Source organism: Ixodes scapularis, unplaced genomic scaffold (assembly GCF_016920785.2).
Source record: "Ixodes scapularis isolate PalLabHiFi unplaced genomic scaffold, ASM1692078v2 PGA_scaffold10__122_contigs__length_95168666, whole genome shotgun sequence".
Taxonomy (NCBI): Eukaryota; Metazoa; Arthropoda; class Arachnida; order Ixodida; family Ixodidae; genus Ixodes; species Ixodes scapularis.
In genome coordinates this window covers 33,922,434-34,066,612 of record NW_024609836.1, presented here as the reverse complement: position 1 = coordinate 34,066,612, position 144,179 = coordinate 33,922,434, and the positions used below count along the sequence as shown (strand labels likewise).

Here is a 144,179-nt window from a genome sequence, read left to right as displayed (position 1 = left end):
CAAAGGCGATGGATACTACCTGGTGAAAGTTCAAGGCGTAGGTTATCGCCAAAAATAGACAGACTTATCAGGGTAAGCGTGGGATGTGTTCGCAGATGATCGAGTCAGCGATCAATATAACGTACGTGACATCTCTCTATAGGCGCAGTGAGAAGACGCCAGAGTCCGTCATCTGCTCTCTGCGCTGTTGAAATAGCAGTAACTGCAATCAAAGTACAAATAATAAGGCGAACGAAGTAATGGTTCTTAAGCTATATCTGAAACTGTTGAAATATAATATTTAAGTTTGAGTTAAGTTGGTGCCCTCACTGAACTTACATCTTGACTACTAAGGAAGCATACACTGTCATCCGAAAACATGAAAAAAAGTTTATCTTTAGTCACTTTGTGCAGAAGCAGGTTGAAATATATTGATTAAAAATTTGGATGGACTATTAATTCAATTGGAATGTCAAATGGTCGTATAAGAAAGGAAACGGAGGCACTAATATTTTATACAAAAATTAGAAAAAATTAGAAAAATTAAACATAACATTTCATGAACTAACAAAACTTTGAAGTGTTCTAGAGCTATACGCTTTTTATCCCACCCGCTGTGGCATTACGTAATGCATACATGACGCTTTGCATTCCGTAATGCCACAGCGCATAGTTAAATTTTAGGTCTAAGCGGTTGTTCCGCCTCATCATTCGCTGAGCTGATTTAGTAGATCTCAGAGATTGGCTTTTTGAGTGTTTTGCGGGTAAGTAGACGCGCAGGCATTTCTTAGAGTGTGGTTACTAGCGAAACATACACTGTCAACCGAGAACATAAAAAATGAGTATCTTTAGTCACGTCGTGCACAAGCAGGTTCCAATATATGTAATAAAAATTCGGTTGGGCATTATTTATGACTACTAAATCGATTGAAATGTCAAATGGTTATGTAGGAATGTAAACGGAAGCATTATTAATTTATATGAAAAATTGCAATGTCTGTGACATCAACATAAAATTTCATGAACCAACAAAACTTTGAAGTGTTTCAGAGCGATAAGCTTTGCTAACCCACCCGTCCCCACCCTCACAAGCAGAACTATGCACGAATATAATTCTTTTTTGTGTGTGCTAAATTATGTCATTAAATAAAAATAAGGAGCTGGAATCTTGGAGCAGAATTCTTACCAATTGAGCGTATTGAAAAAGCCAGTGCTGATCAGGGTTTCTCTGCTTATTCCGGTAGAATTCTAAGAAATAGAAAGGCGGACGCCAAAATTGACGTGAAAGTCGTTATATTAAAGGTTGGTAATTGTGGGCGACTTCGAAGGGTAAAAATAACTTTGAGAAAAAGAATCACTTGACTGTAAGGTGAAACTACGTATTCTAAATGGAACCACAACTAAGTTACACTCCTAAGGAAAACCTCACATATCTAAAAGCTTAGTTCCTATGAATAACAAAAGCTCTGCTCAAATATTTGTTCACTTACTGCGCAAAAGGAAGGAAAACAGGTATAGCATAAATAAATAATAAGCGACGGGTACCACTTTAGGATAATATTGTCAATATAGTTAACGTGTGGGACGAGTTGCATGGGGCAATCTGGCAGATGCGTGAATAACCGCACGCGATAGCACGCTGTGCCAACAAGGACGACACCATCAGGGAATCTTGCGGTTCGCTGCAGCAGGTGCTCTTGCGCAGCGTCATTCCGCAACACTAAGATCCTAGCCAAATATAAAAGCAAAGTGTTGTTGAATAATTATTGCAAAAAAAAAAACTTGGAACATCCATCTTGAAACCCAACGATCACCCGAGTGGACTTACCTCAACGAAAATGGATCAACTAACGCCGCCATCGAACAACTTAAAAGAAGAAGTACCGTGATTCGATCGGCGACCACCAGGATCATTTCCGAAATCGTCACTCTTCCAGCTCCCCGATGGACGTTGGTTCCATGCCTAGAAGATCCCAGTTGCTGACGGAGTCACCATCGATTCCTCCGTTCTCGTCGTCGTCGCTTTTCAAGATGTTCAAAAACTGTTTTAGTTCGTTGCCTTCGTTTGTCGTTTCCGGTGTTGTTTTTCGATGGTATTCTAGTTCGAGGTCTGATGGCACAGCCTTTCGCAGGACTGTTAGTTGGAGTGTCCCGTAGGTGTTTGAAGAGACACCAAGTGCCTCAAGGCTTCGGACTCCTGTCTCAACTTCGTCATACAACAACCTGAGCTTCTCCACGTTGTGAGAGTTACTGACTGTTCTCACTGCCAGTAATCGTGACATGTGTTCTTCTACGATGAGCTCTTTTTTCCAGCATCTTGTTTTCAGGAGGTCCAGTGCAACGGTGTAGTTTTCACCTGTCAGCTGTAACCCCTCAATTGCTGCAGCAGCTTTAGCTGTAAGGTAACTTTTCAGGTATTTAAACTTGTCAATTTCAGACAGAGAGACGTTTTGGTTGATTGTAGCGTCAAACTGGTCCCAGAAACCTTGCCATGACCGTATGTCACCCGTAAAGTTTGCAATTTCCAGCTTTGGAAGTTTGACCGTTGCGTGCTCTTGACTGATGGGCCGTGGTGGTCTTGAACTTGCTCCTGGCATTGAGGTGTCCAACGTCATGTTAGTCATTCGTTCATGCTCTTTTAGTTTCCGTGGGACTTTTGTTTTCGTTGAGCTAATTCTTTCGGCGTAGCCTTCTGCGTTTAACATCTCCTGTTCCAGCGTGTCATCGATGATGGCTCTCTCCATCTGATCGTCGATTTCTTTTAACGCAGATTCTTTGAGTGTCAAGATGTTAAGCCTTTTCTGCGAAGCCATTTACAAAGTATTCCCTAATGGTGGTGTCGTAGTCCATCATAAACGCTCTGTTTTTCATGAGGCGTGCGGTTAACGACCCAAGTCTTCTTTTTGAATTCTCCTTGTTGTCGTTCAGCTCTTCAACTTGATCATTCCATGGCAGAGAAACTTCATAACGTCCTTATTTATATTTTACTTTGCTCTCAAATTCTTCGGACAGTAGATTTCCTTTGGTCGGCGACTCTTTTGCAGTTATCCCAATGTGTTCCAGTTCCCAGAATGACCGCAGCTGTGCAGATATGTCAGTTATGTCAGCTGTAGTCACTTTCAATACTCCTGTAATCGATGAGTATATAGCAGTAGACGAAGTTGAGGGCACGGGACCTTGTAGAGTCCAGCCAAAAATAGTGTCGACGGCCATCAGCCCTTTTTCCAAGCGCTTTACACTTCCACTTACTACTTCCCAGTAATAGTCAGCTCCGATTAGAAGGCTGATGCCTTTCTCACATTCGTTGTTGCTGAAAGCGCTATCCGCAATGAGCATGTCTTCAGGTATGCTCAGCGCTACCTCTGGTGGTGCGGCAATGATGTCGGCACAAATCTGTGGGACCTCTAAAGCTTCAATGCGTACGTCTTTTCTGCTGTATTGATTGCTCAGCCATAATTCAACTCTTCGACATGTTCTTGGAGCAGTTGCTGCGCCTTCTCCAAAGGTAAATATGTTCAAGTCTTCCTCTCCGAGAATCTTCAGGTGAAGTTTCTCCGCGATGTCCTTTCTAACAAAAGTGCGTTGACTTCCACCGTCAATCAGGAGCCGAACGAACGCACGGTCTCTTTCTCCTTCGGCCCACGCTTTTGCTGTTTGTAGAAGCACTTGGGAAGGCCCTCTGTTTTTCTCATCGGTGGTCTTTAGAGAGGACTGAAGCACATTTCCGGTAGGGACTGCTTTGTTACTTCTTCTTAAGGGCTTGCTCAGAGTTTGCTTTTCCAATGCATTGTAATTCGGGTCGCACATCGTTGTTGCATGTCTTCTGGAACAATTAGCACACTTTAGCCACCTTGCGCTTTTGCAATTCTTCGCACAATGGTTAGGTTTAGTGCATCGAAAGCAACGCTTGTTCCCTTTCAGGACTTCTTTTTTTCAGTCCAGGTGCATGCGCACCGAACAGTTGGCAGTTATATGGCCAGCTGATCCGCAGAACAGGCACCGGTTTTCGTTGGTGTTCGTTCCTGTCGCGAACATAACTGTCGAAGGTGGATATCGTCTAGGTCGTTCGTTCCTCCCAGTTGAAGAACTGGCCATACTGGCAGTTGGTTGGACTCTTTGGTTTCCATGCTGATTCCACTCTCGACTTTCGATTTCGTTCCTGCCCTCTTCATTATCTCCCTTGCTTCTCTGCAGAGGACTTCTGCTTCTTTCAAATTTTCCGCGCCCGTTATCAGGTCATCAACATACAGGTGGTCCTTTAAAATCTTCGTGGTTTGAGGAAATTCTTCTTCCAAGTCTTTTTTGCCTTTCCTTGACTCAGCTACTCCCGGGTTTCGGCACCAAATTTATGTTACGTTTCTTCGTTAAGAGGATTACATGTAGCGAGTTCGTCTAAGAAGGAAGGGTTTATGTAAATATTGTACATAAACCCTTCCTTCTTAGACGAACTCGCTACATTTAATCCTCTTAACGAAGAAACGTAACAAGTGTCGAGGGAATTACGTGAGGCTTTTGAGAGTTAAAGCAAGGCGAGTGACTGCAGTAGCGAAAGTTCCTTGGCCATTTCCACGGATGAATATGAGTTCTTGAAACGGGGGATGGGCAAAGATGAGTGACGATTAGCATACCTGTGGGGAATATGTGCGTGCACTTTTCAAATGAACGTTAGTTGAGAGTGCGCCCTGTCCTGTTTTCTTTCTGTTGTACCTGCGTTTTTTCGGCGCTTTTCCACCGTAGATATGTTCCAATTGGCCCATATAAGTACCTTGTTAATTCCTTTCTTTCAGAATATATTTAGTGATCAAACGGATGACTGTATCGATCAGTCTGTCGCATTTAAATGTACAAGTACTGATTAAGAATCACTCCGCTTCTAGCTACAAATTTAAATTAATATATTTCGATGCAAATAAATTAATACATCTTTTCCTGTTAAATCTGCGTTTATTTACACTATGTACAGTTTAAGCCGAAAAGAAGCTAGCCATTGCTCATGGCGTTTTGGAATCAGGCTGTCTCTGCTATCGCGGGTGCGCGCGTGCTTTTTCTTGAGCCTCGTCTTCGTCTTTCTTGACCGCGATATATATCATATACCCCTTCTTGATTAACACCCAGTACATAGTCTTTAAAGTGTGCTGGCTGCTTGATCTGGCGACCCCCTCGGGTAGTCCTTGAACCGGGGTCTGCTTGGACGTCCGCGTTATCGTCCACGGTGTCTCTGTCCTGGACTTCAGCATTATTGTCCGTGGTGCCTCTGTCCTGGACGTCAGCATTATTGTCCCCGGTGCATCTGTTCTCGGGCTGTGTCATTTGTGACTCGTCTATGTCCTCCGTGGCTGGGTAGATTAAGGATGGCGAAGCTTCTTCTTTGCCCTGTAGAGTTTCCAAGTGTGATCTTCTGGGGCGAATATGATCAACGTGTCGCCAGATTCCGGTAATGCTGTCACCACGCATGACCCGATGGTGCCTTCTACTTGGCTGTTACGACTACGAGTTGCGTTACCGACAAGGCAAGGCGCACCAGAACGCGGACGCACTCAGCCGTCTACCACTGCCAATTATGAAGGACGAAGCCGCACCACCAGGAGATGTACTTATTCTCGAAGCAATGGAGTGCCCACCCTTGACGGGTCAACGCATCGCGCGTCTGACCAAGGAAGACTCCGTTTTGTCAAAAGTCTACCAAGGACTACAAGACGGAACCACCACAAACTGGACAGGAGACGAGTTCGCACCGTACAAGCGCAGAGAACTCGAGTTGGCAACACACAACGGCAGTGTGACGTGGGGGGCACGTGTTGTTCTACCACAAGCAGCACGCGAGCAAGCTTTGAAAATGCTGCATGCCAACCACCCGGGTATTGTTGCCATGAAAAGTACTGCTCGGAGCCATTTCTGGTGGCCAAGGCTTGACGCAGACATCGAAGCAACCGCAGCTGCGTGTGAGACGTGCCAACAACATCATCGGGCCAATCTACGGTACCAACGCCTGACTGGTCACCTGCCACTCGACCCTGGGAGACAATTCACATCGACTTCGCCGGACCAATCGACGGGATATCGTACCTCATCGTCGTCGACGCTTACTCGAAGTGGTTGGAGGTGAAGCCGATGCACTCCACGACGTCTACACGCATCATCGACGCCCTTCGCTCCACCTTTGCAACCTTTGGAGTACCCAGAATCCTTTTCTCCGACAATGCGCCAAATTTCGTGTCGAACGAAATGGACGAGTTCGTAACGAGAAACGGCATCAAACACTACACCAGCGCCCCATATCATCCGGCCACAAACGGGCAAGCGGAGCGTATGGTGGGCGAAACAAAAAAGGCCCTCCTGAAACTCAAAGAAGGAACAATCCAGTGTAGAATCGCCAGGTTTTTGTTCAGGCAGCATACGACAGTTTCAACCTCCACGGGGAAAACACCCGCCGAAGCAATGTTCGGCCGACGGATCGCCACACCTCTCGATCTCATGAATCAAAGCTCGTCGACAAGCGAAGACCGAGAAGCTCCGACGGACGGAGTAACGGCAGATTACTCGGCAGGCCAAGCCGTCTACGTGAGAAATTTCGGTGGAAGACCAGCATGGGTTACCGCGGTAATCATGAAACCGCTAGGTATTCGATCCTTTCAAACAAGAACGGAGGACGGAAAACTTCAGCGGCGACACGTTGATCATATTCGCCCCAGAAGATCACACTTGGAAACTCTACAGGGCAAAGAAGAAGCTTCGCCATCCTTAATCTACCCAGCCACGGAGGACATAGACGAGTCACAAATGACACAGCCCAAGAACAGATGCACCGGGGACAATAATGCTGACGTCCAGGACAGAGGCACCACGGACAATAATGCTGAAGTCCAGGACAGAGACACCGTGGACGATAACGCGGACGTCCAAGCAGACCCCGGTTCAAGGACTACCCGAGGGGGTCGCCAGATCAAGCAGCCAGCACACTTTAAAGACTATGTACTGGGTGTTAATCAAGAAGGGGGATATGATATATATCGCGGTCAAGAAAGACGAAGACGAGGCTCAAAAAAAAGCACGCGCGCACCCGCGATAGCGGAGACAGCCTGATTCCAAAACGCCATGAGCAATGGCTAGCTTCTTTTCGGCTTAAACTGTACATAGTGTAAATAAACGCAGATTTAACAGGAAAAGATGTATTAATTGGATCCCATCCTCGTCGCCAATTAATACATCTTTTCCTGTTAAATCTGCGTTTATTTACACTATGTACAGTTTAAGCCGAAAAGAAGCTAGCCATTGCTCATGGCGTTTTGGAATCAGGCTGTCTCTGCTATCGCGGGTGCGCGCGTGCTTTTTCTTGAGCCTCGTCTTCGTCTTTCTTGACCGCGATATATATCATAAATAAATTTGATCTAGTTCATTTTTGAAAAAGTCATGACTTTATTTACCTCCGAGCTTCAACATGCAAAAATCAAAACAAAAGAAACAAAAAAAGCTCAAGGTCCTTAGTTATATTTAAAGGGGCCATGAAACGAATTTTGGGTTGGGATTAATGATTTTAAATCGGGACTTTACTTTTCGTATATCGTTTAGTTGGCCAAAGGAAAGAGGCTAGAAAGTCAAAAGCCAGCTTTTCGGTACGAACATTTAAAAATATAGCGGACTATTTTGTACCTTCTTGCCTTCGAAAGCTCTCCGCCTTTTCACTATGATACATCCGCGGTTCCAAAAGCGCGTCCCCGGCGCCAAACTGACGTCAGCAGAGCCCAGCTCACGCATTGGACACGAGAACTGCGTCGCTCGGACGTATGCGCTCGTCAACAATCAATCCGTCGACGAATATTTGGATTCGCGTTCGTGGCCAATGAGTGCCCTGACGGAACTTATTGTCACTGGGGAATGACAAGTTCTATGGTGTGCATAAAAAGCACGGTGGAACCTAGGAGTCATCGCGCCGGTGCCGAAGGAATGTCACGACCACGTTATTTCACAATTTGCATTTGAGTTGAGGATTAAAGCTAAGGAGGAAGAAGTAGGAAAATCGTTTCATGACCCCTTTAATGTATTAACCATTGTTGTGCCGAAAACAATTGTGCTTACCCGGAGTGGCTCTGAAAGCAAATATATTAACGATCTTTTTTGCCAAGCCATCCCATAGAGGAATTGTTTCGGCCTCTGCATTCATCGCTTGGCTGACAAAAGCTTAAATCCAAGTAGGATTGTGATGCTGCCAGAACACCGCCTATGAAACAAGTGGATGTTATGTGATAAAGGCAATAAGTTTACCAATTTGTATAATGTTTAAAATATAACTGTTTACATATTGAATTCTCAGCTCTCAAATAGTAGAACCTAACCTCATTCATTAGAAAACTACCACTCCGACTTACAAAATAGTACCATAGATTAGGTGTTTAATAATATTAAGACGTCTTGACTTAAAAACCTCGTATAAAAAATTCAATTTTAGAGTCAGCGTATTTTTTCAGAGATTTGTATTTAATTCACTATCTGAAACCAATAAATTCAATATTCATTATTTGACTGACGCCGGCCAGGTTGATGCTGGTACGAGTGGGAATATATTTAAAAGATGTTTAACTTACTGCTATAACAATAACGAATATACAGTTATTAATCTACGACAACAAATATAGTTACAACGATAACGAATAGACAGTTATTCATTCAGAGAAAAATTAAAATTGCCCATGTTGCTCCATGCCAATTGAGTACCGCTGTTCGGTATGCCATAATTTGATTAGATTGCTCAAAATGCTTCATTTCAAAATCGTCGATTAGAAACCGGGACGAAGTCTTGGAATAAATTTTTCGAGTTTCATTCCACTGAGGTCATTCGGTGGCTCTTTGTGGAACGCAGAAATACATAGGATATAATTAGCGACCACAGGTATAACGCATCAGGTACTGGAACGACATATTAGGTACTCAGATGGCGGGGCATAGCTGACCGACTGTGTTAACAGACCGCAGCTTGTAGCCAGTGGGGCATGAGTTCCAGCTGCAGATGACAGGGATCTGGGTTTAATCACCAAACCTGTTCACTTCGATCTGGATGAGCATTGAACCGGCGTGCGGTTCTATATCACTACTGCGTTGACTCATGTTAAAGGGATAGCGCAACAAAATTCTAGCGCCTTTTTAACTGTCAGAATGTCAACCACGTACTGGCAACACGAGGGAGACACCAATTCTTTTACTCGAAAAGACATGGACACGTTATTTAAAGGTGGTGTTGTTACGTCACTCTGAACTTAAAAACAGCGCTGCTGCGCGGACGGCAACGCGGCAAGCTGCGTGCGTGCGAGCCTTGTCGAACTTCGCCGAACCGGATTCAACTTGTGCGGGGAGCGGGTAGAGGCAACTGAAACGGCCAAGTTGTAATGCGTTGACGCGACCAAGTGGTGAAGCTCACAACCTCGCCAGCTTCCATGTAGCCTTAATCATGAAAAGAAAGCAAAAGCGTTTCAATTGCTCTCCCCACTCCCTTGAGGAGTTGAATGGGGGCGGAAAAGAAAGGAAAATTCCGTTTGGTCAAGTTCGACAGGGCTAACACGCACGCAGCTTGTCGCCGTACTTCAGCGGAGCGGAGCGGCGCTATAAATATTCTGTTTATTCCGTTTCAATAATAGTTTGGTGTCGTTCCGATCTAAAAATTGGTGTCTCCGTGGTTTGGTCATAACGTGATTGATAGGCGCTGGAGATTCGTTGCATTATTTCTTTAAATACCTCGGTATAGCATTGGCGCTTCGCGTGCTAAAGGTGTCTACAGCGGGGTACTAGGTGCCCTTTAGGACTGATTTACTTCCTGCTGTCTAAAGAAATGCGCAACACAAACAAAAGCATTATTCAGACCATAAAAATGTTCAGCATTTTGTTTTCTTTTTTTTTTTTGGGGGGGGGGGGGGGAGGGGGGAGGGGAGCTTGGTTATTTGAATGCCGATTACATTGCGTCTCCAGGCGTCTGTTTTGAGTAAACATTTCAATGACCTCCTTAAAGTTGCAACAGGAAACAGTTGTTTTGTTTTTCTATTTGTGAAACATAATAATACCGCCCTCTTCCAGTGTGAGAAACAATGCGGCTTTTTTATATTTTGCTCATTGTATTTTTTAAACCGCCTACCGTTTTTATGCATAGTCGACACTTTTAGGAGTACCACCACATAACCGCTTTCCCCAACTTTTCGCACGTCACCAGGTCGCTTTACCACGGGAATGTTCGCGTGTTTGAAGGCAGCAGACGTCAGTAGTAAACTTTCTATAATTTAAATTTTGGAATAATGTCCGCTTGGGACAAGAGGCAATCGAACTAATAAAACAATGTAAGAAACTTATTTTCGCATCAAACATTAGGGAGATTCGGTTGCACCGCATTATTCGTTGCAACTTCAGTAAATGAGCCTTTGGGTTGCAGTGTTAACCTTGTGCTCTACACCATTCCATTTAATACATCTCGCCATTGGTTACCCGGAAATGGTTTACGCCTATGTCACCCGTTCACAAGCACCGAAACATGCAATGCACCAGACATGTCAACAGAGCGGTTGTGATGGCAGTCGCCGCTTGCTTTACATATGTGTAATGCTCATCCAACTTATGCGGAACGCGCAAAGTATCTTATCTGGTGGGATGGCTATCCTGACAGCTCCTAGCCCGGCGGCGTTCTCAAGATTTAAGGCACCGTTCACTTCTTTGAGATACGTTTATTGATTAGTGTACATCATGGTGCCTTAGAGAAAGATATAACTACTTAAAAGGGAACGAGAGCGAGTAAAATATGCGACTTCTTTTTTTTCCTTGTTATATAAGTTATAAGTATGATATTATATCTTGGATGTTCAATTTGCTTATATGAAGCATTATGTATCCTCTTTCTATGTATTTTTTTTCTGCCGAGATGAAAAGCTTGTCTCAACTATATTCAATAGAGTCTGCGACTTGATCATACACTCCTTCATCACGCACATATTGTAACTTTTCAACACAACCGTGTCCAAATCCCCGCCACTTCCGTGAAATCTTGAGGTAATATTGTTAAGATACATTTATATTTTATGCTAAAGCGTTCGAACTGAATCACACCTATAACACGCACACGCTACAGATAGAAAGCTTGTAATTCTTAAAGCATAGTTAAAAAAGAAGAGCAACAACGTATTATCATTTCCATCCTGAATGGGAGGAGCCTTTTCGCACCGTAGTGTATGCGAAGTTCCGGAGGCAATGTAAAACTGCGGAAATAATTTCTCATTTATAACATATAATTAACATGCATAATACAAAACTGGATGCGTTTTCGGATCAAATAAATGGTTACAAATGACATGTTACAAATATGTACTAGGTAGCATCAGAGCCGTATATGTAGAGAGTTTGGACATTCGTTGGGAAGTATAGGAGACAAATGAGGAGGCGCCATTGGCTGAAAGCGGGCTGGGCATGTTCCAAGGCGTCTTCAGAAATTCAAATGTGACCAACCAGAAGCCGGAAATATTACCCTGGTGGTGGTCGCGAAAAACAAACCTGATAACCGCATTAGAGTAACTCTCGATGACTGAAAATATGGTACACGTGATGTTTCAATCACGCTCATCCAAAATGATGGTGGAGGAGTGCGACTAGCGGAACGATCGACATAATACGTACGCCAAGCGCCAAGGGCCGGGAATCTGCCGTCTGAGTGGTCAGACTCTGTCCGAGCAAAACAGAGTTGAGCGGCGCATTCGTTTCTTACATCTTTCTGCATGATCATGATCAAAACAACACCTGCACCCTATTTTCAATCACGAAGAGTTACTACACTTCACTCTTACGCGCTTATTAAAACCACATACGAACATAGACCTTGGACCAAAACAGTTTCTCGCTACCACCGCTAGGGGATTCTTTTCGGCTTCTGGTTGGTTAAGAGAGCATGCCGAGCCCTCTTTCCGAGTCTGATTCACGCCCTGGCTCTGCCCGCGCCTCCCATTGACCAAACTCTCTAGATATACGGCTCTGGGTAGCATCAAAGAACGAAAAAATAAGCCACAGGGCAACAGACAAAAACAGTCCGATGTTATTCTTTTGTTTTGTTTTTAAGCAAAACATTTATCTACGCACTTTCGAACGCTTATGGTAGTTTCGAGTTTAGCACCAACGGGCGAGATAAGATGCCAATGTGCCGGAACTTAATTCAGAAGATAAAATTTTCAACATTGTTTTCCGGAGAGAAAGGTATTGTTTGGGTAGAAGTCATCCAACTGCACATATTCTTATGCTTCGTTGACCACCCTTTTTAATTGCAGATTTATGGAATCAGAAAGCTCACCGGAACCGCACTGATTATGAGCCTGGCTCGTGCGCCGTCTTTTTTGTAGGACTCAGATACGACCCATTGTCGCGTTCTGCATAATAAACTCAGCGAGTAAGAAGGTCGAGAAAGCGATTCTCCCCGCATATGCGATCTACGTAGAGAGCATTTTCGCTTGAGGAAGTTAACTTTGTGCCGTGCGTGGCTGCTCTGCAGGAATAACATTCTGTCGTTCGGACTGATTTGCCAGACCCCTGCTGCGTGGAAAAGTGGACGTGCAGCCTTCGCGCATAAGCTACGTCTCAGTTAATCGAGTCGAGTAAGCATGCTATATTGTTACTTTTACGAAGTGGATAGCGTTCAGTCTTTAATCTGTGGTCTAACCGTTTGCATGAGCGACTTAGCATCGTGCCCGGCTCCCACGCGAAGGCATGGAGTTGGAACTCTACCAGCTTTAGTCTCATTTTGTCGTTTGTGCGTCTTCTGGAAAGTTCTAGTAGGATATTTAACTTATCGCTTCTTTATGTTATCTTCACTCATCAGAATGTTATAAAAACCATAATCTGTATTAGAAAAATGTTACTGCCAATATTTAGGCAGTCTCTCTTTTGTTGCCTTCGCATAATTTGCGGTGTTTTCTTCTGTATAGATTTGTAGGTACAAGGTTGTCTCCTCAAACATTTATTTTAGATTCATGTTCATCTGTCATCGTTAATCGTGGCAATGTCTTACTTCTACCATTCGTGCTACATCGGGGCGGCGTAAGCGCGTTCGGCTACGAACAATCTATTTGACAATTTACAGCTCATATAGTGATATGGTCGTTAAGAGAACGGATAACACTAACACAAAAACTCATAACGGTATGTAGGAACGAGGAAACCGCGCTATTTGCCTTTTTAAGCTTGCTGTAGAGTAAACAAAACAAAAAAAAACTATTGTACTTCCACGCCGCCGAAATAAACCTTTTTTATATCAGTGCTATTGTAGCCAGTTTTTGTTGTCTGTGTGTTTTGGTGTATACACAAGGAGGAAATTGGTCGAGAATAAAATTCCCATCAAAATATAAAAATACCCTAACTCATATATTATGTTTCTATATAAGTAATTATCTAGATTTTATACTGAAAGGCAATTGGAAGCAGTTTCTACTTTTTAAATCGAAGTCTTCCTCCAAGTGTGGCACTCGTCAATTGCGGTATAATATAATGACGGCTTAGTCGTAGGGAACGTGCTCTCACGAATTGTTCGCAGATTCATTTCGCACAGTGAAATACATGCTGTTCGTGGCCAGCAATAAGCGGAATTAGCCACATCTCGTACCGATGATGACACATCCCAGGGTATAATAGCCGAGTCTTTTGCCCTAGTGACACGAGCACACTAAACTAAAGTTGCGCTAAGCCACAGTTCGCACAGAATACTTGCAGACAACATTCTGCAGATATGCAGTCAAAGCTATGGGCGCACATACGCTTGGGCATCTTAAACACCCAATAAAGCAGTGCTCTAGCGCCTTTCACTTCTGAAATAGCTGTCCGAGGGTATACTGTGGAACTGAGGTGCCGCGTAAGGGTATTTAAAGCTGAGTTAACTGCGGTTAAGGATTCCACTGTAACAGGGGTATTGGACACCTTACCACGTAAAACTCTTCGACGCCGTTTTGCGGTTAGGCAGTTAGCGGCGTTAACAAACAAAAAATATTAAGTGGGAGCTTTCTCCCTGCACAAATGCGCTGTGAACAAAGAGCGCAACTGTGCTAAACCCACGGTGACCTACTTCAAGCACCAAAAGGGGAACACAATAAAAAAAATTAAGAAAACAAATAAAACAGGGGTTCGACTCTTGATTCAGTTCCTCGGAAAGTTTCGATTTCGCTCTCGCACCGTAAGCGAAATATTCTTACCCTAACCCAATACTTTTTAGCCAAGGTTTATGGAGCGTACTTTGGATATTTAAGTTTGAATTAACGCAGAGCGATTTAATATAATGCAAACTTACCGATTGAGAAGATCGCTGCCTTCAGTTTTTCGTAGTTAGCGCCTAAACTGTTTTGAACCAAAAGATGATCGCCTGGAGATACTCTAAGCGCAGCACATTGGCAGGCAACTGCAGGGGATACCGCTGTTCTACATCTGTGGGTCAGCAATTAGAATTCGTCGCAAGCAACACATTTGCGAACGCGACTACTCGTGTAAAGATCTTGCACGTGCGTTGTGCTGCATTAGTCTTCCTTTTCTTTATAATCAGGAACATTTTGGCACAATAACAAACCATAACATATTCTATGTAATGTATTATTTTTTTATTGTTATTCTATAATATTCGAAACTATTTTCAATGGTCAAACTATATTAGTCATTCGCGCCTTGTCTTTCACTAAGCGACTATGACCGCATGCTTTCTAGAGCTAAAAGGACATATACTTTTGACTCAGTCAGCAACTGACTGTAATATCAGAGTTATCCTCTACGCATTAATGGACTTGCAGAGTCTGAGTTCGTGTCGCTGGATACTGTGTCAGAGTGTCGCACTCCCTATCCTCATATTCGCGGACAACTTTCTGTGGCATTTCAGAAGTAGTGAAGAGTGCGCGTACACAGCTTAAAGTGGCGGTCAAAATGTGCAGGCGCACGAGCACCTATAGCTGTCACTGCGTAGCCAAGTGTCCGCGGGTATTCCCGAGACGCCGTTTCGTTGGACGTTGCGCACAGTGGATTCTTAGAACAATGCTTGAGGACAGCGTTTTCAGGTATTTCAGAAAAAGGTGAACGCCGCACGTGCACAGCGTTGACCAGTGCTCATGGTCCGCGAGCTCAGGGGTACCCATAGCTTTGGCCTCGCTGCCTGCGAGAAATGGAGAAACACGCACGGAATTCAACCCGCTCAATATCCATTACACGCAATCAGCATCGTCGTTCTTGAAGGACGATACTTGAGAAGCAGTTTTGAGCATGCGCCGTGAACAATGTGCAACAATATGGCTTCCCGTGAATACCTCCTATAGACAATTGCAAGTGGGGCGATTGGCCGCCGCTATGTCTCTGCTCGTGCGGGCAAGTCCGTGCAAATGCAAGCTTGCCAAAGTTACGCTCACACGTATGATGCACGTGCTCGCACAAATGGAGGGGGGGCAGTCGCGGCGTCACTGGACGCCATATTTGTAGGTGCTGTTCAGAGCGCATGCTCAGAACGAGCTCGCATCAGTAGGCTGCTAAGACCAGCACTCTTGATGGTGCGGAATGCACGTTGCAAAAAAACTGTGGAAGCTCACCAACAGCACGCGCTCACCATTCGCGCACACAGCTATGGCCGCCAGTGAATACTCTCTATGAGCGGCGAGATGTTACCGTAGCGCCCTCGCTTGGCTTCCTCTCGTGACGCCATGACGTTCCGAACAACAAGCTCGGTGGTGTTTATAATGAGCATGTTGGAAGCTTGAAATCATAGCGCTGTGAAACCAACTTTGCCAACACCGTAAAAATTGAAGTTCATACATTCCTCGTACTTCCGTCGATGAGATATCGTTTGCTGGCGTCATCGTCAGCGTTCGGCCAATCGTGGTAGGCCGACCACAGCGACGCTATCCATCGCGCACGTCGCCAATAGACCATTGGCTAAATAACCCGAACTCAAGGAGCGTGTGTGCGTGCAGCTACACGCGCTGCGGGTACTGCCATCTGCAGCAGAAACTGTTCTAAAGTAAAGCTTCAAAACAAGTTTCCCATATCACGCGCGTTCGTCACCGTCTTAATTTGTTTTTTCCTTCAAATACAGAGAAGGCGAACCCGTGCAGCGCCTGTACCTACGTTCTCAGCACTCTTCATGATGCATGCAAAATTTAGAAAAAAAGGTCTATTATCTGTAGTACTTTTTTGAAAACTATTGAAATATAAAGTCACTCCAACCTGGTAAAGTAGTGCTCGTGGTGAAGTAGTGCCCATGAAATGAGTAATTTCTTTTAGAGCCCAGCTCTTAGGGGCCCGTTTGCGGCTTGAGCGGCGTCGGCGTCGCCGTTGGCGTTGGCGTTCTGTCGGCGTTGGCATCGACGTCGTCGTCGGCGTAAACGCGAGGTTACGTGACCCCCCCCCCCCCCCCGAGGTCACGTGACTTGCCAGGTCACGCGACCCCCCCTCCCCCGAGGTGACGTGACCTCTCCCCCTAAGGTAACGTGACCGCCCTGAGGTCACGTGATCCCCCTCCCCCGAGGGTCGCGTGACACTCCCTGACGTCACACGACATCAAGGAGTCACGGGACGTCACACCACCTCGAGGAGTCACGTGACCCCAGGGTGTCACGTGACTCCTTGAGGTCACGTGACGCCCTGAGGTCACGTGACCTCAAGGAGTCACATATCCCGCAGTACGCTTCCATCCTCCTTCTCAAGAGCTGCGCTCTAACCCGCGTTACAGGGAATTGTAAACGGCTTTCATTTTTTGACCTCTTCATTCCTTGTGAGCCTGTACAAACTCGCGGTAACACTTGTATCGACCATTTTCGCATAACCTCATACCAGCGTTTAATTTACGTACCTTCGTCCCGGTGTACTTTTGGATTGCCCGCCGACCCATGGCGTGCAGCCGCCAAGGGTATGGATGGAAAGACTTAGATACGGACATCTAGACGGTGGTTTTGAAAGCGCAAAAGACTGAGAAGAGAAGGAGGGGACAGGACAGAGCGCTTACTTACAACTGTCAACTGTCCTGTCCCCTCCTTCTCTTCTCAGTCTTTTGCGCTTTCAAAACCACCGTCTAGATGTTCAACCAACTAGCCCCCCAATTAATTCTGATGTTAGATACGGACGTCGTGCTGAGTTAGTTCTGAGTGCTTCTTTTTCTGTGTTACAATTTCCAAAATCTGCGGCTGTCTGGCTATCACTGCGTTGTCGTCGTGTGCACAAATAATTTGAATAAGAATAAGAACAATCGCGGAATAGGTGCGATGAGCACAAAAAGGTGCAGCGCGTGTATGGCTGCAATTTTATTTAGCTTCAGACGTTCTACAAGGATTCTTATTAATAAGATCAGTCAATTGCGAGCGTGAATCATGAGGGCTTTCTATCAGACTCATTGTCACGTTTATTTTGACGGCTAATTCATCTTCGGCAAGAGGACCTATTCCTACCCGGTGCAGGTGCTCCAATCACGTTATCACTGCAAGGTGTGCTACTGCTTCATGGCATGTGGAGGGTAGGAAAATGCCTACGTGACATTACTTAAAACGCAACTATCCAATTCCGAGAGCTTACCTGCATAAACTACATAACACTGCTCATAATATACCTTGTGGGAGCAAGAGTCTCCCACCACGGCCAGAGGCCGCTGCCGAATGCCCAAACTGGACAACGGCCGAGGCGCGCAATAGCGCACGTATATGGCAGGCGCAGAAACCTATAAAAGGGGGCACACGCCCACGGAAGGGAGGAAGACGGACCGTGGTCACGGATGCGTGCAGTTCCAACGCTCCGGCAAGGTTTTACGTTTACACTAACAACCCATTCTTGTCACGTTAATAAATGTAGTTTCTCGTTTTGGAAAGCCCGGCTTCGTGTTGTTCCTCCCGGATGGGCATGCAGCAAGGCAACCCTACCACAACCTTCGTTGTCCAAACTTAATCAAAGCTCCCCTCCGTCTTCGTCCTCGTTCTTTCGAGGAGGCAAGGGGCTGACTTGGGATTAGCCAGCTCGATTCAACCGGCCAAGGTCCTGCCAAGTTATTGTAGCCAGCCATAGCCAAGTGCAGTCAAGTACCTTCCAACCCAGACCTTTGCCTACCCAGATAGCTGAGCTGCCAGAACTAATGCTGCTAAATAAGCTAGCTACGCTTCAGGGTAACGACACTGGCCCATCTTGTGGCTTAAAATCATGGCTGCCAGTTATCTGAAGCTTTAACTGAAATCACTAAAAACGCATTCCCGTTATCCAGAAATGTTTAAACAGCTCGCGATAGAGCGAAGCCTTGTTGCATGAGCTTCCTAATGCCGAAACTAAGGCTGAGCAAGTCGCACTTTTGAATAATAACGATCGGCAGTTGCGTCTGCTCTGCACAAGCACCAAGATGGCGTCGCCCACAACAATATCGGGAACAGAGTGCCGATACTCTAAGTGTAGCACAATTAGTGGCTCTAGCAAAAACATCAGATTTAAATCTGAAGTATTTTCGGAGAAATAAAACATTTTCGGTCAGCCAACGATGCAAAATCACATGTTTTTGAAATGTGAAACTTCTGTTTCCTACTTTCAAACTGCTGTAGCTTTGAACCGGTGTGCCCTATAATGATGATCATACTCTTATTGAAAATAGCATTTCTTCACAATTTCAGTACATTATTATCCTTGTTCGAGAGTAGACTCTATTTGGGCGAGAACACCATAAAAGTCCAGCTTTCACGTCGAAGAGGCTATGCATATGGCCAAGAATCGAAAAGCCCACCCTGATTGAACACAAAACTGACAAGAGCCAGCATTCATTTATAGAAAGTCACGTCGGTTTGTCTGCTTTGTATTTCAATGATGCTTGCCCGGCCCATACTTGCTGATGTCAATTCGGGTATTGCAAGCATACCAAATTCATCACTCCTTTCACAATCAATGTCCACATGACGACAACAAAATGTCACTTAAAAAGCGTTCTACGCTCGGACCCACTCAGCAAAGCCATGCTGGAGTTTGGGTATAAGCAGAAGGCACCATCTATGCTCTTGGTGCCTTTTAGTGTCCACCACCATCAGTAGAAGCAAATGTAGTGGTGTGGAAACTTCAAACAGGTTTTTCTCAGTTTCACTAGTTTGCAGCAACTTTTGTTCTAGGAAATCTATAATTTCAATGAATCGCGGAACGTATTGTTTGCTGTGGATGTGTCTGAATTGAAATTGAATGAGGAAGGGGGCTAGATATTTATTTTTTTCTTTAAATAAAGTTCTTATTGCGAAAAAGTGGAGTTTTGATGACGGGAAAATGCCCCATTATGTGGGATGCTTTTCAAACTGTCATTTTTCATAAAAAAACATGGATATTAAGGTAAAACTATAGATAGCCCCATCCACCATATGTTCTAGTTAAGGCTAAAGGTTATAAATTCTAAATATTCTTCAGCAATTTTATACGATAGATTTCCTTGCCAAGTGAGGCGACTTACATCAGTATCTGTTTATCTCCCCCTGTATCTTATCGGAAAATAGCCCCACAGAGATTAAATTTCATAGAGCGCATTTAGGCAACGAGACAAATACACCTTCTAATTTTCATCAATATTGAACAACTGGTTTAAAAGTTGACATTTGTAGGTTTCGTCACCCTTTAAGTAAATAAATAAATAAATAAATAAATAAATAAATAAATAAATGGTTTGACATACATTACAAGTTAAAAAATTGAAACTTAAAAAAAACTTTAATGATAAAATCATAATTACTGGAGAGTCGCACTACTCGACACTGTTCATGAACCAAATCCTCAGAACTAATTAAGTCCTACGCAGGTTATGAGTCTACTTGGTTTCAACTAAGAGCGACCTCAACTCATCAGGCACACTAAATCATCGAAGTGCGATTCCAGCATAATACTAAAAGAAAGACAGGTTCATCACTGAGACAACAATGTACTAAGAACAATTAGATAGGCTCATCAATACACTGAAAGTACTGGACATATCTTACTGAAAGTACGGGACATGTCTTATTAAAAGTACTGGAAATATCTTACTGAAAGTACTGGACATATCTTATTGAAATTACTAGACATATCAATACACTGAACATGCCTTTGGCACATGCCAACAATGCTTTTAGCAACGGGTTTCCAGATGAAGAGGGCCAATATCCTGCTTCCATGGACTTTTTGAAACACCAATCCTAGCATTCAGGCGCAGGCCGTGCCTGATTCGTCGAAAAGCTGAAATTGTAAGTAACATTTTCACGTGATATATCTCATGGATTGGAGCAATGGGGGCCTCTCTCGCAGCCATGGACAGGTCACGGTCACACCATCTGCTTGTGTGACCGTGACTTGGAATCTCTGGATACAGAAACCGCAAGAATATACTAGTCACACTAAGAAAAAACTGCAGTTACCACATGTATAAATAGTGTTATTGAAAAAAAACAGCCCTGACCGATGCCTTGGATTTAATAAAATGCTACAGGGATAAAGTGAACATTTACGTTTCAAAATGCTCGGCTATAATCACTGTTTTAGGTACATTATTCAATAATTCTCGGCCGCAGAAGTACTTACTGTCCTCTGGAAGTTGTGGCTAGTGGTCGTGACTGCATGTTGTTGTTAGTCACTTGATAGTTACAGTGATCTCTTGACACTAGCCAAACAGAACTGGTTTGTTTAAAAAGTGTTAGTCGCGTAAATGAGGGACTAGACAAGATTTGAGGGAGTCTAGAAAACTTTAGTGTACATTAGACTAAATGAACTCCACTAGACAGATTGCCGCCTGCTTCAAAGCCCTATCGGGCAAGTAACGTTGCACCGAGCACTGACACAGTGCGCGAGGAGTGAAAAGGACGCACTGTGACGTATTCCCGAATCGCTGCCAAAGTTCCGGTGATGAAACAAGATGGCCGCAGAAGCTGCTTCGGCCCATAGAGTTATTACAATAAACGCTAGAGTGCTGTTGCATTTTGAAGCAGACAGCAAGCAGTCAGAAATTCACTTCCGGTAATGCATTTCTATGGGAAAAAGCGAATGCATTTTCTCTTTTTGCTCGATTATAAGAGCAAATATCACGAATAATTTGTACGTACTACGCACATTGGAACATTTCTCAGTCACGCAGACGAAATAATTGGTCAGTTACAATATTTTTATTTGAAATTCGTGGCATCAAAAAATGTGCACTCTCGGACACTGTTAGCTCGAACACGGCGTCGACGCTTTCCAGCAGGAGGGATATAGGTGCCAAACGAACGAAGGACACGTGGAAAACCAAGAGAGACGTCAAGAACTACGCAGTAACACTGGATAAGTAACTCCTTGCGCATGCAGACGATCAAAAATAAATTGAATGCCACGTAATATAGTCTGACTTGCAAATAAGTAAGTACTGCTTTATTCCTGCTCATGAATATGTGCGAAGATGCTTGTTCTGGGAATTCAAATCATCACCCATCACCCGTACGCTCCAAATCTTTGCAGGAGCCAGAGAGCAGATGCCCGACATAGGAAATAATAAAAATACACACCTTTCGTAGTTCACGTGCTTTATTTTTTGCGTTCGAATGTTTTTTTAACCGATCGTAAAGATGCACGAAGGAGTCATTTTCATCCAATGACAGGACGGGCAATTAGCAACATATAAGCACTACCGAAATGCTAGCAAACCTTGAACACGCTCTAGATTCCTTTCGATCGTTGGTTTGCTTAGAATCGTCGCTCGTTTTCACATTCCTTCCTTAAAACAGAGATTTGGGCCTGAAATAGAGCGAAGTTTAACATCGTTCAGTGGTAAAGAAGAATGTTGTAACTAAAGCAATTGCACTCTCATATTACCAATAAAGGCACATACTATCCGGTACAACCGAAATAACAAATGGTTATTCATGTTATTTTCCGGTGAAGAGACAAACTTCACGCGCGTTTTCCCATAGGAATACACAGGGAGGCTGGAAATCTAAACTGCATGCTGTCTGCTTCAGTTTGCAACCCGAAGTCCCATAAACACTAGCGCCTGCTGAGCCTCTAGCGTTTATTGTACTAACTCTATGCTTCGGCCACGGCGTGGGTCTGCGGTTTGCTCGTTTTGTTAATGAAAAGTGCTCACGGTAAGACAAATAGTTACGCGTTCTAAATTTGTTTTCAGTTTAGGATATTTTCTGAAAATGCCTTGGTGCGCATTTCGTTTGTTTTGGACATACTTATAAATCATGTAAACGTTCATTTGGCGCAGTGTTTTGATTGCCGTTGCACATAAACTTGGTGATTATCGACAATAGTCCCGTCCGTGCTGAACAGAGCAAGGCAGGGTAGGAACGTGTATGTAGTGCGCGGTTGGACATTCACGCGGAAAATGATCCCGATTAATGTTTCGTTGGCGTAGTTAAATCGGGATGTATGCTAGGATATAGGCCCGTTCACCCACTTTCGGCTTCTTAAAACCGAGTACCTTGAAACCTCTCAGAATCTTTTGCGACGAGAGGACACACTGGCACCACCAATCAGGAGGCAAGTTGAACTTTTGTCATTGTTATAAACGGTAAGTTATTACTCATTCTCATAAGTAGTACGTACAATTGACCTCACAAATACTGCCGAACTTTCGCTGTAGTGGATTGCAGTTCGAGGGTTACCACATAGATAGCGCCAGCGTGTCAGTGTCTTGTCTCTGTGGGTGCTGTCTCTCTCGGGGCTACTCAGTGCTGTCTCTGTCGACCCTACTCGGTTGCAAGTGTGTGAACGGGCCTCAAAGGCCCGTTCACAGAATTGCAACCGAGTAGGGCCGACAGAAACAGCACCGGTTTTTAAGCCTTATGAGACAGTCTAGGACCTTTTCAGCAGCAGCGCATCCAGTCCTACGCCGTCGGAAAAGACTAACACTAAGAATTAAGACTAACCGCCTAATTTATTAATACGATTCGCTATGAAGCCTAACTTCAACTTGCTGAAGTCCGTCTTGATATGAGCAAGCGCGCTTCATAAAGCCACCTTAAAGGGGGAATGCAACGACGTACGGACTTCGGTCAGAAATTTGTGGAAGTTGCCCTCTTACACTTCTGAATTCTGAAGTAAAGCACAGAGAACCGATTCCGCCTGCGTGTCTTAGTTGTTGCCTAAAAAAAAAGATAAATATTGTCATTTCTGGCGCCCCTCAACTCACTGCCAGTCTTCAGGGTCACACCTGGTCTCTCTCTTAGTGACATAATTCGGGGTGCCGTGTAGGTTCCCGTGTGTCCTCTCAGAGGACGCTTCCCCTCTTTCTCTCTGCGTACATTAGCGGGCGTTATGCTGCAGCTTAGAACCGAGCGAGGTCACGTAAGTTTCTCGCCAATCGCGACGTTTTTTTAATAAAGGAGATGTTTTCTCTATCCTCCGGAGTAGGATAAACAATGTAAAAATGACGAGGTGCAAATTCTTTTAATCTTAAAATAGTTGCACCGCCCCTCTATCTTGAACCGATCTTGAACCACGTTTAAAACAAACTTGAAGAGCCCAACTTTCAAGAATGGCTTGTACCTACCTTGAACGCGTCTTTGTAGTCATTTCTATATGCAGGCTCACCGATATGATGTCGCATATGGGATCGCCGCGTTGAATATTTGTCTCCCACATTACGGCGTTGCCTTCGGGGACGGGTATATCTCGTCGAGAGAAGCGGCCATCCCTCCGTCATCGAATGCATCCCAACGGGATGTGCGACAACAAAAGGCAACGGCACGGGAGCTGCTCGACCGGGGATCGACCGCCTGATCCAAACGGTGGCCAGAGGTGGCTGCCGCTGATACCCAAGCTACAGTTGCTAGTCACGTTGAGACTTTTAATGACAAGATGTTTCTACCTGTCACCATTTTACAACTGAAAGCGTGCCATGCTATCGGGAGAGTAGCGCGCCTTACCCCAAGGAATCTGTCGCTCGCTCCCGAAATCATACGCCTCCTTCGAGTAACCGAGTTCACGCACCTGCGTGTCAGGAGCCCGGAGGCGGTTATGCAGGCATTTATAGGAACTTCAAAGGAGTTTCCTGCATAAACGACCAGGTGGGTTCCCGCCGTTTCCCTAAAATGAACAAGCCTCCAGAGCTTCTGGCATGAAAAATCAGAGCAAGCATGTGTGTTGAGAACGCAGATTTACGGATGCAAGCTCTTGACCTCTAATAAGTAAAGTAAGCTCCCTGTTGGCAAACTAGCAGTTATTCCCAGTATTGTGTTGTCTGTGCTGATTTACTCGTTTATGTTGAAAGTATGATATGTAGTACGTAGCTGTTCCTTGAGTCAGTAAAATAAATATGGAAAATCAGCGAGGCTTTTTACACTTTGGTACTGCCATGCATTTTAACTTCTCAAGTGATATCCAAATTTTCAGACGGCTGTTTAGAACAAAATTGTTCACAGAGCTTCTGAAAACTCACCGTAATCTATGAAGACAGTCTACATTTTACCGCTGCCATACAATTCGGAAGTTTTGACGTGTTGTTTTATTAACGTATTTGTTCGCTAGCTTTTCACCACAAAACATTGCACTTCTCGAATGACAACTCGCGGTTAAGTATGTCGAATGGCTTTGCTAAAAAAAATTAGATTTCTGCAACACTTCACAAATCAATGTCCAGAGAGCATTGTTCAGGCACTGGGCTAAGGAGAGTGTTTACTGACCTTTCCCGAAGCAATATCTGATGAAACAATAGCTAGAGGTTTAATTTTATTTTGCCTCAAGGTCTTATCACCATACACACATTTATAAAAGGTTTACTCCGGGCTCGATTCAAGGGAGAACTTTTTGTGTCCAGTTTACAATCAAAATATTATTGCGTCGCAAAGAAAAAAAATACAAACCAATTCTTCCACTGCGATAAAGATATCAACATCAAGAAACAAAATGAGCAGACCGTTTTGATAATTGTTTGCTCACACTAAACTAAACTTCACACCCAGGCGCACAAAATCCGCATGCGGCTTTACAGCACTAGAGCGCACGACGCTAGAGCGGCGCGACGGTAGAACGCGACTCGAGAGCGTTGAGACGCTAGCGCGCGCGGCTCGAGAGCGCAGCGACATTAGCGCGCGTGTCATTAGAGCGCCCGTCACGAGAGCGCACAACCAGTCCAGCGCGAGCCCGACCAGATCGACCACTTGTTCGGACATCGCGTGTTTTATGCGAAATTGGCGCGGACTTTCTGACGCCGCGGCATTCAGAAAAGAAACGTCGACACATTTCGCAATGTCTTTTCTTAACGCCGCGGCATTCAGAAAAGACATTGCAAAATGAGTCGACGAAATTTTTGCTTGCGGTAAACCAAGATGTGTCGCAAAAAGCTGACAGCAGAAAAAAAAAAAAAGAATATTTGTAGCTCCCATTTTCGCAGGAAAAAGCATTGCAGCTGACCTAGCTTCATTAGATCTTCGATTTTAATTGAAAACGTTCAGCACCCACCCGACTAATTTTATAAAATTCAAAAGGAAAGAAGACATGTAACATGCTCCCCCTTATTTTGGGGTTTTCAAAATCAATTTCGGGAAAGGAGCTCTCGTGTCAAGTGTCCTATGCCAACCATTCATATTGTAACAAATGACAGTATTAAAGTTTTTCTGTATCCGTCAAAAGCCTGGAGAGCTCTGCATCCGATAAAATTGGGCTCAACTTCGATAACTTTTTTTACTGATCCTTTATTAGCGGTGAGCTTTCTTCATTACCATCATGGACGTCACAATAGTATTTAAATTTATGTGAGGGACGTCTAAATAGCCACCAAATAGATCGGAGTCCAAACGCATTTCAAGAATAGACCAAATCTAGCAAAAAGTGAACTATTAATAGGATATCCGAGAGACGCACCGCAGCACCGTGACGAAATCATAGACTCGCTGCTCCATGTGCACCCAACTGCAGACATTCCCGGTACCTACATACGCCACCCCACTACCCTGCCCCCTTTCCTCTACAATGTCAGTAAACGATTGGCTAGAAAGAGTCGTACCCGCTTTATCCTTATTTTTATTAAGGGCATTGGGTAAATCCGAAAAACTCCGAAAAACACCTGCCGGTACAACTTTGGTAAGTTCGGATTTATCCGATAAACTTCAAATTTCGATGTGCCAATGCCCCCCTCCCCCCCCTCCCCCCCTCCCCCCAATAAACTAAGTAACGGCGGTATTTTACAATTAAGTTTGATCAACGCACAGAGTCAACGGTCGCGGAAAAATGCTACCAGAGTTATCTTTCAAATCTCGAATCATTGACAAAAAGGTTCTTACGGCTTATCTCGTCAAGGTTCAGGACGGCATGTCATTGTACATCCGGGTCACGACAAAAGCCTCTGTACTGGTTTCCAGTTCGGGCCATACTAATTGTGCGTTAAGAGGAAGGAGAGTTTGTGTTTTTAAAACAGGTAAAGATTGCATAGAGAGATATTGGATAAAATTGGAAGGGGGCATTTGAAACTTCCGTACTACAACCTTCACCACTCCACCTCGCACGGCCATGGGCTAGCATAAAATGGGATGGGATGAATACATGCTTTCCAGCGACTACCTCCAGGAGTTTATTTTCAAGGTATAGACGTTTATTGAAGCCACAGATGTGTGCAACTTGTGCCGCGGGACAAATTAGTATTGCAAATAAATGGCAATGCCTCCAACACCACATCGAGCTGAAGAAATATTAATTGGTGTAAGCACGTTTTCAGTGATGTGATTGGCCTAAGCCATTTTGGAGCACCTTTCGGAGCAGTCAAAACAGTGTTTTGGAGCAGCAAATGTGACTTTTGGAGCAGCCAAGACAGTGCTTCAAAGCAGCAAAGGTGGCTTTTGGAGCATATATTCTTACAGAATTAAAAATAATCGTTATAACTGCTGTACAAACGAAGGGCACTTTGTGCTGTGTTGCGTTCTGATGTGACGGAACCTGCTGCTAGTGTTTTTACTGCTGAGACATCCCGCAAGCGTACAGTGCTGTAGGCATTGCCGAGCAATTCCAAAAACCGCTTGATACCGTTTTACTGGTTACCGACATGCCAGATTTTCGTCAAAGGTAAGCAAACGTAAAACAATGGATTGCAAGCGTCCCGACTGGTGCCTCTTTCATTCAATCATGTTCGCATGCACGTGAGAGAAACTTCGGCAGGCTTGCGATTGCGCGTGCTTCGTCGCGCGAGCTGAGACAACGGCTGTTGGATCGAAACCGAAACCATGCCACTCCGCGCCTTCGCCAACTGATTCCCAAAATTGTATGCAAAATGTAACTGTCGAGCATACGACAAAAAACAGTTCAGCGGCCCCCGCAGGGGGCACCTGTGAAAGCAGGTGTTTGGAGAGTGGCGTCTCCACGGACCCCGAGCCCCGCAGGGGGCGCCTGCACCTTAGGTGATAGGTGCTTGGTGAGCAGCGTCACCACGGACCCCAGCCACGTGGGCCACCATACCCGCACGCAGGGGGCACCTACTTTGGTAGGTGCTTGGTGAGTGGCGTCACTATGAACCCCGAGCCATGTGGGTTCGGCCACCCACGTCTGGCTGTGCGTGGCGTACCCGTGTCCGGGGAAAAGGGGACCCTGGTGGTTGAGCTGAACCCGGGGTATATTTGGACCCTTCGGGGCCCCCCGGGCGAGGCAATACACCGCTTCGGCCCCTGCTTCTCGTAGACGGGTGTCCTGGCTTGGCCCGACCAGGATGATTCAGTCAGTCGCCTCTTCTACCATCTTCTTCCTTTTTTCACTTTTGCTCCCACCTCTTGCTCTTTTCTTCTACACTCTCTTCCTTCCTTTTTCACCTTCTTAGGCGGCAAGGGCCAACCTTGAGTGGAAACAGGTCCTGTCCCTGCAACCACACCAGGGTATAGTGCCCGGGCAGCACTGGCAGAGTAATTGTGCCAGCCGAGCCTTTCTTGCGATGGCACATTACCTACCCCCCTGTTGGGCTCCGTGGTGGGCGGTGCACCTGGGCACTGAACTTTCCTCCCATCTCATATGGGTCTGCGCAACAAAACCTTCGTGATCGGCCTCTCAAAAGAGGTCGCACCGAAGCTCCAGTCACTCCCGAAATATCCATTGTACCTGAAAAATTTCCAAAATTTCTTGTCTTGCATTCTGAAGAAGAAAAACCACTTTTTAAACTGTCCCCTTTCCTGGTCGCCAAGGTACTGGCAGGAATCGTTGGAAAGGATTACTCTGCAAAAAAGATGGCGTCCGGTGACCTTCTTTTTGAGATCAACACCAAAAGCAAAGTGATGCCCTTCTTTCTCTTAGTGCTGTGTCTGACTATAAAGTAAATGACACTCCACACCGCAAACTTAATACAGTTCAAGGAGTTATTTCAGAGGACGACCTAGTGGACTCATCTGTCGAGGAACTTGTCGAAGGCCTTTCAGACCAAGGAGTAGTAACTGCTCGACGCATCTCCCTTCGTCGTGAGGGTGTGGAGCGAAAAACAAGACATGTTATACTGACCTTTGATGCCACCACGCTTCCAGAGACCATAAAAGCAGGCTGCCTCCAGTGCCGTGTTCGCCCCTATGTGGCGAACCCTCAGCGGTGCTTTAAGTGCCAAAGGTTCGGCCATGGGTCACGGAGCTGCCGGGGAAGTGACACTTGCGCGAAATGCTCCAGTAAAGAACATGTTGCCAACACTTGCGAAAGTGAACCGAGATGTGTGAGCTGTGATGGTCGTCATCCAGCATACTCGCGCTCTTGTCCGAAGTGGAAAGAAGAAAAAGAGATATTGACTTTGAAGACAACAGAAAACATCTCGTACCATGAGGCAAAAAAACGTTTTTCCTTCCTATCAAAAGGAGGATATGCCGAGGTCGTGCGCAGGGACCCGCACGACCCGTGATGGCGTCGGCGGGAACACAGACTCCTCCAGAAGGAGTGTGTCTCCCGTCAGTGTCCCCTCTAAAACCCACGGGAGCGGTGCCAGCTGCACTGCGCCCGAACCACACGGTGGACGCTGTTCCTTCAACGTCCACCCTGAAGCGGGGGATGGCACCCCCCGCCGCCCCTGCCTCCCTACCTCCCAAAGGCCGGGGACAACCCCGTGTCTTGACCCAGCAGAGAGCCAGTGAGCCGTTAAGGCTGCCGACCCCAGCGGGTCTCCCCCCGGCTCCCCCTGAGGAGCCTATGGACGAGGGTGGACCCAAGCCCGGCGAGGAAAGTCTCCTCGCGAAATCAGACACCTCTTTTTCTGCCACCAGTGACTCCCCTGGCCAGCAGAAAGAGGCTGTAAAGAAGAAAAACGCACCGCGCAAGAAGATAGATTTTAACCTATAGTCATCTCATTTCACTTTTTTACCGGTTTTTATATTCACTTCGCACTGGCTAAGCATATAGGTATTATGCAGTGGAACTGTCGCGGCCTTCTACGTAACATAGATGACATCAATTCATTTCTTGATGAGCTCCGCCCTGTTCCTATTTGCCTACAGGAGACTTACCTGACTAACTCGCACACGCAGGTTTTGCGTCATCATCAAGTTTTTAGGAAGGACCGCCATTCCTCAAGCCCTTCAGGTGGTGTAGCAATAGTGGTTCAGAGTGGAGTGGAATGTGCCAAAGTTCCTTTACAAACTTCACTTGAGGCAGTTGCAGTTCGCATCCTTCTTGACCGCCTCATCGCTCTAGTGTCACTCTACTTACCACCAAATGTTCCGCTGCATCCTCATGAACTCCAAGCACTCATCAACCAACTCCCCAAACCTTTTTTTAACGCCCACCATCCTTTGTGGGGGAGCTCTCGTCAAGACTCTCGAGGTGGAGTTGTTGAACGACTTCTATTATCAACTGGAACCTGCTTGCTGAATAAGAAAGAACCTACAATTTTTAGCGCTGCCCACAATACTTTTACATCAATCGACCTATCACTATCATCACCATCTCTACTGCCATGCTTTTCATGGAACGTTTTAGACAACCCTTTTGGCGGCGACCATCTACCCATATTTTAGAGAGTGTTTTACCAGTTTCATCGATACCAACTCGACTTCCGCGATGGAAGTTGGAAAAGGCCGACTGGTCTATTTTTGTTTTAGAAGCAGCACTTGATCCCTTCTTGTTTCTTCATATGACTCCTGAGGATGCAACGCTTTATGTTACAGAATGCATTATAAATGCTGCTTCTGCTTCAATTCCACACACCTCAGGAAATCTTCCCCGGAGATGCAAGCCCTGGTGGAATGAGGAATGTACTTCCACTCGGAAAAGCCAGAGCAAGGCGTGGTGAACTTTTCGGCGGTATCCAACTTTCCGTAACTTGATCGAGTTTAGGAAAAAAAGAGCACAAGCTCGGTGGACGCGAAAACGGGCCAAGTGGGCTTCATGGACAAAGTATGTTTCATCCTTAAATCGTTTTCTCACGGCTAAAGAAGTATGGGATCGTCTCAAAAAAGTTCGCGGGCAGTACCATGCTTTCAGGATTCCACTTTTTCCTTCAATCTTAGCATCTCTAACAGGGCAAGCAGACTTCCTCGCAGAACATTTTCAGCGCGTTTGTAGTCCTTCCAGTTACAGTACGGAGTTTGTAAAGTTCCGGTCTACCGCTGAAAAACAGAAAATAACTATGTCAGGCTTTAACTCTTTTGCATACAGCAAACCATTCACATTGTGTGAACTCGAAGTTGCTCTCAGCTTAAAAAAACAGTCTGCACCTGGGCCAGACAGAGTTCACTACGAGATGCTCAAACACCTGTCTCATGAATCCTTGTACCACCTGTTGTCCTTTTCCAATTACCTTTGGGAAGCTGCTGCTTTTCCGCATTCTTGGAGATGTGCCCACGTTATACCTTGGCTGAAGCCTGAAAAAGATCCCTCTCTGGCTACAAGCTACCGCCCCATAGCACTTACAAGCTGCTTGGGGAAAACTTATGAAAGGCTTATAAATCGCCGCCTTATGTTTTTTTTTGGAAGAGAAAAACTTTTTCGATACTAACCAGTGTGGCTTTCGGGCTGGACGGTCGACCATGGACCATCTGGTCCGACTTGAGACCGTCATACGTGAGGCCTTTGTTCACCGGCAGCATTGTGTGTCCGTGTTTTTTTTATTTAGAAAAGGCATACGACACTACATGGAGGTATGGTATCCTTCGAGATCTGTACAACTGTGGGGTGCGTGGCCGGATGCTCCGGTGCTTACAGAACTTTTTAAGTGAATGTACATTTCAAGTTTGATTAGGCTCGACTTTATCCAGTGTCTACTTACAAGAAAATGGTGTCCCCCAAGGTGGAGTCTTAAGTGCCACCTTATTTGCAGTTAAGATAAGCAGTCCGGCTCAAGTTATACCGTCATCCGTTTCTTACTCTCTTTACGTGGACGACGTGCAAATACCTTATTCGTCTTGAAACCTCTCTAGTTGTGAACGGCAATTGCAGCTCACAATAAATAGGATGAGCAAGTGGGCAAATGAAAATGGTTTTAAATTTTCCCCAGAGAAAACTGTGTGTGTGCCCTTCTCTCTGCGACGAGGTCTATCTTTGGATCCAATCTTACAATTGAATAACACAGAAATATCGGTGAAGCACGAACATACATTTTTAGGCATGATCTTTGATAAAAAGCTTACATTTAAGTCTCATTTAAAGGAAATAAAGCAGAAGTGCTTGCTATCCTCTAACATCCTTAAGGTACCTTAAGGATACATGTGACAGCACGTGCTGTCACATGTATCTTGGGGGTCTGACAGGCGATGCCTCCTACGGTTGTACAATGCTTTAGTTCGGTCACGCTTGGATTATGGAGGGATCGTTTATGGTTCGGCACGACCTTCAACACTAAGGATGTTGGATCCGATTCATCACCTTGGGCTCCGACTAGCCACTGGGGCATTTCGTACATCACCCGTATTAAGCTTGTATGTGGACACACATCAAATGTCTCTTGAAAAACGGCTACAGTACTTGAGCCTGTGTTATTATCACAAAGTCCTCTCAGATCCCAAGAATCCTGCTTATAGTACTTTACACACCCCTCAGTTCTGTAAATTGTTTGAAAACAAGCCAACTATTGTGCGCCCCTTAGGTTTTCGAGTTCAAAGTTTCTGTAGTTCTCTCAACCTTCCTGTCCCTTTCACAAGTGGTATTAACTTGCTAAATACTATAGAGAGAATTGCCCCTTGGAACGAGCTACCGGTATGTTGTGACTGGTCTTTCACCAAATACAGTAAGAAGACCGTTGCTCCACAGTTTCTTCAGAAATAGTTTTTATCTTTGCAAGAAAGGATATCTAGAGGTTGCAACGAGTACTATACCGATGGGTCGAAATCTTCAAGTTCCGTTGGTTATGCAGTTTATTCCAGTAACTTTGGAAGAGCTGTGCAGCTTGACTCAATGACAAGCATCTTCACCTCAGAGCTCTATGGTATTTTATTAGCCATTGAGCATATTCTATACAACAATGTATTGAACGCAGTCATTTTCGTCGATTCGCAAAGTGTCTTATCTGCTATTTCTTCCAGAGTTTCTACAAAAAATATACTTACACAACATGCTCGTTTTAAAGTAAACAGAGCTCTTCGCCTTGGATGCAATATCAAATTTTGCTGGGTACCGAGTCACGTGGAAATCGCAGGAAATGAGAATGCAGATCGCCTAGCTGCATCTGCCACACACTCAATAGTATCTTTTGGCCTGCCCTACCAGGACTTTAAACCACTTCTAAAGAAATCTCTTTTAAAGACTTGGCAGTTAGTATGGCACACTGAAACCAATAACAAGCTCCACGTGATTAAACCCATGATAGGCACCTGGGAAAGTTCATTCCACAAAAACCGCCACCTTGAGGTTCTGCTTTGCCGCTTGACAATTTGCCATTCACGTTTGACACATACGTACCTTCTCAGTGGCGAAGATGTTGCAGTTTGTGCCCATTGTGGGGAATTACTTACAGTTTTACACATTCTGTGGGAATGTAGGTTTTAGCATCAACTGCGCGTATTATGTTTTCCTGAACTCTTTAGAAACCATCTTCCCTTTCATCCTATGATTTTACTTGGAGACAATGCCTTAGTACCACTCAGACGAGTTTTTGATTTTATTAACAAAACTGGATATCTAAACCAGTTATAAAAAGTGTTTCTGGTCTAGCATCTGTTTCATTCCATCTTTAATACACACTTTGTTTGGCGCATTATGGCCACCGTTGCAGCTGCGCCATTAAAATCTTAATCCTCCACAGTTCAGCGGCGCGGGCTTGCCAGGCCGGCGAAAAAGACACACACACACACACACACACACACACGCACACGCACACGCACACACACACACGCACACGCACGCACACACACACACACACAAAAAGGAAAAAGATAACCTCAGCGCATCGTCGCAAGACATTGCAAGCCGAGATTAAAAAGTTCTTGGAGCGCTTTGTGCAACGACTGAACTCTAGACAAACGAGCGCACTGTGCGGGCTCAGCGTGCAGACATTGCCTTCTTTGCTTTAGCTCACTTCTCTTCAGCAACTTTCTTTCGCGGTAGATGTTTCATGTACCGGCATCCCTCTCGAAAGAAAGCCTATCGAAAGAAACCTAGGTAATCAATACTTCGACACAGCAGTCTGAGTTAAGGGGGGATTTTTGTAGTAATGTATGATTTACACAAGAACAGGAACGTTGATGAACATGCGGCGGTACTTAGTTTAATTTTAGAAAGCGCCATATCTGCAGCGACGTTGGGACGGCTAAACTCGACGACGCGCGACCATGGTGACTGGAAGGCAGGGACCAAATATAGTTTCCCCACGCCGTTGCTTTCAGGAGTGAGTGCTTCAGCTCACAAAGTAACTCCCGCCGCGCAAGAACGTGGTCTCCTTTCACAGCATGACCGCGTGGCTGGTAACCGGCACGCTAGCGTCGGAGCCACCGCACACACCCGCGTCTGTCGTTAAAATATTTTTAAAAAAGACGCGAGACGAGACCCGCAAGACGACGAAAGCGCGCAACGCGGGACACCGGGAAAACCATGCAAGACGGGATGGACAATTGATGCAGGGCACTTTGTGTCGGGCGGCCACTTGCGCCACATAACACACGCATGCTCAATTACAGAACTCAGTTTAGTTTCGGTTTTAAAAGGCGACCGAAATTGTTTTTTCTTTTTTTGGCGCAGGCTTGGCGCAGATTACCCATATTTTGGCAAAATGTAGCAGGGTTAGCCCCTTGGCGCAGTTTGGCGCAATTGGCGCAGCAATCATATCACCGCGTTTTATTTGTTTTTATCTAAAACACGTTTACACCCTGATATTATTTATTTATTTTTCATAGGAAACACTAAGAAATTAAGCTCCAATTTTGGAGATTTAGGAATCAAACAAAGAATAGACTCCTAAAAACTAAGAATTTCCGGGAAATAAATAAACTGCGAAAATCACACTCCGAATATCACGAAAAATATACTCCGTAAACACGGAATTAAAATCACCAATGCTCCGATCCGAAGAGTCGCACAATTTTGTTCTCTCTGTGGAGCCGCGGTTACTCACACATTTTTGCGGTGTTCGCTCAACTACACTGTAGCTCAACTGAGTTGCGCTCTCGTGTCGCACGCCCAACTAGTCATGCGCTCTCGTGACATGCGCTCTAGTGTCAAGCGGGCTACTGTCGCAGCGCCCTCGTGTCGTGCGCTCTAACGTCGGCACTCTACCGGGTGATTCAAGGAGACGGCAGGCTCTTTAAATCGACCAAAAAATTCGGTTTCTTAACCTATCGCGCTACGACTTTGTGCAGCGTTGCCCACAGATGGTGCATTTTTTTTTTTTTTTACAAAATTTTCAAAGAGCGAACTTACCTGAGGAAAAAGTAAAGAAAGAAAAAGGCGTAGCTCCTATGGAAACGCAGCGACGCCACCGATCTTCAAAGGGCACGGCGCCGTTTCGCACGGGAGACAAGAGATGGCGCAAGCGGTCGCGACGCCAACTGCCGCCAATGAACGAGCAGACGACGCCGACAGCCGGCGTATTTAGCAGACAAGGAACTGCAGTTCCTTGTTGTTACCGCGCCTGTTTTTGTTTCTGCGAATGTCGCCGCCCGCGCAACACGCTCCGCTTTTGAGTCGAAAAGATTGTCTGCTAAAGACGCTGGCTCTCGGCACCGTATGCTCCTTCGTTGGCGGCGTTCATTGCGCCATCTCTTGTCTCCCGTGCGAAACGGCGCCGTGTTGTTTGAAGACCGGTGGCGTCACTGCATTCCATAGGAGCTAAGCCTTTTTCTTTCTTTACTTTTTCCTCAGGTAAGTTCGCTCTTTGCAAATTTTACAAAAAAATAGAAGCTAAGCCTTTTTCGTTCTTTACTTTTTCCTCAGGTAAGTTCGTTCTTTGCAAATTTTACAAAAAAAAAAAAAAAGCACCATTTGTGGGCATGCAACGCTGCACAAAGTCGTAGCGCGATAGGTTAGGAAACCGAATTTTCCGGTCGATTTAAAGAGCCTGCCGTCTCCTTGAATCACCCGGTAGTGTCGCACGCTCTAAAGGCGCACTTCCTCTGCATGCCCCTCCATAGTGAAGATGTTGGAATGATAATTTGCCAAATTCTTGGACATATCATTCATTGTCTCTCCGTGTTATAGCGTTTATAAACTCATTCAGGTGCAACACCGCCCAGACTTGCAACGCTGCTGAAAGAGATTCCCTTGCCTCGTTGGGCAGTTGAAATCACCACTACGTGCACAGCATTACGCAACCTAGGGAAAGCGAACCAAACATTGCTGCTCTGCCGGTCAGGCCAGCCAGGGGCCCAAAGACTCAGTGTAACCGCCACCTGAAAGGGGTAGAACAACAAAAGCAGACTGAAAGCAGAGTGGTACTGTACGCGGCGGGCAAGCTGCGGTGACGTCAGAACGACACCGAGTTCTGATTGGCTCTGATTGAAAGGATAGTGTGTAGACCTCAATGCTAGATCCCTTGAAGTCTAGCCACTGTTTATTTAAATCAGTCATTAAGAGCTCGGAGTTCTGACATCATCGCAAGCAGCCCCTGTACAAGATGCAGACGAACTTGCGCTCCACATAGTACCCTCCCTCTTCGTGGCTCCTTTCAAATGGGGATAATACGTATGTTGCACGGTGTGCACATTTTCCAGACGTCTGAACGCGTAGTGAGCCACAGTTATTAATCATAATCTTTTATATGATCCCTAACTGAAACGCTTTGTTTTATTGACGTTCGTGGCAAAATTGAAAATAAACATGATGTGATTTATGCTATGCTTGGGCTGCATAATGACCTAAATCTAAAATAGGGAAAATAAGACTGACGAAGGAAGTTACTCTCAGCGCCTGTCGATGTTATATGTGCACCTTCCTCATCCTTCTCTTGTTTGCACTTTTGTGATCGTTTAATTCATTATAAAATTTTTCATTTTTTTCTAACAATTTTACAAGCTATTTTCTTACATTCTTGCATTTCTAAGTAGCATGTCGTGTGAATGTTGTGCCCTGTGTGTTTTATCTCTATTAAAAGTACCTGTGTTTTTATAATATTTCCTACTAATGTAAACCGTGCACTAAACGTAGGGCGGAAAGTATTGCTAGCTTGGTTCACGTTACAGTACTCACTGTGCCCTCGGAAATGCATGAGCCTCAATATTGCTTTGTTGCACTTCCGAAATAAATGAATTTGAATGACTGCAACCTCTGCCTTCTTGTTTGTCCTGTCATCATGAAACACTGCCGACTTAAAGCCTACAAAAAGGGAACGGCTCAAGCTGTTCAGGAGCAAACATAGAGACCAGAGCTAGTAATTTGGATACATAGACCAACATGCGGCTCTGACGGACCAAAACAAAATATTTTTTTTGGAGGTGGCACTGCACGTTTAGAGGCTTTGAAAGACACTAAGTTTTGTTTGCGGATATTTGAAATGCCAAAAAGTAGAAAATAATTCTGACCAACCTCGTACAGCCTAGAGCAAATTCTGCACATACATTTGGTGGCTGAAGAAAATGGAAAGAGTGCAAGCTTTTGCTTATATCTAGGAAACAATGTCTAGTCGTACTGAGACATTGTGTTGCATGCAGAATTGGGCACTACAGCTTCTTGACATGGTTGCAGAGGCGGAAGAGCGTTGAGCGGCTTTAAATATCCAGACGCCGGTAGGCCATACAAGAACATTTCTGCACTCACGTCAGCGGAATGAGACGCTCTCTGCTGCTAGTCCACTCGTGTGAAGCATTGTTGACATTGATGTGGTTCACCCAGGTATCATATTTAATATCTATGAGAAGACGTGAGGAACGGACCTGTAGTGCTTGGGGGGTACAACAATCGCCAGCCTACCGTTCCGCCCCTATAGATATTTAACAGGAAGTCGTCTATGTCCTAAAGCGCCCTTATTATGGCCTCAAAGTACGCAGCTGCACTCAACAGCTTGAGTGCACAACTCATGTCCTCGTCGTACCGTCTTCCTTTTACTCAACAGAGGGTACTCCTTCCAATAAACCCACCATTGGCTGCAGCAGCAGACTATCTGCATCGCTGTGGACGGGGGCACATATGATTCCGTGCCGCAGCATAATTATGCTCATTTATTTGCCTGGAAATCAGGTCCAGCCCAGAACGCATTCACTGGTTGGGGAGGCAGTTCCCTTCCTAAAACGAACAAAACGTTCATGTAGGACGCTTATAACAAATACACTAGATGTAACCACAAAAATAATCTTTAAGGCGCTACCCCTGCTCCTGGACTGCAGCTTTAGGGAGGAGACTTCTGGAGAAATACGCTCGCATATAACATGTGCGTGCATGAATTTTGAATATAATCATTATGTGTACTCAATTCATGTACCCTCCAGCATAATTCCTAACGGCGTAGCAGGGATTTGTTTTCATTTCTATGAATAAATTTAAAAAAAATGTTTTGACTTTAATCTATGAATGCCACAAATGAGAGAGTGTCAGCGTCGAGATTACAACCAACAGCCGAAATGATCACAGGCAAATTAGAAAAATTAACATTTCAAGGAGAGCTGTCTTGATTACAGAAGGTTAACAACCCTGCATCTGCGCGTCGAACATCAGTAACATTTCTACTGCCTCATGCTCAACATATTGCCGCGCGAAGTAGGCAGCGCGGCCGTGGCCTAACGGTTATCGCGCTTGCCTCCCACGCGAAGGGCCAGGGTTCGATTCCTGGGAGCGGTGCGTCCTTTTGTTTATTCCTGCAGACTAGTATTCTGGTAAATTCGAGAACCGTCTTGGCTGATTCGAGATTAGAATGTTCTACGCGCCGAACCTTTTACGCCGAATGCTCCAGAAGCCCACGCGTGTACAAAAGCTGCTCCGCGTGGTAAGCCGGAGTCAGTTTCGCCCCAGCGTTCGACTCTGCTGCTATGCCGATTTCGACGCCTGCGACGCTCTGTTATTATCTTTTATACCCTTTAATTTTTGGCAAAAGTTCGCCACATTAAACGTTTATATATTCCTCTTTATTTCTTGTTTATTGGTCACCACCCGTGACATTTTGGTGGAGGTGCGGGGTATCGCATGCCCGTGCTCAGCCCCGCAAGACTACCCTTCGTCGAGGACGCCGAAGCCCGAAGAAGCCACCGTACCGAAGTCCAGCTCCCGGAATTCGGACCCCTACAGCACAAGGCGAAGGAGAAAATACCGACAATGACCACCCCGCCCGTCGTCGTCCTGCCCGTCGCTGCGCGAAGGCCTCCTCCTTTCCTGGGGGAGACCTACCAGGACGTCGAAGACTGGATCAACCAGTACGAGCGCGTGCCTCGCCACAACGGGTGGAGTGACGAACAGCGCCAGCAGAGCCTCTATTTCTCACTTGAAGGGACTGCAAGGCGCTGGTTTGAAAACCACGAAGCTTCCTTGACTTCATGGGAGCTTTGTAAGAACGAGCTGACGCGTACGTTCGCCAATCAACATCGGAGAGAGAGGGCCGAAGATCTAATGCAATCCAGGACCCAGCGCCCCAATGAGAGCGTCACAAGTTTCGTGGAAGACGTCCTGCGCCTGAGCTCCCGCGCCGACCCTCAGGCCACCGACGAAAAGAAGCTGCGTATTCTGATGCGCGGCGTGAAGGACGGCATCTTCGGTGGACTCGTACGCAACCCACCGACGTCCGTTCAAGGATTCGTCACGGAAGCCACAAATACCGAGCGTGCTCTGCAAGCCCGGGCCAGCCACTACCAGAGACTACCCGGCGTCAGCGCGATTTCGCAGTCGCCTTGCGACCTTGCCCACGACACCACGGGCGTTCCTGAACTTATTCGCGACATCGTCCGTGAGGAGCTTAAGAAGCTGCTGCCGACCGCTCAGCGCCGGGCCTCAATCTCCATTACCGAGGTTGTTCGGGACCAGGTTCAGCGAGCGCTCCTGCCGGATACCCCTGTCACCGTGGACGCAGCTCATGAGCCGACGCTGACCTACGCCGCAGTGGCCCGACGACCGCCGCCAACTGCTCAACATTACCCGGTGGCGCCACGACGAGACCCACCAACGCAGGTGTACCCCCGACGCAACGACGAAGTACGTCAGTACGACCGCAGAGAACAACCGGCGCCGAGGAAAACCGACGTGTGGAGGACAGCGGATCGACGACCCATGTGCAACCACTGCGGGGAGGTCGACCATATCTACCGCCGTTGTCCCTACCGGCAAATGGGCCTGCCTGGGTTCCACTCAAACGACCAACGCCCGAGGTACGGCGAGCGCCCTCGCGACATCGAGGACTACCTTCGACGCTCGCCCTCCCCATTGTCGTCTCGCCGCCGTGAAGCTCCCTCCCCTTCGCCACGACGTTCAGCGTCTCCAGCGCCACGACCCCGCCGAGAGAGCCTGTCTCCCCTGCGTCGTCGGGAAAACTGAGTGCGGCAACGCCTGGAGGTGACGTTGCCGAAACCGACGACAGCAACGAGACTCCAAGAACGCCGGAGCACTCCCACTCTCCCGACGGCCCCCAGCGCACCGACGCCCCTGCAACGGTGTCCAAGAACCTAAACGTTGTTATCGATGGCCTCGACGCATTGGCACTCGTGGACACCGGGGTAGACTACTCAGTCTTGAGTGGAGGCTCTCTCGCCGCCTGCGAAAAGTGACAACGCCTTGGGATGAATTTCAAATACGAACCGCCGGAGGGCATCTCATCACACCAGTCGGAAGATGCACCGCTCGCGTCGAGATCCACGGTGAGACGTGCCCTGTGAAATTCGTCATTCTACAAGACTGTGCCAGAGACGTCATTCTCGGCATGGACTTTCTGTGTGAATACGGTGCCGTCATCGACCTTGGTGAAAACAGATTGACCCTGCGGACGCCTGCCCCACCTTTAGAGAAACCCCAAACAGCGTCAACCGCCGTCCGAGTCGCTGCCGACAACGTGAACCTGCCATCGCAATCAAGTGTTGTCGTACCCGTCGTGACCGATGCAGCTACCTGCGGCGAAGTTGTTCAGGAAGGCAGCCTTCAATTGCTCCTAGGAAGAGGAATAGGCGTCGCAAGAGGAGTGTCTAAACTTCAGGATGGGCGCACCCTAGTCCTCGTGACAAACTTTCGAAAAGAAACGCAACACCTCACAAAAGGTACTGCTGTGGGCCACGTCGAGGAACTTCGGAACTCCGTCGAAATCGCCGCGATTGCTGAAGAATCATCGCCAGCTCAGCAAGACACTGCACCGCCAGCGCAGCTTGACATTGACCCTAAGCTTCCAGGGCCGAGACGACGGCAGCTGAGTGACCTCCTCGCCGAATACAGCGACTGCTTTGCGACGTCGTCGAAGGTGCGCCAAACCACCGTTGCGAAGCGCCGCATTGTCACCGAGGACGACGTGCTCCCTGTGCACCGATCGCCGTACCGAGTCTCCGTAAAAGAACGGGAGGTCATTCAACAGCAAGTGGAAGAAATTCTGAACGACGACATAATCCAGCCTTCAAGCAGTCCGTGGGCCTCTCCAGTCGCGCTGGTTAGGAAGAAGGACGGAACGCTTAGGTTCCGCGTTGACTACCGGCAACTGAACGTGGTGACGAAGAAAGACGTCTACCCACTTCCCCGCATCAACAACACTCCAGACCGGCTGCGCCACTCTCGATATTTCTCATCGATGGACCTAAAGAGCGGCTAGTGGCAGACCGAAGTCGACGAACGGGACCGAGAGAAGACAGCTTTCGTGACGCCGCATGGCCTGTACGAGTTCAAAATGATGCCTTTCGGCCTATGCACGGCGCCGGCAACATTCCAGCGTGTCATGGACGCACTACAGGCAGGACTGAAGTGGCAGAGCTGTCTCGTTGTCACGGGTGTGGAGCTGGGAAGAAAAGAAGAAAAAGAAGAGAAGAGAGGAAGAAGAGGATCGCGAGAAACGAAGGGCAGGTGAGGGAGTTCTGACCCGTCGCTTGTTGAAGCCGGCAACGCTCCGGCTACTGAAGCTTCACAGAAACCGGCTCCGCTCCGGTTCCTGAGGCCCCGGCCACGCTCCGGCTTCTGAAGCCTCACCGAAACCGGCCCCGCTCCGGTTCCCGAGAACCCGGCCACGCTCCGGCTCCTGAAGCCTCACCGTAACCGGCCACGCTCCGATTCCTGAGAGCCCAGCAACGCTCCGGCTCCTGAGAGCCCAGCAACGCTACGGTTCCTCAAGCCACGAAGAACCCGGCAACGCTCCGATTCCTGAGGCCACGACGAGCCCCGCCACGCTCCTGAAGCCCCGCCACGTCAGGCGTGAGTCGAGCTTTTGTGGGGACTTGACCAAGGGGACTCCGGTCTGCTTTGAACTTTTTCTTTTCTTTCTTTATTGTTGATAACTACCTCCTGATTTCCTTTCATTATATTATTACGTATGTACATGTCTTTGTCTCACCTGGTCTTGTCTCAATCATTTCGCGTGTCGGACCGGGCGAACGTGACAATTGTGGCGAGCTTGCCAGGATCCCATTTACCGTCAGTTTAATTGGATCACTTCGTCCGGGACACACACGAATTGCTAGAGTCAAAAAGACTAGCATGGAGAACGAGAAATTAATGGCGGTGGGAAAGGAGTTGGGTTATCAGGGAGATGAGTTGAAGAAATGGATGGAGGACGAAAAAGCTAGACTACGAGAAGAAAGAGCGTGGGCGCGACAGGAACGCGAGGAGGAATGTGTCCGGTTGGACAAAGAACGCGAAGTTCTGCAACTTCGGTTGGCAGTACAAAGCGCAGGGGCGCCACGTCAGGATGCAATCCAAGGCATAGGTGAAGGAGAGGCTACCAACTTGGCCGCGACAACCGGCGAGGCGCGACACTTTAGCCCTCATAAGTTGATTCCTCAGTTCGAAGAAGGAAGGGATGACTTAGATGCATATTTGCTACGCTTTGAACGTACTGCAACGGGAATGGGTTGGCCTCAGCAGAAATGGGCGACGACTCTGAGTTTGTGCCTCACTGGTGAAGCATTGACGGTAGTGGGTCGGTTGTCGCCAGAAGACGCACTGGATTATGCGAGAGTGAAGCTGGCACTGCTTCAAAGGTTTCGCTACACTAAAGAAGGGTATAGAGAACGGTTTAGGGATGCAAAGCCCGAGGAGGGAGAGACGAGGAGACAGTTTGCCGCCCGTCTCGCTGGGTATTTTGACAGGTGGGTTAAGATGGCCAATATTCAACACACGTTTGAAGCCCTCCGTGACAAGGTCTTGGTCGAGCAGTTTCTGCTCACTTGCTCCACCAAATTGACTATTTTTCTCCGAGAGAGAGAATGCCAAAGCTTGCAAGAAGTTGCGTCAAAGGCGGACCTTTTCCTAGAGGCTCAGGCCCAGCCTACTACGAGTAAGTCGAAAATCGACGAGACAAATAAGCAGTCTAGTGTGGCGTTAGCAGATAAGTCTAAAACAGGAGGGGGCAGGAAAGCTTTGCGTTGCTTTTTATGCAACAAAATTGGGCACAAAGCGGAAAACTGCCATGGACGTCCGCCGGCCTCCAAAGGAATTACTTGCTGGCAATGCGGGAAAACTGGACACCGTGCAGATAGCTGCAGGTCAAAGCCTAACGACAATCATCAGGCGTCATGTCTTTGGACGAAGTCAAGAAACGGAGAGGTGACCAAGCCCGAAGATGGCTTTGTTACCCTCAAGAATGGTGACAAGATTCCGGTTGTCAACTCGGCAGTAGGACATCCTCCCAAGTTTCTAGTGGAGAATCTGCCAGTTGTAGAGGGAGATATGAGTGGCCACAATATAACTGTCCTCAGGCACACGGGCTGAAACACCGTCGTTGTTCGCCAAAGCTTGGTTCCGAAGGAAGCGTACACGGGAATATTGAGCCCGGTGTTTCTACTGGACAAAACAGTAAGGCACCTTCCCGAGGCCGAGATTAGGGTTAGGACACCATACTACACGGGAAAGTTAACAGCGAAGTGTGTAAACGACCCTCTGTACGATCTGGTGTTGGGAAATGTGCTGCTTGTACGAGATACCAATGACCCCGATCCAAACTGGAGTTTGAATGTGAAAATGAGGGAAGCTCATATGTCGGCGACAGAGCCAGCCGATGAACAGAAGACCGGGACGGAAGGCGTCCTGGCGAAAGAGACACATGTGGAGTCTCTAGAACGCTCTGCTGACGAATCTTTACTCGAACGGGGCGATAAAGAGTTCATGGGCACCGCGGGGGCTGTGCAGACCAAGAAACCTACATGTCGACCTCCGCCATCGCCTCCCGAACTGCGAGTACCTGAGGTACCACTGCTTCAAACAACTAAAGAGGAGCTCATCCAGGAGCAAAAGAATGACGAAACCCTGGAGAAATGCTTCCACGAAGTTGGAAAAGTAACCAAGAAGCACAGGGGCAGAACTAAGTACGAGTTTTTCATTAGGAATGAGCTGTTGTACAGGAGCTGTACATACAGCTCCGGAAGAAAAACCGACCAGTTGGTTCCCCCGAAAAAGTTTCGGCGAACTGTCACCGGGATGGCACATGACGGAATAATGTCAGGCCACCAAGGTGTGAGCAACACAATAGCACTAGTGTCTGAAGAGTTCTTTTGGCCGGGTGTCCAAAGCGACATTAAGAGGTACGTGCGGTCGTGTGACATTTGCCAACGGACGGTCCCCAAAGGGAGAGTAGGCAAGGCCCCCTTAGGTACCATGCCGACGATTGTAACTCCCTTTCAGAGGGTGGCCATTGACATCATTGGTTCGATTGCTCCCAAATCAGACTCGGGGAACCGATACATCTTAACCATGGTGGATGTGGCTACTCGATACCCCGACGCGGTAGCCTTGAAAACCATCGGGACTCCGGTAGTAGCGGAAGCTTTAGTTGACATGTTTACGCGATACGGCGTACCGAGAGAGGTCCTTAGTGACCGTGGTAGCGCGTTTACTTCAGACCTGATGAAGGAGGTGGGTCGCCTGCTGTCAGTGAGACGCCTTTTGACTACTCCCTATCATCCCATGAGCAACGGGTTGGTAGAGAAATTCAATGGAACTTTAAAGTTGATGCTACGTAGAATGTGTCAGGAGAGGCCCAAGGATTGGGACCGGTACCTGCCAGCGCTGTTGTTCGCTTACCGGGAGGTACCCCAGTCCAGTTTGAGATTCTCTCCATTTGAGTTGTTATATGGGAGAACGGTACGGGGGCCATTAACTATACTGAGAGAAATGTGGTCCAACGAGGCGTTGAACGAGGAAACAGAAACGTCGTACAGCTACGTCATGGAGCTGAGAGACAAACTGGAGGAGACCTGCAAACTAGCACACCAATGCTTGGATGAAGTCAAGGTAAAATACAAGGCGTATTATGATCGGAAGAAAGTCAACCGAGAAATGAAGGTAGGGGATAAAGCACTAATCCTCCTTCCAAGCGACAATAACAAGTTGCTCATGCAATGGAAGGGTCCCTTCATCGTCACGGCACGAAGAAATGAAGTTGACTATGAGCTGGAGATTGCCGGAACGAGAAAAGCCTTCCATGTAAATATGCTCAAAAAATATGAAGAGAGGACCGAAATGGACCCGGCGGCACCGAGTTGCAGCGCGGCAACAGCAACGGACGATGACAACAAAAACGACGAGGAAGACGCCATAGACGATGTCCCGACTCTGTCCCTGACACGACAACAAAACGGGCAAGACGTACTGGTGAGTACGGCCCTGAGTACAGAGGAGAAGAAACAAGTTGCGACTCTGATTGGGGAATTCGGAGAAATCTTCTCTGATCTACCCGGAAAGACAAACTTGATTGAGTGCGATCTGAAGCTGACAACTCAGGCACCAGTGCATGTTAAACAGTACCCTCTGCCGATAAAGGTACACGAAACAGTGGAAAAGGAAATAACAGAGATGTTGCGGCTGGGAGTGATCGAGAGATCAACATCACCATTCAACGCGCCTATAGTATTAGTGAAGAAGTCGGATGGGTCCAGCAGATTCTGCATTGACTTTAGGCGGCTAAATGACGTGTTGGTAGCCGATGCCGAGCCCATTCCCAGGGTAGATGTCACGTTTGCTAAAGTGGGATGTAAACGTTTCTTCACAAAGTTAGACTTAGCCAAAGGATATTGGCAGATCCCCATGACAGAATCATCGAAGCATAAAACAGCGTTCTCAGCTTTGAGCGGTCTGTATCATTTCAGATTCATGCCATTCGGCTTAAAGACAGCTTCCGCGACTTTCACGAAGCTGATGCGGATCCTAGTAAGAGGCATACCGAATGCACACCACTATATCGATGATGTTCTGGTGGCAACGGACTCGTGGGAGGAGCACATAGATGCACTAAAGGCTATATTCGAAAGGCTGCGCGATGCGGGGATCACAGTCAAGCCAAAAAAGTGTGAAATTGGATTTCACGAAATCAGCTTTCTCGGCCACAGATTAGGATCAGGCCAAGTAGCCCCAAGACAGGAGATCCTGACGAAGATCCAAAAGGCGCAAAGGCCGACAACAAAACGACAGGTCAGGTCCTTCCTGGGTTTGACTGGATTCTATAGGGAATTCATTCCTAACTATGCAGAGGTGGCGGCTCCTCTGACAGTGTTGACCCAAAAGGGAACTCGCAACGAGGTGCAGTGGGACGACGAGAGGGAAAGGGCATTTAAGCGCCTGAAGGAGGAATTGTGTAAACCTCCCATCCTCATGGCTCTCGACCTAGACAAGGAATTTGTGCTACGTACAGACGCCTGAAGCGTCAGTTTGAGAGCAGTCCTTCTACAGGAAAAAGATAGCGTACTGCACCCTGTCGCGTACGGAAGCAGACGGTTAAGCAAGCCGGAAAAGAACTATGCCACGATTGAAAGGGAATGCCTGGCACTAGTTTGGGCCGTCGAAAAGTTTGCACTATATTTATATGGCAAGCATTTCCGAGTGCAAACTGACCACCAGCCGTTGGAATTCTTAAATAAGGCTAAACACACCAATAGTCGAGTCATGCGATGGAGCATGAAGATGCAAGACTATAGTTTTCACGTCGAATACATTAAGGGGAAGGATAATGTAGGTGCAGACTACTTAAGTCGGATGTAAATAAGGAATTTAGACTTAGAATGCCCTCGTGCCTATTTTTTTTTTTTTTGCTCGATAGCGCATGGGGTAATACGGGGATCGAGTTACTGGTTTCGAAGTGCAAACATGGTTCTTTTTTTTGAGGGAGGAAAAGGGACGCAATTTAATGTGAATTGAGTTTTATTTTGAAGTTCTTCACGCATGATTTTTTTTCGTACTTTGTGCGCGAGCGTGAAATGAAGGAACTATGTTACATCGGGGGCGGTCAAGAGTGTAGACTGGTGCTGCGCGTGCGAGTGCTACGAGAACTAATGCGGTCTTTGCCAAGGCTCGAGATCGCCCAGGCCAAGAGTGAGTGCTGCGCAAGTGCCGGCAGGAATTACCGTCAGTCCGAGACTTTACCAATGGACTTCAAGATTGACGGTGTAGAAGAAGTTCAACGATGAACTTCTCAAAGTTGGGGGGCATTGTCACGGGTGTGGAGCTGGGAAGAAAAGAAGAAAAAGAAGAGAAGAGAGGAAGAAGAGGATCGCGAGAAACGAAGGGCAGGTGAGGGAGTTCTGACCCGTCGCTTGTTGAAGCCGGCAACGCTCCGGCTACTGAAGCTTCACAGAAACCGGCTCCGCTCCGGTTCCTGAGACCCCGGCCACGCTCCGGCTTCTGAAGCCTCACCGAAACCGGCCCCGCTCCGGTTCCCGAGAACCCGGCCACGCTCCGGCTCCTGAAGCCTCACCGTAACCGCCCACGCTCCGATTCCTGAGAGCCCAGCAACGCTTCGGCTCCTGAGAGCCCAGCAACGCTACGGTTCCTCAAGCCACGAAGAACCCGGCAACGCTCCGATTCCTGAGGCCACGACGAGCCCCGCCACGCTCCTGATGCCCCGCCACGTCAGGCGTGAGTCGAGCTTTTGTGGGGACTTGACCACGGGGACTCCGGTCTGCTTAGAACTTTTCCTTTTCTTTCTTTATTGTTGATAACTACCTCCTGATTTCCTTTCATTATATTATTACGTATGTACATGTATTTGTCTCACCTGGTCTTGTCTCAATCATTTCGCGTGTCGGACCGGGCGAACGTGACACTCGTCTACCATGACGACGTCGTAGTGTTTTCAAGTGACTTTGACGAGCACTTGAGACAACTCCGAGCTGTTCTTCAGGCCATTCAGACCGCCGGACTCACGCTCAAGCCGTCAAAGTGCCGGTTCGCCTATGACGAACTGAAGTTCCTAGACTATGTGGTTAGTAACGAAGGCGTCCACCCAGACCCCGAGAAGACTCGGGCCGTCGCGGCATTTCCAGCGCCGACAAATAAGAAGGCCGTGCGAAGATTCCTTGGACTTTGTGCCTATTATTGACGCTTCGTTCGGGATTTCGCAAGGATTTCCGCACCACTTACAAATCTCACGAAGGACGCCGAGAAGTTCGAATGGGCCGAAGAGCAGCAGCAGGCATTTGACGAGCTGAAACGACGACTCCAGACTCCTCCTGTGCTTGGACATTTCGACCAGGATGCGGAAACAGAAATTCACACGGACGCAAGTAACGCGGGACTGGGTGCAGTACTGGTCCAAGTGCAAGAAGGTATCGAGCGAGTCATCGCCTACGCAAGTCGGACACTCTCCGAGACGGAGAAAAATTACTCCACGACTGAGAAAGAATGCCTTGCGGTCGCCTGGGCAATCACGAAGTTTCGTCCGTACTTGTACGGGAGCCCGTTCCGTGTAGTCACGGACCACCACTCGCTCGGCTGGATTGCAAACCTGAAGGACCCGCCAGGACGCCTCGCTCGATGGAGTCTCCGACTTCAAGAGTTCAACATGAGAGTGGTTTACAAGTCATGCCGCAAGCACAGCGACGCCGACTGCCTGTTCAGAGACCCCGTCGAAACCCCTTCCGGCTGCAGCGACGACAATGACGACGAGTGCTTCCTAGGAGCAGTGACCACCGACGATATGGCACGACGTCAACGGGACGATCCTGAGCTGCGAGCATTAATCGAGCACCTGGAAGGGGGCGGGAGTACCGTGCCAGGTGTCTTCTCACGAGTACTGCCGACCTTCACCATTCGACAAGGTGTACTCTACAAAGAGAACTTCGGCGACAACAACACACCGTGGTTGCTGGTAATCCCAAGTGACCTTCGAGAGGAGATCTTCCAAGCCTGCCACGACGAACCGACGTCCGGACACTTTGGTTACAGCCGGACACTGGCCCGTATTCGTGAAAAGTATTACTGGCCCAAGCTCCCCAAGACCGTCTAACTATACACACGATCATGCCACGAGTGCCGGCGACGCAAGAAACCTCCGACGAGGCCGGCCGGACTCCTGCAGCCCATTTCTCCTCCAACTGCACCCTTCCAGCAGATCGGAATGGATCTACTTGGTCCTTTTCCGCCCTCGACGTCGGGGAACCGCTTGATCATCGTCGCCACAGATTATCTCTCGCGGTACGCCGAAACAAAAGCTCTTCCTTCGGGGACTGCTGTGGAAGTTGCCAAGTTTTTCATTGAGTCCATCGTCCTCCGGTACGGCGCTCCAGAAGTTCTGATTACAGATCGCGGATCATCGCTCATGGCACAGCTGACCCAAGAAATCCTCCGACTCAGTCACACCCAGCCATCGTCGTACAACTGCGTACCACCCGCAGACCAACGGGCTGACGGAGCGACTCAAGACAATCGCCGATATGATCTCTATGTATGTACGTCGACGCAGAGCACAAGCACATATATACACCGTGACATCAAAAAGACAAGTGGCAATAATGCCGCTTCATCTATCTAAGGTTAATCTATGAATTGTTTACTCTTTCGAATGATTTCAAATATGCCACCTCAGAGCTATACAGGTTTACTGAGGGAGCGCTGACACACATGCCCTGATCGTACTTCAAAATAAAAAACGCCTCCGATATCTCTCTCGTTTTTTTGTCTCTATTCCGAGTTAAGATAACGGTGTTGTCAAGCCGTGGGACACACCCACATCTGTTACAGTGTACAGCCAGATTGCCCGAGGGTGATGATCTAACTGACAGGGCATGTTCCCTGAGTCTGTCGTTTATGCACCGACCCGATTGCCCGATGTACACCTTTCCGCAAGAGACAAAAAAACGAGAGAGATATCGGAGGCGTTTTTTATTTTGAAGTACGATCAGGGCATGTGTGTCAGCGCTCCCTCAGTAAACCTGTATAGCTCTGAGGTGGCATATTTGAAATCATTCGAAAGAGTAAACAATTCATAGATTAACCTTAGATAGATGAAGCGGCATTATTGCCACTTGTCTTTTTGATGTCACGGTGTATATATGTGTACGTGTTTTCAGTAATAAACTTCAGTTGCAAGTTAGCGCTCTGTGGTGTTCGTCATTCTTCAACTTGTCCGTCGTTTTTTAGCGCTTTTACCTCCTATTCATGAATAACCAACTAGCCCAAGTACACACCCTTCTAGAGCACAAGACGTAGGACGAGGTGCTGCCCTACGTCACATTCGCCTACAATACGGCGGTTCAAGAGACCACTGAATTCACACCCTTCCAGCTGGTGCATGGTCGGAAAGTAACGACCATGCTGGACGCGATGCTGCCCCATGAGCCAGCTGACAATGAGAGCGACGACGCCCAGGTGGTGGTTCAACGGGCCGAAGAAGTCCGCCAGCTTGCCCGACTCCTAATTCAAGACCAGCAACGCGTCGGCGCGGGCCGCTAAAACCTTCGTCGCAGGGACGTCCACTTCCAGCCTGGAGACAGGGTGTGGGTGTGGACGTCCATTCGCCGCCGCGGCCTCAGTGAGAAACTGCTGAAACGGTACTTTGGACCATACAAGGTACTTCGTCGCCTCGGCGAGCTGAACTACGAGGTGATGCCCGACGGAACACGAACATCGACACGCCGCCCACCACGACCTGAGGTCGTCCACGTCGTGCACCTGAAGCCGTGCTACGCTCGATAGGACTGTGGACCTTATGTGCTCCAAAGGTCTCTTTAGTTTATCGTTCGTTTTTTATTTTGTTTTGTTTTGCATTGCGTCGTGGTGAGGCACGTTTTAAAGGGGGAGTAATGCCGCGCGCCAAGTAGGCAGCGCGGCCGTGGCCTAACAGTTCTCGCGCTTGCCTCCCACGCGAAGGGCCAGGGTTCGATTCCTGGGAGCGGCGCGTCTTTTTGTTTATTCCTGCAGACTAGTATACTGGTAAATTCGAGAACCGTCTTGGTTGATTCGAGATTAGAACGTTCTACGCGCCGAACCTTCTACGCCGAATGCTCCAGAAGCCCACGCGTGTACAAAAGCAGCTCCGCGTGGCAAGCCGGAGTTCGTTTCGCCCCAGCGTGCGACTCTACTGCTACGCCGACTTCGACGCCCGCGACGCTCTGCTATTATCTTTTGTACCCTTTTATTTTTGGCACAAGTTCGCCACATTAAACGTTTATTTATTCCTGTTTATTTCTTGTTTATTGTTCACCACCCGTGTAAATATTCTGGGCAAATGTTTCTGTACGTGAAAGCTTGACGAGTTAAATATGGATCCGAAAATTATGATACCCGGTAGATACTTCCTGGTCGCTCAAGTCTTTATGAAGTTGCTCCGATTAAAACAAGCCTTTTTGGAAACGTGCAAGCAACACAGAATAACGTTTAAAACAGCCGAGAGAGTGTTTAGGCCAGGCCGCATGTAGTTAAGACTTTACATATGCGACTGAACACGTACCCAACGCTGCATAGTTTGCAGAAAGGGTATGTTGCAGAACACTTACCTGCTTTGAGCACCGCTTCAATTTGGATTCCTTTCCTTCTACATCGGGAGTTCCAAGCATGTTCTTTTTTTTTCATTATTAGAGTCCCGTGGGAAAATTTTATGAGGATTTTAAACTTTCATGTTGAGGCTTGTGGATGCAATGCAAGACTCGGGCATTTGCTTGTATACCTTTTGGTGCTTGTTGATTCCAGATATGCATTTCTTTCTTGTCTTCGATATATCGTAGTTCAAGCTCCTCCCGAGTTTTTAAAATGAAGGAGACGTTGAAGCTCGCATGACGCTAAATGTGGCCAGAAGCGAGGGACGCCGACGAGAAAAACAAAAAGAACAAGCGCCTTTAGCCATTGCCCAAATGAACCAACGTTGCTACACGGAAACGAACATTTGTCTAGGAAACGCCTACATTGTTAGTCTTTAAACCCGCGCATCAGCACCTTTCGCGATTTTCATTCCGTAAAGACATACTATGTAAACAAATTTAACGAGGAATGTTCTTTATCTTTTTTATTGTGGAACAGTTTTTAAAGGAAAAAGCGCAGCCTAATCTCGCTCCCATGCGGGGAGCACCGCGAGCGCTCGCGACTTGAGCGGGACCGTACGAAGGAAGTTCGCGGGCGCGTCTATGAAACGTAACGGCCGCCTTGGGAGCTTTCAAGCCGAACAGGGTGTTAAGGCAAACTAGAGGAAGTCGAAGTTCGGCTTTAGATCAAGTCACATCTCTGAATTCAGGGGTAAGCAACGAAGGAAATAAGCAACGAAGCAAATAAGCAACTAAGGAACTGAGCGAGGAAGCAAAGAAGTAACTAAGATACTAAGATCTTAAGATCTTAAGGTACTAAGATACTATGATACTAAGATACTAAGATACTAGGATGCTAGAATACAAGGATACTAGGATACTAGGATACTAGGAATATAATGAATATCCCTCGCCATTAGATCAGAACGATTTTCACGTTTTGTTCTGACCACACTTGCAGGACGTCTGAGCTCATAGCGTAGGCAGGTGTTTCTTTGCACGAGAACAGCTGCAGAAAAAAGGAAACGCAGCGCGCAAAAAACAGGGACAAAGTAGAAGTGAACGCAGAACAAGCGCTGCCTGTTCGCTGTTTACCCTTCCGCAAGTGTGAGTTACAATTTTTAATTTAAAAAAGGACGTCCATAACGAAATTAGGCCGGATTTGAAGTCTGTCACGTGCCCCCGCCCGCGCTCCGTCTTCGTCTTCCGTGGTTCCCGGCAAGCGCCTCTGCACGCCGCTACAGTATGAACCAAACACCCCGCACCTGTGTTGTTAGTTTCTTTTACTCGTCCGTTGTTTTTAGCGCTTTTACCCGTACAAACATGAATCATCAACTAGCCCAAGTGCATACCCTCCTACCCCACATCGCCACCCTAAAACTGGTGCAGGGGGACCTCGTTCCCCAGAAAACTCGCTCATTAAAAAAAAAAAATAAAGTAAACAGCCACGGATATTAATATCAGGAGAATGAAAAATGCCACACTGTATCGAAGTGCCACAGCACACGATTTATTGTGTTCGTGCAGGGGTGTGGAAGGCGACCTTATCACCATCTGTTGGTTCAGAATCGCACTAACCAAGGGTGGGCTTAGGGGCTGGGAGTTCGTGCACTTCTCCCAAAAATAGCATACGGCCGGTAGCTTTCTCGCGGATGTAGAAGAGGAAAGGTCTATTCACGACGAAGGGTTGTAGAGCACTTTTAAAGATTATTACTGTTGCGGCGGCGGCAACCGTGCCTTCTTCGTTGACCTGAATGGCAGCCTTGTGCAGGACATCGGTTACCACCAGCCCTCTATTGCCAGTGATTCCCGACAGATCGGCGTCAGAGAAGATTGATCGCACGCCCAACTTCTTCAGAGCAGGGACGAGGCCGTACTTCGTTTTCAAGTCGAACTTGGGAAGTTGAATCTTGACAGTCTTTTCTTTCAAACTTCCCTGGATTTTTTCTATGGTCTCGACAGTCATGGCGTCGCGAAGTTTGGAAAGTCCATTTCTTTGTCTTGGAAGTATGATTACCATGCAGTGTTCGTCCCCTTTGTAAGACAATTCTATGGCTTCAAAGTCAGGTTCAGAGGCGAACGGTACCTTGGAGACTCGCGTCATTGTTTTTACCAGAACCACCTTAGATCCTTTGTTGTGAAAAGGAAGCGGGGAGGTATTGTTGGGATCGAAAGATGTGTTCCATAGCCCCTTGAAGTAAATGGCATTGAGAATCGCCATTATGGTGTTTGGGGGAATTTTGAAGCCCGAGATCTTGCCTCTGGTCTTGTTCTTTACCCACTCGTTAACCTCTGATTCCATGTCAGAATTTTCTGCCCCAACGCCTATCGACCGGAACAATGCGGCAAAGATGTCAACGAGCTCCTTCCGGTAACTTTCGAGAACTTTCAGTGTTTTCATTACAAAGACTGCATTGGCTATCATCAAACTTACATTGTCATCAGTCTGTTGTTTTGCCAGGATCCTTTTGTAAGACTCCAGTATAGATTCTCTGCTGGGCAGTCCCGCTGCGGTGTGGCCGAGAACAGTGGAAAGTTCCGCTTCGGACTTGCCCCTGGCGCCGGCGTAGACCATGGCGAGTGCGACGGAGATGCTGGTTGGCGAGAAGAAAAGGTTCGATTCCGGTGCTTCGCTGGACAGTTCCTTGAGAAGCTTGAGGGAAAAATGGTTCTGGGCGCGGGCGAGCTTCATGTCGCTTTCTCGAGCATAGCATTCGCTATCCCACGCTAGCAGAACAAACAAGACGAGGAAAACCTTTTCGGCAAGCATCATCGAAACTGGACTTTCGTCTGTTTTTGCCACGTTCCTTATTGTGTGCATTTATTCATTCATGAACAATGGGCTTCTTCGATCGTCGAAACCTTCGGAATATTTAGCCAATAAAACAATACATATCTATGCATATTTTATTGCTCCTTGTAAGCTGTTCGTCAGTTAAGGATACGGGGAATTCGTAATAATAACTATGCGCAATATTCAAGCCCCAAGAATACAGATTTTATTTTCATACGATTGTGATCCGTGTTCGAATGCTGTCATTAATTTTTCCTGAGCTTTTGTTAGGTCCTCCACTTGCTTGCCTCGCTTGTTTTTTGTAACGTAGTTAAAGGGCTGGGAGGATCCCTTTTTAAAATATACTCTGGTGTTTATTACATTTACAAGCTGAGCGGTGAGAATTTTTGTGATTCGTAATTAAATTCCAAGAACAATATCACAACGAATGAATTGCTGTTTTAATTTTTTTTTTAAATCTAAGGATACGCGGAATTTGTAAAAATAAGTACGCGCTACCTTGAAGCCCAAGACTACTCATTCCATATTCATATTATTGTGATCTGTGTTCGAATGCTCTCATTTTGTTTGGTCCTTCATTTGCTTGCCTCGCTTGTTTATGGCGTCGTTAAGCGGGCTAGAAGGGAGCCTTTTTTAAGATATACTTTGGTGTTTACTACATTTATAACCTGAGCGGTCCGAATTTCTGCGATTTGAAATTGAACTAAAAGAGCAATAACCACGACAAATAAGTTGGTGAGTGTTTTTTTTAATTTTTTTTTTATATAGAAGTGTGTTTTATCGGCCTTTATAACTGGGGTGACAAAATCAAAACGCATCGCTCCTTATGCGGCTTAGGGTTCAGAGCAGTACAAGAGGTGATGGTCTAGGCAGAGAAATCAGCAGCTAAACGGGAAACAAAACAACACACACACCAAATAAAGAACTCGTCTAGAGCACGCAAAAAAAAAAAAAAAGATACATCTGAGTTACTAAACAAAATTCAACAAATACTTGCGGTCTTTAACTGCTTTGTCATTACACACGTAATGCAAAAACCAGATGGGCCTTCAATATCAAACTGAAAACAAACTAGGTCACTGCCACATCCCTGGCGGTGTTGGGAACATGCGCTGCTGCCACGCGGATCGAACAAGTTCGAGCCCACTTATACTGGAATTTTTTTCTTCTTAATCTCGGCTGTTCTGAAAAGTTCAGCCCATTCGCGGCAGTCATCGCGTATTCTGATTCGAGATGTTCTTGAATGTACCGCGTGCATAAAAACAAGCGACGCCCTGTTTTGGGGGCACCATTGCTGCTCTCAGACTTGCAGCAAAAGGGTGCTATTTCCACTCTTGGAAACAGCATCATCCATTTCCCATGGGGTTGGGATGCTCCGAGCTTGGAGATCTTAGCGCCCTTGTTAAATGTGCGATGAAGACTTTTCTGAGATCGTCTGCTCTTGGTGATTACTTATTCTACGGGATCTTAGCATTCCAAAATTCGAAAAATTATGCTCGTGCGACGTCTATTTCCCTACTACAAATGTGATAAAAATTTGTGCCAAGGCCCTTTCTGAGCGGGAAAATCGGGAATGCAGAATTCAGCGGGGGCGTTGGCGGCGTGACGACGGGCGCGCGTCCGCCAGTCGCACCGATAGAGGAGACGCCGCCGGCGCCTCCGCTGGATTTTGTGGTCCAGATCTTTCGGATCAGAAAGGGCCGTGGCACGAACTTCTACCACATTTGTAGTAGAGGAATAGACGTCGCACAAGCATAATTTTCGGATTTCCTGAATGCTTGGATCCCGTAAAGTACGTTATCACTAAGAACGGAGAATCTGAGAAACGTGTTTAGTGCACCTTTAAGGCCTCAATTTTCAAAGACGGCAGCTAACCTTGCACTCCCATTTACAGGCCTACATTCACAGCAGCAGGGGAGGCCAGCTGATCGTGATTGCCCTCAGTATCCTTTTTCCTGCATCTTGCAGTGTTTATTCGGGGGGCGACCCCAGGCTAGTGGTTGTACTGCACTGGCTAAATTGTTCATCTACAGCGAGTGACTCGTCGCAACTTTGAAATGGCTGACCAACTGCCCGGTGTATAAATCTACCCAAGTCAATCCTTATCGTGGCGCCAGGGGGAATCACCCGCGATTTATTTGTAGCCTTTTCCTCATAGATGGCGCAAATGTTTTCCAAAAAAAGAAAAAAAAAAAAAAAAAAAACGACTTGCATGCTGGTTGATGCGCATGCAAGTCGGGTCCTCGGGGTGGGCCCGGACCACGGGCTGTTCGCAGCAGATCTCGTGCTAGGTCTTCTTCGCCCTGCGTCCGCCGCTGGCTGAAGCGGCACACGGGCGGCGCAACATACAAGCCAGCCAAGACGTACATTGTGGGGGCTTACATGACGTTGAACAAGCTCTGATTTCCGACTGGATTGAAAGCTCTAACCACGTTTGAAATTATCGAAAGTACAGGGTGCGGCGGTGCGGCCGTAAGGATAGGCACATTTAGCCTGCCTTGCAAAATTCGAATTCCGAACGCACGTACCTTAAACTCGGCTAACGCCACTTGGAGTGCAGTTTCTCCAGGAACCGTAGTATATTTAAACAGCAAAATAAAGGGTAGGGGTAGCTTTTTTTTTCTCGATTTTACCTACTATTTTTTTTTAATGCCGAAATTCCATACTGTACATATACGTACTTTCCGTCACGATTTCGTACTGTTCACTCCTTGCCCCAGAGCCCAATCGCTCTCGGGGACGAGACAATTCTGACAGTCGCATTGGCCACTGTACGATAGCGATAGGAGCTTCTACTGTTCACACCAGCGTTCCAACATGACTATCCGCACGTTGATCGATTGCACGTAATCCCTCAAGTGGTATTGAACTTTTTAATGTAAAGCTTAAGGCCACGGTCCCACTGAATGTGGCAGTTTAGCTACTTTTTGGCAGGTCATTACTCATCTCCTTTTAAATACTGTTTTGTGGAATTGATGTCATTCAAAAGGCAATGCAATCCTCTTTTATTTGATATTATGTGTGTGTTGGTTTTTACTGTACACGCGCATTTGTAGCGTTGCGAAAATGATGTCGCGGACCCTCACTTGCTCCGCTAGTTCATGTTTTATGAACGATCCATTAAAGATAACACGGTTCCAATATAGCAGTTTTGTTAAGATGATGTCGGAGCAGAATGTAACGATACACTTTTTTGGTATTTGCACTACTTTGTTTTTTTCATCCCACCAAACATTGCCCTAAAATTTACATTTTTCAGCACAAATATGTTTTTAATGACAAGCGCTAGGACAATGAAATTAGCTACAGATGTAGTGCTTATTATTGGTAATATTCAAAAAAAAATTTAATGTTGTGTAAAATTTTTTTGTTTAGATATTTTATATCAGACGTAGCACTTTTTGGTGCTTCGAGTCGTGGTACTTCAAATGCCGCTGAGGAAATAACTAAACTATGATAAAATCTCTTATAACATTTAGAACTAAAATGGTTGCCCAAGAGGTGGACGATGGCTTTTTTTCATTTTCAAAGTCATAACGCTCCAGGAGCCCTTCAAACTTACCTGTTTTTGACGAATATATTTTTGGACATCAAACAGATTTATTGGCATCTAATAATATTTATTGTTTGGAATAGGTATACATTGCAATGTATTAAACTTTCACAGTGATATTGCTTTGGTTTTTTAATAGGTGTAGAGCTTAGATAATTTAAAAAAACAATTAAAAACTGTTTGGGTGTTTTGTTGCGCTACCTGGCGGATGGCAGACGAACTGCTGATTTCTAATGTTCAAAAAATTTCCGAGGGCGGCGTTGGCGTCTGTATCATCATCAATCTTCGTGTCTGTTTACCTTCACATTAAAAAAAAATATATTGTAAGATTAACTATCGATAAATGAATGGTTAAAGTAGTGAGTCAGGTTAATAAATCTAAGACAAATAATTACACAAGCGTAGCGTGATATAATGTGTTCATTATTCAATATGATTGAAATCAATAAACAATGAAGACGAAGAGGAAAAGAATACATCCGAGTTCACTTCATGCCTAGAGTCACTAAATGAGCTTTAAAGTATCGGCACTCCGTTCCCCGAGAATTGTTTTGGGCGCCGCCATTTTGGGTCCTGTTCAGAGCAAACGCAACGGCCGATCGTCATGAGCCAAAAGTACGGCTTCCTCAGCATTAGATGCGGTGCTAGGAAGCTAATGCAATATTGCAATGCTCTGTCGCGGGTTGTTTAAACATTTGTGAGGGAGGGAAAAGCGTTTCCTGTGATTTTAGATAAAGCTTCATATAACTGGCAACCATGATTTTAAGCCACAATATGGCCAAGTGTCGTTACTCTGAACCATATCTAATTTACTGGCACAAGCGGGAACAATGAAGAAGAGGCAGGTGTCAAAAGGTAGTGGCTTGTGGAATCCACGGGGCTTACTTCATGGCCCCTACAGGTTATACAAGCCTCTTGAACAAGAGCATGAATAGAGTCATTAAATAAGCTACGCATCAGAGTAGCGACACTTGGCCATATTGTGGCTTAAAATCATGGTTGGCAGTTATCTGAAGCTTTCTCTGAAATCACAAGAAACGCTTTTCCGTCCTCCACTTTAAACAGTTTGCGACAAAGCAAAGCAACATTACATGAGTTTCCTAACACCGAATCTAATGCTGAGGATGTCGCACTTTTGAATCATGGCAATCGGCAGTTGCGCCTGCTCTGCACAAGCACCAAAATGGCGGCGTTCACAACACTGTCGGGGAAGAGAGTGCCGATACTCTAAGCGCAGATCATTTATTGGCTCTAGTTCCCGCGAAACTCCTTTTCCCTGACTGAAACTGAAACTAAATACGAATAATACACCATAAATATAGCTTATTTAGTTATAACCAACTACACATAATGAAAGGAGGAAGCGGCCGGGTAGGAGAAACGCGGGTTTTATGTGCGACCGTTCTAATCGTCCCAAAAGAGAGAATGCGCGAGCTTTCGCGGGTTTAAAAAAGGCATCCAAAGAAAAGAGGCGGCACGCTGTGTTCTTTGTTATTATGCGTCTAATTGCAAATTGTTGTGTGTATGTTTATACAGTTGAAGTTAGTCTGCCTTAGTGGGCGTCTGGTGCCTCAGCTGTAGATGAGCAATTTAGCCGGTGCGGTACAACCGCAAACCTGGGGTCTTTAACGTGCACCACGCAGTAGGGATACACGACCGCACGCCAGTACGATGCTCATCCAGATCGAAACGGGCAGGGGCGGGGTGGGTTCTGCAGCGCGAGCTTTCGCTCCAAGTGCTCCGAGCTGGTGTGCGCTAGACCATGCATTCGGCCACAAACACCCCCCCCCCCCCTTGTGCGTCTAATTTATATACAGGTATAAGTATTTGAAGATCGACGATGGACGTCGTTTGTCTCGAGGTAATGTAACGTAATACATTATATAAATAATAAATTTGTTGAAGGACTGAACGACTCAATTTTTCAATTCTTGGATTGTAATATGGCGGTAGCCTATTGTACTTACTCTTGATGAAGAGGAATATGAGGTGACGAGGTAATGATTAAATGATGAGGCTCTATAAGGACGACGATTTTAGTGGGTGTCGAACCACAACGTACAGTGCCAGACTTGTTTCAAGTATCGTGTACCCAAAGACTTTCTTCACCCGCAACAGAATATGGTAGAATCAATGAGGATGCTGCTTTACAACTGTACGTGCAACAGGAAAACTGCACTCTGCAGAAATGCGGCTTCTTCGTTAATATGATGGACGGATTTCTAGCAGCGTTCCCTGATTGACTACTTGGAACAAATGGCCTTGTTGACGTAAAGTGTCCCCGTTCCAAAAGATTCTTAAAGCATACTTAAACCGCAAAGGAGTATGAGGCGAAAAATAAAAAATAGGAGCCTGGTGTGAAAGGTCCAAATCACCACCCTATAGCTTCTACTATCAAATACAAGGACAGTTACACAATACACAAAGAGAGTTTTGTGATTTAGTTACATTTACACTCAAGGGCATTGATATCCAACGTATTCAAAGGGATGACACCTTCTGGTCAACCATCATAGAGCCTTTTCTACTCAAGTTTTACATGGAAGGCCCGAGTTCCGCTGAAATTCCTCACGTAGACGAGTTGTCCGACCGAATAAACTGCCATTACTCCCGATCTGGGAATCTCTCGATCTTCGTTAGAAGGCCATAGTATCATGAGATCGAGGGGTGTGGCTCTTCGTCCGCCGAATATTGCTTCGGCGTTTTTTTTTTACCTTGTAATATGAGACCGTCGCGTGCTGCTGGAACAAGAACCTGGCGATTCTTCACTGAACTGCTTCTTCCGTAAGCTTCAAAATGGCATTGTTCCGTTTCGCGCACCATCCGTTCTGCTTGCCCGTTAGTTGCAGGATGGTATGATGCACTAATGTGATGCCTGATGGCGGTTTTTTTTTCTTCAAAAACTTGTTTATTTTATTTGAAGCAAGATTTGGCGCGTTATCAGAGAAAAGTATCTTTTTCGGTAGGGCAAAAGTAGGTAAAAGAGACCGTAGAACGTCAATGACGTGTTTGGACGTCGTGGCAGGCATCGTGTAAACTTCCAGCCACTTAGAGTACGCATCGACCATGACTCCGCAGATGCGGATACGTTTCGCCACCCCCCACTGAATAGTGGATCGTTTTCAGTTTCTGTTCATGATGGCGTTGGACTCAAGGAAGACTGCAAGTCTTTCCAGTAAGTTTCTGGGAACTATAATGTAACAACCTTCACAACATCTTCCGGACCCCGTGAAACACAGTATTTGGTGACGTTATTTTAGTCGTCATTAAAATGGTGAGGTAAGTACCGTGAATCGCGAAGCAGTTTACTTGACGTCCGCTTCAACTGGTGTCTTGGAAGATTGAGTCTACTGAGCGTGCATTCCTGCAGAAGAAATTTTCAGTGATAGAATATTGACACGTCAATCCACATTTGATTCCTTCTTGGTAAGATTTATTGCGAAAGCCCGTTACAACCGCCGAACCGCATCTCCCTATATCAGAGAACAATTTATACCAAGCCTGACATTCTCGCATACATCCGTTTGCTGGGCCACGCTACTTGAGCCAGCTGAGCACAGCTGGCAGCGGCGCGAGCAAGGCCACGAGTGGAACGTGACGGTGCTCGAGCCATCCCACTGTGAACCAATGTTTCGGCCACCCCACGGGTGCGTGTCGCCATCTATTGGTTGAACTAACGCCTTGTTCAAGATGGCTGCCGTGGGACCGCAGCCTTAATGTCAACCTGCGACACCCTGCCCCCTCCGATCACGGCCCGACCAACGGCACCAATGCCAAACAGTTTACGATCTCATCTTGTTATTACACCACTGATACGCGAACACACGGTCACATCGGCGATAATTCCAGTCTTCTGTTCACAACCCACAACACTGCCATCACGATGTTGCAGCTATGTTGCTGACACGCACAAATACAGAACCACGTTGAACGCCGGTCGCACTCGGCATCGGAAAACAGAACCGAACTCAGCACGCAAGGCACCGAGGCAGCCAGCAGCAAAACCTGCCTGTCTTGGACGCAGTTCCTGCGGTTTCCATAACGTCGAAAACGTCGACACAGTTCCGCGTGGTTTCGCTACTGTAGTGACGGTAGTTCCGTCGGTTCCGTGCCGCGCGAGTCCCGCAATCCGGAGACGGCCATCCCCCAATGTACGTGGCGCTGCTGGCACTGCTCCCGAACTTCGCTGTTTCTAGCGGCCTCGTTTGCTCGTTTGATAAAATTAGTGATAAAAACGTCAATGCAACCGAAATGTTCTGCACGTTTAGACTAGAAGACGGAATTACAGGCGGCCTTCGCTGCCGCTGAAGCTCAATCAACTCAACAGCTATTTATTAAGCAACGTGCGCGACCTTCTCGAAAAATGAAACCGAAAGATGATGAGTCGGGAGGGCGAAAGCTTTCTCCCGTCTGCCTGGAGAAGGAGAAAAACGTTTCGTTCCTCCACTTTTCTCGTGTCCGCTTGGGGGCGCGTCAGTAGAAGGGAAAAAGACGCGCCGTTGCTACTTTTTTCCTCCATTTTTTCTTAGAGTGTAGACATTAGCACCAGTGGAGCCTCCAGCGTTTATTGTAATAACTCAATGTATAGAAAAATACCAGAGTATCGAAGCGCCACCACACACTATTTATTTCGTCCATGTACGAGTCTGGAAGGCGATCTGCTCGCCATCTGTTGGTTCAAAATCACACTAACCAAGGGCAGGGTTTCACCTTATACGCTGCACTTTCGTTCGATTGTTTCAATGTTTAAACCAAATGACTAGGGATTTATTTCCAATAATCCCCTAGCGGCCTCACAGAACGATCTTTGATGCTCCTTCTCTTGCAAACTGTCTCCGGGCGTAACCATTTTATGGCGGCTTCGCCTTGATATGATAACCTGTGTGGTGAAAGCGACTGGGAATTTGAAATTTAGAGCACTCGATAACAACAGCAATGCTGCGGTTACTTTCCGAGTACCTACAGGACGGACGAGAGTTAGAGGAATAGAGCGGCAAACCGGAACCCACGGCCTGCAGCGAAAATGGCATCCCCCCCCCCCCCCCCCTTTTCCCTTATGTCGCCACCATCTTACCCGTTTGCCACATTAGTAGTCATGTGACGTGCCCGCACACGGTCCGAGCGCGACGGTGGGAGTCGCGTTGAACCGCGACATTTGTGCAGTAGGAGCTGATTAATGGCAAGTAACGGCACCTAACACATTTGCTTAGGCGGACATTGAACAAAAAGGACCTGGTGTGTACGTATCACACGAGATCTGACCAGGTATTGGGGACTTTTAGCAAACAGTTACCGTATTCCGCGTACCGCACTACCGGGGCCTTTGAAGCAGACTTGGGAAGTAATCCGCTACAAGTAACGGATTGTTTGTAATCCGTCACCTTTCGGAGCATTGTTGTAAATGCCGCGTAATTTTTGTTTGGCGGCAGTAATTCGTAATGTAATTTTGTCACAAATATTGGTATCGGATTGCCTTAATTGCTCACTATAACTTAAAAAATATTAACATAATACTGAAACTAGAGCAATCTAAGCCGGCAATTCAGCAGTATAAAAATAGCAAGTTCAGCAAAGTAGAAACCATTGATAAGAATAGAATGACCGAAAAGCCAACTATATTTTTAGTATAACCGGCGGTAACTAGAACCACAAGAAAAACGCGCAAGGCATATATACAAATATTCGAAAAACAAAGATCAAGAAGACAACGCCGAGAAGGTGTTGTCTTCTTGATCTCTATAGTGGAGGTATGGTTGGCCTGGCCAAGGTCCTCGCATCCTCAGATCAAACTCTAACCTAACGTCCGCAAAGAACAGAATTCTAGATGGTGTGAAATGCACGTTGCGGAAGCACTGTGGAACTTAACATATACAACGTAGTAGAATCTTTAGCGTTCTAAACCAAATGACATGCATGACTGGCGCTGCTCTGGAGGCCGATGATGTGGCGGCATTCCAATGGAGCTGGAGGAGGAGAAAAACTTTATTCAGAAGCTTAAGTCCGAACCGTATTAATCTTCCGCACTGGAGGAGGAATTGTCCCCAATAACTTGGGTCAGAGCTGTTCGTGGCGGAGGTTCTAAAATCTTCCGCACATGAAGAAGTAGGAGCGGCCAGAGCTCATTTTGTAGGTCAGGAGGAGCTTCACAGCCCGCCACGAGGAGCAATCTTCAAATTTATTAGTTCGCTTTAAAATAAGTTTTCTTGACGTTCCTGCCGGCAACCCAGAAACGCTAGCCTAGGCTAGTGTTTCTGGGCTGCCGTCATAACATAGACCACATATATATATAAAGATATAAGTGCAAAGCATTTCGTTTCCGTACCCCTTTAATGAAGGTGACAAAAATAGGCCGGAAAAAGAGCAACCATGTGCGTTTCCGGAAAACATTGTGTTTTGCCTTTGTAGAAAATCAAAAACTGTTGCTTTCGATTACAAGAGGAAGTCGATAGTGGAGATAGATAACGAACGTTTGTAGGGTCGCTTGAACTTATACAACGCGCGCGTCGATCAAGCCTCGCTCCGGTCGCTTTCAAGATATCCACACAAGAGAGCATTCAGACTGTTTAATGACTCCCCTATTATGTCGCCCAAATTTCCATTCCTCCGCTCGCAGCTGCAGTTTGAAGCTTTCCTCAATGAAGGCCCTGAATGAAAACCCTCAAACCACCGCCTGTTCTTTCCTCAAGTAGCCCGCCCGACGCCTTTGTTTTCTGCCCCTTCTCGCTCGAACAGAGACGAGCCCCGATGTGCACGGTGCCGGCCTGGCGAACACTGTAACGCCAACTTCAACAGATTCACGCCGGTACACTCTAAAAAAACAAAGGTGTATTCTTACACCCTTTGTCTCATATAATACACCCCAAAACTTCAGTTCGACGTAATGCGCACTGACGTCAAACTGACGGTACCAACTTTCATGAGATGCTTTATGGCCGTATGGTACAACTTATAAAAATAGCTAATGTACGTGTTACTGACAACAAAAAAATAACCGTTTATTTTTAGCCCAACTGTAAAAACTTGTTTTTTTCTTCTTTATGTGCTCTTTGATACGTACTTTAGCTATTTAATAAGTTATATCGAACCGTTATCAATCCCATCGTAAATTTTGGGGCCGTCAGTTCGACTATAGCGCGCTATACGTTGGACTGAAGTTTTGGGGTGTATTAGATGGGACAAAAGGGTGTAAGACGGAATCATTTTTTTTAGAGTGCAGACGGTGCATGGCATCATTGGCTCTGTAAACGTAGCAGGCCTCAAGGAGTCTCAGATTGGCGTGGAAAGTCGGTATTAGCACTTGACACGTTGGAGGAATCGGAAAGTATTTACACCGGCGGAGGATGTACGTACCGGCACCGTACACGCGAAGCCAAACCCCAAGGTTCTCCACACTTCCCTCCACTCCAGGCTAAGCCTCAGGAGGGCTTGAGATGACCGGGCTCGCCGGACCTCCGGAGTGGAACGCCTCCAGTTCGGCCATCGCGACATCTTCGCTGGTACTAATCGAAGACGGCTGCGGAGCCGATGCAGCCGAATGGTGGGCCGGCGTCGGTGGGGACTGGCCATCGTTAGCTCCGGGATCCGGGACGACGACCGCAGCCTGGCAGTTGACAAACAAGACCTGGGCCGAGGCAGCGGGGGAGAGGGAGTCGAAAACGGTCCCCTATCAGAGAGCGAACGGCTGCTTTTACGCAGGCACAAAGGGCCGTCGTTCTCAGGAGATGCACTGAGGCACCATCTGTCACCAGGTGTACGTGGTGTCCATAGGTCGGCATTTTAAGCCGACCTCACTCACACTCACTATCGCTCCAGTTTTCCTTGTCAAAACTCACATTCACAATCATGATTTATTCAAAAACAGGGTCATCGCATTCACTCACCAATTTGATTTATTCATAAAAAGGTCAACACACACACTCACCATCATGATTAAAAACGAAATCAAAACTCACTCACGAACTTTATCACGGTCATCACGCTCACACGTCATCACGGTCACCGCGCTCACAAATCCCCATCCGACTCAGAGGTCATCCCACTCACAAGTCATCATGATTATCACACTCGCAGCTCATCAGGGTCATCAGAGTACCAACTTATCACGCTAAACACACTCACAGGTTATCACGGTCATCACACTCACTCATCGACCTTATTCAAATATAGTTATCGGCCTCACCGTAGTAGCGGCGCTGGCGCTCGTGCTGCGCTCATGGTTGCGCGCGTACAATCTCGCCACGGTGGCTGCCGTCTTCCGCCGCTCTGGCAACTACTGCCGTCTTCTTCGGAGCACCGGCTGCGAGGTCGAGAAAGCCAAGCTTTGTCGGGGTACAAGGGAGCGTCAACGTAAGTCTCATGATCTATTCTTCACGGTGTGCACTGTTCGTCTCAAGCATTCGCGACAACTTCGTGCAAGTATGAAGCGAGCATCTTCCGCTTCGGTCATTTGGGTGTGAATTATTATTATTTAAACGTTTATCGCAAGGGTTATTTCGTTTCCGCATATAATAATATTGCGAACCTCTCCCTACTGGTAGGACGGCTTACTGTGCAATTCGTTGTCGAGTACAACTATTTGGGAACGGCCTATCTCTATATATGTATCGTTATTCACAAAAATTATTTTGCATGAATAACTTCCTGGTGAATCTATTTTCTAAAAAAATTGAAGTTTGTCTTTTTATCATTGCACGTGGTCTCCAGCGAGGAAATAATAAAAAAAAAATGCGAATGAATGAACCGTACATGATCGAATGAATCAAAGTTTACCAAGCTACCGAAATATAAAAATTTCGGCGGCTTCGTAAATCCCATTTATAACGGACCGAAGAAATACCTGCCGGGTCCCGAAACGTTTCCGGCTTTACTCTCGATCGCCACTCAAGATTTCAACCATGAAGGGCAATTAAACTGGTTTGAGTGCTATTACTCGCAAATGCGTGTTGTCTTCCAGGCGATGAAAAATATAAGCTTTCAGTATAATTGGAAAAATAATTAATTACAAGTAATTACATTGTTAATGATGGTTTCAATAAAAATATGACTGGGCATCACAGGAAATTGCTGAATACACCAATATTACAATGATTTAAGGCACGCGCAGCACTTTACAGCGTTCGAAAACTTTTCTCAATTTGGACGCGTTTCCGGCTGTGGGTTTCCATCGGAGTGTACCTCCGCACGAGTCCGTACCGATCCCCGTGGCCAAAACAACTTAATTAATGAAGGTACAATTATTCAATGTTTTGTCATGCGCAAAAGATTGGGGCGCTTTATTCCCCGGGCGGGGAAGGTAGCCTCCGTGCGCACAGGCGCAGGCAAATATATCGGATGCTTTTTAATTGCTTAGGTGCTTAGTCTTAGCACTTAGTCGTAGCGCCCTCTCGGGCACTACTAGCGAAGTGCTTCGGATTAGCCGCTCTTTATGAAAAAATGCGTTTCGTTCCAACGCCACGCTCGACCGGCACACTGGTCAAGGTCATAGAAACGATAGAACGCCGGACTATGATTTTTATGCAACCTAGACGTCAGGCGTCACGTACATAAAGTCACCGCGACCTGACTTGTCGTCACAACGCCATGCGAGATCAGGACGACGCCTTGACGTCAACGTCGTCATCGATCGACGTTGAAAAAGGTGCGTTACCCAACATCAAAACTGCGTTCTGACGTCATATTGCGTTGACAGCGACGACGCTGTCAATGTTGACGTTGATGACGACGACGACAACGCCACGGGACGTCAAGATGACGGCGTCTTTGTCAATCCAACGTCGTAAGGACGCTTGGTGCCAGGCCGTTGACGTCGTTGTCGACATGACGCCACTTGACGTCACAAAGAAGTCCCGAAAGATTCACGACGTCGAAGTCATCGTCGACGACGTTAAACGACGTCAACACTTCGTCGTAACTGCGCGTCGACGTTGATCCTGGTAAAGGCGACGACGTTACAAACCGTCAAGGCTTCGTCGTGACGTTGACGCTCACGGTGACGTCAGGACGACGTTAACGTGACGTCATAGCGACGTTTGACGTTGCGTGGGGCGTCGACGTCAACGTCGGCATCGATGACCACGTCCACATCGTCCTTGATGTGGCGCGCGACGTCATGACCACGTTACGAGGGCGACTTGATGTCGCGTAACGGCGTCGTCCTCGACGCGACGCGATGTCACGACGGCCTTACGACACCATCTTGGAGTCGCGTAATGTCGTCGGCGATGACGTCGTAACGTCGTGTCGTGTTGCTTTGACGTTACCCCTGACGTCAAAATCATAAAAAAATACAATATAGCCCCCGGGGCTATATTGCCCATAAGACCTTGCCCTGTGTCGTTGCTCGATCACAGCGAAGGTGGCGCTGCGATCGAAGTGGCTTGGTTCCACCTGATCGCTTTCCACATTTTGAGGTACAACTGAAAGCATGAGCGGAGCCTGTAGCTCGTCCCACTCGTTCCTCCTAGTACACTCTAGTGGAGTTGCACCTTAAGCGCAAATGGAGGTCTTTGACGTCATTTTCGTTGCGTGTGCTCGCGCACACCGGCGGCTGCTGGCTCGTGGAAAGAACGTGCGCCACTTATTATGGGCACTAAATTCTTTGGTTCAGTATCCCTTTAAGGCTGATTAACTTCCGGTTGTATAAATATGCAAACAACGCAATTATATTATTACACAACTAAATGTGCTCACATGTTATGACCCACATAATGGGTCCCGAAAGGTTACACGCGACCCAACTTGAGATTGTGGAGTTTTCTGGAAAAGCGTAATTGCGAAATGGGAAATAGTAGAGGCACTAGATGAGCTGCACTTATTTCGGCACTTCGTTCTCCGACGTTGTTGTGGGCGTCGCCATTTTTGTGCTTGTGCAGAGCAGGCGCAACTGCCGTTAGTCATGATTTGAATGTTCGACTTCCTCAGCATTAGATGCGGTGTTAAGAAGCTCACGGAATTTTGCTATGCTCTGTCGCGAACTGCTTAAACATTCGCGGATTACCGGAAAGCGTTTTCTGTGATTTCAGATAGAGCTTCAGATAACTGGCAACCATGATTTAAAGCCACACATCGGCAAGATTCGTTATTTTGAAGCGTAGCTTATTTAGCGGCACTAGGAAATGCGTACACGTAAATCTATGCGCGCGTGCCCGCTGGCGTATCCGGAGCTCGTGTGTTATCAAGTCATTCGATGTACGCCTGTGTGTATAAATATAAATATTAAAATTACGACAGGTGTATCAATGCAAGAATGGTTGCCACAATAGAAGACGGCATCGCGCAGCTGGATTCAAACGCTCGCGAACGAGTCCGACAAAGAGTAGTTGGTGTGCTAGCAAAACTTCCACAGCATCACCGACAGAATTTATCAAGAGAAAAGGTGCAAGCTCTTCGGAAGCTTCGAGAGGACAAAAACATCATGACCCTGCCAGCAGATAAGGGCAAATCAATGGTCGTCTTAGACCGCGATGCCTACGAGCATAAGGTGCGCGATATCCTTGACTGCTCTACGTATGAAAAACTCAAGAGGGACCCAACATCACAAGTCCAGACGAAATTGAACAAGATTCTTACGGATATTTTCAAAGGGCACCCAGATTCCAGGAGCCTTCACCTGCGCCTTCTTTGCCGGAATGGCTTTACCCCCGGTTTCTACGGATTTCCAAAAATACACAAACCTGACGTTCCCCTCCGACCCATCGTGGACTTCATCACCTCTCCACTCAATGCATTGCCAAACTACCTTCATCACACTATCTCTCCTCTCGTTGGGAAAACCCCGACATATGTGCACAATGCCAGCGACTTCGTGGAGCAGATTTCGCATTTAAAGATGAACGCTGAGGAGATTCTGGTATCTTTAGATGTGATATCCCTGTTAACAAGCGTTCCGGTCTTCTAAGCAGTAATGACTGCCAGAAACGCCCTGGAGAAAGACAGTGATTTGAGCAACAGGACCATGCTCAACGTGGACGAACTTCGCCGCCTCCTTAAATACTGCCTGAGTAACACTTACTTCAGCTTCAAAGGAGAGTACTTTAAGCAGACCAGTGGAACCGCAATGGGGGAATCCCTTTCTGTCGCCACGGCAAACCTGTGCATGGAAGTCAAAGAACAAAAGGCTCTCCAGTCCTTTGCTGAAATCCCCAAGGTGTTTCTAAGCTATGTGGACGACAGCTTCTGCGTCATGAAAAAGTCTCAAGTTGACAACTTTTTGACACATCTCAATTCGATTGAGCCTAACATCCAATTCACCGTGGAACGGGAAAAGCAACACCTTACCGCTTCTCGATGTGCTTGTACAAAGGCAGAAAGACCATCTCTAGTTCTCAGTTTACCGGAAACCAACGCACACGGGAAGATACTTACAATTTGACCCCAACCATTCAACGAGTCATAATGTATCGGTGGTTAACACACTCCTATGAAGGGCAAAAACCTTTGCTCAACTGGTTCTGACCGACGAAAAGAAGAAACCATCATTTGCGACCTCAAGAAGAACGGATATACGGGCAGTTTCATACACCGCATTGACCGTCGTCAAAACCGAATTCGACAACACCGCCGGTCGCAGGTTGATACGAAACGCCGGCCAACCACGCGCATCAGCGTCCCATACATCAAGAGAACAAGTGAAGCGCTGGCACGGGTGCTAGCAAAGGAGGGCATTCAGATGGCCCACAAGTCAATTTCAACCCTTGGACGCTTTATGCCACGACCAAAAGATCGGCCCCCTAAAGAAAAAGCGCAAGGTGTGGTGTACAAGATTCCCTGCGCGGAGTGCCCGTCCTCGTAAATCGGGAAAACAAAGAACTATCATGAACGGATTCATCGACACAAGGCTGATATGCGCAACTTCGATCAAGAGCGCAGTGCAGTTGCTGAACACTGTGAAAGAAATGACCACTGCATTGACTTTCTAAACACACGAATCCTGGACATCGAAACTAATCCTCGCCGGAGGCTCTTCCTTGAATCTTGGCACATTCAGACCACGCCAACAAACATTAATAGGTCTCTTGGCGCAGTGCCATTTGTGTATGTGAACGGGCTCCACCATGTGTCTTCAAAACCGATCAAAGAGAAAGAAGATGGGATCGTGCATATCCGCCTCCGTCATAGAGGAAAAAGAAGATTGCGGCTCCTTTCCTCCATTGTCGCCCCTAAAGAAGAAGCCGAACCGGTTTCGAAACGTTGGGCCCCTGATTTAGGAATTGGTTGGTCGTCATATCTTAATAAGAAAAACAATATATTTTCCAATTGAAAGCTACCCGATGATTACGTTTAAAAACCCGTGGTCACATTTTGGTTGCATTCATTCAGTAAAGAAGGGGGAGGGGAGGGTGGGAGGAGAGTGTTTGTTTGTTATTTTACGGTAATCGAGCGCTGCGCTAGGAAATATCAAATTGAGAGCGCAAATAGGCGGAGTAGATTAAATCGATGTAATATAGATCTGCCGACGGAAAGTGAGGGAAACCTATATTGGCTCTTAATTTGCCTACTTCTTTCAACATACCCAACGCTTCGTTCAATTGCCAAGCACAAGCCAAGGAAATTTCATCTGGTTCTTGGCTGATAGTATATAGAACGAAATAAATGCAGAACACACCAATCGAGCTTTTGTTTTTCACCATTTGACAGCGCTCTTTGTGCTTATTTTGCTGCGACGGACACCGGAACATATAGCAGTGACGAAGGCTGGTTTGTTCATCAGTGCAGAAATACTCCATAATCAGCGAGACGTCAAACCTTATACTAAAATTACATAAGACACGTTTCATTGGACATTTCGCCTTTAATGCGGGAGGCTTCTGCTATGTCCCTACTATTTATTGTCGCCGCACTCACCGAAAATACCCCTCGCATGGGACGCGAAGCGTCTAATGGAATTATCCACGAAGCGTATTTCATGCATCAAACTGACAACTTTCAAGATTACCTGATTTTCTTTCCTCTAGTTCATTGCTACTTGTCCCCAGCCTAGATTTTGTGATGAAAGCGGACGAGGTATTCTGAGTCACTGGCATACATGCCTTACATGTGACGTCATATGGCACCGTAACATCCGCCATTGCTGCGCACCACGCTCCTGTGCCTGTACCTTCTCCAGCATACATTTCGCAATATCGAATTTGCTATTCTTTGCAAGCCTTGTGGAGAAGAACAGAGTCGATGGGGGCAAATGTATGCCGCAGGAGGTACGGGCTCTGGAAGATGGCACGGAGCAATGGCGGCTGCCGTGACGTCAATGCAAGCATGTATAGGGAGTATTCACTGGACGCCATATTTGTGGGTGCTGTTTAGAGCGCATGCTCAGAACGAGCTCACATCCATAGGCTGCTAAGACCGGCACTCTTGATGGTGCTGAATGTACGTTGCAAAATAACTGTGTAAGCTCGCCATCAGCACGCGCTCAGCATTCGCGCACACAGCTATGGCCACCAGTGAATACTCCCTATACTATGACACTTGTATGAGAACATTAAGACTTTGTAAGGGTACAACGCGAAAGACCCCACCAAATGCGGGCGCTAAACCTGCAGGCTTCATTACTGGTGCTGACGTTTCAATTCAAATTAAGGTGACAAGATAAGCGTATATTGGCGCCTGTAAGTAGGATTCTATGTGTTCAGAGTTTGTTTTTCGTCAAATGTGGAGGGTGTTTTATGAACTGCGTTTTTTGTCTAAAATTCGGAACTTATTGGAGTTTATTTTTCAGGGGCAAGTGTTATGGCGCGTTCACAGTGGAAGCGGATCCGCAAACGCGAAGCGGATCCGTGCGTTCTCAACCGCAAAGCGGCTAGGATAGAGCGGTTGGAGCGCGTTTTTGCCGACCGCTTCGGGACCGATTTCTCCCAACCGCTTTCACAAACCGCAAAGCGGCAACCAATCACAACGCGACGCTGACGTGACGTCAGTGACTTTCGAAACAAGATGGCACCTGTCGCTGGTGAGGCGTCCAAGGCCCTGTAGTCCTAGCGTTACAGCAGACAAATCAACGGAGAAACGTCATGTTCACGTCCGTCACTTGAATCCGCCGCGAAAATAATTGACTCGTAATTTTAACGGGCTTCGTACCGTTGATTTGGTACGGGTAAGTGTTTGTTTATTCTCCCGGGTGCAACAGCCCGAAACTCGCTGCCTTGTTAGTCTCTGCTCGTAGAACGTCAGAGTCCGCCCCTGATCGACCGAAATGTCAGCTTTTGTACCCATTGAGACAGTCGCGAGAAACTGTTGAAAGCTTTTGACACCGTGCATGACCACCACGAAGACCGATAAAGACGTCGTGAGCCTGATTGCTTAGCCAAAGCACTGCCGCGGAGCGGGTAGGGTATTTGCGCTAGCTCGACCTGTAACGTTTACTACTAACAAAAGAAATAAAGGGAACATACTTAAGGAATAAAGTGTACGTAGACGGTGCAGAGGTAATCCATACGGTGTTTATTTGAGCTTAATGTCAAACAAACAGTAGACTCGATCGACGTGCGATTCACGAGAGGAGAGTCCGCTGCCAACGAAGCCACGACCGGCTAGCACCGAACACATCATTCCCCCGCTCCACGGTCCACCCCACCCCTAACAACTTCGAAAATGATAAGAGCGAACGAGGGGGGAAAACTGGCCCTCTATCCTAAAAACAAGGTCAGCTGGTCATGCGGAAAGGGTCCACTTCGAAGAAAAGGTTGGGGGCATCCTGTTCTGAGTCAGCAAGACGCGCCTAGCTGGGCTTCGCTTGTGGGCAAATTCGAGGGAATCACAGGCGAGTTTTGCGGGTCCATGCTTCTTTTTTCGCCGCCTGATCTCGTGATGCGTGCGAACATCTCGGAGAAATATCTTCAGAGTACCAAAATGCAAAACTTTGGCTTTGGATCCTCGATTACGGTGGATTTTGGATTGCAAAACAGGGTTGCCAAACGCAAGTCTCAAAAGATCACGCGTGATCGCCGAGAAACCGCCAACCGCCCCTCGGTGTGTCTGAACGTGGTCGCTCGCGAACCGCATCCGCAATCGCTTCGCAAACGCGGATCCGCTTCCAGTGTGAATGCGCCATTAGTGGCCAGTGCCCCGGTTTTGCGACGGCGTGAGCTTAAACGAAACGTTTCCCCGCTAAATTGGAGGGAAAAGTTAACGTCACGTGACCTATGTACCAATTCGTTTCCTTCTATATTTGGCGGGAAAACACCTCACTACCTTAAAATCATTTATTCATTAACAACGTATCGACGCTCAATCAACGCAACGTCACTTCCATATCATGTCACCATACGACGCACGATCGGCGCAGTGCCAATCGCTCGTCATCGCCATATCGTGGAATAAACAGCAAAAACTTAAATATATAATATCCGTGTGCTCTATGTATGCTTGATTCAAGAGAACGCGGTTCGCACCAATTTATATTTCTTGATTTGAATTTCTAGTTGACGCTTTTCCATCCGTTGGCAATACTAATATGCCCCACGAAACAATTTGCAAACAAGTGTTGCTTCGATAAATGTCCATACCTTAAAATCAATAAACTTTTTGGAAGTAGTCACTGGGAAGCTCTTATTTATTCCATCCTATCCATCCTTCGGCCTACCCTCGGCTCCGTGGGGCTGGGTGGTAAACAGCGTTATATAGAAGCTGCACTGCTCACACCCTCTTCCCTCGTGTATGAAATTTATGTGGTTCATAGCTTTCAGTGTTAGAAAAAGCAAAGCACTCCTTCCTACAAGAAACACAAATAGTAGTACTGGAGAACGGAACAGCGACCTTTGTCATGACCCGAAAGTACAATGACCAGTGGCTCTGAATGAGCATTGAGATAAGAGGTAAGATCCCTTTTGTAAATGGTCCGAGATTTGAAAAAAAAAAAAAAAATAGTTGAGTGGCATTTTCCTAGGACCCGTGCACTCACCAAACCTAAAATACCGTCTTTATTTTTTTCCCCTGGTATTGGTACGTTGAATTTCTGGGTTTGTCGCATAAATCCAAATTGAAAAATTTACCAGCGGATGTTTTTCGCAGTTTATAGGATTTATACGAAAACACGGAACTATAACTATTAGACAACAGCTATTTTTTTTTCAGGAGCAAACAAGAGTGGGGTCCTCATGCTAATAAGAACAACTTTCAGCAATTAACTCTTATGCCGTTTCGCCGTGACGTACGAACACACACCATAGAACACACATATTCTACGAACGTCTCACAGTGAAGTACGGACACACACATAGAACACACATAATCTGCGGCACATTTAGTAAAATATTAAAAATGTGACAAGAAAAACGCAAGACAGCGCTGCGAGTCTGTTTCATTCTTGTGTGCCTGTGAGCGTGACTGCTCATCCGCGCTGTTCCATCCAAGCATGAATTACCAACTAGCTCAAGCATCCACATTATCAAATGACAAGAAAGCTGATGAATTACGACGCCACTTTGTTTGACTCATCCAGTAAAAAGTAGTAAGTATTCCGGGGTGCGCACAAAGACGATATTTTATGTAAAAACGGGTGGCTATGAAATACGAGTCTCTGTCTGTTCCTTCTACTCAAAGTTTCCAATTTCTTCCACCACAATCTCAGGTGTTATATGACATGATTAGCTATCACCAGCTCGCCTGCACACTCAATGTCTTTTCACTTACGAGTTACTTGTTTTTATCACAGTGCGAAAATTATATTTTACGCCTTCGCAAGAATCCTACGCGCACCGTCACGAGCGGCGGCCTAAAGCTACACGAGCCTTTGTTTGCACAATGAGAGGAGCTTGCAATTTCCACGTAAAGCGGGTTTCACATGCAGCGATTTTGCCACTAGAGCAGCGCGATTTCTGCCTTCGCAGCACTCCCGCCAGCCGCAGCGGCTGAGCGGCACGGTTCCACCAGGTTGGAAATTTTTCGCCGCGGCAGAGCCGCAATTTCCGCGCTGGTCACTCGCAGCGCGGCGGGAAATCACGTGACAGGAGGAGAAACACTGCGGGAAAGCTGGCGCATAAGACGGCGGCGTTTAGACTGTTATAACCGGAAACAATTATTGATATCTTTAGTGTGTCTCAATGACTAGACATTTCATTTTTCACAAGACGTTTATTACGGAAAATTGCTGGGATTATGCTCAAATCCGGGGAATATCCTTTGTTCTTACAGGATGATTGAGCTGGTACTCCTGTCACTAGTTGGGATGTCAATGCAAGAGAAGGTTGTAAAAAAGAAACCCCACATTGTTTTCATCATGGCAGATGATTTGGTATGAATTATTTTGATATTTTTTCTTTTGTGCTAGAACAACTGACTTAATACGAGTTTATAGCTTTAGGTACGTACATTTCTGTGTAGTCTGTTAAATAAACTGGGATGGTTGCGGCGGGTCCGCTTTGCGATGTACAAGTTTCTAAGTTTGGATTAAGAAAGCTAAATTGTTGATGGTGTTTAGCCCCAGTGGCTCTAGATTCTTTAGTACTTGGCTTTAGTCCTATTTTTACGGGGTACTTATACTGCCTCCAGTGAACCAGAGGCAGTGATAGCCGATCATTGAATATAAAAGAAAATACAAGGACCTCTTTTGTAAAGTTTGCCTACCCCCTTAGGGTTCGACGGTATTGCTGATATTGTCCTGAGCTCCATGGGAGTGCACGAGCCAGCTTCCGTGTTTAAGAATTGTTGTGCATAGAGGCAGACGTGGCTACCCATATGATATTTTTGCTATCTAGAAAACGGAGAGGCTTATTTGCTCTTCACGAAGCACATCCATTTATAATGGGCCCTGCCACGCGAATCCAAAATGATACTAATTGATCTTATTTACCACGTGTGAATTTGTTGTGTTTTGAGTTTCTGAGTCGGAGAACCGCTTATGCAAATTGTTGTTAAACAGCGGGGGGAGCCCGGAGCCAGAGATCGAATCGGACATTTATAGTGCACTGGGCCGGCTTGCTAGAACAGCGTCTCAGCTGAGACTGGGTGAAAGAAAGCATTGCAAAGCTGGGGCGCGCGAGCGTTTTGAGACGCAACTTGAGTCCCGCTCAGCTCGTGCGCTGGCTTTGGCAGTGCTTTCTTTCACCCAGTCTCAGCTGAGACGCTGGTTCTAGCACGCCGGCCCTGGTGTCACCATTGTTCTCGACATTCTTTGAATCGAAGTATTTGTAGCAGGGCACAAGCTGTGTCATGCTAGTGAAAGAGCTCATCCAATCATGTACCATGGGACGTCCTACGCCACACCATTCCTCGCCTTGATAAACTCGCACTTCAGAACAATAAACATCATTCATCACCCGACTGGCGGCCCGCTTACATGGTGGCAGCGGTGCCCAGTCGAGATGTCGAAACCGTCAACGCCGCCGATGCCGCCATTGCCGTCAACGCTGCTGCCGCCACCGAAGCCCCTGGACACCTCAGGCGACGCATGGCTCGGATGGAAAAATTAAAAACGTGAGTTCGCCTTGTTTTCCACCGCTACGCAATTGAGCAAGCAGCCGCAGGAAGTGCAGGCAGCAACCTTACTAATAACAATCAGAGAAGAAGCCAGAAAGGCGTATGGCACCTTTAAGTTCACTACAGATGAAGAAAGAAACAGTTTAGAAGTACTGATTCAAAAGTTCGAAGAATACTACAAGCCCGCTACAAACCTGACTTTCCAGAAAATCAGATTGGGGTCAAGAGACCAAAAAGAAGGTGAACCTTTCAACGAATGGTTAACAGAGCTAAGGATTCTAGCTAAGAATTGCGAATTTGGAGAGCTAGAAGATCGGAAACTACGCAGCCGTATCATCCTAGGAGTTCGAGACAAGAGCCTGCAGCGGAAATTACTTGTTGAAAACCCAACCTACGAAAATACCGTTGGGCTGTGTCGCCTTCAAGAACAAGGGCAGGAAAAGTTCTGGGAGATTACTGGAAGAGCGCAAGGCGCACCTGAGACAACTATTGATGCTGTTGCTGCGAAAAAGAGTCCCTGCTCTAGGTGCGGCTATTTTGCTCACCGCGGCGAAACCTGCCCAGCAAAAGGAAAAACGTGCAAGAAATGTGGAAGGCTTAATAACTTTGCTCAAGCGTGCAAGACGCCTATACTTCAACAAAGCGCGAATAAACTGAAGAAAGAACTACGCGCTCTGCACACCGAAAGTGACGAGGAATTCTTTCTCGAAGCATTAACGGTAAACTGGGTCGCGACCGACAAGTGGAGCGCGTCAGTTCACATTGAGGGCAAACCAATGGCGTGCAAGCTAGATACGGGCGCTAACTGCTGCGTCATATCAATGCAAGACGTTCGTAAAGCTTTCAGATAAGCCTGGGCAAGAGTGTCAAGTGACGCTAACTGCGTTTTTTGGAAACAAGACGACTGCTCACGAGAAAGTAAAATTGCTCCTTTCCGCAAACGGCAGAGCGCACGAAGAACGCTTCTTTGTCGTAGAACAACATGTGCCGATCACCTTGAGCGGACCCGTTGCCGAGCGCCTGGGACTTCTATACCGGGTGCAGAATGTTCATCTAGAGAACTTGTACCAAGCCGCACAACCTTTTGCAGAACTTTTCAAAGGCCTTGGGCAATTGAAAGATGTCGAGTATGAAATGAAGCTGAAACCTGGAACTGTTGGAGTCGTCGTGCCGGCCAGGAGAGTTCCAGTTGCCCTTCAAGACAAGGTCAAGGCGGAACTTCAGCGCTTGGAATAGCAAGGCGTCATAACCAAGGTAACAGAGCCTACTGCATGGTCTAGCCACATGGTCACCGTCATTAAAAATGACAAGTGCACATTTGTTTGGACCCTACTGCACTCAACAAAGCACTTTTGCGTGAAAACTACCCAATGCCAACCCTAGAGGACGTCTCGCCGCTACTTTCTGGAGCGAAATTCTTTTCGACCCTAGATGCGGCGTCAGGATTTTGGCAAATCAAACTTGCAGAGTCGAGTTCCAAACTTTGCACGATGAGCACACCGTACGGGCGATATCGCTTCCTCCGGATGCCCTTTGGGATCGCATCCTCGCCAGAAATTTTTCAAGCAGCAATGCACCGCCTACTAGAAGTGCTACCCTGTGTCGCCGTAGTGATGGACGATATTCTACTCTGGGGCAGAACAAAAGAAGAGCACGACCATCACTTGACGCTGCTGCTGTCGCGCTGCCGAGATTACAATCTTCGACTGAATCTCAAGAAATGTACTTTTTTGCAGACAGAAGTCCGCTACCTAGGTCACATCCTGACCACGCAAGGCCTGCGCCTGGACCCGGACCGCGCAAATGACATCCTGGCGATGCCGCCACCCTCAAACAGTAAGGAGTTGCAAGTTTTTCTTGGCACAATAAACTTTCTGCAGCGTTTTGTACCTCGCATGTCCGACGTGACTGCGCCGCTGAGAGCTCTACTGCGCAAGGATGTTGCCTGGGTGTGGACCGAACAGCAGCAAAACAGTTTTGACGCGCTAAGACGAGCATTCATCGAAGCACCGGTTCTGTCGTACTTTGATCACAAAAAAAAAAACAGTCACTCTTTCTGTTGATGCCAGCCAATACGGAGTGGGGGCCGTCCTTACTCAGGAAGGCCATCCTATCGCTTTTTCATCTAGATCCCTTGCTGAAACGCAACAGCGATACGCACAAATTGAAAAAGAAACACTGGTAATTGTGCACGGCTGTACCAAATTTCATGATTACATTTTTGGCCAGGCGGAAATAATTGTCGAGACGGATCACCGTCCCTTGTTGCCGATCTTTCAAAAACCACTGCACCAAGTTCCACTTCGTTTGCAACGTATGCGATTGACTTTGCAACGCTATCCCATCCGTCTTCTATACAAGGCGGGCGAAGAACTCTTTCTTGCCGATATTTTGTCACGCTTCCCCAGTAAAGTCAGCATGCAAGAAGAAACCACACACTTTCATGTGAACGTACTTGCTTACGTTTCAGCATCAGAAACTCGCTTTAAGGACGTTCTTGGAGCAACCAATGAGGACCCCGAACTCTCAAACCTGCGTGACTACGCGGAGACAAGCTGGCCTGATAACAAGCAAGACGTCCCAGAAATCGTCCGTCCCTACTGGGCGTACCGCGAGAAGATACACACTCAAGACGGCCTTCTGTTTCGCAGCGATAAGGTAATGATACCAAAATCAAAAAGAGTAGAAATGATGTACCTCCTGAACATGGCACACGCGGGGGCGGAAAAGATGAAAGCGCGAGCAAGAAGTGTGATGTTTTGGCCGAACATGTCTAATGATATAGAGCAGTTTTGTAAGGCCTGCAACGTGTACCAGATGCATCAGCCACGAAACGTAAAGATGCCTCTTCTGAGCCACGACGTGCCGACATTGCCTTGGGAGATCGTGGGAATGGACTTGTTCTCATACGGCGGACGCGAGTTTGCAATATTTATAGACTTCTATTCGTTCTTTTTTGAGGTTCGGGAGCTCCGCAACACAACCGCAAACATGGTTAAATCGTGGTGTGCTGAAGTTTTTTCAGTTCATGGGCTACCACTGAAGCTGTGTAGTGACAACGGCCCGCCATTCAACAGCAAAGCGTTCAAAGACTTTCTAGCCCATCTATGCGTTAAGCACACTACCTCTAGCCCTTACCATCCACGCTCTAATGGTATGAGTGAAAGAGCAGTTCAAGAGGCCAAGAAACTTTTTAAAAAGTGCTCGTTCAGAATCCCAGACTTCCAAATGGCTTTACGTGAGTGGCGAAATACTCCCAGAGATGCTGTCCTCAAGTCTCCTGTGCAGAGGCTGACGGGACGACAGACGCGGAGGCTGCTACCGGTACCAACAAGCCACCTGGAGCCGGAGACTGTGCCAAGCAAAGCAGTCCACAACCGCCTCAAGGAGATCCGGCAGCGGCAGATGACCTTCTACAACCGCAACTTCCGACACCTGCCGCCATTGTCACCGGGGCAACAGGTCACGGCGTACGACACACGTTAGCGAACTTGGTCGCCAGAAGTCATCCTGAGACCAGCGGGCACCCCGCGTTCAGCGATTCTTCAGACTGAAGACTGCCGCGAGATTCGACGCACAAGAGAGCACCTAAGGGAGGCAGTATCCCAGCCGGACTCAAGTCGACCTTCCACCGAAGACCGACAGGCAGACCAGGACATCAACGAGCCCAGTCAAGAGCAACGCAGAAGTACCCGAGAACGCCGGAGAACCCTGCCGGTACCCACTGCCCGAGAGACTGTAACCAAGCCCCTTCCCCTTTTCCCATTCCCCTTTAAAGAAGGGAGATGTAGCAGGGCACAAGCTGTGTCATGCTAGTGAAAGAGCTCATCCAATCATGCACCGTGGGACGTCCTACGTCACACCGTTCCTCGCCTTGATAAAGGCGCACTTCAGAACAATAAACATCATTCATCACCCGACTGGCGGCCCGCTTACAGTATTAATCACTGGGCGTCGTCAATGGCCAGGTATATTAATCAGAAATACAAGTAAATACATTTGGAGACAATAAGTTGTGGCCATAGTTCAGTTGCAGCGATGTATCACGGAGTACACAAGCCTATGGTATACAGAGAAAATAAAAGTGCAAGGGAAACAGAGAAGAAAGACGAGACAAAAACAAAGCGGTACTATAAACTGAACGTTATTGCGGAAACCCACCCACACGCACACACACAGACGCGCACGCACGCGCGCACGCTTCGGGCGCGCGCACCACACAGAGACACACATATTTATGAGGACGGTGCACTGACGCATTCTCCTTCGCAGGATAGCCTGATTAAGTGATTAAGTGATTTACTGCCACGAAACAGGTTCGCACAAGGCAGCGTGCCAGGCGAAGCATATACGTAACCTACCTTTCAATTCTATAGTCTATGGCAGAAATGTTGGCCACCTTTGACAATTCAAACCTACCAGCGTCCAGTGTTGCACTTTGTGCGCTTTCACGTCCTTCGGCCCGCCGGAGTTACACGGAGCTCGGGTTCAATCGTGTGTCCCGCAGTTGTAAGCGGCAACGACGGCAACAGATGGTCATGCTTGTCGTTTTTATGCGTTGGAAGATGCCTTTACGAAGCGTTTGTGTGTTAGAAAGTACGAAAATGACTACCGAACGACCTTCCCCAATGCCAGTAATCCATGAAATCGACATGAAATTATTTTTGATCCTGTTGTCAGATTGCTCTTTGCTCGCTGGCGGATCGAGTAGGCGTACTGGGATTGAGATGAGAGCGGTGATTCTCGCCAGCGAACGAAGGACATCTGTCTTCGCAATTCCTGGGCTTGTATTAAAATGGTTCGTGCCGAACGTGGCCTCGAATGTTTTGTATACAGGGTGCTCGGAGGTAAACACACACAAACAATGACGGAACTTGCGTGGGGAGTATGTTACTTTCGGTTGGCTATTGTTTTCACTTTCTTTTGAGGACACGCAGTGAGTAGCGAGAACTTTCAAAGTCTCACCGTTGAGTGCCAACTGCGGTACCTCCTAAAATTTACTTATGCGGGATCGACGTGCCTTTCTAATTCCTTGGGTGAAGAGAAAGAACACTTGTTTCTCAAAGAAATGACAAGCTACCGAAGGTATCGTGGGCGCATCTTCAGGACTACCTGTTCGAATACTTGCCTGGTGTACATATCTGAGAACGACTTAAAATCAGACATGAGTTAATTCTACCTACTTACATTTTTCGGTAACGAGTAACGTATTTAGTTACTTTTCAAAAAAAAAAAAAAAGGAACGAGTAACGTATTTCATTACATCTAAGGACAAGTAACGAGTAAAGATATTTCGTGGCTTTTGAAGAGTAACGTGTTCCTCAACCTTTAAACAGCCTGAAGTGAATCTAAGGGCAAAAACGAGTGGGTTTAGATAGAATTTGACATAAACACCGAGACTGCAAGCAAAAAAAACAAAAACATGAACACTAAAAGGTCTCGAACGGCCCCGTTTTAATTCAAACCTGAGTTCGCGTCTATCGCGACAGAGGCATATGAGCAACCCGAAAAACAACTAAATAGTGTGAAAGTATACGATCGTTTATCGCTGAACACGTCGTCGATCTCGGGGCTGACAAAACGGAAAATCAAAATGTCCCTAGCCGACGCCCGGAATTTCTACGGAAATTCTCCCTGCTTGCCCCAAATATTGTGTACTATTAAATATATCTTGTTTTCTGCATCAGCTCCACTTTTACCATGAGATATATATTATATATGATTTACGCCACGCATACTTTCTCAAAAATTAGTTTATCGGGTCAAAATCATGGCCAAAGCCAATCTGCCGAAGAGAGATCCGAACTGTCGAATGGAATCTTATTTTCATCTTAGATGTTATGCACCTCATCAAAACATCGTACTGCTTTAATAACTTCATTAGCAATTTTTATAATAGTCAGGGCCGGTTGCACCAACGCCGCTTACCTTAACCCAAAGCGGCACTTTCCTAAGCCGGCTTAGTGCCCTAAACCGAGCTTAGGTAAGCACGGGTTTAAATTCCGGTTGCACCAACGTTAAGCCGGCTTTACAGACGCGCCCCTAGCTAAACGCTGGATTTGCGTAGGGAATCTAGGGACAAACAGAGCAAACTAGGGAAGGCTCAGAGCGACGAATACGATTGGCGGAGAGGAATCACGTGATGTAAAAAAAAGAAAAAAAAAACTGCCGTAGTAATTGTCGTCGGCGTCTGCTTTTCGCTGTATTTCTTCGGTGAGTAACAAATTAAAGGTCTCCAAATTCAATCATTTTTTCGTTTAACTTTCAATAACAGAAGTCAAAGCTTCAAATAAACACGAATGCTCTTTACATCTGTGATTGTGTGTTTAATATCGGTTGATAACAGGATATTTTGACAGTGGTAGTAGTTTTCGTGCTCACATTTTGAGGCGAAGGAGCCATCGGGGGCCCCAAATCTCACCGAACGCGAGAAGGACACTCTACTCGCTACATCGCTGAAGACAAAACATCATGGATATAAGTAGGCAGGTAAGATGACTACTAAAACCAAGTCAAGCCTGAGAGCGATGAAGTTCAAAACAGTGACAAACTCGCCACGGCAGCTGCGAAAATGCCCGGAAATCGTCGAATAGAAGTCATCGAGAGGTCAGGTCACGAGACCTTGCATCGACGGTACTCGTTGCTATCAGCAAGGTGACAGAACTGCACTGTACCGTCGTTGAACATCCGCTGCAGCCTCAAACGGACTTCAATTTCACACTGTCGAGTTCAGAAAAAAAAAAAACAAAAAAAACTCCCACTAGTACATTACATCGTGCCGATAAGAACGGTCGTCTCTTCGCATCACCTACCCCAGCCTGCCCCGATACAGCAATGCACGAATCTAACATAGTAGTCGTTACGATTTGTCGTCGCCACGAATAAAAGATATAAAGCAAAATATTCCTAAAAAATCGCGATCACCAAAAAAGTTACGGAGGACACAACAAAGCGCAACTTTCAACTGAATTTTATTGAAAACGTGTTCCGGTATATAGTCTCAACCATCGTCACAATGACAACAAACGACAAAAGTAAAGGGAAAACACCATCACAGAGCACAACTCGGAAACAACAGTATCTCGTTCTCGGGAAACGAATGAAAGATATAAAGCAAAGTATATAAAAGAAAATGCGATCACCAAAAAAGTTACAGTTATGGAACGATACTGTTTTCTGAAGCCAAGATTCTACTCGCGAGATAAGGAAAATTCACTGAAGATTGTCTCAAAACTCAGAAAACGAAAGAAATTGAATTTTCGCTGTTTTATTACTTAAAAGCGCCGCAATCTAATGCAAACGGCAGAGGTGTCGACAATCAGCTGATCGCCGAGATCATGTACTGCCACTATTCAACGCGCTGATCAGAATGAAGGATACGCGCTGCAAGTGTAGATAAACAAGGTGGTAAATAACAATACGTTACAGCTATGCGAAAATTAGTAAGTACATACGAATAAGCTCGTTGACAGAAGAACCAACGGGAATACAGACGTGAGCCCCACAGCTCCGTACGTTTCTCGGTTAGGGCTAACACGCCCTGAAAGTGGAGAGCCAACTTGAAAACAGGGGTCGATCAGCACTTCACGCGACAATATTTTGCATCCTTGTCACAATCGAAAGTCATTTTGTCGAAACTTTCACGCTGATGTAGCCTAAAACACTTTGCACAACCAATTTCGTCCACCGCGTCGACCGTGACAAACCAGCCGCCATGTTTCTAATCCAGGATTAAGAAACAAACAGAAGCAAAGCGCCCAATGTTGAGCGCTTAAGTTAAGCGTAGTTTAGTGCTAGGTTTAGCGATAAGCGAGTTTGGTGCAACCGAACGAAACCGAAACTAAGCTTAAGTTCCCGGCTAAGCTCCGCTTTGCGCTAAGCGACGTTGGTGCAACCGGCCCTCAGTCCCAAACTAAAGATGTAACAAAAGCGAGAGTTCTCAAACTAGAACACTCGGAGCATGACACACATTAAGGACCATTTCGTGCATGGCACTTTACGAAATATAATTGATCATGGTAAGTCGGACGACGACGACAAAGGGAGGGGGCTCTCGGGCTTGACATTGGCTCCCTCAATTTGCGGCAATTATTGCGGAATTATTCGAAGCTCCTCCAAATTTATGGTACCAGCGAATTCTGCAAGAGAAGCAAAATCGAGGGACACGCCATTTATTCTTGTGAGTAGATTTTCAAAGCCAAACTTTTCCTCTTGAAGTCGCACCACTGGGAGGAAAAGCTGAGCCTCGAGAAATGAACAGGCGTCAACACCTGTGCGGCCAAGAGCAGCTGACGTTGAACCTAACCGTAGGCCTAACCGGGAGAACACCCGTTAGGCTCGGTGCGTATAAACAAAAATTACGCAAATCACGACGGAAAGAATATCTGATGAAATCGACATGTGGGACGAAAAAGACTAAGACGTGGAGGAAGTGGCCGCGGAGTTCGATGACAGCGGCAGGACCCTGGACCAAAACGGTCCGTGGGTTATAATCATCAACGACCGCAGGAAGGTGGAAAAAGAGAAGAAGAAAGCCGACGCGGCGGAATTAATGGGGCAAGCTGCCAACAACCAACGATCGAGGGGAGATGCTGGAGTTTCCCAGAGATGAAGAAGGCTTCCCCCACTCCCGGAGGACGAGTACAAGGTCGTCTTCAAGCCGAGGACAGGGATGAAGGTGGCATCATGAACGGACCAAGCCATATCGCAAGGCCTGGCGATTGCAACCGAAATACCAACCAAGGAGTTCTACGCACACGTGACAATCCAGACGCAGTGGGCACAAAATCTAATCGTGGCAAGCACGGCAAGCGAAGACTTTGCGTTGAAACTAAATGACGTTACAAAGGTCCAGCTGGGGACTGTAACCTACGATCTTCTACCATACCTCAAACCAATACCCGGAAGTGTGAGAGGGGTGGTACACGGAATCGAGGCAAAGACGTCTGAACGGGAGCTGATGGAGCTACTATCCGCGAAAGGACACAACATATTGCACGCCAGAATGCTAAGAAAGTCACTCTCGGCGCTGCTAACCTTTGAGGCGCCCCACGTGCCTTTCTATGTGAAGGTGGGCAGTGCATACACACGGTGCAGACCGCATAGGAGGTCTGTGCAGTACTGCAGGGCCTGCGGCGAAGTGGGCCACCGGCAGGACGTCCGCCCGCACTCGGACACAAACCAGTGTCCAAGATCCGGAGAAAAGATGACCCGGGAAAGCCACAAATATCAACACAAATGTAAGATATGTGACCAGCCGCTTAAGACCGCGAGCAAGGAGTGTAAAAGAACGCTCCCAAGCCGGGAGCCCCACCTCTACACGTGAGAGACAAGAACGCCAGTGGAACCAACAAGTGACGTGGAACGCCGAAACAAAGCAAAAGGCGCAGCATACGCAGCAGGGGGCATCAACGCTGGAGAGTGGTTGAGGAAGCCGGCCTCGATGGGTTGACCACAAGGCTGGAAGAAAAGACGATTTCCTCCAGCTGGAGAGCAGGCGAGGGAAGAAATGCAATAAAAATCTGTGAGAAAGTGATTGAAGAACTCAAAAGACAAAATGGGGAACTACTTAGGCGGTCGGAGGAGAACGAGAGAAAAGCTCAGACGAGAGAGCAGGAATTAGAGAGGAAGCTAGAGCAACTGATAGATCAGATGCCCGGACAGTCGATCCAAAGCCAACCAATGCAGTAGAGACAGCAGGATGCACTAGTAGAGGTTGTACACGCACAGGGGGAGACAATCTCCGCGGAGTCTTATGGTAGTGAATTGGCGTTACCGCCACTGAAGCGGAGGGCGCGCGTCACGGCGCGTGCGAGAAGAGAGGCGCGTGATTCAGAACCCGTTGGAGGGGACGAAGAGAGCTTCGTAACGAAGAGCATGTTGGAGAGCGCGTTCACGGGGTGCATGGAGAGGGTGCTGAACGTGTTGCAGAGCCGCAGCTCGAGATTAGCACAAGGCACGCCGAGCCCATTCGACGCCTAGGCGCACTACAGCAGAGTCACAGAGAACATCACACTACCAAAGACTGAGGCTATAATAACGAAGATGAGTCGGAGCTGTAGGAAGTACGTCATCTGGCAGTGGAACTGCCGCGATTTTCCGTAGGAAGAGGGGGAATCTGCAGGCAGTACGTTAGCTTCAAAGAAGAAGAGAGCACACCCGACGTTATCGCCGTCCAGGAGACGTGGGGCATGGCCAAGCTCTCCGGCTACAGGGCATACGGTATAAGGATGCCAAGGAGAAGACGCGGGTCACGACGCTAGTCAAAAGGAACCTACCCGTCAAAGAGCACGCGGGATCTCGCCGGTGGAACACGTGTTGATAGAGATCATATCCAACACGAAAAGGGAAGGGCGCAGCGTCTTTGTGCTCAACGTCTACAGTAAACCCGCCAAGCGTCACATGTTCGCCGCACTCTTCCGGGCGGCCCTGGAGATCGCAAAGCAACAGGCCCTAGTGGTCGTCGGCGACTTCAACGCGCCGCGTTCAGACTGGGGGTACCTGACGGAGACCGTGAGAGGCAGGAACCTCTGGGCTATGACGCCCATGACAGAGGACTGACTCTGATTACTGACCCAGATCAACCCACCAGGAGGGGAGATGCAGGGCACAAGGACATCACGCCGGACCTAGCATTCGTCCGGAACGTGAAACGAGCGGAGCAGATCAACACCTGGGAAAATCTCGGCAGCAACCATTTCGTGGCTGCGGTGACGGTCATAGCCGGCCCGGGGAAACCGAAGGGCACAAGGATTAGTATTACGGATTGGGATGCCTTCAGAGGATTTCTAGAAGAGTTTGAGGAAGAGGACACTGAGAACATCGAGGAGTGGATGGAAGAGCTGAGGGCCTGCGCCGAGCACGCGACCAAGACCGTGCCAAAGGAGGCGAATGTGCTGACTGCGGGCAGTAAGCTCCTGCACATGAGGGAGGCCAAGTCCAGCATGCAGAGGAGGCTGAGGATCCAGAGACACAACCGCAACCTTCGGCGTAAGATCGCCAAGTTAAGTAACGAGATTGAAGCCCATGCCAACAAGATCACGCGACAGCAGTGGCAAGACCCCTGCGACGACTTCGGCCAGCAGCTTGGCGCTCTGAAGACCTGAAACACCCTTCGGCACCTGCTCGATCCAGACGGCACCAAGACGGCCCAGAAGAGCGAGATCCTGCGTCGCCATAAGGAGACCGGCGAAGACCTTATGGAGGAGATCCGCAAGAGGTACATAGGGGACAACCCACCCCGAGCTTCCATGGACTACGACGGCGAGAGGAACACGGAGTTGCACGTGCCCATCACCGAAGCGGAAGTGAGGGAGGTCCTGCTAAGACTCAAGACCAAGCCGTCCCCGGTTCCCGACGGGGTGATGAACAAGATGCTACGCAACTTGGGGGACGGAGCCGTTACCGGCATAACGCGATACATAAACGCGTGCTGGGAGTGGGGCTCTATCCTCCAGCATTGGAAGACCGCCAAGGTGGTAATGGTCCCCAAGACGGGCAAGAGGCCGCAACTAGACTCCCTGAGACCCATTTCGTTACCTTTCTGCGCGGGCAAGCTCATAGAGCACGTCATTCTAGGGAGGCTGAACGGGTACATGGAGGAGAGGGAGCTGACGAGGGTAGAAAGTTGGGCAAATTGGTGATTCATAATGTTTAAAAAGCGCAACGAGACGACGACGACTTTCCGCTGCATCCCGGTAATATATACCGAGCTGCAGCGGAAATAAAGTTCAGTTGTAAGTAGCGCTCTGTCTGTGGCTCCTCCTTGTTTGTCCGTCGTCTTGTTGCGCTTTTTAATCATTATGATAAGGAGCTCTTTCCGCCACCATGGTCGGCTTGTGGCCGCATCTGTTCACTCAGGACGCGATGCTGCGCCTGAAGCATCAGATAGTGGATGGAACGGGGAGCTCTCCCCTCGACACCAGAGCGATCCTGGGCCTGAACCTTACCAAGGCCTTCGATAACATTATACACGACGCAGTCCTCGACAACCTGAGTGCGCTTGTCGTGGGCAAGCGGACGTATGAATACATCCAGGACTTCCTGAGCGGGAGGAAGGCAAGATTGGCGGTCGGTGGGGCCAAGTCCGAAGACATCTGCCTCGGGGAAAGAGGAAAACCACAGGGATCCGTGCTGTTCCCGTAGCTCTTCAACGCGCCGATGATATGCCTGCCCGAGAAACTTGAAAGATAGTCGAACTGCAGCACAATATCTACGCCGATGACACCACGCTGTGGGTGACAGGCGGCAGCGACGGCTACATAAAGGAAATACTGAAGGAGGCGATCCGGGTCGTAGAAGAGTGCGTAGCTTCCAGGGGACTGGCGTGCTCTCCGCAGAAGTCGGAGCTCTTGCAGCTGAGATCAAAACTCGGCGGGAAGGAGAAATCGAGCATCCAACTCTTTGCGCAATGGCGCCGCATCCCCAAGGTCGAGAGCATCAGGGTGCTATGCCTGCGGATACAGGCACATAAAAAGAACAGAGAGATGATATAAGCCTTGGGAGAGACGGCCCATCTGGTCGCCCGGCTCATCGCCCGGATCTCCAACAGGAACTATGGGATGAAGGAGGTTGCCTCACGCACCTGGTACAAGCTTTCGTGACGAGCCGGCTGGCGTTCGTGATGAGCGGCCGAAAAGTCTAAGCTGGAATGTATAGTGCGGAAAGCATACAATCGAGCCCTAGGGCTGCCGGACTCGACGCCAAACGAGAAGCTGGCGGCCCTAGGGGTACACAATACAATTGACGAGCTCATCGAGGCTTAAAGAACGGCTCAGCTGGAACGGCTCACGAGGAGCGCGACTGGCAGGCACATCCTCAAGGTCCTCAGCCTCCGGTACGAGAGACAGAGAGGCGAGAAAGTGGACGTTCCCCTACACATCAGGGAGATGCTGCAGATTTCTTCCATCCCAAAACAGATGCATCCCGTACTCGACGCCAAGAGAAGGGAGGCGAGCGCCAAAGCCCTGGGAAGAACGCTAAAAGAAGAGGAGGGAGTCGCGTACGTCGACGCGGCCGAGTACAAGGGAAAAGGAGCCATGGCAGCGGCGGTGGTGAACGGTGACGGAAACCTCGTCGCGAGCTGCAGCTTGAAGACGTTCGACCCGGACACGGCGGAAGAGGTGGCGGTGGCGCTCGCGCTAAGCAAGCCCGGCGTCAGGACAATTACGTGCGACTCGTAGAGCGCGGTTCGCAACTTCGCCAAAGGGAGAGTGTCGCTGAAGACTCTGCGCGTCCTCGAGGGTGCGACGTACTTCGGTGTGAAAGAAAGAGTGAGACACGTCAGACACCGGCACACGCGCCGCTCCCTGGCAACGAGGAGGCTCCCGACGCGGCCCGAGGACTTACCGTCCGGGCCGGCACAACGTCTGGGGCCCCCGTCGCGTCGTCCGGGAGAGACAGGCTGGTGACCTTTAGAGATATTCTCAACCAGTACACGAACGGGAGTGCGAGGTTTCCCCTGCGCACCCCTCATTGAACAAAAGACAGTCAACGGTATGGAGACGTCTGCGAACGAACGCCTATTCGTGTTCGGCTTTACTAAATCGGTGGTACCCGGACAGATACACGAGCGCGTGCCAACTATCTGAGCAGAGGACGAACTTGAGACAAATGGTGTGGAAGTGTAGTAACATAGATAGGGGCGCGTGCGCGAATAAATTACTGACGGAGCTCAGAGATCAAGAGAGCTGGGAGACCACTCTGCTCAGCTCAGACCCTCGGGTCCAAGAAGACTTAGTCCGACTGGCCGACGGGGTCCAGAGGATCCTGGTCGTCGTCTGAGGGAGGGGGGAGGGGGGTGGGGGGGGGGGGGAGGGCTGGGCGGGGATCTTTCGTGGGCTTCTCACCAGTTCCTAATTCCTTTATCGTGCACCAATAAAGTTGTACCGACCGACTGACCGATTATGGTTAGTCTGTATCACCAGACATTGCAGCATTTCCTCATGTGCTAAAACTTTAATTTTTAAGAAGGCTCATCGGTGCTCCCAAAAGCGTCGACTTGGCTTGTCCCACCTCGGCATGTTCCATGGCGACGAGGGGGGAAATGAAAACTGATTTGCTGAAGAACGTTGTTCGAGTGCTACTCAGTGTTGCCGGATGGTCGCACAACAAACCGCCAAAAGACTGGAGGGAATAACCCAAATATAGCCGAAACAGCTAACATTCACCGCTCATTCCCACTGGAAGCGGATACGCGTTCGCAAAGCGGTTACGAACGTGGTTGTATAAAGACCCAGTACTATTGCACGCGCATTTGATGTCATCGAGTGCGCGTGAAATCGTACTAGATCTTTATGCGGAGGGCAAGTTCGTCTGCTTCTTGCGCAGGGGGTAGCAGTGACGTCAGAACGCCGAGCGCTGATTGGCTGATCGCGACTCCTATCTGAGCGTCGTCTGCTCCTTTGCAACGTCGTCTGCTCGCAACGTCGTCTGCGTCTGTCTTAACTTTCCTGCGACTTTCGAAAGTGCAGAGGCCAGGTTCACGAAACGATCTTACGCCAAAAATGTGCGTAAGACAAAACCTGAGAACAAATTAGTATTCACGAAACGAAATTATCGTAGGTTTTGCGCAGGTTACAACGGAATCCTACGACAGCTCCGAAGCTGTCTTACACACTTCTCACGATCAAATCAGCATGGCCGACAGCGTCGCGGTCGCGACGACCAACGGACGTTCATTTTTCTACGTGTGCTTCTCACGCGTCCCGACTTCAAGCAGCAAGAAAAAAGTAAAAAGTATACTTGAAATAGACCACGACGAACAAGAACGCTGGATCCACAAACACCCGGGAAAAGCGGCCACGATTCCACCGACAACGACCAAGCGAGCACGGCAGGTAGGCCTAGCAGGCACTCCGACTCGGCGACCGTCTGCCCACGACCGGCTGGCGCGCTGAATGGAATATGCGCGCGCGACGAAGCCTTCCCGTCTTATACTTTGATCGCTGACCTCAATTTTAGATTAAGAGGTCAATCTCTTCCTCTTGCCATCTCTTTGTTTTCCGAAGCGACGGTGGCTCTCGCCGGTAAAAAAGCGGTGAATCTCCGACAGACGCAGGAAAGGTAAAGCAGCCATCGCTTTGACTAGCAGACGTAAAGCAGACGACGTTAAATGCGCCAACCCGCCGACGCCGTTAAAGAGTGAGGAGTCTCGCCGCACACGAAAGAAGGAAAAAGTATTCGGGAGGGAACTTGCGGGACACTAACCACCCTCACTCTCCGTTCTTAGCAAACAAACCTCGGCGCCTCGGGACACCTCGCCAGTGAGTCCTTTGACTTCCCTCCTTGATGCGCGTCTGCTAGTTGTTAGACAAAAAAAACGTACCGCTCGAGTTATTTCGTCTGCCCTCTCTGAAAGACGAAGTCGAGCTCGCTCGACTTCCGAATGTCGCAGGAAAGGTAAGACAGACGCAGACGACGTTGTGAGCAGACGACGTTGCAAAGGAGCAGACGACGCTCAGATAGGGGGTCGCGATCAGCCAATCAGGGCTCGGCGTTCTGACGTCACCGCTACTTTCTTTCTCATGCGCAGAAGACGAAAATGAGCCCACTTGCGAGGTGTATACAATAGCGTTCGCAACCGCTTTGCGAACGCTGATCCGTTTCCAGTGTGAATGAGCGGTCAACGTTATCAAAAAAAATTTAAAATTGACCTTTAAAAATTTTAGATATATACGGTGACCAAAATTTCCCTCAAACCAGCAAGATTTCTCTTATTCCCAGATAGACCTGAGTATTACCTTACTCTGTGAAATTTCCCTTGGGTTGGCAGCCCTGGTTGAACACTACAGCCAAGAATGTCTTTCACCCGGCAACACAATGCGCAGCGCAAGTATGCCTGATTCTTTGCAGGAGTTGCAATGATGTCAGAATGCCAAACTCTTATTGGCACATAAAAAAAAAATTAAATTAAAAATTAAAACAACTAAAAGCGCCTTAAGGTTTACCCACCATCCTTTCAATCAAAGCCAATCAGAGCTCGGCGTCGTCCTGACGTAACCGCAACTCATGTGCTAGAAGCAGACGACTTCCTCTCCGCATGGGTTCGTTGGTAGAACCTTCTAGAATCGTGTACAGAGCGAATGTAAACCGAGAGATTGCCAACGCGGGAAGGCACAAAACCCATTGCCCACTTCGAACTTTAGCAGCAGAGAGAACAAAAAAGAGAGGGGAATCCAACATTCACCAGCTCTTCCAGAGCACAACACTGCCGTTCCTTCGAGCGCGTCAATAAAACGACTCTTCAGCGACGCCGGAGATGTATTCTCAAGGAAGCGAGGGAACATAACCGACGAAAACTTCGAGAGGCAGCTACTGCTTAGGTGCAACGAATACTCAGAAGGAAACAATATTTCATGAAACAAAAACAGCTGTGTGCAAGGTGCAAAAAAGAAAAAAATTACAGTTTCTTTTCTTTTTTACCGGAAAAATAAACTAGGCATCGCCGAACGCTCATTTTCCGCCCAAATTTAGCGCTAGAGGTAACAACCAGATGCCACAGTTTCAGCCCGAAGGGACACCTTATTCAAAATAGTCTGAAAATTCCAATGGGAAAATAGCGGCTGACGGAGTTTTCGAATACATGGGGCTCTATGGGCACCAGAAACCAAAAACGGGCAGAAATGGGCCCCATTTTCCCATTGAAATTTTCAGAAAATCACTTATAACTTTTAAATAAGGTGTCCGTTCGGTCGGAAACTTTGGCATCTGGTTGTAACCTCTAGCTCTACATTTGGGCGGAGAATGAGCGTTCGGTGATGCCTAGTTTATTTTTGCGGTAAACAAGAACCCTGTAATTTTATTCTTGTGACACCGTGTATTTGGCCGTTTAGTAACGGGAAGAGTAACTCGCTAACATTTCAAGTAAAGCTACTCGTTCTTTTGAGGATTGGTAACGAACGAGGAACGTATTTAGTTACTTTCTTTTAGGTAGCGTGTATGTGTCTCCTTAAAATCTAAAAATTCCTAAACGCGTTCAATTCCTTTTTTTTTTTGTGTGTGTTAATGGCAAGGTTTCGGCTGTTTGCTCCTACCTCCCCTAGCCGCCGTAGATGCGTGACGAAATTTCCCGTTGGTGTCGCCGAGCCGGGTCTTGGTTTTAGCAGACAATCTTCCGAAATGTTATTATTACTTTTCCTTTGGCACAACGCGAGTCTCTGTAATCCACAATGTTCTAGTATTTTGAATTGCGTCTTTTGATGTGTAAGGTTTCTTTTCTAGATCACCGTGCACATTGCATTTGTACGCGCCGTAATGAACCATCGTTGTACAGAAATTAGCCGGTCGAGGTGCCGCGGCGCCGGAGCCGCATTTTCGCGCTAGTCGCGTTGCGCCATCTATCGGAAGCACATTGAAGCAGGTTAGCACACTCTGCCAATGCCGTCGTCATGCGATCACCTAGGCTCGGCGGTGTCCCTCGTTTGAAGATAATCGAAGTAACTTCACTCGGGACATTTTGTTCATGCCGATACGCATCGGCAACTTAAAAACACGACACTGGGGAATTTCTAAAGCGTAGCTCTCACGGAATTCCTCACTTGTGAATCAAGAGTCGTTGCGCACCTAGGCAAACACAAGGTAAACATAGGAGAACCGAAAGTTGAAGCTCAGGTAAACTGACATTGATCGGAGCTAAGGTTGGTTGCTACACAGAATGTCTATGACAGTTCGGCCGTGGTTCATGCGAACCGGATCTCCTAGGAACAGCACCGTGGCGCCACTATCTCGTCGCACGATACCAATTGCTATATGTGTTCACAGAAAAGCAAAACGAAGCACAACTAAATCACAACTAATTCGAATGGGAAAATGTAGGAAACGGTGAGATATCTCTAACATAAGAAACATTTCAAGAATAAAGCAACCTTTGGTCCTTGTATTCTCTCCATGGTTTCAGTAAATATTCTTGATTTTGTTTTTAATTTATTTTAGACCTAGTCTTTTATTTACATTTGTAAACTAAGTATCAATCTCATTGTCGAAAAGTGAAATTTTCTTACATTACTCCCCTCACTCAGTAAGCAAAACTTAAGGCCAGTTCACACTCCTGCAACCAAGTACGACCGAAAGAGACGAGACTTGTTGAAACCTCGCAAAATTTCTTAGGACGAGGGAACCCTAGGAAACACACTGGCATTCTGGCGCCATCTGTGCGGTGACCCTGGAACTGCGTATCACAAGAGGGAAGGTTTTGCCGGATTTCCGAGGTCAAACGTGCGTAATACCTATAAGAAAGGCGCGTTCATAACGTTAACAAACGCTTTTCGAGCCAAGAAAGAACGGATAATGCGCGAGAGAAATAGAAAATATGCCGGGCCGCCAAGTTCACACTGCTACCCAAGATATGGCGCCAGTCTGTCCTCTCGTTGTAAGAAGTTTTAAGGCACCCAGTTCTAACAGGTCGCAAGAGTGTGAACGGGCCTTCATATTTACGCCAAAAAACATATACTTCGCCTCAGAAAGAGGCTTCCGCAAAATAGAACCGGTGCCACGCTTACTTCAACCTACAGGTCTATCGTTTTGGTTTCGAGGATTAAGACACAGTTTGCTTAGTATTTATATCACAGAAATATCATGGCGACATTTACTGCACGCGTGTCTTCGTTAGATACATCTTCCGTTGGCGTTGAATGTTTGAAATAACAAATAAGTATGTGGGATCGAGTAATAAATATTATAATAAAATAGACTTTTCTACCATAGGGATGGGATGACGTAAGCTTTCATGGTTCATCTCAAATTCCCACTCCAAACATGGATGCGATGGCGGCGGATGGCATCATACTTAACCAGCACTACGTTCAGCCTGTGTGTACGCCATCGAGGTCCTCGCTTATGACAGGCCGTTATCCCTATCTCACAGGTAAAGCACACTTCGTGACGCTTAGTTACATATATAATTAGAAGGTTCACAAAACCGTCCGCTATATCAGGAAAGAAACTACTGTTGCATTGAAGTGAGTTTTCTCTGGGTTAATATGTTATACGCTGTTCGTTAGCGCGCAATTTCAAGTAATCCTGATGGCCTTAAAATAAGATGTAACCTGTCAGTAGTTGTAAACGACAGAAGTGCCCAACCTTTGTGATAACCTGGCAGTATGTTGTGCTCTCAGTTGTTCTAATAAAGTAAGTAATATAGGTGCGCATTAGGACGACTCAATGAGCGTTTTAAAAACTTAAGGATATCTATTGAACTGAACGCGTTGGCACGACTTTTGGGAAAGACCACACACGTCCCTCTTTGGCTAAAGCTAACGCAAACCCCTTCAATTTTCTCTCTTGGCTTTCTTTTTTACTTCCTCTATGTTTCGTTGCCAATTTTTGGCTTTGTCACGGAGTCAGCGTTACCGTTTCTCAAAGGGGAACGTGCGTGGCGTTTCCCAAGTGTCATGATAACGATTCCCTGAGGATCCACCACTCAATCTTCCTTTAATTTTTTCCGGCGAAAAAGGACTCGGCTAGCACGCGTCGCCCCAGTCTCTGTCGCACGCAGACCCGCGTCGGCTTGCCGCTTCTTGCGTCGCATTTCGGCCAGCCGTGCTTGGCGCTACTTCCGCCCTCTGTCTCGTCCGCCTGACTTGCACACTTAGCAGCGGCATCCGCTGCCTGACGCTGCTTCCCCGGTCCACCGGTTTCCCTCGCGCTCATTGGCTTCCATCTCGCCTTTGTCTGTCACTACTTTCCTCCTCTCTACGCGGCACGCTTCCCTTTTCAGTGGTTTGTCTGCAGACGGACGGCGTCAGCTTTTCTCTGTCATGTAGGTACGAATGCTAACGCATTATTAAAGTCGCATTTTGTTGAAGTATTTCTAAAGATAAGGTATCTTACCGCTTTCTTGGAACGTCATTCAAAATATCTGTGGCACCACTTGCGGTCTTCGCAATAGCTGCCCGATTTTTACGTCAATATAGGACGCAAAATCAAGATATCTCATACCTATAGGTATGCAGCATGGCGTAATCATGCCAGCGGAACCATGGGCTGTTCCACTGAAATACACTTTTATGCCACAACACCTCAAGCGCCTCGGTTACCGAACCCACATGATTGGAAAGGTAGGTAATTACTTCTATCTAACGTTTTTGACCTGATACGCGTTGACAGTGGAAGTCCCTCCCCCCCCCCCCCCCCCCCCCTGATTTCTAGAAGTCATCATTCAAGATAATCAAAATAATTTGTGGATTAGAGTAGCATAGCCTATTGTTCCAATTTGCTCTTCACTTGACAGAGAATTTGATTATGTCTGCTAAGTTTAAACATCTACAGTTGCGCTCTCCATTTTTCGACGCTAAGAACAAAAAACTATCTTAGCAGCATATTTAAAATGATTAAGTATACTCTAGTCAACGAATAAATCCTATTCAATCAGAGTAGGGCGTTTGTCATCTAAGCTCCTGGGGGGGTACGGACAATAATATAAATAAATAAATATGTAGATGCATTATCAAGCAATTGTTAAAACAAAACAGGTGGTGCACTGAATGAATAAATAATATATATAATTAAACAATACAGAACTAAAATACTAAGCTAGAGAGACATACCTTTTTTGTCCGCAGCATAAAGGCCGTCACCATGGCAACGAACGCCGATTTTTCAAACGCAGTCTCCTATTCAAAGTTTAATGGTTTTGTAATGAGCAGCCGCAGACTGTCGCCGCGAAGCGGCGTGAACGCAGGCGGGGGAGCGGGTTAACACTATGCCGCGAACTTTTTTCGAACCTAAGGTTTGGAGCTCAAACCAGGGGGTCGAAAAGTTCGAGAAGTTTCGCTTCGGCGAACCTTTTGCGTTTATAAATTGTATTATTTCGAATTTCCGAACTTCTTATATTTGAAAATTCGATTATTTGGAACTTAATGCACTAAGAAATTAGCGATTAACATACTTTCGAACTCACTGAACTAAAAAAGTCGAAGGTTTTCGAACTTTCGATGTTGTTGCTTTAAAAGTTTGAAAAGTATCATACTTTCGAACCTGCCATCTTGGAAAGTTCGACGAACTGCGAATCTAATCATGATTCAAAATTTTGCGCCGAAACTTTTATTCGTGGTTCCTAGGCGGAGCCACCACAACCTAAACCTAAATGCCTATTTTGCCCGTCACGACTTCTTGCCTATTTTGCCCGTCGTTGGCGAGCCCCAACTGGCGTCGACTGCTCCGGCCCAGACTTCGTTGTTTGTAGCTTCGGAAAGCGAACAAAGCGCGCAACGCAACCGCTGAGAGAAGCTCTGCCTTCAGCGCCAGCTCGCTGCCTTCCGCGGTGCTTTGGTGGCGCGTGCGTGCATACTCGTGGCAGCAAGGGCAGAAGAATCGCGCAGAAGCAATTGGCTGAAGGCGGAGAGGTGAATGGAGTATATCTGGGGAGCCCTTCTCACGGATGAACGGCGTGTGAGCCACAAATTGAAGGTTTAGACTCTCAAGCCTAGTTCGCTGTCCATCGCCACTCCACCAGAGAAAAACGCGCAGGAAGCAGTATACAGACCGCTCGAGTCAACGTTTTTAGATTAGGAGTTTTTAGATACTAAAAACGTTGGCTCGAGTTTAGAACCAAATTTCGTAACCGGTGTTTGGGTATGGGCATTTAGGTTGATTGTACGCCGTCCAGTGTACTACAAAGCCTTGTTTATGTTTGAAGCAGTAGCTTAAAAAATGAACAAGGTCTGGATGCATCCGGGGACCCTGTTGAACCGCATTTTTGGGGGCCTCGAGTTTAGTCGTTGAGTGCTGCTTGCGCTCTCTCTGTGTCGGGTTCTGCGTTAATTCTATTCTTGCCTGTGGTACAGTATTTTCTCGGTACCGCGATCCATGGACCTCCAGAGAAATAGCCTGCCTTAATATGAGCGTCGGCTTTCTCAGCAGCCAGAAGTTGTGGCCAGTACCGAGTAGTGTCGAAGCAGCAAGCACTAAATGGACTTTACGGCACGTGTAAGATTCGTAGTAAAACTTCTGGAGCTCAGCGCGCGATATTTACGAGAACTCCGGTTTTCGTGAGGTTCGAAGACTTCGAACTTCGCGAGCTTAGACCCCAAAAAATTCGATCGTTTCGAAGTTCTCGAAATTGAAGCTCGAACAAATTTGAAATTATCGATTCTTGCGAAACTGAATCATACAGGAATTAAAACCGTCGAGTTTTGTGAACTTAAATCCTAAAAAAATTCGAACCTCGATGACTTCGAACTTTATGAATTCAAACTCCGGCAGTTTTGAACGTTCCGAACTTTGAGAAATTGAAACCCTGGGATGTCGCAAAGTTCAAAAAACGTCGAATTCGAACTTCGAGCGGTTCGCGACATCCCTAGTTAACACGCTCCCCAGTGATACACGGGCCGCCCAAAAAGGTCATTCGGCGTCCGTTGCCATAGTGACGGTGATGAAAGCAGACAGCCTTTTGGCTGTAGAAAAACGCTGCAGCGCTGGGATACGAGGAGAGTGCCGAGGCGCATTCCGCATGCTTTTCAAAGGGTGGAACGCGAACAAAAAGAGTTCGAAATAAGGACTTAACCCAGAAGGCTGGTTTTATCCAGCACCTCATAACCCGACGAGCCTTGCAGGAAAAGCGTATTTTTTGGCCATCCCGCACCCTATTTTTTTGTTGTTTTTTTAAGCGTAACATGGGGCCTAAAGTATCAAGCTACCGAATTCTTGATAATGGCATAATTATAATTTACAAATGTAATATTGTTCGCCTAATGTGAATGTGCGGCTGCTATTATTTCTCAGATAATTCTCCGGCATCGTGAATCAGACGCAAAATCCTTCCAGAATAAACAAGTACACTGTACTACCGTACGCAGGAGGTTTCACGTACGGAAAACGCCAAGACAAAAGCATACTAGTCCGAGGAGTGAATCTATTTCTGATGTAGTATATTTTGTACTCACGATAATAATTTAATTGGCAGCATTCTCCATGCTCATCGATTGTTAGATTCTCTCCGCCATTTTATTGTCATTGTGATTGCGAGGATTCTTTCACTAACACAGTCACACGATCAGATTCACACAGAGTCTGCGTGTATTCAAACAGAATTCGGAGAGATTCACACCAATAATTGAAGACAAAACAGGACCACGACCAACAAAAAAGTATTAACTGCCAACAAGGATATACTTCCTCAAGTGCTTAGTACGATTCAACAATTTCTCAGGAACTAGGAAACGACCTCTCATGCAATTGCTTATACCTTAGTTTAGGGGCAAAAGGAACACAAAACAATCCCTAGAAACTAGGGGCCCAACGTTTCAACACCGACTTGGTTCTTCTTGAGGGGTGGCTATAATTATTTAAAGAGCAGCAACTTCTTCTACAGTTGGGTGATGTTTTCGTTTTCTTCGCCATGTGGCGTAAAGCGTTTATGTATACGGATGGTAAAGCGCACCGGAATCTATTGATGTTGAAGAGCCCGCTTGCTCGAGGCTAGTTAACTTTAACCGCAGCAGAAGGTTAGCCCAATGAGGTTATGATGGGCAGGAGGTGGCGTTTCTATGTCCAATGCACGGAGTGAGCTGTAACGGAAGTAGGCGTGGCCGCAAGCTTTTCTCCACCAATGGGGAGCTCGTCAATTGATTTTTGGGGCAAACAACCCTCGTTGCCATGGCATTTCCGTGGCAACCCGCTTTGTTTGCCACAAAAATCAATGGCATGGCGGCGTCCACTGAATCGGTGTTGAACAGGCGAGATTCGGAGCCCAACACTTGCCTGACCAGTAGGAAGTCGGCGTGTAGCGGACGATCTCGACACCGCGTCTGGAGCGTCGTCTAGAACGAGTCGTTATAGCGCGGCCTTGGTGCGTCAATCGAATGAAAGCCAGCCGTGACAACGAGCAGACGAAGCAGACCGCAGGCACGGAGCAGACGTAGCCTAAGCCTAACACAGTCGACCGAGCGGCGAGCAAACGCTAGAAGCGTGGTTGGATTTAGTTTGGATGAGAGCGGTTCGGCGCGCAAGGCACTCTGGGATTGGGTCCTTTTTCCGGCGTCGTCGGGCATGACGTCATGCCAGGTCCTGCCTTATTTAAACGTCCTTGATGTTAGCCGCATTTTCCAACAAGGGGGAGTTTTCGGTCACGTTACCGTCAGAGTAAGGACGGCGGAAAAAAATGGCCGTGCCCCTGCGAGCGAGCGTCGCTCGCTTTGGAACTAATATGTCGTAGTAGCTGGAATATCAGGCGCGTTAGTCAGCAACGAGTGGGGTCAGGAGGCCTTCACTTTGCCTTACCTCACTTAAGCGTCAAAGCACGAGCAATGACGTCGCTGCATTTTTTAGATAGTCTTTCGATTCTGGTCATTTCTAAGCCTAAATGGATGCGGTAATTGTCGACTTGGCAATGTCTTTGGAATTCTATATTGGATTGCCTTGACTCCATCACCCCGGGTATTGATAGCACGCAGACACAGAGAGTGTCCCAATAGACCTTTTGATAAATTTCCCAAGCACCAAGGTGCATGCTACGAGTGTAGTTACACGCGCTGCACGTGCTGGCGTCTGCTGTAGCCTATAGCCTCCCATATACCGACAAAGCGTGGCAGATCCCCACGAGAAGCGGCCGCCGAAATGGAAAAGGTGGAGCGACTAACAACGAATGAGAGGAGAGCCACGTGACTAGCGCCCCGCTGCACCAAGACGCCGAAACACACTTCTCCCGAGCGAAGAAGTGTGTTTGGGGTTCTCGGCGTCCAGGTCCAGGTTCCCCGAGAAATGGCTCTTTCATGCTCTGTGCTACCAGATCCTCTCGCTCCCAATCTGCGACCAGGCACCCTATGGCTCCGTCATTGAACTGCCAGCTTTGTGAGTATAAAGGAGGCTCTGGCTGTCGTACCTGTTCTAAAGCAAAAGCCTAAGAAAAATTTTACCTTGCACGCGCATTTGGGAAAGCCTTGTTATGATTATTTACTTCTAATCTTCTATACGGGGAACGCCGGAACGCGCGCTAAGCGTAAAATTACATTTTCAGCCTTCTCCTCGAGGCTTGAGTAATTTAGTGATAGGTCTATTTTCACATGACCAAATTACATGGTTTTCAATTTATTCGGTTTTATATACAGTTCTTACATGCTGGCTAACCATGCTGCCGGTATACCGTCCTCCTTTCGTTGTTCACTCCTTTCTCGTTGTTTCTAGAGCTGAACTCCGTCGCCCTCTTTCGAACTTGGACGGAAATGTAAACCAGGCCTGTCTTCACTTCAGACAGCCAATCATTTTAGAAATTTTCCAAAGAAGGGCTAATTTAGTTTTATCTTACCAAATATCTGTACCACGATCAATAAAAAGTGTTTTTTACGCTCGAATGTATGCTGCGTTTCGTCGCGAAATCCCGGCAGTGCACGTTCTTGGGTCCCCTTATCTGGGAACAATTCCACAAAAGCCACTTTTATTCGCTGCAACCAGTAGGTGACACCAGCTACCACCCCATAATAAAATGCGGCGCTATGGCTCATCCAGCCTTCGTCAAACTTGACTAGGTACTTGCAGGTACCTAGTAGAGAAGGGCGATTAAGTTTTTGCAGCAGTTAAACTTAACCGACTTCGAGCATATGGGCCCTGGTGTATTTTGAATGTGCCACGATTGAAGAAAACTTGTCTGCCAGGATTGACATCATGGATGCACACTCTCCTAGTCGAAATTGCGCACGTCATTTTGTGTTGGCGAAGCGTTTCGTAATTTTTTTTTGTTTCGCCGATGTATTTGGCGGGGCAATCAGAGTAGGGAATTCTGCACTTGACTCCTTGTTCTTTTTTTTTAGGGGAGCGATCTTTTGGCCGTGGCATTAGTCGTCCCAGTGTTGACATGAGCTGTTGGGCGACCTGAATCCCATCTTGTGGCAGCACGTGTCCCAGTGCCTCACTTGTACCCTTTATTCGAAGGACGCGGATGCTTGTAGTTTTGTTGTTGTTGTTGAACGCGCCGATGAGTTCGACCCTGACTTAGGGCAACTCGATAAAAAAAACGCCGCGCTAAGCGCGTGCTGACGGTACCGTTCACCAAATTTGTTTCGCACCATCAAAAGTGTTGCTCATGGCAGCCAATAAGGAGCTGATGTCTCTAGGACAACGCTGTATCAACGCTTCACTGATGTGAGAACCAGCTTTAAAGCTGCAATGACAGTTTTTTCGTCAAGTTTTTTTTTTGTCTGCCTCGAAAGAGCAGATACCCCTCGCTCTGGATAGGAGTGTCGATACCACCGACGCTTTGTGACTCGTCGGATGGCTTGAGTCACTCGAAAATATGAAGAACTCGAGAAAACTTGAGTTCTTCATATTTTCTCTTGATCAGTACATCGAGGAAAGGCAGTGTGCTGCTATTCTCGTATTCCACGGTAAACTGAATGGCGGGCTCGAAAGAATTGAGGTTTGTGGGAAAGCTGTTTATTTGTGACTTTTTTAGGACACAGAAACAGTCATCGTCGTAGATGAAGAGCACTCTAGGGCTTCCAGAAAGGGGCTGCAGGGCACGTTTTTCTATGTTTTTCCTGGTTAGCTCTGCCATGATAAAGGAAGTAAATGTGCCCATTGGCAATGCTGCTTGTCTGCTTGAAGTGTTCTCCTTTAAAACTTAAGTATGTACTGTTGAGACTTAATTCGAGGAGTCGGCACAGTTCATCCCCGTACGGTATGGTCATATATAGCCCTGATATTGTCATGGGTGGTGACCAATAAACAAGAAATAAACAGGAATAAATAAACGTTTAATGTGGCGAACTTGTGCCAAAAATAAAAGAGTACAAAAGATAATAATAGAGCGTCGCGGGCGTCGAAGTCGGCGTGGCAGCAGAGTCGAACGCTGGGGCGAGACTGACTCTGCTCGCCTTGCGGAATCCCTTATGTACCCTCGTGGGTTTCTGGATCGTTGGCGTAGAAGGGTCGGCGCGTGGAACATTCTAACCTCGAATCAGCAAGACGGTTCTCGAATTCACCAGAACCTTACATTACAGTGTCAACAAAAATGCGCCTCCGCGGCCAGGAATCGAACCCTGGCTTTCAGCGTGGGAAGCGACCACGATAACCGTTGGGCCACGCGCGCGCTGCCTGCTTGGCCAGCTGCGCGCGCGGCATTACTCCCCCCTTTAAAAAGTGCATCGTCCCGACGCAATCCGAAAACAAAACAAATCAAAATAACGGAAAACTAAAGAGTCATTTAGAACACATAAGGTCCACAGTCCTATCGAGCGTAGTACGGCTTCAGTCGCACAACGTGGACGACTTCCGGACGTGGAGGGTGGCGTGACGAAGTCCGTGTTCCGTCGGGCATCACTTCGTAGTTCAGATCCCCGAGTCTACGAAGCACTTTGTAGGGTCCAAAGTATCGTTTCAGCAATTTCTCACTGAGGCCGCGGCGACGGATGGGCGTCCATACCCACACCCTATCTCCGGGCTGGAAGTGGACTTCCCTGCGACGGAGGTTGTAGCGGCCGGCGTCGACGCGTTGCTGGTCTTGAATCAGGAGTCGGGCGAGCTGGCGAACTTCTTCGGCGCGTTGAGCAACCGCCTGGGCGTCGTCGCTCTCGTTGTCAGATGGCTCATGGGGCAGCATGGCGTCCAGCATGGTCGTTACCTTCCGACCATGTACCAGCTGGAAAGGGGTGAATCCAGTGGTCTCTTGAACCGCCGTATTGTAGGCGAACGTGACGTAGGGCAGCACCTCGTCCCACGTCTTGTGCTCTACGTCGACGTACATAGAGATCATATCGGCGATTGTCTTGTTGAGTTGCTCCGTCAGCCCGTTGGTCTGCGGGTGGTACGCAGTTGTACGACGATGGCTGGTGTGACTGAGTCGGAAGATTTCTTGGGTCAGTTGTGCCATGAACGATGATCCGCGATCCGTAATCAGAACTTCTGGAGCGCCGTGCCGGAGGACGATGGACTCAATGAAAAACTTGGCAACTTCCACAGCAGTCCCCGAAGGAAGAGCTTTCGTTTCGGCGTACCGCGTGAGATAATCTGTAGCGACGATGATCCAACGGTTCCCCGACGTCGAAGGCGGAAAAAGGACCAAGTAGATCCATTCCGATCTGCTGGAAGGGTGCAGTTGGAGGAGAAATAGGCTGCAGGAGTCCGGCCGGCCTCGTCGGAGGTTTCTTGCGTCGCTGGCACTCGAGGCATGATCGTGTGTACAGGTGGACGGTCTTGGGGAGCTTGGGCCAGTAATACTTTTCACGAATACGGGCCAGTGTCCGGCTGTATCCAAGGTGTCCGGACGTCGGGTCGTCGTGACATGCTTGAAAGATCTCCCCTCGAAGGTCGGTCGGGATTACCAGCAGCCACGGCGAGTTGTTGTCCCCGAAGTTCTCTTTGTAGAGTACACCTTGTCGAATGACGAAGGTCGGCACGGCTCGTGAGAAAACACGGGATACGGTACCGCCGCGCCCTTCCAGGTGCTCGATTAAGGCTCGCAGCTCCGGATCGTCTCGTTGACGTCGTGCCATGTCATCGGTGTTCACTGCCCCTAGAAAGCACTCGTCATCATCGTCGTCGTTGCTGCCGGAAGGTGTTTCGACAGGGGCCCTGGACAGACAGTCAGCGTCGCTGTGCTTGAGTCCTGACTTGTAAACCACAGTCATATTGAACTCTTGTAGCCGGAGGCTCCATCGAGCGAGGCGTCCTGGCGGGTCCTTGAGGTTCGCAAGCCAGCAGAGCGAGTGGTGGTCCGTGACTACGCGGAACGGGCTTCCGTACAAGTACGGACGAAACTTCGTGATTGCCCAGACGACCGCAAGGCATTCTTTCTCAGTCGTGGAGTAATTTCTCTCTGCCTTGGACAGTGTCCGACTTGCGTAGGCGATGACTCGTTCGGTGCCTTCTTGTACTTTAACTAGTACCGCGCCAAGTCCTGCGTTACTTGCGTCAGTGTGAATCTTGGTGTCCGCATCCTGATCGAAATGTCCAAGAACCGGAGGCGTCTGGAGTCGTCGCTTCAGCTCGTCGAATGCCTGCTGCTGTTCCTCGGCCCATTCGAACCTCTCGGCGTCCTTCGTGAGGTTTGTGAGCGGTGCGGAAATCCGTGCGAAATCCCGAACGAAGCGACGATAGTAGGCGCAAAGTCCAAGGAATCTTCGCACGGCCTTTTTGTCTGTCGGCACTGGAAATGACGCGACGGCGCGAGTCTTCTCAGGGTCTGGGCGCACGCCTTCGTTGCTAACCACGTGACCTAGAAACTTCAGTTCGTCATAGGCGAACCGACACTTTGACGGCTTGAGGGTGAGTCCAGCGGTCCGTATGGCTTGAAGAACAGCTCGGAGTCGTCGCAAGTGCTCGTCGAAGTCGCTGGAAAACACCACGACGTCATCGAGGTAGACCAGACAGCTCTGCCACTTCAGTCCTGCCAGTACGGTGTCCATAACACGCTGGAAAGTTGCTGGCGCCTTACATAGTCCGAAGGGCATTACCTTGAACTCGTACAGCCCATCCGGCGTGACAAAAGCTGTCTTCTCTCGGTCCCGTTCGTCGACTTCGATCTGCCAATAGCCGCTCTTCAGGTCCATCGATGAGAAGTATCGAGAGTGGCGCAGCCGGTCTAACGTGTCGTCGATTCGGGGGAGTGGGTAGACGTCTTTCTTCGTCACCGCGTTCAGCTGCCGGTAGTTCACGCAGAACCGAAGCGTTCCGTCCTTCTTCTTAACCAGTACGACTGGAGAGGCCCACGGACTGCTTGATGGCTGGATTATGTCGTCGTTCAGCATCTCTTGAACTTGCTCCTGGATCACCTCCCTTTCTTTAACGGAGACTCTGTACGGTGATCGATGCACAGGGCGCGCGTCGTCCTCGGTAATGATGCGGTGCTTCGCAACGGCTGTTTGGCGTACCTTCGACGACGTCGCAAAGCAGTCACGGTATTCGGCGAGGAGGTTAATCAGCTGCCGTCGTTTCGGGTCCGGAAGCTTAGGGTCGATGTCGAGTTGCGCTGGCGACGTACCGTCTTGCTGAGGTGGCGAGGATTCATCAGTAATGGCGGCGATTTTGGCGGAGTTTCGGAGATCCTCGACGTGGCCAACGGCTGCACCTTTTGTGAGGTGTTGCGTTTCATTCCGGAAGTTCGTCACGAGGACCACAGTGCGGCCATACTGAAGTTCAGCTACTCCTCGTGCGACGCCTATTCCTCTTCCCAGGAGCAACTGGAGGTTACCTTCCAGAAGAACTTCGCTACGGGTAGCTGTATCGGTCACGACGGGTACGACAACACTTGATCGCGGCGGCAGATTCACGTGGTCGGCAGCGACTCGGACGGCGGCTGACGCAGTTTGGAGTTTCTCTGAAGGCGGAACAGGTGTTCGCAGCGTCAATCTGTTTTCTCCAAGGTCGATGACAGCGCCGTATTCACACAAGAAGTCCATGCCGAGAATGACGTCTCTGGAACAGTCTTGTAGAATGACGAATTTCACAGGACACGTCTCGCCGTGAATTTCGACGCGAGCGGTGCACCTTCCGACAGGCGTGATGAGGTGTCCTCCGGCGGTTCGTATCTGCGGTCCATCCCACGGCGTCGTGACTTTTCGAAGGTGGCGAGAGAGCCTCCCACTCAATACTGAGTAGTCTGCCCCGGTGTCAACGAGTGCCGATGCGTTTTGGCCATCGATAACAACGTTTAGGTTGTTGGACACCGTTGCAGGCGCGTCGATGCAATGCGGGGCGTCGAGAGAGTGGGAGCGCTCCGGCGTTCTTGGAGGCGGTTTGCTTCCGTCGTTTTCGGCAACGTCACCTCCAGGCGTTGCCGCACTCAGTTTTCCCGACGACGCAGGGGAGACAGGCTCTCTCGGCGGGATCTAGGCGCTGGGGAGGCTGAACGTCGTGGCGATGGGGAGCGGGCTTCACGGCGGAGAGACGACACTGGGGAGGGCGAACGTTGGAGGTACTCCTCGATGTCGCGAGGGCGTTCGCCGTACCTCGGGCGTGGGTCGTTCGGGTGGAACCCACGCAGGCCCATTTGCCGGTAGGGACAACGACGGTAGATATGGTCGGCCTCCCCGCAGTGATAGCAGATGGGTCGTCGATCCGCTGTCCTCCACACGTCGGTTTTCCTTGGCGCCTGCTGTTCTCGGCGTCGTATTACGTACTTCGTCGTTGCGTCGGGGGTACGCCTACGTTGATGGGTCTCGTCGTGGCGCCACCGGGTAGTGTTGAGCAGTTGGCGACGGTCCTCGGGCCACTGCGGCGTAGGTCAGCGTCGGCTCATCGGCTGGGGCCACGCTGGCAGGAGTCTCCGGTTGAATTGCGCGCTGAACTTCTTCGCGCACCACTTCGGCTATCGACAGCGAAGCCGGCTGGTTGGCAGCAGGCAGCAGCTTCCTGAGTCCTTCCCGGACGACGTACCGGATGATGTCGCGGATGTCCGGGATGCTGCAGCTGGACGGCGAGAGGGCAGCGAAGCCGGGAAGTCTCTGGTAGTGTGAAGCCCGTGCGTGAAGGGCACGTTCGATGTTGGTGGCCTCAGTAATGAAACCCTGGACAGTCGTAGGCGGGCTCCGCACGAGGCCCCCGAAGATATTTTCTTTGACGCCGCGCATTAGGAGCCGCAACGTTTTCTCTTCGGGAGCGTTTGGGTCGGCGCGGTTCATGAGGCGGAGAACGTCTTTGACAAAGCTTGTGACGCTCTCGTTTGGCCCTTGGTGTCTTGCTTGGAGGAGTTCTTCGGCACGCTGTCGTCGCTGCTGGTTGGCAAATGTGCGTCGCAGCTCGGCCTGGAACTCTTCCCACGTCGAGATCGACGCTTCGTGGTTCTCGAACCAGGTGCGCGCCGTGCCTTCCAGAGCAAAGTAGACGTTCTGAAGGCACTGCTCTGGTGTCCACTGGTTATGGCGGGCCACTCGTTCGTAATGTTGCAGCCAATCTTCAACGTCCTCGTGGACCTCCCCGTGGAATGGCGTCGGAGTCCGGGGTGCGACGGGAAGGTATACGACGGCGGTGGCGGACGGGTTCTGCGACGACTGGTTGTCCATCGTCGGCCTCGTTGGCTGCCTTGTCCGGGGTGGCAGAAGTCCGTGTTCCGGGGGTAGACCTTGGGTGCGGCGACTGGATCGGGTCTCGATCTGGTCTTCACTCGGTCCTCGGGAGGCTGGGTCCGGACTTGCACTGAGGGGCTCGGAGGGGAGCGCTGCACGGGCATGCGGGTACCCCGCACCTCCACCAAAATGTCACGGGTGGTGACCAATAAACAAGAAATAAACAGGAATAAATAAACGTTTAATGGGGCGAACTTGTGCCAAAAATAAAAGAGTACAAAAGATAATAATAGAGCGTCGCGGGCGTCGAAGTCGGCGTGGCAGCAGAGTCGAACGCTGGGGCGAGACTGACTCTCCTCGCCTTGCGGAATCCCTTATGTACCCTCGTGGGTTTCTGGATCGTTCGGCGTAGAAGGTTCGGCGCGTGGAACATTCTAACCTCGAATCAGCAAGACGGTTCTCGAATTCACCAGAACCTTACATTACAGTGTCAACAAATATGCGCCTCCGCGGCCAGGAATCGAACCCTGGCTTTCAGCGTGGGAAGCGACCCCGATAACCGTTGGGCCACGCGCGCGCTGCCTGCTTGGCCAGCTGCGCGCGCGGCAATATATTTTATATATGCCCATATATGAGAATATAAGGAGTTAAATATGGTCACACGCCATTATATATGGGAGCAAATACGGCCAGATAACGCCACATAAGTGGGCAAATATTGTCATATGTGGCCATATAAGTGCGTAAATATGGCCACATATCGCCATATATGCGTGCAAATACAGCCATAGAACGTTGTATAAAAGTCAAATACTGCCATATATGGGTAAAATATATCCCCTGATAATGATATATGGGCCCGTTTCGGTCGTGCAAGAAAAACGTCATATGTACTCGCCAAGACACTAGTTGATTGATCTATATTACATGAGTCTCATGTAATTGGCCAACTATTGTTAACATCCTTAAAGTGAAGTTATTCCAGATATTTGGACTAATTAATCAATTGCGCATTTTGATGATTAAAAGACAAACGAAATTCGGCTGCATGTTTGACGTGTGACAACATGACGAAGTGCATAAGATTGGAAAGCGAGTTAATCAAACAACGTATTTTAGATCGCAGCTCTTAGGTGCTCGTTTCCGCGTTAAGCGGGGTCGGCGTCGCCATCGGTGTAACCGCCCCGCTAAATTTAACGGGAAATTGAATTGGTGCTTATGTCACATGACGTCAATATTCCCGCTAGATCTACTTGTGAAAGAAATTTTGTTCATATTTCCCCCTCTAAATTCAGCGAGGAAACACGAACCATTAGCTTACTGAAGATGCAACGCGGTACTTCGTCGTCCCGAATCTTTTTCTCTTCGAACGGCTGCGAAGCCGTTGCACCCGGAGTAGCCTACGCAGCATCTTTCGAAAACCGTTCGAGCAGCATCGCAACCTTCCGTTTGCAAGCGTCAGCGATTTATAGTGTATTGAAAATAGGAAGATGTGCTGTCTGTAGTTTCTTTTATGTATAACTCTTTCGGTAAAAAAAGTTGAAATTTAAAAACGCAAACCTAACAGTTTATTCATAATATTAAATTTATTGTTATATATATATATATATATATATATATATATTTGTGGTATCGTGCGCCAAAAAAATGCCACGTTTATTTTTGTATTTAAAAACTCACATCGTTTTAGGCAGTCTTGGGTAAGTTACTTTTAAAAAGTAATTCGTTACAGTTACAGTTACTTTCAGAAAAAAGTAGCGAAGTTACCGTTACAGTTACCGCAACAAAAGAGTAACTCGTTACAGTTACAGTTACTTTTAAAAAGTAACGACGTTACTTTTCAGTTACTTTTCTATAACACAAAAAATGAGAAGGAGACTAGAAAACGGGGCGTTTTCTAGTCTCCTTCTCATTTTTTGTGTTATAGAAAAGTAACTGAAAAGTAACGTCGTTACTTTTCAGTTACGACGTTTTATTGCATAAAATTAAAAAGTACGCTTTTTACTTCATATTGTAACTTAGCTGCAGTTGCGTCTCGAAGTTAGTGTTTGAAAGTTTCCATGCCAGAGCAGTGGCGGAAATCAAAATACGAGACATACGAAGTTCCCTCCTCGTGTATTGTCGTTTCACGGTTGGTTCACCCGATTAAAAGCGTTCGCACAGAAAAACAAAAAAAAAAAAAAAAAACGACAACATAGATAGTGCTTCAAGAAACTAAGATGTAAGTGTTCAGTCACAAAGAACAAGTGCGTGCTTAAAATAACTAGATATTTTTTTCATAAAATATACACGTGGATATATATTCGGGTCGTGACTCGCGAGAAAGAACGTATACACAACTTTGTGCAAGGCCAGCTTGACACTCGAAACGTCGGAATAGACGATTTGAAAAATGCAAGGAATGGCTAAATTGCACTTGTTCAGTGATATATTATTCATAAAACACTGGAAAGTAACGACAAAAGTAACGTCGTTACTTTCATCGTTACGTCAGAAAAATGTAATAGAACTACAGTTACAAGTTACATTTTTAAAAAGTAACTCGTTACAGTTACAAGTTACCAAAAATGTAACTAAGTTACAGTAACGCGTTACTAGTAACGCGTTACTACCCAAGACTGGTTTTAGGTCACTTTCGGACTGGACAGCTTCATTGGAAGTTCAAAAGCTAGACTTCATAGAGCTGTCCTGTTCACTCGGTAATGACAGCAGGGTAGACGCTATGCATGTTTTAAGCCAATCGAGTCTCCGGTTAGGGTCACGTGACTACAGTCTAGAAGCTGGTAATAAGGCAGAATGTGGGGCCTGCGACTCCAGGCACCTGCCTGGAGTCGCAGGCCCCACATAGCATTCACTGCGCTATCAACTTTGCGTATAAGTGACAAATCGGCTCGTTGTGCTCATTGATGCCCCAGAAAATGAGAATTTTGTGTGTGCACTTCCGATTTGGCCTTTTCTTCTCTAATTTTTGCTCTCTCCCTAAGCTGAAAGCGTGGCAGAAGGTATTACTTGCCGAACCAATCAGCCGTAGACTTTTTATCGCTTCACTCCGCTCTCGGTGCGCAGGAAATGGAAGAAGCGTAGTCACGTGGTGTGGCGGATGACGCATTAGCCGTCGGCAATCTCGAAATGCCTGCTTGCGGATGTGGACCTAGTTTGGCGTATGACGCGCACTGCGTGGCTGCTGTGGATTAATTCTGCTCGTGCAGTAAATGATATCTCGTTCGAAAAGTCGTCCCCGTATATCGGCAACAAGCGATTTCTTCAAACAAGCCCAAGAATTTTTTTTGTGATGCGTCTAGTGTTCGGTTCTACAGATGACAGCTTGTGCTACATCGTGTTAAATCTTCACGGACACCTTCCTTCTCGTTTTGTGTTTGAGTGGATCTGCCGTGCCTGTGTCGACATATGTCTCGGATTACACCTTCAAGCCCAGTATCGTCAACGTAAGTGCGCTGCAACTTACTTCGCGACAATTGAATGTTTTCCTACAGGCACTCTTCCAGATTACCTCTAGAATTAGGGCGTGTCAATCTCCTGGCAGCCGGGAAAATAATTTCTCCGAAATTCTGCCAGCAGTCACCTCCCATTGGCCGTCTGAAATCATGTCAGAACTGCAGGTAGAATACTGAAATTTTTTATTCTCTTAGCGTCTCGTGATAAGACGTTCCACGGCCACCCTCTCGTGGATACACGTTTCATGAACAAACGTTTCGTCGAGATTGACGTATCATCGATATTCGTTATGCGAATGTCGATAATCCTGCTATCCCTGGGAACCAAGTTAAGCAAAATCAAGAATGGCGTAAAGCGCAGCTCATGTAACAATTAATAAAAGTTGTTACATGCTCATTGCTCAATGTCCGATTGGTATTTCTCTTATACAGATGAGAAGTCACTTTTGGTAGATTTTTGTAGAAAATAAATATATATATAAAGGTTGCCTTATTTGATTAGGACATATCTCGCCTTATATGGGAGACAGATATACCTTTATTTGGCAGACCCAGACATGTATATATCAAACAATTGGGCATATTTGGCCAGATATGCCTCATATAAACGGAAGCGTTATATGGCAAATATGCCAAATTTTTTTATATACCTATATTTTTTATATAAGTCGAGTAATGCCATTTTTAAGGGTCCGCACTTAGTTTTTTCCTCTCGTTTAGGTTCTTGTCTTTTTGAAGGGCAGTTCTGGCCGTGTAAATTGCCAGATGAACAGGAACGCTTGTGAAACGAGAGACCACGTGGTAAGGCACGCGGGTATTTTTAGTGTTGACTTCCCTTTGCGAAACAAGTTCCACAAAGTGGCCGGCGTTACTTACATTGGTGTTTGTTTGTCCAGGGAGAGGGGAAATTGTGCGATGCAGATAGTTGGATATTCCTCGAAGCCGCGAGGTTGAGAAATCTATATGGGCCTCAGAGGAACGTTCGGCTTGTGAATTTTTGGGCAGTTTGTAGAAACATGGCACAAATTCGTTCCTGCAGATATCGACTTCGTGAATAGACTTCAACGGCACGTGCATCCTCGATGTCGAAAGTTACCCCCTGGCAGATATTTTCTATTGACTCATGGCACCTTCAAATTTCACCAGGCAACATGAATAGTCTCTTGGCGCTCTATAATCCCGATACATCAACGTTCTATGTCACATGGCGAAGAAAGAAAAAACATCACCACAAGCGTAGAAGAACTTGGTGCACTTCAAAGAATAATAGCTGCCACTGAACAAGAACGAAGTCGGTTTTGAAACATTGGGCCACTAGTTTTTAGGGATTGATTGGTGTTCCTTTGATTTCGAAGTTTTTAACCAAACAGACAGATATTTATCAAATGTTTAGCTTCAAGTCTTTATATTGCTTATACCGTGATGCACTTTAGTGATCCCAGTTCCAGGCACGTAGCCTGGGGGGGGGGGGGGGGGGGGGGAGGGGCGTCATGGGGCCCACCCCCCCTCCCGAAATCTTCCATTTTGCTGGGGCCTACTCTCCCCCCTCCCCCTCATACAGCATTTCGTCATATACGCCCCCCCCCCCCCCCCCCCCGGAAACAAAATCCTGGCTACGTGCCAGCCCATTTCACCAGTAGCATTGAAGTGGCCAAATTTACCAGCCGATCAAACCATGACCTACGTCAGGAAAGTTATTTTCCTCTGTCAATTTGTTTTTAATGTTTATGGAAGAAATATGAGTAAATAAGTTGAATATTCTTACGCTTGTAGATTTACAATTTGGCAAGTTAATAGCAGTGGCATAAAACATGTAATGAACATGTTTCTTGTTTTTAACGCTCCGTAAACTAAAAATTGGTTCCGAATAAAACAAAATTTCCATTGAGATACGTGCCACTACAGATACACAAAATGTATCTTTAAATTTACGTCATGATTTGTTAGACGTTGTATTGCTCTGACACGTGGATTTCGGTCACCATAACAAGTGCGCTTTCATCCCTGGCTGTTTTGACATGTGATGTGTTAAGAAAGCTATTTCTTTTTGTCGCGGGTGGGTTAAAGCAGAATCCCTTAATTTGAACGTATGATATTAAGAGAACGCAAAATAAATTTAATAGTATTATTACATTTTGAAAATATATTATTAGGTTTAAAGGGGCGATGCAAAGATTTTTGTATTTTGCGCAAATACCGCTTAGAACGAATCCCTGACGTTAATGACCTGTGCAATACCCGTTCGTTTTTCACTACACGCAATCGAAGTCGCAGAAAAAAATTAAGAAAAAACGAGCAGAATTCATCCCCTCAACTCACAGCCAGAACAAGCGACCACGTGATCTGGAGCCGATTGTATGCCACCAATGTTGATCATTGGGGTTGATCGCTGAGGTTGGTAACGCACAGGACACGCGCTAAGTTCCAGGCATTGTTAGGTTAGGCTACTGTCGTCATTGCAGCGATTGGACAAGCGACACTACCCGAATGCTTCTCAAACTATAGATTATCACGAGCCCAAATCGAGTGCTCACGCAATGCTCGGGTCCAATCTATGAGCCGCATTCAAATATCGTCAGTGGGCGGTACTGCTACCGCCGAACTACGTCATCAGGTTTTGCGAAGGAGAGATTGAATGAAAACGCTCAGTTTTGTCCTGAAAATTACAGCGCAAAAAAGAGTTTCTTGGTCAGTGGCTTTGCGTGCGAGTATCTTTGAGTTCCAGTAGTGCCAGTAAGCTCGTGTAAAGTGAAAAACATTCCAATTCAATATTATTGCACCGCCCCTTTAACTATACTAAGTCCGGCTTTGGGAATAAGCTGAAAAATACACGGGTAAGTTATATCCCAAAATTATAGCTTCGTAAAGCCGCTGTATGTGTCTTCCAAAAGTATTTTTAGGCCTGGTAGGCCAAGTAATCTTTTTTTACGACTAATGAATATGTTACAAATTGAAGTTTCTTTCAAAAGCTATTTTAAACGTCATTTAGGATTCATCGCGCGAAATTAATAATTGCAACAAAACATCCGGACTCTTTCGAATTTAAGAAGTTTTTGAAAGTATTCCAGTTGAACTTACGGTAGCCACATTGGCGTCCTGCGCATATCACAGCACAGACGTTGTGTTATCAACGTTTAGGAGTTCAAATAAAAAAATAAGTACGAACTCTGGTTTGTCTTAAGAATGTCGCTCTCTGTTTATGGTGGATCTAAATTGTTTTAAATATGACATTGGGCTGATGGAACAGAACCTCATATGACACTTTCGTTTTTTTTTCTTATTAGGTTATGAGCGCCATGTGAAGGCTTCAGTATATAAGAATTCTGGAAATTTTAAACTATTGCAGCTTAAAATTGGGTTTCACCGCCTTTTTTGAGATATTTCATGCCGTTTTTTAAGGAATGAACCAATTCTTACATTAAACATCCTGTTGCAGTGGCATCTCGGCTACTATGATAGCAAGTATGTACCCGTGAACCGTGGATTCGACACATTTCTTGGATTCTACAGCCCCGCACTGGACTATTACACCCAGAACTTCACCTTTGTATGTTTATTTTTGACGTTTCACAAAAATAAACCGAAATATGTCATCACTTTATTAGGATACTGCATAAACGTTTTAACGTATTAGAAGTAACATTTTTGCTTTTGTCTCCTCTAGGATAATCATACGGGACATGATTTTTGGAATGGTGACAACATTTACTGGGTCGACAAAGAAAAAAAACAATACTCGACACATTACTACACGAGAAAAACGGTACAACTAATCCAGGTTCATAATAAGTCAACGGTGAGAACACGCGCAATTTACAAATACTAGATACAAAAAAAAAATTCAATTTACAGAGGTTGTGGCTTGTGGCACACCTATTGCGATTGGTGTACCACGAGGATATACGCCACATCTATGGTGTCTGCAAATATTGTTCTGTTGACATTTAAATAATAATAACGCGCATTAGTGTATGATAAATCTATCATATATGCCAGGTTTAGATTTCAAATCACTACAATGAAAACATTACTTATTGACATTTTTCTGCAATTCTAGCCTTTGTTCTTGCTCCTAAGCCATCAAGCACCTCACACAAGTGGTGGGCCCACGCTTCTCCAAGTTCCAAAAAAGGGCATCAGGGATTTTTCTTACATTCAAGAGGAGAACAGAACCTTATTTGCAGGTTTGTATAAAACATCACAGTCTCAGGCGTGCAACCCTTAATGTTTCATATATTAGACGCACATGTTAAATGCTAGTATAAATATTTTTATGGTCTATTCAATTCTGCTCATGTGGAATACAATTACATTTTTCCGCCGTAGACTCTACGCAGTCGTCTTACGACTTCACAGCGCATAAATCATAAGAGGGAAGCAAACTAGCTCAAGTTGTTCTGGTGACTGCGCAGTCAGGTTTTCTTCTGCAGTGGGCTTGGAAATGTAATGTTAATTGTTCTACTTTACTTTACGCATTAATTTTATAAAAAAATAATTACAGTATATTCGTATGATAAAAACATTGATGCTGAAAAGTTTTACATTCAACGTTTTTTTTTATGATTCAAAGGTATGGTGGACGCACTGGATCAGTCTGTCGGTAGCGTTGTGAACGCCTTGCAAAAAGCGGACATGTTAACCGACACGATTCTCGTATTCTGTACGGACAACGGAGCTTTACCCTGGGGATTCAAGTCAAATCGAGGCTCCAATTGGCCCCTAAGAGGAACCAAGTTCACGTTGTACGAAGGTGGTGTTAGGGGCACTGCTTTTATATGGAGTCCTCTTCTCAACAACTCAAGGCGGGTTTCCACCCAACTAATGCACATCACCGATTGGCTTCCGACATTATACTCAGCAGCGGGTGAGTATTTCTGAAATTGGGATGTAACTTAAATCTACATTGGTTTGCTTACGTTTCCAATTTGTAGATACCACATAGTAACTGTAGTGTCTGGAATATGAGTCATAACGGTATTATATGCTGTATGGTACTAAAAAAATGCATAAGTCGAATCAAATCCTTTTAACACAGGTTATGTTTCAGGTATGGTTTCTAAATTCAGTGCTTAGAAAACGTTGCTACGAAAACATTATAACACGGGCAAATTATGCAGAGAGCACTTTGTTTCTTGCCAGGGATTCAAAACCGGGCGTCTCGCTCTCTAGCATTATGCTTTACCCCTGCGACATCGGGATACATTAGAGTGTCCTTACAACTGTTATGTACACTTGTTGCAAAAAAAAAAAAAAAAAAAAAAAAAAAGTTACCCGAGTGCACGGAGGGGCACTTGGTTTATGTGTTCACGTAATCAGTGTTGACTTCACTATAACGAAATTATAGATTTGCGAACATTTTCGTTCTGAGGTATGACGTCGACTGGTTGACAATCCTTTGAGCTTCTCGCAAAATTCGACAAAGTTAGACTTTTTAAACAGTGTTGCCCAAATTCTACATGAGACTTAGAATTTTCGTAAATACTTATGGTAAATTACCCCATTAGTGATGACGTCAGAACATGGCATGCACTGTACTCACAACAAAGCGTTTCTAGGGCCGTTGTTATAGACAAATGTTTGGGGGCTCGACTTGAGTTTAGAATTTGTCTTATAAAAGGTGAATAACGTTTTCTAAGCATTTTGTCTTCTCAATATCTCATCATGAAGACCTTTTTTATCGTCTCAGTGCCATAAAGCCATCATAAACGCCCGTAATAAAGTCTCACAAACCGGTTTTGCCTAGCTACTAGACGGCACGATGTCTTCGTAGGTTATGTGGTTCTTTTGGAGGGAGTACGCGACTCTTAAATTAGGTTCATAACGAGCGACAAAACTTCTACTTTCGGGGTCAACTTATTATGGGACTTCTGAAGTAGTGCCCGTGCACAGCTTTAAGCGCCGCTCGAGTAGCGTCAGCTGGCGAACGCCTGCTTGCGGAGAATTTCTCAATATTTAAGAATGGTGAAAACACTGTGAATCCGAATTCCGTACCACGACGACGTGAAGTGTATCCACATCGAAGTGCAGGTCAGCACACGTTTCAAGAAGTTTTGACAGTACTGAGGTTGCTTTTGTGCACATTTGTTTGATCGACGGAAATGTTCGAAATATACATATATATATGGAAACAGAGAGAGAGAGAGAGAAAGAAAGAGAGTCTGCAAGATTTGTATTCTCTGTCTCATGGCTACAAGCAGATGACGCACCTATTTTGGGAGCGTCGAACAGGAAGTTTTGGGTTTTGAACAGATCATGTTGAAGTCAAAATAATTGCTCCTTCAGTTTAATTCGTGACCGCTGCAAACTAAAGAAAAAACAATAGCCTGACACCGTTTTCATCTCAACAGGCGCTTGTCTCGCTGTATTTTTATCGGGTGTCCATACGTGTTATGATATTAGTCAGAGTACCCCGCATCTCACGCTTATAGAAATTGTTTTTATAAACCTGACAAGTTTTTCTAGATCCTCCCAATAAATACGCGACCAAAATAGTATCGTTATGCGAACGATTCAAACTATTGCAGATGGCATACTTCAGAAATTTTTTATGTCTTCGTCGTTTGCAGTAGGCATCTAGAGGCATCTCAGGAGCAAAAATTGCTGTAGCAAGTATTTAAAAACAGCCGGTTTTCGGAAAACTTTCGTTCTGTAAGTGTAAAATTTTGGGCGTCCTATATCTATTCATTTTAAACATTTAAATTCCACGCCCGAGTTTTGAACAATGTCATTGTTGTTTGTCAATATCACAGTTTATTTCTTTCAGAAATGCTGCACTTTTTAGTGAGTGTGCCCTTGCTTTGAACTGTGCTTTTGTTGCTTCATTTTCAGACGTTAATTAATCCTCTTTACTTCCATTTAACATAGCAATTTGTACCTATTACCCGGTTGCCATTGATGCTTGTGGAATTGTTGATGTGATCGATAATTCAAAAATATTTTTTCAAAGTTTTCAAAAAACTTACCAAAGATTTTTTTTTATATTACTTCCTAAACTATTTAATCAGTACCATAATTGTTTATTTACCTAACGACCGGAAGGTGGAAAAGGTGGCGCCGATCCACTAAACGGGTGATCCATATTCTCCTCCTGAATTATCGTCCCGTATTTCTAAAAAAAACATTCATTGCAAAATTCTCGAATACGTAATTTCTTCACGTTTAGCAAACTTCTTGAAGTCAAATATTTTTGTTTAATCCGGCCCAACACGGTTTTTTTAAGTCATTTTCCTGTGAAACCCAGCTACCAACTTTCACTAATAACCTTCACCTTATTGTTAATCAAAGTTCCCAAGCTGACTGCATATTCCTTGATATCGCTAAAGGGTCATTCCATGTGAAACGTCCCAGACGTTGCCCTCAACCACCTCCGATTTCTAAAAAAAAATTCATGGGCTTCGGCCACAATGCCCGTAGCCATACCCTAAAATAGTTTTGACGAAAAAAAAATTGTGATGACGTGAGCGCGATTTTAGTTCTTGAAAACAGCGTGAAACTAGGCATCACTCAATAATTTACGAAAACTCAGCTTTCTTATGAAACACAAAACAATATTTTTTCTTAAATTGGCACGGTTGTCGGCTTACAATGTGGTTGAGTTTGTGCTGTTTGTTTAATTTAAATATTTTTAAAAAAATAAACAATTTTATTCAAAAATCAACATTTTTGTCATTTTATTAAAAAATACATAATTGCTCCCGGGACCTAATATAACTTTTTACTGGTTGCCCTCTAGGTATATAACCAATAAAAATATTTAGAACCGCTCAATTAAACATCTTGCAGTAAAAAAAATTCTAAATTTGCCAAAAAGTGCGTTTTGACGCATAAACAGCCGTTTATTTCACCCTGAGGTGGTCCAAGTAAAAATACAAAATATGGTGGGTTCGGAAGAACGATTGATCGTCTTTTGATTCTGAAAGTTTAATCAGAGTAATTTTTGTTTAAAACGAGAAAACAATTTTTGAAGTTGAACTCTCGCACCACTACCCGGCGTCGCTTCTTAAACGCCTCTTCGCCGCACAGCACGCCACCTGCGACAATAGCCGAAGCGATTAGGTCCAAAGAAACAACGGAGTTTGCTGCCCGCTTCCCCTCGTCCCTCTTTTCTGGCTGTAAGGGAAGAAACGGCGGGTATCGTGTACTAATCGGAGGTGCCACCAGTGCGTCGCCATAGCAGGCCCGTTGTGCCCTTTGTACCCGAGGGCGGCTCCTCGCACTCCGAAACGCGATGCCTAATCGACGGGCGGCATCAGCTGACGTGAACGTCTGAAACACGATAATATCGCCGCGAAATCTAGCCGTCACGCATGCTGCGGTGAAAAGCGGAACTATGATCCGGTTCGCGCTTAGTTGGAGCGCAGTGAAGACTATCAAAGCTCTGAAACGCGCTGATTCAGTATGTTAACTCGGACGCTTAAAGCATCGCCACAAGCCAAGATTGCGCTTCTAGCATTCTTTTCGGTCCATATTGTCAGTGCGGGAATCTTTACATGACCGATTGGAAATAATGAATAAACAAAGGCACGTGTCCGCACTATTGACACTGGGTATCAAGACTCATTCCTTGCATTTTGAGTAACCCGCTTCTGCGCTAGTAAGCTAGGAAAGGGCTGACAAGCGAGAAGTTGGCTTTTGAATGACCATTTGAGATCGGAAATCTGTCAAAGAAAGGAATTCATTTTTTGTCTAATGCGTTGTACGGTGGTGTAACGATGGATGAGGCTCTCAGTACAAGAATAAAAAAAAGAAAAAAAAAACTTTGCAAACCTTTGTCAGCACGAAAATGATTGCGGCATTTCCGCTGAATGGAATTTTTTCGCAACGTCCCACGGGAAGAGTGCTTGTGACGAAGTCAGGGGTACATTGAAACGTCTGACAGCAAGGGCCAGTCTTCGAAGTCCCTTCGAGAACCAAATCATGACCGCCCAGCAGCTGTTTACCTGGGCCAAAAATAACATCGGGGGCATAACAATACTTTGAGTGCCGAAAGAAATGGTTGAAGAAAAACGAGCTCGACTCACTCCAAGATTTAGCTCAGCGGTCCCCGTCAGAGGGACAAGAAGTCACCATCACTTTAAGCCTGCGTCACCATCTACGCTACGTGCTAGACTTTGTCATTTCAAAATCGATTTGAGCACAAACGACGCGTGAGCCTTCAACGGCGCGCATTCGTCAACACCACATCGCCTCGTCGTTCGAAATTGCCCGTTCACGGGTCTTTTGTGCTGCTGTTTACATCTCTGCTGACGTTAACAAGAGAGAGTGATCGCGTTGTGTATGTAGGAAATAGCTAGCTTACTAATGGATGCTCTGAACCGGCAGCGTTAAGCATCTCCTGACATCAAGACACTTGAAGATCACAGGAGGACATCGCCGCGTAAAACGGTCGAAATGGGAAAAGACATAAAACAACAAGAGTGAAAAACAGCCCCTTTTCACCAAGATGTACCCGACAACTCAAGGTCATGCTCCCTACCTGCGTGGGCACACCGTTACACCGTCCCACGCTTCGCCGGGCTCGACGGTGCCGTGCTGTGCAGAGAAGAGGCACAAGAAACGACACCAGGGTGCGACGTAAAAGCTCAACTTCGAAATGTTTTTATTTTTTTCGTGTTTACAACATAATTATTTTATTTAAACTTTCAAGAACAAAAGGCAATAAACTCTTCAGTAAAAGTCACCATGTTTCGCATTTTTCTTGCAACCATCTCAAGGCAGAATTGACGGCTTTTTTTGTGCAGTATATTCACAGGGTTGCCAAAAAGAATTTTTAATCACCTGCAGCAACGAGATAGTTTGTAACCAAACTATCAAAAAGGCTAAAATTCTCATATATTACTTTTTTTAAATTGCTTTAAGCGAATATCCATGATCCTTATTATACAACAATCAAAATATCACGTGGTTTTTAGGAAAAAAATTGTCCAGTGTTCTATAAAAATATTTTAATTTTCATAAATTAATAAATGACTCCTAGTTTCACCCCTCTTTTACGAGTTCGAACCACCATCGCCCCATGAAATTTGTTTCTCGTCAAAAATATTTTAGAGAAGCAATACAAACATTATGCTGAAGAACCAGTAATTTTATTTTAGGAATCGAAGGTCGCCGTGGGACCTTTAGCATGGCATAAAGAAGTCCACGTCAGCTGATGCCGCCCGTCGATTAGGCATCGCGTTTCGGAGTGTGAGGAGCCGCCCTCGGGTACAATGGGCACAACGGGCCTGCTATGGCGACGCGCTGGCGGCACCTCCGATTAGTACACGATACCCGCCGTTTCTTCCCTTACAGCCAGAAAAGAGGGACAAGGGGAAGCGGACAGCAAACTCTGTTGTTTCTTTGGACCTAATCGCTTCGGCTATTGTCGCAGGTGGCGTGCTGTGCGGCGAAGAGGCGAAAACGAGAAAACAACTTCAAAAATTGTTTTCTCGTTTTAAACAAAAATTACTCTGATTAAACTTTCAGAATCAAAAGACGATCAATCGTTCTTCCAAACCCACTATATTTTGTATTTTTACTTCGACCACCTCAGGGTGAAATAAACGGCTGTTTATGCGTCAAAACGCACTTTTTGGCAACTTCAGGATTTTTGTTTTACGGCAAGATGTTTAATTGAGTGGTTTAAAATATTTTTTATAGGTTTTATACCTAGAGGGAAACCAGTAAAAAGTTATATTAGGTCCCGGGAGCAATTATATATTTTTAGTAAAATGACAAAAATGTTGATTTTTGAATAAAATTATGTATTTTTTTTAAAATATTTAAATTAAACAAAACAGCACAATCTCAACCACATTGTAAGCCGACAACCGTGCAAATTTAAGAAAAAAATATTGTTTTGTGTTTCATAAAAAAGCTGATTTTTCGTAAATTATTGAGTGATGCCTAGTTTCACGCTGTTTTCAAAAATTAAAATCGCGCTCACGTCATCACAAATTTTTTTTCGTCAAAACTCATGACTTAATCAAAAGTTATAAGTGATTTTCTGAAACTTTCAATGAGAAAATGGCGGCCGAGAGAGTTTTCGAACACATGGGGCTCTATGGTACCACAAACCGAAAACGGGCAAAAATGGACTCCATTTTCCTTTTGAAATTTCGAGAAAATCACTTATAACTTTTGATTAAGTTATTGGATCGGGCTGAAACTTTGGCATCTGGTTGTGACCTCTAGCTCTACCTTTGGGCGGAGAATGAGCGTTTGACGATGCCTAGTTTATTTTTGCGGTAAAAAAGACCGTGTAAATTTTCTTTTGTGACACCCTGTACATACTGCATAGCTTTCATAGGTTGTTTAATATAGAGTCTTGTTGAATTCCAATGATTTAACCCGCTCGCCTCTGTAATGCCATCGTGCCTTGAAGGAACTTCTCAATAAATAAATAAATCAATAAATGGTTCTTTTCGAGCGAAATTCACTTCCATATATTTGCCCATAGCAACACCCCTAGCAACGGTTTGTTTCGAGCGTGACGTCACACTTGCAGGGTAAATATAGTTGAGTGCTAATTTAAGCAAATATTTCTCAATGAAACCACAAGGTTGAGGGAACCCTTTAGCTTTTAATGATATATAAAAGTTTTGAAATCTGTGCATCCCTCTTCCGCCAGGGTATGACAGATGTTGTTTTTTTTCATTTATTTACATGCGCATTATAGTCAAACTCCTGTCAAACTATTTACTTTTGAGTTGAAAGTTTAAAAACACTCATATACAGGCTTGCGATTACCTTGGACATAATCATTTTAAGTTACGTGATCTGGTAATGTATACATGCCTTGCACCTACGTCATATGATGACGTCGAACGCCGGTAAGCCCCATGCTGGTGGTTGACTCGACGGCCCTTTGCAGCGAGAGCATTGGAAAACCGGTAAACTGCGCCGCGCTCAGCTGTGGTAATTACAACTTATCCCAACGATCGTTTTGTCGGCATGTACAACGAGACAGTGTAGCCGTCAAGTCAGAGAAAGTACGAGCAACAGAAAAGGGATGCAGCCGCGGATTACCGAGTTTGCGGGGCGCATTTCATAGCGACGAGCAACGGCACCTTTCTACCGTTGTTTACGCTAGCGCACGCCTTTGCATATGCTTTTGATCGTGGTGTAGATGCCCTTTGCCTTTAGTTACACTGCGCCGTTTCCACGCTTCGAAGGTACCTTCGGGGCTCCAGCCGAATACGGCGAGTGTCGCGCCGCGAGCCCGGCCAGACAGCGGTCGGTCGGCGGCGGCCCCGTTGTGCAAGCTCGCCAAGACGCCGCCGCCGGGGCATCGGTTTGTGCCGTCCGCGAGACGGTAACCTTTGCAAGGATTGAAAGTCTGCAGGTGAGCCGGCTAGGAAACATCATAATATAATCCCTGAGGGAATGTGAGTGGTCTTGTTCGTTATTTTATTTATCCTTGCATAAGGGTTTAGTTTATGACGTTGTTTACCTAGCGTTGTTTACCAGTACTTCGCCAAATCGTAAAAAGTTTTATACACGCTACCCCTAGAGCCGGTCGTCAAATTATGCGCAGCGCAATGAAGCATTTTTTTTTTTTTTTTGCGGCACGACAGCTTTTTGTTTTAGAACTTAGTCAGGGCATATCAAAATCATCTCGTAGCGCTATTGCACCAACGCCGAAATATTCCGCACGTACAGGCTAAGCGTCATGATCGTAAGCTCGGCTCGTGTTTCAAAGTTCACATCTAACAAAAGTAGGTAGCTTTGATGAAAATATGGGGCATGTCAGCGCATGTCCGGGCAGTTAGCGGCACCCTACGCCATGGCAAGCGCATTCGGGCAGCGTGAAGTCCACCACCAGCATGACGCAGGACCCCGTCCTTCCTTAGCGTGATATAACGTGCAAGGCATGTATAGTCCAATGAAATCACGCGACGTCACGTGTTCACATCATCACGTGACCCATACTTGACAAACTACTTCACCAGGCGACTCGTCGTAACCCCAACCATGTGGCCACGTAATCACGTGACCAATAGTTTCCGATGAAGACAGGGATCATGAGTTGTTCTGTATCCATTTAAGCAGCTTTGGCGCCTCCTCGTATGTCGTTCGCAAAGATTGGAACCTACATTTACTCGTATACTTCGCATAAAATCGATTGCCGATTGACGCAGAATGCATCGTGTGTTTGTGTTAGATATCTGTTGATGACAAAATGACTGAGAGGTTATGCTGTAGGACTTTCTCTACAGTCTCACTATGTCTAACAAATTACCTAAAAAACCAAAAAGGTGATACAGGAAACAAATCTGAACAGATTGAAGTAGGTTGACTGAAAGGATCGATGCTTTCTGCGATATTTCGCTTTATGTAAAGCACCAAGTTATAAGTTTAATCGTTTCCTTTGGGAAGGGAAAAAGGCTGTTCCACTATAGATATTTAGAACCCATTGAAGGACATTAACACAAACCAAATTAACTCAACGAGATCGCACACCCTACAGTTGTCCATTCCATTAAACTTCTTCCGTTTCCTTCGAAGGACGTGCTTGTCTTTCCCCACCCTGGCCTCCCGCACACCCTTCAATCGTATGTGCAAGCGTGATCGCCGTATGTGACGTCATATCAGAATCGCCCTTCCTGCATGTGCTGCAGGACCAGTAGGTTCATCGTAAAATTCGCAACCGCTGAAGTCCATGCGCTTTCTTGCTTTCTCCGGCGTTTTTTTTTTTTTTTTGAAGCCGAAAGCATTATGTGTTTCATTACGGGAAAAGGTGGAGTCGGCGTTGTGCCCGAAAGATGGCCATGACGATGCGCCATCAAGCACGCGCCGCCCAAGGTCAAAGCGGACGCGCCTCAGAAATAAAGCACAAAGAAAAGCACAGCAACGCAGACGCTTCTTCACGATAGCCGTGAAGCCGTCAAGGGCGCTGCGTGTGCGCAGTGGGGGAGCGTGATGTCCCCGCCGGACCCCGCAGGGGGTACCTGTGAAAGCAGGTGTTTGGTGAGTGGCGTCACCACGGAGCCCGAGCCATACGGGTTCGCCCGCCCACGTCTGGCTGTGCGTGGTTGTCCCGTGTCCGAGGAAAAGGGCATCCTGGTGGTTGAGCCGAGCCCGGGGTAGGTTTGGACCCTTCGGGGCCCCCCGGGTGAGGCAATACACCACTTCGGCCCCCGCTTCTCGTAGACGGGAGTCCTGGTAAGGCCCGGCCAGGATGATTCAGTCTAGTCGCCTTTTCTTCTACTATCCCCTAAAATCTTTCACCTTTACCTTTCCTGTTTCTTTTACTTGTCTCTCATTTCTCTTACTCCTTTTTCGCCCCCCTTTGGTGGCAAGGGCTAACCTTGGGTGGCAATAGACCTCTGTCTTGACCCACACTTGGGTATAGTTTCCCGGCAGCACTGTTAGTGTAACGTCTCCAGCCAAGCTCATCTTGTTGTGGTGCGTTACCTAACCCCTTGTTGTGCTCGGTGGTGGGCGGTGCACCGCTGATTCCGAACACTCTTTGCCCTTCTATGGCGCCCCACCCCTCTAAACCCCGTTCAGGGCATGCCCTTAAAAGGCGTTGCCTTGAACACAAAACCATTGACAAAGATCCCGAGGTAGAATCCTTCACAAAGTTTTTTGTTGTTCACTCTCTTGATGAACACAAGACAGTTGCAAAGATGTCACCCTTCATTGTAGCCGAAGTTCTAGAGCACCTTGTAAGGTTTTCCTACAAGGCAAAAAAACTGTACTCTGGAGACCTCTTTGTGGAGGTAAACACAAAAAAACAAAGCGAAGCACTCCTCAACCTGACCACCAATGTTGACGTAAAGGTGTCGGTGAGTCGTCACCGCACACTTAACACCATTCGTGGAGTCCTCTCTGAGGACGACTTTTTGGACACAAGCGAAGAACTCCTCGAGGGACTCAAAAGTTCCGGCGTTGTCGCTGTTAAGCGCATAATGTTTCCGAAAAATGGCGAACGGGTTCCTTCTAAACATGTTAATCTTACTTTGAAAAACACACACTCCCAGAGACCGTCAAGGCAGGACACCTGAACTGCCGCATTCGCCCTTACGTCCCCAACCCCAGCGGTGCTTCCGTTGCCAACGTTTTGGTCACGGAGCACGCAGCTGCCGAGGGAAGGAGACATGTGCAAAGTGTGGCAGTCAGGGCCATGTTTCTGACATTTGTGAGGAGGCTGTGGCCCACTGTGTTAATTGCGGTGGATCACACCCCGCTTACTATCGTACCTGTCCCTCGTGGAAACAAGAAAAAGACACCCTTACCATTAAAGTGAAGAAGAACATTTCGTATTCGGAAGCGAAAAAACGATTCTCCTTTGTGTCAAAGGGGAGTTTGCCGACGTGGTGCGCAGGGGCCCTGCACCACGCTCGGAGTCGAAAGCCACCCAGGTCTCTCCCGAGATCTTGGCGGCCGACCTCAGGGCCCCAGCTCCCCGACAGGGACAGCAGCAGCTTCCCCCAGCCCCTGGTGGTGGCACGCGTGCTGCCCCTCCATCCAAGGACAGGCCGGCAGCAGCCGCGCCTTCCCCGTCTCCTAGGTCCCCTCCTAGGGAGGAGCGAGCTTCTCGCTCCTGCTCGGTGGAGAGGGTCCCCCTACCGAAGGAGCAGCATGGTACCCATGCAGCTCCTGTGAAAGGAGGTGTCAAGGCGAGCTTGGGTGACCCCTTGCCCAGTTCGTCCGCCACTCCTCCATCCGGTCGTGGCCGGGGTTTTCCCCCACGCGTGCCAGGCCGGACCAGCTCCGTCATACTCCATCCATTGGACACTTCCCAGGACATGGAGATACCAACTGATGCAGACAGTCAGTCTACTCCTGACTCTGACCAGGATGGTATGGAATGGGAGACAGCTTCTCGTAAATCTAAAAAGAAGCAACCTGCAGTAGCGCCCAAGTGATGACCTTAATAGCTGCCGTATTGTGGTCACATATTCCACCTAGCTCGAGTTGGCTCTTAATAGCTTTATTTATTTTGCTAGGTTTTACCTCCTAATATTTACATATTTACACCTTTTTAATAGATGACGAAGTTACATATTATGCAAGGGAACTGTCGTGGTATTTTACGAAAAATTGATGATGTCAATCATTTCATGGATGAGCTTCGACCCATCGCTCTTGCCTTGCAAGAAACCCATCTTCACTCTAATTCTTTTAACATTTTAAGGCGCCATCAGGTTTTCAGGAAAGACCGTCCCGCTTCCACTCCTTCAGGTGGCGTTGCGGTAGTTGTGCAGAGTGGAGTCGCTAGCTCTCAAGTCCCACTCCGCACACCTCTGGAGGCTGTTGCAGTGCGTCTACTCGTGGACCGCCTTGTAACGCGTGTTTCTTTATATTTGCCACCAAATGTTCCTTTAAATCTTCAAGAGCTGCGGGGACTTGTAGGACAGCTTCCTCAACCGTTTTTAATTTTAGGTGATTTTAACGCTCATCATCCCATGTGGGGTAGTACCCGTCAGGACCCCCGTGGTGGTGTAATTCAACGTCTTTTATTGTCTTCTGGGCTGTGCCTTCTTAACGGGAGAGAGCCAACTTTTTTTAGTGCGGCACACAACTCATTCACATCCATTGACCTTTCAATTGCTTCACCTTCATTACTTCCTTGCTTCTCCTGGAAGGTTCTTCATAACGCTTTTGGAAGTGATCATTATCCAGTTGTTTTAGAAAGTACCATTTCATTGCCTAATCTTTTAAAGCAGGTTCCTAGGTGGAAGTTAGACAAGGCAGACTGGGCACTTTTTAATCTTCACTTTACTTTAGATCCTTCGCTTCTTTCTTCTATGTCCCCCGAGAACGCGGCACTTTATGTTACTGAGCAGATACTAAAGGCTGCTCAGCAGTCCATTCCCCAAACATCTGGTAATATACCCAAAAAATGTAAACCTTGGTGGAATAAGGAGTGTGCCACAACCCGGGCGGATCAAAATAGGGCGTGGGGCAGATTTCGCAGATACCCCACTTCAAGCAACCTTGTTGAGTTCAAGCGACGAAAAGCCAACGCTCGTTGGACTAGAAGCAGGCAAAGCGGAAGTTGTGGATGAAGTATCTCTCTTCTTTAACCAGCTTTGTCCCGGCCAAGGAGGCCTGGGACAGATACGGGAAAGTAAATGGGGATTACAGTGCTTTGCCATTCCAACATTTAATGCTCCTTCTTCATCTCTAAAAGATATTGGTAACATACTCGGGGAACATTCTTAAAATTCATCTAGTTCGGCCAACTACAGTGTTACCTTCGGACAGTTAAAAGCTCGTACGGAACGACAAAAGCTTGTCATGTCAGGAGGAAACTCAGCATCGTATAACCAACAATTTACGCGATGCGAGCTTGAGATGGCTCTTAATGTGACAAACCTCTCTGCCCCTGGACCCGATGGAATTCATTATGAAATGCTGCGCCGCCTTTCTCCAGAATTCCTTGAAAACCTTCTCCTGTTTTTTAATCTCTTGTGGGAAAAGGCGTGTTTCCCTCAGGCTTGGAAACACGCGCATATCATCCCCCTCCTAAAGCCTAACAAAGACCCCTCACAACCATCAAGCTATCGCCCAATTACACTCACAAGCTGCCTTGGGAAAACATATGAAAGACTTATAAAGAGGCGGCTGGTCTTTATGTTAGAAAGCCAGAGGGACTTTGATAACTATCAATGTGGATTCCGCCAAGGTCGATCTACCTTTGACCACTTCGTTCGCCTGGAAACTATGATACGTGAGGCATTTGTAAACAGACAGCACTGTGTTGCGGTTTTTTTCGTCTTAGAAAGGGCATACGACACAGCGTGGAGGTACGGGATTCTCTGAAACCTGTATGCCTGTAATATTCGGGGCCGTATGCTGCGAAGCATAAAGGAATATCTAACAGACAGGACTTTCCAAGTTCGCCTCGGCTCAGCCCTATCTGATTTCTTTGTTCAAAAAAATGGAGTCCCTCAAGGGGGTGTTTTAAGTGTGACTTTGTTTTTGCTAACAATGAATTCATTCGCACGACAGCTGCCACCGTCTATTTCGTATTCTCTTTATGCTGATGATATACAGATTGCATCATCGTCCTGTAACCTTTCTAGTTGTGAGCGCCAGTTGCAGTTAGCCATAAACAAATTGTCCAAGTGAACCGATGAAAATGGGCTCAAGTTCTCTGCTTCAAAAACGGTCTGTGTTTCTTTTTTTTTTTTTTTTTTGCGACGCGGGCTGTCTTTGGATCCCTCCCTGAAATTAAATGGAACACCAATTCCAGTTAGAAAGGAGCACCGATTTCTTGGTGTAATATTTGATAAAAAGCTTAACTTTATTTCCCACCTTAAAGCTCTGAAGCAAAAATACCTTCAGTCCACAAACCTTTTGAAAGTTTTATCTCACAAGTCTTGGGGGTCTGATAGAAAATGTATCCTGCAGTTATACAACGCCCTTGTACGATCCCGTCTTGACTACGGTGCAGTAGTGTATGGATCGGCTCGGCCTTCTGCCCTTAAAATGTTGGATCCAGTTCACCATCTCGGCTTGCGGCTGGCAACAGGAGCCTTCCGGACGTCGCCCGTCCTCAGTTTGTACGCAGAATCCAATGAGCTGTCCCTGAACAAACGACGTACATATCTTAGTGTAACATATGCTTATAAGATTCTGGCCGACCCCAGCATCCGACGTACTCTTCACTTACAAGGTCAAGGTTCTTTCGCCTTTTTGAAAATAAACCAAGCATTGTTACTCCGTTAAGCTTCCGTATTGAACATATTCGTACTTCTCTGCACCTTCCTCTGGACCAGGTCGGCCTCGTTAGGAAAGTCAACGGTATTCCACCTTGGAAAGCACAGCGAGTTGAATCTGACTGGTCTCTTGCGAAGTTCAACAAGCACGGCATTTCCCATGCTGTAATTAAGCAAGAGTTTGGTGAACTGCAAACTAAGTATGATGGTTATCTTCATGTTTATACAGATGGTGCCAAGACCTCTTCTTTTGTCGGTTGCGCTGTGTATTCAGAACGGTTTTTCAAGGTTCAACGACTCGATTGTGTCGCCAGCATTTTCACGGCGGAACTCTATGCGGTATCAATGGCGATCGAATGCATTACCAATAGGAAAATACTGAGGGCGGTCCTGTTTGTTGACTCTCAAAGTGTGATTCTTGCAGTTTCCTCTCTTAAACATACTAAAAATATGCTTGTACAGCAGATTCGATATAAACTTAACACTACTTTGCATGGAGGTCAAAATATAAAATTTTGTTGGGTACCCACTCACATTGGCATACAAGGCAATGAAGAAGCCGACAAGCTTGCAGGGTCTGCCGGTAACCTTCCACAATCTCTGTCCTGTTTACCCTATCAAGATATGAAGCCCTTGGTGAAGTCCTCGATTCATCATTCTTGGCAATTGGAATGGGACATGGAGTGCGGTAACAAGCTTCAGGTTACCAAACTGGCTTTGGGAGTTTGGGAAAGCTCTTCATGCAAGAGCCGACTTCATGAAACGTTGTTGTGCCGTCTGAGAATCGGACACTCTTTTGTAACCCATAGGCATCTGCTTTCGGGAGAAGATCCACCAGTCTACGATCAGTGTGGTGATAGGCTCACTGTTTTGCATATCTTGTGGTTGTGCCCTGGCCTTGAGCCCAAGCGCCGCATTTATTTCCCTGAATTGTTTTCAACATCATATCCCATTTCATCCTGCTCTCCTTCTGGGAGAGAATCCTCTGGTCTCTTTTGAACGAGTAATAGAATTTCTTGGTAGTATTGGCCTTTTACACCGATTATAGCTTTTTGGTTATCCGTTTTGTAAAACCTGTTTTATAGTACAAACCTTAAATTAGTTTGGCGCAGACGGCCTCGTAGCTATTGCGCCATAAACCCCCAAAAATCTTTCTCGTCACCGCCGGACTATAATGCTTTCGCATTCCTACACCACGTAAGCAGCCTTAAATGTCTTCGGTGTTGTTTTTTGTTTTTTTCCCCGGATACTTTGCGTTGTGCTTTTTCTTGCGTTAGAGTGGTGCGTGCGCTAGAGGTATTGACGCTACAGGAATGTTCGTTTCTGGGAACTGCATTACAGGAGCTTCCGTTACATAACGCTGCTAGAAGGCAGCCCTATAGAGAATATTTGCTGGCGGCCAAAGTTGTGTGCGAAACTGCTGAGCATGTGCTGACGGCGAGTTTCTACAGTTGTTTTGTAACATGCAAGCGACACCATCATAATTGCCGGTCGTAGCAGGCTATTCATGTAATTTCGTTCTGAGCATGCGCTCTAAACATCGCCCTCAAATATGGCGTCCATTGAATACCCGTTATAGGCCTGTTTCTCTCGGCCAGGGTGCGCGAGCGTTCCCGTAAGACGCGACCACGTAAATCCTGCGTCGAACGTAAAGCAGCGCAAAAGTTTAAATAAACTAAAAAAAAAAATGAAGATCGCACGTTCAGTGCCATATGAAAACGATAACAATACCTTTCTTTTAGCTTTTTTGTTTTCTTATATTCTTTCACAACTATATATGCACCAACCGAATTTTGCCAGCCTGCATGAATGAACAACGTGAAATGTCGTAATGACGCACAACCGAAGGACTACGGAAAATAAATACATGCTTGCTCGCTAGAGACACTGCCCAAGCTTGAGATCTACAGGCTTCAAAGTTATAACACATTTTGTGGCAAATGTAGACGCCGCCGTCGTTGTACAGAAGTCACTAAGCAAAAATATTGCAACCGACCGCACAAAGTGTGCTGTGATCGACACTGGTAGCTGCTGCATTGTGGAAAGGCATGTTTAAGGAAATTTGCCTTCGCCCAGTGTGCTCCACAATGTTTGCAAAAGGTTCTCTTCTTTCAGTGGAATTCATATAGGAGACACGTGTGAGGAGATGTGTGCTTTGGTAGAACGACTGTGCTACATGTTGCATATGTTGAATGGGGACAGATACGTATGTGCATTTGTTTGGCTGAAACGTTTGCGGTAAAGAAGCGAAAGTATGTAGTACGCAACCTGTTCTCTAGTGGCGCGAAGGGTACACCTACAGTGGCTTAAAGGGGGTAGTGTAGTTATCGCGTAGCCTCCACCACGCATCGGGAACGGCCGCTCCTTGGAAGACGATGTAGGTGGCGCTTTGATCCGCAGCTCCGTTGGGTGCTTCAATCGGCCGGCAAATAGAGGCACCCTAACACGCTCTGTAACTGACATAAATACATCAAAAACAATTATTTGTTTCCAGTAAACTTCCAACGACATGATTTGTGTTTGAAGGTGAATGAAAAATGTGAAACTAGCAGACGACAGTGTAGTCGAGAGCTGCGAATCGGCCGAAGCTTGCCGGAGCCAGGCTGACCAAGCGGCCAAGCCAGAGCCATAGCCGGAACGACGGTGCTGCAAGCGCCAACGCCACCCGCGGCCGTCTTCCAACGCTGTGCCGCTTCTCCGGTCTCGTTCGTCAAACTAACCCCTTTAAGCCACTGTAGCACACCACAACGGAACCTGGGCGGCGCTCGTGGGGAGGCGAGGGAGCGTGTCCGGAAATCGCGATTACGTGGCTATTTCTCAGCGGCGGCTGCCGGAAGGTTTGGATTTTTTGGTACAGCGCAACACCTCAAGCTAAAGCCGTAGTGCATCCAAGTAGTAACGTCACATCGGCCGGAGAAGGGAGGCCACGTTGTGAAAAGGTGCAAACTCTGGTTCTCTTGACCACGACCCAGTCGTCTGCTCACTCAGGTCACGTGGTTTGTTCGTGCGAATTCATCCGGCACTGATATACGTTTCAAATACGCAGTATCGTATAATTTATTACATATATAAATATAATATAAATGTAGTTTAGAACGTTTTGGCAAGGTTGAAAGTACCGATTTTATATTTATGCTTATCCCGTAACCGCGGGATCACAGTGGAGTCCCGCTGCTCCCCAGACATTTCGAATGAACCGGCTCCGGCAGCGAATTTTCTTCCTTCATACATGCTCCGATTCTGGTAAGTTTACACTGTGTGCGAGCTACTGACGCTCTGAAAAGGAAAGCCGAGGCATTTCAGAAGAGAAGGAAACAACAACAAAAAAAAAAATTCCAGTCGCCGCCTCAGGGAGCGCAAACGAGCAAGAGATGGGTCGACGACGTTAAGCCTTTCGTCCCTCGCTTCTAGCTACTGATCTTGCGTGTTGTTCTTTTCTGTTTTTTTGATACTACGGAATTTACATTGATTCGCGGTCCTGCTGCGCTGTTAGTGACATGTGTGGCCAGTAGTCAACGATTACGCTGGTCGATTATCGATAAACCTCTTTCCCTCGACAGAGAGAGAGACAGTTTTTGGAGTTCGTGGCGGATATTGAAAGACGTACGGATACGATCGACATGCAAAAACAAAAACGTATTGAGGGGCTTCGTTGGTCATGTGGAACGCGAGTAGAGTTCTGGTCGGTTGCTTTAATCTTTTGATAGAATGGAATTTCGTTGTCCGTCGTTATTTGTAGGCAATTGCGTCGACATTTATAAATATGCGTGGCAACATTTAGTTTTTCACTGGAAGGTAAATACCAATCTTATATCTTCTTACTGAAAGTGAGTTGTATATACTGGTGTGTTTGTTTATAGCACTCGTATTTATTGCCTTTACCACGTTCATACTACGATCCTAGCTCTATTAAAGTAATAATATTATTGAATAAAAAGTAAATACTCTTTTGTTCTAAGGCAGCTTTAGTTCGAAAGAGAAAAATGGATTAGTTGATTATAAATAGTAGCTAAGTTTATTATTCCTGCCGCACAGGAAATTCAATATCTTTTCAGTAATTTATCTTATAGGTAGGGTTCCGCCGTTTTCGGTTTTGTATTTTTTCAAAATTCGGCGTACTTTTTCCGGTGTTTATTTGAAAATTCAATTTTCGGTTTTTTTGGCATATATTTATGCCCACAAATTTTATCGGCGTTTTTCGGTGAATATACAATAAACACCAACGGTCACCGGATCAGATGATTCTTGTAGCTCTCATAATTGTGATCATTCAAAGAATAACGGCACAGATACATTGAAGAAGAAATTGACACTTTATTTGGCAAATGTGTGCAACTGCAAAAGAAACAAGAAAAAACAGAAGTACAGACAAGTCAGATATAAAGCCTATTTCCCCCAAAAAATGGGACTTCACCGTCTGTACATCAGGGTTACGTGATCGTATTATAGTACACACACATGTACATTCCCAGGTTCTACTCGTTGATCCGCACTCTTTTTTCCCTGTTAATATGACCCTGAGCTTCGAGAATGCCCTCACAACGCTAACACTGGACATTGGCAGGCTGAGGATATGAAGAGCTGCCTGAGCCAAAATCGGCCAATCAACCAATTGTGACCACCAAAAGAGACACGGTGCGACGTTTTGAAGCACAACATAACATGCAGAGCTTGCATCAAGTCAGTCTTCCTTACAACGAGTTAAAAACACGCTCGGGTATGGGGAGTCATGGGGCATTTCAGACTTCACGTTCCGATCGATGATGCGGCACATTCAAAGCAAAACGTCGTGATGGCATCCGTGTATCCCATAAATTCGGGCACATTTCGATAGACACTGTCGTTCCACTTTTTCGCCACGGCTCTGCGGTACGACTGGAAGGTCAAAGTGAGCTTTTCCGGTTAAAACTGAATTTTAGAACATGAATGCGACGTATTTTTATCGGTTTAAATGGAAAATGCTGAGCCTAAAAACTGACCTTTTTCGGTTAAAACCGAATTTCTGAAAATGGATTCAGCGTAGTTTTATCGGTTTCTATCGGTTTAAACCGAAAACGCCGAACCCTAATTATAGGATTGCGTCAGCTCGCGTTCCCGTCGCGATCTCATTTTTCGACTCTATATTGTCATTCGATGAAAATTATATTAAGTTTGACAACTGGCCCTGGTATAATGCAAGAAATAAGTGAATGCACACTTTAACATCACTTGCATGATTGTAAGTGGCATTTGTCTGGCCTCGTCCACGTTGACTGCGTCCGCCTGATTTTTACAGTGATCCGTTTTGCTGTGTCCAATCACTGCGTGCCTCGCCATGTTGTCGAAGTAATTTTGTGTAAAATATGCATTTCTACAGCAAAAATATTGCGGCTCAATGTATTCGACTTATTAACTTTTTTTCTGCAGTCTTATGCGCATACCTCGTGTCAATTCATACCGAATATTAAGGGTAATCATTTTGTTCTCCATTTTGTTGTTAGCCCGAGACTCAGGCAGGAAAAGAGGAAAGTTTCAAAGTAGAAGAAAAATGAAAAGTCGAGGACACGTCTTTAACACAGCTAAAGACAAGTCTATTTGGTTCACCCTCTTATATGCACTCCACGAACTTCACCACAAAACCTTCTTGACCTTCTCGACCTCCAAAGCCAAAAGATAACAAAGGACTTATCTCTTTCCACCACAATTGTCAAAGAACCTTGACGTTTTCCACAAAGCAACACACCCTAGCTCCCCTGTCCCAGAAGGCGATTCGGTGTCGGTACATTCGTGAAAATGCAGCCCCGCGTGCTGCGATTTCACCGTCCCAATTTCGTAGATGACTTTTGAGAATCTTTTTTTGCGTAGACTGTACATCACTGTGTTAGAGACGTGTCCTCGACTGTTCATTTTTCTTCTACTTTGAAACTTTACTCTTTTCCTGCCTCAGTTTCGGGCTAAGAACAAAATGGTTAACATCCACCAGCTCGCCTGCGCAATCACTACATTATTATTTGGGTTATGTTTTGCCCGTGTAATAATATCTTTTGCCGCATTTTCAGTGTGCAGCTTTTATTTTCGCTAATAAGGCACTCTTATATGACTAAAAGCCCGTTGTTACGACGGTCGACCCACGCGCGTTGCCTTTGGTTTTGTGCTTCGACACGTGCCCCCGATGACCTTCATTTGCAACGTCAGGAGAAGAGTGCTACGGCCTTAGCTTCTAGTAGGTGTTGAACAGCGGCGGCGTACTGAAGTGCTTTAGTGGCGTACATGGGGAAAGGAAGAGGGGAGCAAATTAAAGAGCCTTCCCGTGTGTGATGACTGACGGGGAGAGGCAGAGCATTGCCTCTGCTCAAGAGTGGGGTTTTTCGTCTGTACATGAGCATTTTTTGCCGGGAAAGGGCGCTAACAGCTACAGCTGTTAGATTAACCACTGCCCAGCCGACGAAAGGAAAACACGTCACCCGTTAGTAATGGAAACACAGGGAAAACCAGATTTCTTTGAGGGAGCCATTTTTATAGTGCGGGAAAGATCAGCTACAGCAGCCGTTGCCAAGGCGTGCTTTCAAAACGCCGCTACACTTTCTCAAGCTTTCACCGGCGTTGCATTAGTGTGCGCAAGGCGTCTCTATTTGAATGTTGCAACCGATAACTGTCTGCCGAAGCTCCCCTGATATAAAAATTGTGGAACGATCGAACCACTCTCGCTGTCGGTACATTCGTGAAAATGCAGCCCCGCGTGCTGCAGTTTCACCGTCCCAATTGCGTATATGACTTTTGATAACCTTCTTTCGCGTAGACTGTACAACACTGAGTGTCTGATTGCAGCTTTCATGGGTATTGTTTCTTTCAGGAGGGAATCTGGAAGACCTCGGAAGTATTGACGGAGTCGATATGTGGGAAGCATTGCGTACAGGAACTGAATCCAAGCGTGAAGCTGTGGTGCACAACATCAATGGCAGATTCAACCACTCCGCTATTCGGGATGGCGATTACAAACTGATTGAACGAACATTCAGAATAAGCCTATATGACCAGAGATTTGAGACTGTTGGAGGCAAGCGCCCGTACGATGACCTTGACACTTTGATGAACAACTCCACGGCTGCCAACGCGTTGAGAGCCTTTTATAAAAAGAAGCATCTGAAGTACCGGGAAAACTGGAGAAGAGACGCCAAAATTGACTGCGGTGAAAAAACCTCAACTGTAGACATTCATCAGGGGATATACTACTTATTTAACATAAAGGAAGATCCCTGCGAAACGGAGAATTTGGCAAAGAAGCCAGAAGAGGTAAGTGAAATCAATAGTTAGGGTGACCATAATACTCGGAGTAAAAAGCGGGTTATAGAGGGGGGGGGGGGCGGGGGGGGGGGGGGGGGGAGGGCATAATTGCGTGAATTATATTTGTTGCTTCTCTTCACAAAACACATTTCATCATAACTTTTTGGAGAAAGTTGTATTTCTAAATCCGTGGGATTTCGAACTACTCTTAAAACCGGGGAAAGATGTAGGATAAATGCAAACGAGGTTCCCTTCAGACAAACCTCCCGTGCCATCACTTTGAATAAAACAAAAGAGCTGAATCACTACAATCGGTACTGAGCATCAATAAAACTGTAACCCGAAATACCATTTTTTTTTTTTTAGACTGAGCAGGGGAATCGAAACGACAGGCTCACTTTTTGCATGCAGACTCGTGTTACTGGGCAGAAGCATGTTCTTTGGTTTTGTCAGTCACTTGGCACTTCAAACCTCATCATTTGTTTCGTAATATAATTATATTTCTTTATTTTCCCCGTCGGCTTCGGTCTGTCTTTAGGTGCAGTGACCGCCTGATCTAGGATGCCGTCTCGCCACGACTTTGCTATCGACCGGGCTTTGTCGGCTTCCGGCCTCTTCGCGGCTGTGAAGCTTTCCCCGACCAGTTTTTGTGTGCGACTAAGGTCAACGTAGGGTCAGAATTAATGAGCCTGTTTTTTCTTTTGTTTTTACGGTAGATCATAACCTTAATAACATTGTTTTGCCCCCAACACAACCCATGCATTTATATGTCAATTTTGTGGGAGGAATGCGACGGCAGGAGTGGGACAGTCCACATATTTCATTAGTGCATATTGCCAAAATGTTGACGTACTGCTAGACCGATGATGCCGTGGTTGCGGTACTTGCAACTCTAAAGGCGTACCTGCTTGGCGTGGTGTACACGACTTAAGTCAGTGGTTGTCAATTCGGCACGCAATAGTAAGTAGCACACATTCGTTTTGCTCGATTCTTGAACCGAAATGGTTTGGCCAACAGCTGTAATAAACAAACATTGAAAACACGTGTTAATAGATTGCTTGTAACCACTGCTATTTTAACCTTAACATCTCACTCTTTGCTAGGAATGACAACTTACACTGTTAAAATGATTTTGGGAGAAAGGAAGCAGCTTCACCCGTCCCTTTAAAAGGATGTGTGCTCTGAATTTTATGTAAACACCAAAGTTAACCAGCAATATTGGTTTATTTATTTATTTATTTCATAATACCTTGAAGGCCCCGTTACAGGGCATTACACAAGGGATGGGTCACTAATAGTTTCAATGTAAAAACAGTAATACAAGCTCGTGAGCAGGAACACAATGAATGACAAACTGAACATTTTAATACAAAACATAGGGATGCAAACCGGTGAGCAGCAATAAAAATACAAATAAACACAACAAATAATAAAAAAGTAGATGAAGGGCACGATATTAACATGTTAAGACTCAGCATTATTTGCACAGGGATCTAAATGTTCACCTAGTAGCTTTTTAAATACATCCACATTGTTAGTTGTAACTATGTTATCAGGTAAAGCATTCCATTCTAATATTGTCAAAGGAAGAAAAGAATTGGCGTAGGAGGTGGTGGAGACAAATATAGGCTCTATTTTACAGCTGTTGTCTAGTCTTGGGAAAAACGAAATGGGACGTGGGAGTAAAATTTTTCTAAGCGTAGGGTTGTGGTGGTAGATCTTGAAAAACTGCGTCAATCGAGATATCTTCCTTCTGAAAGCGAGCTCAGGAAGATTCGCTCGCTCTCGCAAACCAGAAACACTAGTGTAAAAAGAATAATCAGAATAAATAAATCTCAAACCTCTGTTTTGCACCCTTTCAAGTTCTCGTTTGAGGTAGTTCTGCCACGGGGACCATACGGATGCAGCGTACTCTAGCTTGGGGCGGACTAAATTTAGGTATGCGATCTGTTTCACTTTAGGGGGGGCGAGTCTTAAGTTCCTTCGTAGAAAACCCAGTGTGCTATTTGCCTTAGCGATTATCTGATTAATATGAGTGGTCCATGTTAAATCGCTTGTTATATGAAGACCAAGATATTTGTAGGATGAAGCACTACTGAGTACAGTGTCGTTAATATTGTAGGTGTAAGAAGATAGTGACAAAATACGAGAAAAGGTTAGCACTTTACATTTATCTAAGTTCGACGACATCTGCCACGTGTCACACCAATGAGCAATGGATGATAAGTCGGTTTGCAGGGATGAATGATCGTCAGTATTCGTGATTGTGCGATAAATTACGCAGTCATCTGCAAAAAGGCGGATGGTGGAAGAGACACAGAGAGGGAGATCATTAATGTAGATTAGAAAAAGAAGTGGTCCGAGTACGCTTCCTTGAGGGACGCCTGATGTTACGTTAGTTCGAGATGACTCGGAGTTATTTGCGACGGTGTATTGAGAGCGACCAGAAAGAAATTGTGATATCCAGGCGATGATAAGGGGGTCAATTTTAAAATACTGAAGTTTGGTCAAAAGACGATTATGAGGTACTCTATCGAAGGCTTTTGCAAAGTCAAGAAAGATGGCATCGACTTGTTTTTTATGGTTAAGGTTAGAGTGAATGTTATGTACGAATTCTAGGAGTTGCGTTTCACATGATAGTCCTTTCCTAAATCCATGTTGATTAACGTTGAGAAGGTTATTGGACTCATGGTATTTTATGACGTTTGAAAATATGATGTGTTCAATAATTTTGGACGGGATACTAATGAGCGATATGGGGCGATAATTAAGAGGTGAATTTCGGTCTCCGGACTTGTGAATAGGGATGACACGGGAGATTTTCCAGTCAAGGGGAATGTAACCAGAAGCAAGGGATTCACGGAAAATGTCAGACAGGAAGAGAGATGATATGTGTTTGGTGTTAAATAGTATCTTGGAGTTGATGAGGTCATCCCCTGTACTTGAGGTAAGTTTCTGATTTTCGATAGTTTTTAGGACACCGAACGAGTTAATAGGAATCGCTTCCATTTGTGGATGATTAGGAATATGAAGCTTCGGAACAGTGTTAAGGTTTTCGTTGGTAAATACAGAACAAAAATATTTATTTAGGCAATCAGCACACTGCTTGTCAGTTAAAGCCAGTCCTTCGCTGTCAGTGAATGCGAGAGGGGTGAGAGGTTTAGGATTGATCATATTCCAGAACTGTTTAGGATTATCAGACAATACTTTTAATAGGTCTTTTTCATAAAATTTCGATTTTGCTTTTGTAATTTCTTGCCTGTATAATTTTTCACATTCTTCATATTTATTCTGTGCTTCCTTATTGGCGGGTGATAGCTTAGCTCTTTTAAATAACCTCTTCTTTTTGTTGCCTATTCTCCTAATTGCTTTAGTAAACCATGGATTTTGTCCGTCGGTTTTAATATTAACCAGGGGTACGTATTTCCGGGCTAAAAAGGATAACTTATTTTTAAATTGGATCCAATTTTGTTTAACTGTGCGCAAGCGAAATGATTCACGAAATTGATCATAAAAGATTTCCAATTCTGCGTTAATTGAAGCGTAGTCAGCTTTATTATAATCTCTAATCTGTTTCTGGTGAGGGCATCTGCGTTTAATAGGGAAGGAAAAATTAAAATGTGCTATGAGGTGATCACTGAGCCCAGGAAGTAATGAAAGGTTATTAATAATACCAGGATTTGTAGAAAGACAAAGGTCCAGTATGTTGCTGCTCTGAGCAGCGATTCTTGTTGGTTGATTAATAAGCTGTTGGAGGTTGAAATTTAAACACATATCCATAAATTGTTTTGATTCATTATTGCTGGTAGATAAGGTGTCCCAATTAATGGCGGGATAGTTAAAATCTCCGAGAAGTATAGGAGTTGCTTTGGGAAATTTTGAGCATAAGTTGCTAAGACATTCGTGTAATAAAGGAACAAAATCTCTACTCATGTCAGGTGGTCTGTAGCAAAGGCCAAGCAGTATCTGTGTTGAAGGTGATGAAATATGAATCCAAACCATCTCCAAGCCAGTCGCTGTAACCACTAATGACGATGACAAGCGGTTGTTTATCGCTATCAGTACTCCCCCACCCCTTCTGTTAATCCTATCGCATCTGTATATTGCATAATTCATACTGGAAGGAAATAATTCAAAGTCATGAACCTCGGGGGTCAGCCACGTTTCGGTCAGAAGAACGAAATCGGCTTCCAATGAATCGATAAGAGAATACAGATTGTCACGTTTAGGAAGCAAGCTCCTTATGTTAGTAAACAAAACCGAGTAACAGCAGAATGTTTCGTCAGCTCGCTTTATTGACGAAGAAGAAGGAACAAAAGAGACGTGCTGTTTTTCCTTGGGTTGCTATTCGCTCCGGGGAATGACACATTGGTTAGTAAAATCATAAACAAAACAATTTTCATTTGTGTATAGCTTATCAAATCGCAGCCTAAAACGACACTTTTTTGGTTTCACAAATGCAAGCAGTTCCCTTCTGGCAACACGTACGTTTGCCGGAAAGTCTTCGCCAATAGATGTAGTCGTGCCCTTCAGTTTGAAACCGGCCGAAAGAATGGTTTGTACGTTTTTGAAGAAACAAAACTTTACAATGACTGGTCTTTGTTTTTCGGGGCTGAAGGAGCCAAGGCGATGTGCTCTCTCTATGGCAAGATCATCCAACTCAATACCAAGTTTTTCGGCGCACACTGAGCGGACGAGCTGCTCTGAATCGGCCCAGGTTTCTGCTGCCTTGTCAGGAAGACCATAAAACAGCAAATTACACCTGCGCGAGCGACTTTCTGCGTCGTCGCAGCGTGCTTCTAGGTGCCTCAGTTGAGATTTGGTGACACTGGTTCCAGTATCCTCAGCACGAACCGGCGCAGGATTTAACTTCAATGAAGCCAGCTCAGCTTCGAGGTTTGTGACTCGGGAGGACAGACTAGCTACGAGTATGTCCGTTTGCGTCTGCTTTTCTCCGAGTACTTTTACTTGGTCTATCAGAGCAGTCTGTCCGGTGTCAAGTTTTTGTACAATCATGTGAATACTTAACAAAAGTTCTTCGCTTTGTGCCTTAGTGAGGGGTCCCGGGTTGGATTCAATGTCACCACATGTACATAAGAGCAGCCATTTCCAAATAGCAACTAGGCATGACCGTGGGCTCGGCAGAACGTAGATATAGGTACACTTCAGAGAGGGAAACGATTTCGGTTCACCAACCTGTATAACGAAGAGTAGCAGTTTAGTGGTCATCGCTCCACGATTGTTGCCGAGCCCATGGGCGAACTGCCGGAACGTGTGGTCTTTAGTAGTGATTGCCGAGGCTGTTGTCGACGGAAGCGCCACCGTGCTGGAGTGCCGAGGATCCACCTGGGGGAGACCACGGAAATCAGCCTTGCGTGATGAGTCGAAATCTTCATAGTCACGAAAGGGCGTATCCATCCTGAAGATAGTGGCGGGAGCTGGCTCGGGCAGTTGAACGGGTTGGGAGGGGCCATGTTCCGGGAAGCACAGTATCTGTATAACGAAGAGTAGCAGTTTAGTGGTCATCGCTCCACGATTGTTGCCGATTTGTTAATCATGTCAATTGATTTCATATGGCATTTAGGCTACTGATTATTTGTTTTGTGTGAGAATTCACCGCACTCTTGATTTCCGGTCGAAAACCACGAATAATCGGAGGGAAAAAACACTGCTGCCATCGGGCTTCGCTGATGAAGACCCGACTGCCTATAATATGAACTTGTACAATTTTTGGCTCAATGTCGCAAGTGTCCAGTTGCGTACCAACTTGCTTTTGAGGGGGGGGGGGGGGCGGTGCCTTTGGTGTTCCTTGGGCGCCGCTGGGCAATGTTTGCCCTGCCCAGTGGTGGCTGTTTCAGGGGGGGGGGGGGGGGCAAAACACATGCCTTGCCCCCCCACTCTGAGAACTGGAGGGGGGGGGGCAAGCGCCCCCTGGCCCTTGGTTGGTACGCCCATGCATGTGTCTAATTCCTAACGACGCGCGCCTTGCATTGTCTATTGCAGTCGGCGGCAGCGCTTCGAGAGTTTCGGT

At 46.7% G+C, this 144,179-nt stretch overlaps 2 protein-coding genes and 2 pseudogenes across 2 annotated transcripts; 3 read left to right on the top strand and 1 right to left on the bottom strand.

Annotated features, from left to right (window-relative positions):
* Positions 1–52,665: 52,665 nt before the first annotated feature.
* On the bottom strand, positions 52,666–53,862 carry LOC121834762 (intracellular coagulation inhibitor 3-like). The gene has a single exon (XM_042288524.1). It carries the CDS (start codon positions 53,860–53,862, stop codon positions 52,666–52,668), a length of 1,197 nt encoding a protein of 398 aa, XP_042144458.1.
* Positions 53,863–76,608: 22,746 nt separating this feature from the next.
* Positions 76,609–77,700, top strand: LOC115328419 (annotated as a pseudogene).
* Positions 77,701–78,082: 382 nt separating this feature from the next.
* Positions 78,083–80,591, top strand: LOC121047290 (annotated as a pseudogene).
* Positions 80,592–87,039: 6,448 nt separating this feature from the next.
* Positions 87,040–138,178, top strand: LOC8033668. The gene is made up of 13 exons (XM_042288523.1): positions 87,040–87,070; positions 87,174–87,345; positions 87,441–87,856; positions 87,983–88,155; positions 89,053–89,150; positions 89,658–90,003; positions 95,552–95,711; positions 96,791–96,903; positions 115,672–115,782; positions 115,900–116,031; positions 116,293–116,419; positions 116,806–117,099; positions 137,718–138,178. Exons 1-13 carry the CDS (start codon positions 87,040–87,042, stop codon positions 138,176–138,178), a joined length of 2,634 nt encoding a protein of 877 aa, XP_042144457.1.
* The last annotated feature ends 6,001 nt before the right edge of the window (positions 138,179–144,179 follow it).

What these genes read in the sequence shown, in the direction of transcription:
- LOC121834762 (XM_042288524.1), bottom strand. Translation starts at nt 53,862, where the DNA reads ATGCTTGCCGAAAAGGTTTTCCTCGTCTTGTTTGTTCTGCTAGCGTGG.
- LOC8033668 (XM_042288523.1), top strand. Translation starts at nt 87,040, where the DNA reads ATGGCCAAGCTCTCCGGCTACAGGGCATACG. An exon ending in GCGATCCGGGTCGTAGAAGA is followed by an intron (nt 89,151 to 89,657) that starts GTGCGTAGCTTC and finishes CGCGACTGGCAG; the next exon opens with GCACATCCTCAAGGTCCTCA. An exon ending in AGGTTCATAATAAGTCAACG is followed by an intron (nt 116,032 to 116,292) that starts GTGAGAACACGC and finishes CTGCAATTCTAG; the next exon opens with CCTTTGTTCTTGCTCCTAAG.